The sequence below is a fragment of the Osmia lignaria genome, unplaced genomic scaffold, assembly GCF_051020975.1.
Source record: "Osmia lignaria lignaria isolate PbOS001 unplaced genomic scaffold, iyOsmLign1 scaffold0006, whole genome shotgun sequence".
NCBI classification, from domain to species: domain Eukaryota; kingdom Metazoa; phylum Arthropoda; class Insecta; order Hymenoptera; family Megachilidae; genus Osmia; species Osmia lignaria.
The window spans coordinates 4,699,063-4,843,241 of record NW_027478163.1 but is presented as its reverse complement, the minus strand read 5'-3'; positions in this window follow the sequence as shown (position 1 = coordinate 4,843,241).

Genomic DNA, 144,179 nt, shown 5'->3' with positions numbered 1-144,179 from the left:
AAAAATATCATAGAACATAAAAAGTAGGAAACTTAATTCTCTACAAAAAAGGTCTCTTAACATTTTGCCATAGCTCGCTTCGTTTCCGAGATATTTGCAGATATATCTCAAGGGAAGGGGCCTGACGGACATATTTCGAGATATTTCTTCTTCTTGTTGTTCTTCTTCTGCACAGCTGAGCTGGAAGTGGCATTTGCAGGTCGCAATAGTGCAGAGTTATCTCAAAGAAAGGGGCCACGGTGTTTCTGTATCTCTATTATGTTGGTGCGGCTTCGGAACTTTTAAATATCTCGATATATCTCGAAAACTACGCTTCTGATCAAAAAATATCATAGAACATAAATTGTAGGAAACATAATTCTCTACAAAAAAGGTCTCTTACCATTTTGCCATAGCTCGCTTCGTTTCCGAGATATTTGCAGATTTATCTCAAGGGAAGGGGCCTGACGGACATATTTCGAGATATTTCTTCTTCTTGTTGTTCTTCTTCTGCACAGCTGAGCTGGAAGTGGCATTTGCAGGTCGCAATAGTGCAGAGTTATCTCAAAGAAAGGGGCCACGGTGTTTCTGTATCTCTATTATGTTGGTGCGGCTTCGGAACTTTTAAATATCTCGATATATCTCGAAAACTACGCTTCTGATCAAAAAATATCATAGAACATAAATTGTAGGAAACATAATTCTCTACAAAAAAGATCTCTTAACATTTTGCCATAGCTCGCTTCGTTTCCGAGATATTTGCAGATTTATCTCAAGGGAAGGGGCCTGACGGACATATTTCGAGATATTTCTTCTTCTTGTTGTTCTTCTTCTGCACAGCTAAGCTGGAAGTGGCATTTACAGCTCGCAATAGTGCAGAGTTATCTCAAAGAAAGGGGCCACGGTGTTTCTGTATCTCTATTATGTTGGTGCGGCTTCGGAACTTTTAAATATCTTGATATATCTCGAGAACTACGCATCTGATCAAAAAATATCATAGAACCTGAAAAGTAGGAAACTTAATTCTCTACAAAAAAGGTCTCTTAACATTTTGCCATAGCTCGCTTCGTTTCCGAGATATTTGCAGATTTATCTTAAGGGAAGGGGCCTGACGGACATATTTCGAGATATTTCTTCTTCTTGTTGTTCTTCTGCACAGCTAAGCTGGAAGTGGCATTTGCAGCTCGCACTAGTGCAGAGTTATCTCAAAGAAAGGGGCCACGGTGTTTCTGTATCTCTATTATGTTGGTGCGGCTTCGGAACTTTTAAATATCTCGATATATCTCGAAAACTACGCTTCGGATCAAAAAATATCATAGAACATAAAAAGTAGGAAACTTAATTCTCTACAAAAAAGGTCTCTTAACATTTTGCCATAGCTCGCTTCGTTTCCGAGATATTTGCAGATTTATCTCAAGGGAAGGGGCCTGACGGACATATTTCGAGATATTTCTTCTTCTTGTTGTTCTTCTTCTGCACAGCTAAGCTGGAAGTGGCATTTACAGCTCGCAATAGTGCAGAGTTATCTCAAAGAAAGGGGCCACGGTGTTTCTGTATCTCTATTATGTTGGTATGGCTTCGGAACTTTTAAATATCTTGATATATCTCGAGAACTACGCATCTGATCAAAAAATATCATAGAACCTGAAAAGTAGGAAACATAATTCTCTACAAAAAACGTCTCTTAACATTTTGCCATAGATCGCTTCGTTTCCGAGATATTTGCAGATTCAGCTCAAAGGAACTGGCCTGACGGACATATTTCGAGATATTTCTTCTTCTTGTTGTTCTTCCTCTGCACAGCTAAGCTGGAAGTGGCATTTGCAGCTCGCAATAGTGCAGAGTTATCTCAAAGAAAGGGGCCACGGTGTTTCTGTATCTCTATTATGTTGGTGCGGCTTCGGAACTTTTAAATATCTTGATATATCTCGAGAACTACGCATCTGATCAAAAAATATCATAGAACATAAAAAGTAGGAAACTTAATTCTCTACAAAAAAGGTCTCTTAACATTTTGCCATAGCTCGCTTCGTTTCCGAGATATTTGCAGATTTATCTCAAGGGAAGGGGCCTGACGGACATATTTCGAGATATTTCTTCTTCTTGTTGTTCTTCTTCTGCACAGCTAAGCTGGAAGTGGCATTTGCGGCTCGCACTAGTGCAGAGTTATCTCAAAGAAAGGGGCCACGGTGTTTCTGTATCTCTATTATGTTGGTGCGGCTTCGGAACTTTTAAATATCTCGATATATCTCGAAAACTACGCTTCTGATCAAAAAATATCATAGAACATAAATTGTAGGAAACATAATTCTCTACAAAAAAGGTCTCTTAACATTTTGCCATAGCTCGCTTCGTTTCCGAGATATTTGCAGATATATCTCAAGGGAAGGGGCCTGACGGACATATTTCGAGATATTTCTTCTTCTTGTTGTTCTTCTTCTGCACAGCTAAGCTGGAAGTGGCATTTGCGGCTCTCACTAGTGCAGAGTTATCTCAAAGAAAGGGACCACGGTGTTTCTGTATCTCTATTATGTTGGTGCGGCTTCGGAACTTTTAAATATCTCGATATATCTCGAAAACTACGCTTCTGATCAAAAAATATCATAGAACATAAATTGTAGGAAACATAATTCTCTACAAAAAAGGTCTCTTAACATTTTGCCATAGCTCGCTTCGTTTCCGAGATATTTGCAGATATATCTCAAGGGAAGGGGCCTGACGGACATATTTCGAGATATTTCTTCTTCTTGTTGTTCTTCTTCTGCACAGCTAAGCTGGAAGTGGCATTTACAGCTCGCAATAGTGCAGAGTTATCTCAAAGAAAGGGGCCACGGTGTTTCTGTATCTCTATTATGTTGGTGCGGCTTCGGAACTTTTAAATATCTTGATATATCTCGAGAACTACGCATCTGATCAAAAAATATCATAGAACATGAAAAGTAGGAAACTTAATTCTCTACAAAAAAGGTCTCTTAACATTTTGCCATAGCTCGCTTCGTTTCCGAGATATTTGCAGATTTATCTGAAGGGAAGGGGCCTAACGGACATATTTCGAGATATTTCTTCTTCTTGTTGTTCTTCTTCTGCACAGCTAAGCTGGAAGTGGCATTTACAGCTCGCAATAGTGCAGAGTTATCTCAAAGACAGGGGCCACGGTGTTTCTGTATCTCTATTATGTTGGTGCGGCTTCGGAACTTTTAAATATCTTGATATATCTCGAGAACTACGCATCTGATCAAAAAATATCATAGAACCTGAAAAGTAGGAAACTTAATTCTCTACAAAAAAGGTCTCTTAACATTTTGCCATAGCTCGCTTCGTTTCCGGGATATTTGCAGATTTATCTGAAGGGAAGGGGCCTAACGGACATATTTCGAGATATTTCTTCTTCTTGTTGTTCTTCTTCTGCACAGCTAAACTGGAAGTGGCATTTCCAGCTCGCAATAGTGCAGAGTTATCTCAAAGAAAGGGGCCACGGTGTTTCTGTATCTCTATTATGTTGGTGCGGCTTCGGAACTTTTAAATATCTTGATATATCTCGAGAACTACGCATCTGATCAAAAAATATCATAGCACATAAAAAGTAGGAAACTTAATTCTCTACAAAAAAGGTCTCTTAACATTTTGCCATAGCTCGCTTCGTTTCCGAGATATTTGCAGATTTATCTCAAGGGAAGGGGCCTGACGGACATATTTCGAGATATTTCTTCTTCTTGTTGTTCTTCTTCTGCACAGCTGAGCTGGAAGTGGCATTTGCAGGTCGCAATAGTGCAGAGTTATCTCAAAGAAAGGGGCCACGGTGTTTCTGTATCTCTATTATGTTGGTGCGGCTTCGGAACTTTTAAATATCTCGATATATCTCGAAAACTACGCTTCTGATCAAAAAATATCATAGAACATAAATTGTAGGAAACATAATTCTCTACAAAAAAGGTCTCTTAACATTTTGCCATAGCTCGCTTCGTTTCCGAGATATTTGCAGATTTATCTCAAGGGAAGGGGCCTGACGGACATATTTCCAGATATTTCTTCTTCTTGTTGTTCTTCTTCTGCACAGCTAAGCTGGAAGTGGCATTTGCGGCTCGCACTAGTGCAGAGTTATCTCAAAGAAAGGGGCCACGGTGTTTCTGTATCTCTATTATGTTGGTGCGGCTTCGGAACTTTTAAATATCTCGATATATCTCGAAAACTACGCTTCTGATCAAAAAATATCATAGAACATAAATTGTAGGAAACATAATTCTCTACAAAAAACGTATCTTAACATTTTGCCATAGCTCGCTTCGTTTCCGAGATATTTGCAGATTCAGCTCAAAGGAACGGGCCTGACGGACATATTTCGAGATACTTCTTCTTCTTGTTGTTCTTCCTCTGCACAGCTAAGCTGGAAGTGGCATTTGCAGCTCGCAATAGTGCAGAGTTATCTCAAAGAAAGGGGCCACGGTGTTTCTGTATCTCTATTATGTTGGTGCGGCTTCGGAACTTTTAAATATCTTGATATATACTCGAGAACTACGCATCTGATCAAAAAATATCATAGAACATAAAAAGTAGGAAACTTAATTCTCTACAAAAAAGGTCTCTTAACATTTTGCCATAGCTCGCTTCGTTTCCGAGATATTTGCAGATTTATCTCAAGGGAAGGGGCCTGACGGACATATTTCGAGATATTTCTTCTTCTTGTTGTTCTTCTTCTGCACAGCTGAGCTGGAAGTGGCATTTGCAGGTCGCAATAGTGCAGAGTTATCTCAAAGAAAGGGGCCACGGTGTTTCTGTATCTCTATTATGTTGGTGCGGCTTCGGAACTTTTAAATATCTCGATATATCTCGAAAACTACGCTTCTGATCAAAAAATATCATAGAACATAAATTGTAGGAAACATAATTCTCTACAAAAAAGGTCTCTTAACATTTTGCCATAGCTCGCTTCGTTTCCGAGATATTTGCAGATTTATCTCAAGGGAAGGGGCCTGACGGACATATTTCCAGATATTTCTTCTTCTTGTTGTTCTTCTTCTGCACAGCTAAGCTGGAAGTGGCATTTGCGGCTCGCACTAGTGCAGAGTTATCTCAAAGAAAGGGGCCACGGTGTTTCTGTATCTCTATTATGTTGGTGCGGCTTCGGAACTTTTAAATATCTCGATATATCTCGAAAACTACGCTTCTGATCAAAAAATATCATAGAACATAAATTGTAGGAAACATAATTCTCTACAAAAAACGTATCTTAACATTTTGCCATAGCTCGCTTCGTTTCCGAGATATTTGCAGATTCAGCTCAAAGGAACGGGCCTGACGGACATATTTCGAGATACTTCTTCTTCTTGTTGTTCTTCCTCTGCACAGCTAAGCTGGAAGTGGCATTTGCAGCTCGCAATAGTGCAGAGTTATCTCAAAGAAAGGGGCCACGGTGTTTCTGTATCTCTATTATGTTGGTGCGGCTTCGGAACTTTTAAATATCTTGATATATACTCGAGAACTACGCATCTGATCAAAAAATATCATAGAACATAAAAAGTAGGAAACTTAATTCCCTACAAAAAAGGTCTCTTAACATTTTGCCATAGCTCGCTTCGTTTCCGAGATATTTGCAGATTTATCTCAAGGGAAGGGGCCTGACGGACATATTTCGAGATATTTCTTCTTCTTGTTGTTCTTCTTCTGCACAGCTGAGCTGGAAGTGGCATTTGCAGGTCGCAATAGTGCAGAGTTATCTCAAAGAAAGGGGCCACGGTGTTTCTGTATCTCTATTATGTTGGTGCGGCTTCGGAACTTTTAAATATCTCGATATATCTCGAAAACTACGCTTCTGATCAAAAAATATCATAGAACATAAATTGTAGGAAACATAATTCTCTACAAAAAAGGTCTCTTAACATTTAGCCATAGCTCGCTTCGTTTCCGAGATATTTGCAGATATATCTCAAGGGAAGGGGCCTGACGGACATATTTCGAGATATTTCTTCTTCTTGTTGTTCTTCTTCTGCACAGCTAAGCTGGAAGTGGCATTTACAGCTCGCAACAGTGCAGACTTATCTCAAAGAAAGGGGCCACGGTGTTTCTGTATCTCTATTATGTTGGTGCGGTTTCGGAACTTTTAAATATCTTGATATATCTCGAGAACTACGCATCTGATCAAAAAATATCATAGAACCTGAAAAGTAGGAAACTTAATTCTCTACAAAAAAGGTCTCTTAACATTTTGCCATAGCTCGCTTCGTTTCCGAGATATTTGCAGATTTATCTCAAGGGAAGGGGCCTAACGGGCATATTTCGAGATATTTCTTCTTCTTGTTGTTCTTCTTCTGCACAGCTAAACTGGAAGTGGCATTTCCAGTTCGCAATAGTGCAGAGTTATCTCAAAGAAAGGGGCCACGGTGTTTCTGTATCTCTATTATGTTGGTGCGGCTTCGGAACTTTTAAATATCTTGATATATCTGGAGAACTACGCATCTGATCAAAAAATATCATAGAACGTAAAAAGTAGGAAACTTAATTCTCTACAAAAAAGGTCTCTTAACATTTTGCCATAGCTCGCTTCGTTTCCGAGATATTTGCAGATTTATCTCAAGGGAAGGGGCCTGACGGACATATTTCGAGATATTTCTTCTTCTTGTTGTTCTTCTTCTGCACAGCTGAGCTGGAAGTGGCATTTGCAGGTCGCAATAGTGCAGAGTTATCTCAAAGAAAGGGGCCACGGTGTTTCTGTATCTCTATTATGTTGGTGCGGCTTCGGAACTTTTAAATATCTCGATATATCTCGAAAACTACGCTTCTGATCAAAAAATATCATAGAACATAAATTGTAGGAAACATAATTCTCTACAAAAAAGATCTCTTAACATTTTGCCATAGCTCGCTTCGTTTCCGAGATATTTGCAGATTTATCTCAAGGGAAGGGGCCTGACGGACATATTTCGAGATATTTCTTCTTCTTGTTGTTCTTCTTCTGCACAGCTAAGCTGGAAGTGGCATTTACAGCTCGCAATAGTGCAGAGTTATCTCAAAGAAAGGGGCCACGGTGTTTCTGTATCTCTATTATGTTGGTGCGGCTTCGGAACTTTTAAATATCTTGATATATCTCGAGAACTACGCATCTGATCAAAAAATATCATAGAACCTGAAAAGTAGGAAACTTAATTCTCTACAAAAAAGGTCTCTTAACATTTTGCCATAGCTCGCTTCGTTTCCGAGATATTTGCAGATTTATCTCAAGGGAAGGGGCCTGACGGATATATTTCGAGATATTTCTTCTTCTTGTTGTTCTTCTTCTGCACAGCTGAGCTGGAAGTGGCATTTGCAGGTCGCAATAGTGCAGAGTTATCTCAAAGAAAGGGGCCACGGTGTTTCTGTATCTCTATTATGTTGGTGCGGCTTCGGAACTTTTAAATATCTTGATATATCTCGAGAACTACGCATCTGATCAAAAAATATCATAGAACATGAAAAGTAGGAAACCTAATTCTCTACAAAAAAGGTCTCTTAACATTTTGCCATAGCTCGCTTCGTTTCCGAGATATTTGCAGATTTATCTGAAGGGAAGGGGCCTAACGGACATATTTCGAGATATTTCTTCTTCTTGTTGCTCTTCTTCTGCACAGCTAAACTGGAAGTGGCATTTCCAGCTCGCAATAGTGCAGAGTTATCTCAAAGAAAGGGGCCACGGTGTTTCTGTATCTCTATTATGTTGGTGCGGCTTCGGAACTTTTAAATATCTTGATATATCTCGAGAACTACGCATCTGATCAAAAAATATCATAGAACATAAAAAGTAGCAAACTTAATACTCTACAAAAAAGGTCTCTTAACATTTTGCCATAGCTCGCTTCGTTTCCGAGATATTTGCAGATATATCTCAAGGGAAGGGGCCTGACGGACATATTTCGAGATATTTCTTCTTCTTGTTGTTCTTCTTCTGCACAGCTGAGCTGGAAGTGGCATTTGCAGGTCGCAATAGTGCAGAGTTATCTCAAAGAAAGGGGCCACGGTGTTTCTGTATCTCTATTATGTTGGTGCGGCTTCGGAACTTTTAAATATCTCGATATATCTCGAAAACTACGCTTCTGATCAAAAAATATCATAGAACATAAATTGTAGGAAACATAATTCTCTACAAAAAAGGTCTCTTACCATTTTGCCATAGCTCGCTTCGTTTCCGAGATATTTGCAGATTTATCTCAAGGGAAGGGGCCTGACGGACATATTTCGAGATATTTCTTCTTCTTGTTGTTCTTCTTCTGCACAGCTGAGCTGGAAGTGGCATTTGCAGGTCGCAATAGTGCAGAGTTATCTCAAAGAAAGGGGCCACGGTGTTTCTGTATCTCTATTATGTTGGTGCGGCTTCGGAACTTTTAAATATCTCGATATATCTCGAAAACTACGCTTCGGATCAAAAAATATCATAGAACATAAAAAGTAGGAAACTTAATTCTCTACAAAAAAGGTCTCTTAACATTTTGCCATAGCTCGCTTCGTTTCCGAGATATTTGCAGATTCAGCTCAAAGGAACGGGCCTGACGGACATATTTCGAGATACTTCTTCTTCTTGTTGTTCTTCCTCTGCACAGCTAAGCTGGAAGTGGCATTTGCAGCTCGCAATAGTGCAGAGTTATCTCAAAGAAAGGGGCCACGGTGTTTCTGTATCTCTATTATGTTGGTGCGGCTTCGGAACTTTTAAATATCTCGATATATCTCGAAAACTACGCTTCTGATCAAAAAATATCATAGAACATAAATTGTAGGAAACATAATTCTCTACAAAAAAGGTCTCTTAACATTTAGCCATAGCTCGCTTCGTTTCCGAGATATTTGCAGATATATCTCAAGGGAAGGGGCCTGACGGACATATTTCGAGATATTTCTTCTTCTTGTTGTTCTTCTTCTGCACAGCTAAGCTGGAAGTGGCATTTACAGCTCGCAATAGTGCAGAGTTATCTCAAAGAAAGGGGCCACGGTGTTTCTGTATCTCTATTATGTTGGTGCGGTTTCGGAACTTTTAAATATCTTGATATATCTCGAGAACTACGCATCTGATCAAAAAATATCATAGAACCTGAAAAGTAGGAAACTTAATTCTCTACAAAAAACGTCTCTTAACATTTTGCCATAGCTCGCTTCGTTTCCGAGATATTTGCAGATTTATCTGAAGGGAAGGGGCCTAACGGGCATATTTCGAGATATTTCTTCTTCTTGTTGTTCTTCTTCTGCACAGCTAAACTGGAAGTGGCATTTCCAGCTCGCAATAGTGCAGAGTTATCTCAAAGAAAGGGGCCACGGTGTTTCTGTATCTCTATTATGTTGGTGCGGCTTCGGAACTTTTAAATATCTCGATATATCTCGAAAACTACGCATCTGATCAAAAAATATCATAGAACCTGAAAAGTAGGAAACTTAATTCTCTACAAAAAAGGTCTCTTAACATTTTGCCATAGCTCGCTTCGTTTCCGAGATATTTGCAGATTTATCTCAAGGGAAGGGGCCTGACGGATATATTTCGAGATATTTCTTCTTCTTGTTGTTCTTCTTCTGCACAGCTGAGCTGGAAGTGGCATTTGCAGGTCGCAATAGTGCAGAGTTATCTCAAAGAAAGGGGCCACGGTGTTTCTGTATCTCTATTATGTTGGTGCGGCTTCGGAACTTTTAAATATCTTGATATATCTCGAGAACTACGCATCTGATCAAAAAATATCATAGAACATGAAAAGTAGGAAACCTAATTCTCTACAAAAAAGGTCTCTTAACATTTTGCCATAGCTCGCTTCGTTTCCGAGATATTTGCAGATTTATCTGAAGGGAAGGGGCCTAACGGACATATTTCGAGATATTTCTTCTTCTTGTTGCTCTTCTTCTGCACAGCTAAACTGGAAGTGGCATTTCCAGCTCGCAATAGTGCAGAGTTATCTCAAAGAAAGGGGCCACGGTGTTTCTGTATCTCTATTATGTTGGTGCGGCTTCGGAACTTTTAAATATCTTGATATATCTCGAGAACTACGCATCTGATCAAAAAATATCATAGAACATAAAAAGTAGCAAACTTAATACTCTACAAAAAAGGTCTCTTAACATTTTGCCATAGCTCGCTTCGTTTCCGAGATATTTGCAGATATATCTCAAGGGAAGGGGCCTGACGGACATATTTCGAGATATTTCTTCTTCTTGTTGTTCTTCTTCTGCACAGCTGAGCTGGAAGTGGCATTTGCAGGTCGCAATAGTGCAGAGTTATCTCAAAGAAAGGGGCCACGGTGTTTCTGTATCTCTATTATGTTGGTGCGGCTTTGGAACTTTTAAATATCTCGATATATCTCGAAAACTACGCTTCTGATCAAAAAATATCATAGAACATAAATTGTAGGAAACATAATTCTCTACAAAAAAGGTCTCTTACCATTTTGCCATAGCTCGCTTCGTTTCCGAGATATTTGCAGATTTATCTCAAGGGAAGGGGCCTGACGGACATATTTCGAGATATTTCTTCTTCTTGTTGTTCTTCTTCTGCACAGCTGAGCTGGAAGTGGCATTTGCAGGTCGCAATAGTGCAGAGTTATCTCAAAGAAAGGGGCCACGGTGTTTCTGTATCTCTATTATGTTGGTGCGGCTTCGGAACTTTTAAATATCTCGATATATCTCGAAAACTACGCTTCTGATCAAAAAATATCATAGAACATAAATTGTAGGAAACATAATTCTCTACAAAAAAGGTCTCTTAACATTTAGCCATAGCTCGCTTCGTTTCCGAGATATTTGCAGATATATCTCAAGGGAAGGGGCCTGACGGACATATTTCGAGATATTTCTTCTTCTTGTTGTTCTTCTTCTGCACAGCTAAGCTGGAAGTGGCATTTACAGCTCGCAATAGTGCAGAGTTATCTCAAAGAAAGGGGCCACGGTGTTTCTGTATCTCTATTATGTTGGTGCGGTTTCGGAACTTTTAAATATCTTGATATATCTCGAGAACTACGCATCTGATCAAAAAATATCATAGAACCTGAAAAGTAGGAAACTTAATTCTCTACAAAAAAGGTCTCTTAACATTTTGCCATAGCTCGCTTCGTTTCCGAGATATTTGCAGATTTATCTGAAGGGAAGGGGCCTGACGGATATATTTCGAGATATTTCTTCTTCTTGTTGTTCTTCTTCTGCACAGCTGAGCTGGAAGTGGCATTTGCAGGTCGCAATAGTGCAGAGTTATCTCAAAGAAAGGGGCCACGGTGTTTCTGTATCTCTATTATGTTGGTGCGGCTTCGGAACTTTTAAATATCTCGATATATCTCGAAAACTACGCTTCTGATCAAAAAATATCATAGAACATAAATTGTAGGAAACATAATTCTCTACAAAAAAGGTCTCTTACCATTTTGCCATAGCTCGCTTCGTTTCCGAGATATTTGCAGATTTATCTCAAGGGAAGGGGCCTGACGGACATATTTCGAGATATTTCTTCTTCTTGTTGTTCTTCTTCTGCACAGCTGAGCTGGAAGTGGCATTTGCAGGTCGCAATAGTGCATAGTTATCTCAAAGAAAGGGGCCACGGTGTTTCTGTATCTCTATTATGTTGGTGCGGCTTCGGAACTTTTAAATATCTCGATATATCTCGAAAACTACGCTTCTGATCAAAAAATATCATAGAACATAAATTGTAGGAAACATAATTCTCTACAAAAAAGATCTCTTAACATTTTGCCATAGCTCGCTTCGTTTCCGAGATATTTGCAGATTTATCTCAAGGGAAGGGGCCTGACGGACATATTTCGAGATATTTCTTCTTCTTGTTGTTCTTCTTCTGCACAGCTAAGCTGGAAGTGGCATTTACAGCTCGCAATAGTGCAGAGTTATCTCAAAGAAAGGGGCCACGGTGTTTCTGTATCTCTATTATGTTGGTGTGGCTTCGGAACTTTTAAATATCTTGATATATCTCGAGAACTACGCATCTGATCAAAAAATATCATAGAACATAAATTGTAGGAAACATAATTCTCTACAAAAAAGGTCTCTTAACATTTTGCCATAGCTCGCTTCGTTTCCGAGATATTTGCAGATTTATCTCAAGGGAAGGGGCCTGACGGACATATTTCGAGATATTTCTTCTTCTTGTTGTTCTTCTTCTGCACACCTAAGCTGGAAGTGGCATTTACAGCTCGCAATAGTGCAGAGTTATCTCAAAGAAAGGGGCCACGGTGTTTCTGTATCTCTATTATGTTGGTGCGGCTTCGGAACTTTTAAATATCTTGATATATCTCGAGAACTACGCATCTGATCAAAAAATATCATAGAACCTGAAAAGTAGGAAACTTAATTCTCTACAAAAAAGGTCTCTTAACATTTTGCCATAGCTCGCTTCGTTTCCGAGATATTTGCAGATTTATCTTAAGGGAAGGGGCCTGACGGACATATTTCGAGATATTTCTTCTTCTTGTTGTTCTTCTGCACAGCTAAGCTGGAAGTGGCATTTGCAGCTCGCACTAGTGCAGAGTTATCTCAAAGAAAGGGGCCACGGTGTTTCTGTATCTCTATTATGTTGGTGCGGCTTCGGAACTTTTAAATATCTCGATATATCTCGAAAACTACGCTTCGGATCAAAAAATATCATAGAACATAAAAAGTAGGAAACTTAATTCTCTACAAAAAAGGTCTCTTAACATTTTGCCATAGCTCGCTTCGTTTCCGAGATATTTGCAGATTTATCTCAAGGGAAGGGGCCTGACGGACATATTTCGAGATATTTCTTCTTCTTGTTGTTCTTCTTCTGCACAGCTAAGCTGGAAGTGGCATTTACAGCTCGCAATAGTGCAGAGTTATCTCAAAGAAAGGGGCCACGGTGTTTCTGTATCTCTATTATGTTGGTGCGGCTTCGGAACTTTTAAATATCTTGATATATCTCGAGAACTACGCATCTGATCAAAAAATATCATAGAACATAAAAAGTAGGAAACTTAATTCTCTACAAAAAAGGTATCTTAACATTTTGATATAGCTCGCTTCGTTTCCGAGATATTTGCAGATTTATCTCAAGGGAAGGGGCCTGACGGACATATTTCGAGATATTTCTTCTTCTTGTTGTTCTTCTGCACAGCTAAGCTGGAAGTGGCATTTGCAGCTCGCACTAGTGCAGAGTTATCTCAAAGAAAGGGGCCACGGTGTTTCTGTATCTCTATTATGTTGGTGCGGCTTCGGAACTTTTAAATATCTCGATATATCTCGAAAACTACGCTTCGGATCAAAAAATATCATAGAACATAAAAAGTAGGAAACTTAATTCTCTACAAAAAAGGTCTCTTAACATTTTGCCATAGCTCGCTTCGTTTCCGAGATATTTGCAGATTTATCTCAAGGGAAGGGGCCTGACGGACATATTTCGAGATATTTCTTCTTCTTGTTGTTCTTCTTCTGCACAGCTAAGCTGGAAGTGGCATTTACAGCTCGCAATAGTGCAGAGTTATCTCAAAGAAAGGGGCCACGGTGTTTCTGTATCTCTATTATGTTGGTGCGGCTTCGGAACTTTTAAATATCTTGATATATCTCGAGAACTACGCATCTGATCAAAAAATATCATAGAACATAAAAAGTAGGAAACTTAATTCTCTACAAAAAAGGTATCTTAACATTTTGATATAGCTCGCTTCGTTTCCGAGATATTTGCAGATTTATCTCAAGGGAAGGGGCCTGACGGACATATTTCGAGATATTTCTTCTTCTTGTTGTTCTTCTGCACAGCTAAGCTGGAAGTGGCATTTGCAGCTCGCACTAGTGCAGAGTTATCTCAAAGAAAGGGGCCACGGTGTTTCTGTATCTCTATTATGTTGGTGCGGCTTCGGAACTTTTAAATATCTCGATATATCTCGAAAACTACGCTTCGGATCAAAAAATATCATAGAACATAAAAAGTAGGAAACTTAATTCTCTACAAAAAAGGTCTCTTAACATTTTGCCATAGCTCGCTTCGTTTCCGAGATATTTGCAGATTTATCTCAAGGGAAGGGGCCTGACGGACATATTTCGAGATATTTCTTCTTCTTGTTGTTCTTCTTCTGCACAGCTAAGCTGGAAGTGGCATTTACAGCTCGCAATAGTGCAGAGTTATCTCAAAGAAAGGGGCCACGGTGTTTCTGTATCTCTATTATGTTGGTGTGGCTTCGGAACTTTTAAATATCTCGATATATCTCGAAAACTACGCTTCTGATCAAAAAATATCATAGAACGTAAATTGTAGGAAACATTATTCTCTACAAAAAAGGTCTCCCAACATTTTGCCATAGCTCGCTTCGTTTCCGAGATATTTGCAGATTCATCTCAAGGGAAGGGGTCTGACGGACATATTTCGAGATATTTCTTCTTCTTGTTGTTCTTCTTCTGCACAGCTAAGCTCGAAGCGGCATTTGCAGCTCGCAATAGTGCAGAGTTATCTCAAAGAAAGAGGCCACGGTGTTTCTGTACCTCTATTATGTTGGTGCAGCTTCGGAACTTTTAAATATCTTGATATATCTCGAGAACTACGCATCTGATCAAAAAATATCATCGAACATAAAAAGTAGGAAACTTAATTCTCTACAAAAAAGGTCTCTTAACATTTTGCCATAGCTCGCTTCGTTTCCGAGATATTTGCAGATTTATCTCAAGGGAAGTGGCCTGACGGACATATTTCGAGATATTTCTTCTTTCTTGTTGTTCTTGTTCTGCACAGCTAAGCTGGAAGTGGCATTTGCAGCTCGCAATAGTGCAGAGTTATCCCAAAGAAAGGGGCCACGGTGTTTCTGTATCTCTATTATGTTGGTGCGGCTTCGGAACTTTTAAATATCTTGATATATCTCGAGAACTACGCATCTGATCAAAAAATATCATACTACATAAAAAGTAGGAAACTTAATTCTCTACAAGAAAGGTCTCTAAACATTTTGCCATAGCTCGCTTCGTTTCCGAGATATTTGCAGATTTATCTCAAGGGAAGGGGCCTGACGGACATATTTCGAGATATTTCTTCTTCTTGTTGTTCTTCTTCTGCACAGCTAAGCTGGAAGTGGCATTTGCAGCTCGCAATAGTGCAGAGTTATCTCAAAGAGGGGGGCCCGGTGTTTCTGTATCTCTATTATGTTGGTGCGGCTTCGGAACTTTTAAATATCTTGATATATCTCGAGAACTACGCATCTGATCAAAAAATATCATAGAAGATAAAAAGTAGGAAACTTAATTCTCTACAAAAAAGGTCTCTTAACATTTCGCCATAGCTCGCTTCGTTTCCGAGATATTTGCAGATATATCTCAAGGGAAGGGGCCTGACGGACATATTTCGAGATATTTCTTCTTCTTGTTGTTCTTCTTCTGCACAGCTAAGCTGGAAGTGGCATTTGCGGCTCGCACTAGTGCACAGTTATCTCAAAGAAAGGGGCCACGGTGTTTCTGTATCTCCATTATGTTGGTGCGTCTTCGGAACTTTTAAATATCTCGATATATCTCGAAAACTACGCTTCTGATCAAAAAATATCATAGAACATAAATTGTAGGAAACATAATTCTCTACAAAAAACGTCCCTTAACATTTTGCCATAGCTCGCTTCGTTTCCGAGATATTTGCAGATTCAGCTCAAAGGAACTGGCCTGACGGACATATTTCGAGATATTTCTTCTTCTTGTTGTTCTTCTTCTGCACAGCTAAGCTGGAAGTGGCATTTACAGCTCGCAATAGTGCAGAGTTATCTCAAAGAAAGGGGCCACGGTGTTTCTGTATCTCTATTATGTTGGTGCGGCTTCGGAACTTTTAAATATCTTGATATATCTCGAGAACTACGCATCTGATCAAAAAATATCATAGAACATAAAAAGTAGGAAACCTAATTCTCTACAAAGAAGGTCTCTTAACATTTTGCCATAGCTTCCTTCGTTTCCGAGATATTTGCAGATATATCTCAAGGGAAGGGGCCTGACGGACATATTTCGAGATATTTCTTCTTCTTGTTGTTCTTCTTCTGCACAGCTAAGCTGGAAGTGGCATTTACAGCTCGCAATAGTGCAGAGTTATCTCAAAGAAAGGGGCCACGGTGTTTCTGTATCTCTATTATGTTGGTGCGGCTTCGGAACTTTTAAATATCTTGATATATCTCGAGAACTACGCATCTGATCAAAAAATATCATAGAACATAAATTGTAGGAAACATAATTCTCTACAAAAAACGTCTCTTAACATTTTGCCATAGCTCGCTTCGTTTCCGAGATATTTGCAGATTCAGCTCAAAGGAACTGGCCTGACGGACATATTTCGAGATATTTCTTCTTCTTGTTGTTCTTCCACTGCACAGCTAAGCGGGAAGCGGCATTTGCAGCTCGCAATAGTGCAGAGTTATCTCAAAGAAAGGGGCCACGGTGTTTCTGTATCTCTATTATGTTGGTGCGGCTTCGGAACTTTTGAATATCTTGATATATCTCGAGAACTACGCATCTGATCAAAAAATATCATAGAACATAAAAAGTAGGAAACTTAATTCTCTACAAAAAAGGTCTCTTAACATTTTGCCATAGCTCGCTTCGTTTCCGAGATATTTGCAGATTTATCTCAAGGGAAGGGGCCTGACGGACATATTTCGAGATATTTCTTCTTCTTGTTGTTCTTCTTCTGCACAGCTAAGCTGGAAGTGGCATTTGCGGCTCGCACTAGTGCAGAGTTATCTCAACGAAAGGGGCCACAGTGTTTCTGTATCTCTATTATGTTGGTGCGGCTTCGGAACTTTTAAATATCTCGATATATCTCGAAAACTACGCTTCTGATGAAAAAATATCATAGAACATAAATTGTAGGAAACATAATTCTCTACAAAGAAGGTCTCTTAACATTTTGCCATAGCTTCCTTCGTTTCCGAGATATTTGCATATATATCTCAAGGGAAGGGGCCTGACGGACATATTTCGAGATATTTCTTCTTCTTGTTGTTCTTCTTCTGCACAGCTAAGCTGGAAGTGGCATTTACAGCTCGCAATAGTGCAGAGTTATCTCAAAGAAAGGGGCCACGGTGTTTCTGTATCTCTATTATGTTGGTGCGGCTTCGGAACTTTTAAATATCTTGATATATCTCGAGAACTACGCATCTGATCAAAAAATATCATAGAACATAAAAAGTAGGAAACCTAATTCTCTACAAAAAAGGTCTCTTAACATTTTGCCATAGCTCTCTTCGTTTCCGAGATATTTGCAGATTTATCTCAAGGGAAGGGGCCTGACGGACATATTTCGAGATATTTCTTCTTCTTGTTGTTCTTCTTCTGTACAGCTAAGCTGAAAGTGGCATTTGCAGCTCGCAATAGTACGGAGTTATCTCAAAGAAAGGGGCCACGGTGTTTCTGTATCTCTATTATGTTGGTGCGGCTTCGGAACTTTTAAATATCTTGATATATCTCGAGAACTACGCATCTGATCAAAAAATATCATAGAACATAAAAAGTAGGAAACTTAATTCTCTACAAAAAAGGTCGCTTAACATTTTGCCATAGCTCGCTTCGTTTCCGAGATATTTGCATATTTATCTCAAGGGAAGGGGCCTGACGGACATATTTCGAGATATTTCTTCTTCTTGTTGTTCTTCTTCTGCACAGCTAAGCTGGAAGTGGCATTTGCGGCTCGCACTAGTGCAGAGTTATCTCAAAGAACGGGGCCACGGTGTTTCTGTATCCCTATTATGTTGGTGCGGCTTCGGAACTTTTAAATATCTTGATAGATCTCAAGAACTACGCTTCTGATCAAAAAATATCATAGAACATAAATTGTAGGAAACATAATTCTCTACAAAAAACGTCTCTGAACATTTTGCCATAGCTCGCTTCGTTTCCGAGATATTTGCAGATTCAGCTCAAAGGAACTGGCCTGACGGACATATTTCGAGATATTTCTTCTTCTTGTTGCTCTTCTTCTGCACAGCTAAGCTGGAAGTGGCATTTGCGGCTCGCACTAGTGCAGAGTTATCTCAAAGAAAGGGGCCACGGTGTTTCTGTATCTCTATTATGTTGGTGCGGCTTCGGAACTTTTAAATATCTCGATATATCTCGAAAACTACGCTTCTGATCAAAAAATATCATAGAACATAAATTGTAGGAAACATAATTCTCTACAAAAAATGTCTCTTAACATTTTGCAATAGCTCGCTTCGTTTCCGAGATATTTGCAGATTTATCTCAAGGGAAGTGGCCTGACGGACATATTTCGAGATATTTCTTCTTCTTGTTGTTCTTCTTCTGCACAGCTAAGCTGGAAGTGGCATTTGCGGTTTGCACTAGTGCAGAATTATCTCAAAGAAAGGGGCCACGGTGTTTCTGTATCCCTATTATGTTGGTGCGGCTTCGGAACTTTTAAATATCTCGATATATCTCGAAAACTACGCTTCTGATCAAAAAATATCATAGAACATAAATTGTAGGAAACATAATTCTCTACAAAAAACGTCTCTTAACATTTTGCCATAGCTCGCTTCGTTTCCGAGATATTTGCAGATTCAGCTCAAAGGAACTGGCCTGACGGACATATTTCGAGATATTTCTTCTTCTTGTTGTTCTTCTTCTGCACAGCTAAGCTGGAAGTGGCATTTACAGCTCGCAATAGTGCAGAGTTATCTCAATGAAAGGGGCCACGGTGTTTCTGTATCTCTATTATGTTGGTGCGGCTTCGGAACTTTTAAATATCTTGATATATCTCGAGAACTACGCATCTGATCAAAAAATATCATAGAACATAAAAAGTAGGAAACCTAATTCTCTACAAAAAAGGTCTCTTAACATTTTGCCATAGCTCGCTTCGTTTCCGAGATATTTGCAGATTTATCTCAAGGGAACGGGCTTGACGGACATATTTCGAGATATTTCTTCTTCTTGTTGTTCTTCTTCTGCACAGCTAAGCTGGAAGTGGCATTTGCGGCTCGCACTAGTGCAGAGTTATCTCAAAGAAAGGGGCCACGGTGTTTCTGTATCCCTATTATGTTGGTGCGGCTTCGGAACTTTTAAATATCTCGATATATCTCGAAAACTACGCTTCTGATCAAAAAATATCATAGAACATAAATTGTAGGAAACATAATTCTCTACAAAAAACGTCTCATAACATTTTGCCATAGCTCGCTTCGTTTCCGAGATATTTGCAGATTCAGCTCAAAGGAACTGGCCTGACGGACATATTTCGAGATATTTCTTCTTCTTGTTGTTCTTCCTCTGCACAGCTAAGCTGGAAGTGGCATTTGCGGCTCGCACTAGTGCAGAGTTATCTCAAAGAAAGGGGCCACGGTGTTTCTGTATCCCTATTATGTTGGTGCGGCTTCGGAACTTTTAAATATCTCGATATATCTCGAAAACTACGGTTCTGATCAAAAAATATCATAGAACATAAAAAGTAGGAAACTTAATTCTCTACAAAAAAGGTCGCTTAACATTTTGCCATAGCTCGCTTCGTTTCCGAGATATTTGCATATTTATCTCAAGGGAAGGGGCCTGACGGACATATTTCGAGATATTTCTTCTTCTTGTTGTTCTTCTTCTGCACAGCTAAGCTGGAAGTGGCATTTGCGGCTCGCACTAGTGCAGAGTTATCTCAAAGAACGGGGCCACGGTGTTTCTGTATCCCTATTATGTTGGTGCGGCTTCGGAACTTTTAAATATCTTGATATATCTCGAGAACTACGCTTCTGATCAAAAAATATCATAGAACATAAATTGTAGGAAACATAATTCTCTACAAAAAACGTCTCTTAACATTTTGCCATAGCTCGCTTCGTTTCCGAGATATTTGCAGATTCAGCTCAAAGGAACTGGCCTGATGGACATATTTCGAGATATTTCTTCTTCTTGTTGTTCTTCCACTGCACAGCTAAGCTGGAAGTGGCATTTGCAGCTCGCAATAGTGCAGAGTTATCTCAAAGAAAGGGGCCACGGTGTTTCTGTATCTCTATTATGTTGGTGCGGCTTCGGAACTTTTGAATATCTTGATATATCTCGAGAACTACGCATCTGATCAAAAAATATCATAGAACATAAAAAGTAGGAAACTTAATTCTCTACAAAAAAGGTCGCTTAACATTTTGCCATAGCTCGCTTCGTTTCCGAGATATTTGCAGATTTATCTCAAGGGAAGGGACCTGACGGACATATTTCGAGATATTTCTTCTTCTTGTTGTTCTTCTTCTGCACAGCTAAGCTGGAAGTGGCATTTGCGGCTCGCACTAGTGCTGAGTTATCTCAAAGAAAGGGGCCACGGTGTTTCTGTATCTCTATTATGTTGGTGCGGCTTCGGAACTTTTAAATATCTTGATATATCTCGAGAACTACGCATCTGATCAAAAAATATCATAGAACATAAAAAGTAGGAAACCTAATTCTCTACAAAAAAGGTCTCTTAACATTTTGCCATAGCTCTCTTCGTTTCCGAGATATTTGCAGATTTATCTCAAGGGAAGGGGCCTGACGGACATATTTCGAGATATTTCTTCTTCTTGTTGTTCTTCTTCTGTACAGCTAAGCTGAAAGTGGCATTTGCAGCTCGCAATAGTGCAGAGTTATCTCAAAGAAAGGGGCCACGGTGTTTCTGTATCTCTATTATGTTGGTGCGGCTTCGGAACTTTTAAATATCTTGATATATCTCGAGAACTACGCATCTGATCAAAATATATCATAGAACATAAAAAGTAGGAAACTTAATTCTCTACAAAAAAGGTCGCTTAACATTTTGCCATAGCTCGCTTCGTTTCCGAGATATTTGCATATTTATCTCAAGGGAAGGGGCCTGACGGACATATTTCGAGATATTTCTTCTTCTTGTTGTTCTTCTTCTGCACAGCTAAGCTGGAAGTGGCATTTGCGGCTCGCACTAGTGCAGAGTTATCTCAAAGAACGGGGCCACGGTGTTTCTGTATCCCTATTATGTTGGTGCGGCTTCGGAACTTTTAAATATCTTGATATATCTCGAGAACTACGCTTCTGATCAAAAAATATCATAGAAGATAAATTGTAGGAAACATAATTCTCTACAAAAAAGGTCTCTTAACATTTTGCCATAGCTCTCTTCGTTTCCGAGATATTTGCAGATTTATCTCAAGGGAAGGGGCCTGACGGACATATTTCGAGATATTTCTTCTTCTTGTTGTTCTTCTTCTGTACAGCTAAGCTGAAAGTGGCATTTGCAGCTCGCAATAGTGCAGAGTTATCTCAAAGAAAGGGGCCACGGTGTTTCTGTATCTCTATTATGTTGGTGCGGCTTCGGAACTTTTAAATATCTTGATATATCTCGAGAACTACGCATCTGATCAAAAAATATCATAGAACATAAAAAGTAGGAAACTTAATTCTCTACAAAAAAGGTCGCTTAACATTTTGCCATAGCTCGCTTCCTTTCCGAGATATTTGCATATTTATCTCAAGGGAAGGGGCCTGACGGACATATTTCGAGATATTTCTTCTTCTTGTTGTTCTTCTTCTGCACAGCTAAGCTGAAAGTGGTATTTGCAGCTCGCAATAGTGCAGAGTTATCTCAAAGAAAGGGGCCACGGTGTTTCTGTATCTCTATTATGTTGGTGCGGCTTCGGAACTTTTAAATATCTTGATATATCTCGAGAACTACGCATCTGATCAGAAAATATCATAGAAGATAAAAAGTAGGAAACTTAATTCTCTACAAAAAAGGTCTCTTAACATTTTGCCATAGCTCGCTTCGTTTCCGAGATATTTGCAGATTCAGCTCAAAGGAACTGGCCTGACGGACATATTTCGAGATATTTCTTCTTCTTGTTGTTCTTCCTCTGTACAGCTAAGCTGGAAGTGGCATTTGCGGCTCGCACTAGTGCAGAGTTATCTCAAAGAAAGGGGCCACGGTGTTTCTGTATCCCTATGTTGGTGCGGCTTCGGAACTTTTAAATATCTCGATATATCTCGAAAACTACGCTTCTGATCAAAAAATATCATAGAACATAAAAAGTAGGAAACTTAATTCTCTACAAAAAAGGTCGCTTAACATTTTGCCATAGCTCGCTTCGTTTCCGAGATATTTGCAGATTCAGCTCAAAGGAACTGGCCTGACGGACATATTTCGAGATATTTCTTCTTCTTGTTGTTCTTCCACTGCACAGCTAAGCTGGAAGTGGCATTTGCAGCTCGCAATAGTGCAGAGTTATCTCAAAGAAAGGGGCCACGGTGTTTCTGTATCTCTATTATGTTGGTGCGGCTTCGGAACTTTTGAATATCTTGATATATCTCGAGAACTACGCATCTGATCAAAAAATATCATAGAACATAAAAAGTAGGAAACTTAATTCTCTACAAAAAAGGTCTCTTAACATTTTGCCATAGCTCGCTTCGTTTCCGAGATATTTGCAGATTTATCTCAAGGGAAAGGGCCCGACGGACATATTTCGAGATATTTCTTCTTCTTGTTGTTCTTCTTCTGCACAGCTAAGCTGGAAGTGGCATTTACAGCTCGCAATAGTGCAGAGTTATCTCAAAGAAAGGGGCCACGGTGTTTCTGTATCTCTATTATGTTGGTGCGGCTTCGGAACTTTTAAATATCTTGATATATCTCGAGAACTACGCATCTGATCAAAAAATATCATAGAACATAAAAAGTAGGAAACCTAATTCTCTACAAAAAAGGTCTCTTAACATTTTGCCATAGCTCGCTTCGTTTCCGAGATATTTGCAGATTTATCTCAAGGGAACGGGCTTGACGGACATATTTCGAGATATTTCTTCTTCTTGTTGTTCTTCTTCTGCACAGCTAAGCTGGAAGTGGCATTTGCGGCTCGCACTAGTGCAGAGTTATCTCAAAGAAAGGGGCCACGGTGTTTCTGTATCCCTATTATGTTGGTGCGGCTTCGGAACTTTTAAATATCTCGATATATCTCGAAAACTACGCTTCTGATCAAAAAATATCATAGAACATAAATTGTAGGAAACATAATTCTCTACAAAAAACGTCTCATAACATTTTGCCATAGCTCGCTTCGTTTCCGAGATATTTGCAGATTCAGCTCAAAGGAACTGGCCTGACGGACATATTTCGAGATATTTCTTCTTCTTGTTGTTCTTCCACTGCACAGCTAAGCTGGAAGTGGCATTTGCAGCTCGCAATAGTGCAGAGTTATCTCAAAGAAAGGGGCCACGGTGTTTCTGTATCTCTATTATGTTGGTGCGGCTTCGGAACTTTTGAATATCTTGATATATCTCGAGAACTACGCATCTGATCAAAAAATATCATAGAACATAAAAAGTAGGAAACTTAATTCTCTACAAAAAAGGTCTCTTAACATTTTGCCATAGCTCGCTTCGTTTCCGAGATATTTACAGATTTATCTCAAGGGAAGGGACCTGACGGACATATTTCGAGATATTTCTTCTTCTTGTTGTTCTTCTTCTGCACAGCTAAGCTGGAAGTGGCATTTGCGGCTCGCACTAGTGCAGAGTTATCTCAAAGAAAGGGGCCACGGTGTTTCTGTATCTCTATTATGTTGGTGCGGCTTCGGAACTTTTAAATATCTTGATATATCTCGAGAACTACGCATCTGATCAAAAAATATCATAGAACATAAAAGGTAGGAAACCTAATTCTCTACAAAAAAGGTCTCTTAACATTTTGCCATAGCTCTCTTCGTTTCCGAGATATTTGCAGATATATCTCAAGGGAAGGGGCCTGACGGACATATTTCGAGATATTTCTTCTTCTTGTTGTTCTTCTTCTGTACAGCGAAGCTGAAAGTGGCATTTGCAGCTCGCAATAGTGCAGAGTTATCTCAAAGAAAGGGGCCACGGTGTTTCTGTATCTCTATTATGTTGGTGCGGCTTCGGAACTTTTAAATATCTTGATATATCTCGAGAACTACGCATCTGATCAAAAAATATGATAGAACATAAAAAGTAGGAAACTTAATTCTCTACAAAAAAGGTCGCTTAACATTTTGCCATAGCTCGCTTCGTTTCCGAGATATTTGCATATTTATCTCAAGGGAAGGGGCCTGACGGACATATTTCGAGATATTTCTTCTTCTTGTTGTTCTTCTTCTGCACAGCTAAGCTGGAAGTGGCATTTGCGGCTCGCACTAGTGCAGAGTTATCTCAAAGAACGGGGCCACGGTGTTTCTGTATCCCTATTATGTTGGTGCGGCTTCGGAACTTTTAAATATCTTGATATATCTCAAGAACTACGCTTCTGATCAAAAAATATCATAGAACATAAATTGTAGGAAACATAATTTTCTACAAAAAACGTCTCTTAACATTTTGCCATAGCTCGCTTCGTTTCCGAGATATTTGCAGATTCAGCTCAAAGGAACTGGTCTGACGGACATATTTCGAGATATTTCTTCTTCTTGTTGTTCTTCCACTGCACAGCTAAGCTGGAAGTGGCATTTGCAGCTCGCAATAGTGCAGAGTTATCTCAAAGAAAGGGGCCACGGTGTTTCTGTATCTCTATTATGTTGGTGCGGCTTCGGAACTTTTGAATATCTTGATATATCTCGAGAACTACGCATCTGATCAAAAAATATCATAGAACATAAAAAGTAGGAAACTTAATTCTCTACAAAAAAGGTCTCTTAACATTTTGCCATAGCTCGCTTCGTTTCCGAGATATTTGCAGATTTATCTCAAGGGAAGGGGCCTGACGGACATATTTCGAGATATTTCTTCTTCTTGTTGTTCTTCTTCTGCACAGCTAAGCTGGAAGTGGCATTTACAGCTCGCAATAGTGCAGAGTTATCTCAAAGAAAGGGGCCACGGTGTTTCTGTATCTCTATTATGTTGGTGCGGCTTCGGAACTTTTAAATATCTTGATATATCTCGAGAACTACGCATCTGATCAAAAAATATCATAGAACATAAAAAGTAGGAAACCTAATTCTCTACAAAAAAGGTCTCTTAACATTTTGCCATAGCTCTCTTCGTTTCCGAGATATTTGCAGATTTATCTCAAGGGAAGGGGCCTGACGGACATATTTCGAGATATTTCTTCTTCTTGTTGTTCTTCTTCGGTACAGCTAAGCTGAAAGTGGCATTTGCAGCTCGCAATAGTGCAGAGTTATCTCAAAGAAAGGGGCCACGGTGTTTCTGTATCTCTATTATGTTGGTGCGGCTTCGGAACTTTTAAATATCTTGATATATCTCGAGAACTACGCATCTGATCAAAATATATCATAGAACATAAAAAGTAGGAAACTTAATTCTCTACAAAAAAGGTCGCTTAACATTTTGCCATAGCTCGCTTCGTTTCCGAGATATTTGCATATTTATCTCAAGGGAAGGGGCCTGACGGACATATTTCGAGATATTTCTTCTTCTTGTTGTTCTTCTTCTGCACAGCTAAGCTGGAAGTGGCATTTGCGGCTCGCACTAGTGCAGAGTTATCTCAAAGAACGGGGCCACGGTGTTTCTGTATCCCTATTATGTTGGTGCGGCTTCGGAACTTTTAAATATCTTGATATATCTCGAGAACTACGCTTCTGATCAAAAAATATCATAGAACATAAATTGTAGGAAACATAATTCTCTACAAAAAACGTCTCTTAACATTTTGCCATAGCTCGCTTCGTTTCCGAGATATTTGCAGATATATCTCAAGGGAAGGGGCCTGACGGACATATTTCGAGATATTTCTTCTTCTTGTTGTTCTTCTTCTGCACAGCTAAGCTGAAAGTGGTATTTGCAGCTCGCAATAGTGCAGAGTTATCTCAAAGAAAGGGGCCACAGTGTTTCTGTATCTCTATTATGTTGGTGCGGCTTCGGAACTTTTAAATATCTTGATATATCTCGAGAACTACGCATCTGATCAGAAAATATCATAGAAGATAAAAAGTAGGAAACTTAATTCTCTACAAAAAAGGTCTCTTAACATTTTGCCATAGCTCGCTTCGTTTCCGAGATATTTGCAGATTCAGCTCAAAGGAACTGGCCTGACGGACATATTTCGAGATATTTCTTCTTCTTGTTGTTCTTCCTCTGTACAGCTAAGCTGGAAGTGGCATTTGCGGCTCGCACTAGTGCAGAGTTATCTCAAAGAAAGGGGCCACGGTGTTTCTGTATCCCTATTATGTTGGTGCGGCTTCGGAACTTTTAAATATCTCGATATATCTCGAAAACTACGCTTCTGATCAAAAAATATCATAGAACATAAAAAGTAGGAAACTTAATTCTCTACAAAAAAGGTCGCTTAACATTTTGCCATAGCTCGCTTCGTTTCCGAGATATTTGCAGATTCAGCTCAAAGGAACTGGCCTGACGGACATATTTCGAGATATTTCTTCTTCTTGTTGTTCTTCCACTGCACAGCTAAGCTGGAAGTGGCATTTGCAGCTCGCAATAGTGCAGAGTTATCTCAAAGAAAGGGGCCACGATGTTTCTGTATCTCTATTATGTTGGTGCGGCTTCGGAACTTTTGAATATCTTGATATATCTCGAGAACTACGCATCTGATCAAAAAATATCATAGAACATAAAAAGTAGGAAACTTAATTCTCTACAAAAAAGGTCTCTTAACATTTTGCCATAGCTCGCTTCGTTTCCGAGATATTTGCAGATTTATCTCAAGGGAAGGGGCCTGACGGACATATTTCGAGATATTTCTTCTTCTTGTTGTTCTTCTTCTGCACAGCTAAGCTGGAAGTGGCATTTGCAGCTCGCAATAGTGCAGAGTTATCTCGAAGAATGGGGCCACGGTGTTTCTGTATCTCTATTATGTTGGTGCGGCTTCGGAACTTTTAAATATCTTGATATATCTCGAGAACTACGCATCCGATCAAAAAATATCATAGAGCATAAAAAGTAGGAAACTTAATTCTCTACAAAAAAGGTCTCTTAACATTTTGCCATAGCTCGCTTCGTTTCCGAGATATTTGCAGATTTATCTCAAGGGAAGGGTCCTGACGGACATATTTCGAGATATTTCTTCTTCTTGTTGTTCTTCTTCTGCACAGCTAAACTGGAAGTGGCATTTCCAGCTCGCAATAGTGCAGAGTTATCCCAAAGAAAGGGGCCACGGTGTTTCTGTATCTCTATTATGTTGGTGCGGCTTCGGAACTTTTAAATATCTCGATATATCTCGAAAACTACGCTTCTGATCAAAAAATATCATAGAACATAAATTGTAGGAAACATAATTCTCTACAAAAAAGGTCTCTTAACATTTTGCCATAGCTCGCTTCGTTTCCGAGATATTTGCAGATTTATCTCAAGGGAAGGGTCCTGATGGACATATTTCGAGATATTTCTTCTTCTTGTTGTTCTTCTTCTGCACAGCTAAATTGGAAGTGGCATTTCCAGCTCGCAATCGTGCAGAGTTATCTCAAAGAAAGGGGCCACGGTGTTTCTGTATCTCTATTATGTTGGTGCGGCTTCGGAACTTTTAAATATCTTGATATGTCTCGAGAACTACGCCTCTGATCGAAAAATATCATAGAACATAAAAAGTAGGGAACTTAATTCTCTACAAAAAAGGTCTCTTAACATTTTGCCATAGCTCGCTTCGTTTCCGAGATATTTGCAGATTTATCTCAAGGAAAGGGGCCTGACGGACATATTTCGAGATATTTCTTCTTCTTGTTGTTCTTCTTCTGCACAGCTAAGCTGGAAGTGGCATTTGCAGCTCGCAATAGTGCAGAGTTATCGCAAAGAAAGGGGCTACGGTGTTTCTGTATCTCTATTATGTTGGTGCGGCTTCGGAACTTTTAAATATCTTGATATATCTCGAGAACTACGCATCTGATCAAAAAATATCATAGAACATAAAAAGTAGGAAACTTAATTCTCTACAAAAATGTCTCTTAACGTTTTGCAATAGCTCGCTTCGTTTCCGAGATATTTGCAGATTTATCTCAAGGGAAGGGTCCTGACGGACATATTTCGAGATATTTCTTCTTCTTGTTGTTCTTCTTCTGCACAGCTAAGCTGGAAGTGGCATTTGCAGCTCGCAATAGTGCAGAGTTATCTCAAAGAAAGGGGCCACGGTGTTTCTGTACCTCTATTATGTTGGTGCAGCTTCGGAGCTTTTAAATATCTTGATATATCTCGAGAACTACGCATCTGATCAAAAAATATCATAGAACATAAAAAGTAGGAAACTTAATTCTCTACAAAAAAGGTCTCTTAACATTTTGCCATAGCTCGCTTCGTTTCCGAGATATTTGCAGATTTATCTCAAGGGAAGGGGCCTGACGGACATATTTCGAGATATTTCTTCTTCTTGTTGTTCTTCTTCTGCACAGCTAAGCTGGAAGTGGGATTTGCCGCTCGCAATAGTGCAGAGTTATCTCAAAGAAAGGGGCCACGGTGTTTCTGTATCTCTATTATGTTGGTGCGGCTTCGGAACTTTCAAATATCTTGATATATCTCGAGAACTACGCATCTGATCAAAAAATATCATAGAACATAAAAAGTAGGAAACTTAATTCTCTACAAAAAAGGTCTCTTAACATTTTGCCATAGCTCGCTTCGTTTCCGAGATATTTGCAGATTTATCTCAAGTGAAGGGGCCTGACGGACATATTTCGAGATATTTCTTCTTCTTGTTGTTCTTCTTCTGCACAGCTAAGCTGGAAGTGGCATTTGCAGCTCGCAATAGTGCAGAGTTATCCCAAAGAAAGGGGCCACGGTGTTTCTGTATCTCTATTATGTTGGTGCGGCTTCGGAACTTTTAAATATCTCGATATATCTCGAAAACTACGCTTCTGATCAAAAAATATCATAGAACATAAATTGTAGGAAACATAATTCTCTACAAAAAAGGTCTCTTAATATTTTGCCATAGCTCGCTTCGTTTCCGAGATATTTGCAGATTTATCTCAAGGGAAGGGTCCTGATGGACATATTTCGAGATATTTCTTCTTCTTGTTGTTCTTCTTCTGCACAGCTAAATTGGAAGTGGCATTTCCAGCTCGCAATCGTGCAGAGTTATCTCAAAGAAAGGGGCCACGGTGTTTCTGTATCTCTATTATGTTGGTGCGGCTTCGGAACTTTTAAATATCTTGATATATCTCGAGAACTACGCCTCTGATCGAAAAATATCATAGAACATAAAAAGTAGGAAACTTAATTCTCTACAAAAAAGGTCTCTTAACATTTTGCCATAGCTCGCTTCGTTTCCGAGATATTTGCAGATTTATCTCAAGGGAAGGGGCCTGACGGACATATTTCGAGATATTTCTTCTTCTTGTTGTTCTTCTTCTGCACAGCAAAGCTGGAAGTGGCATTTGCAGCTCGCAATAGTGCAGAGTTATCGCAAAGAAAGGGGCTACGGTGTTTCTGTATCTCTATTATGTTGGTGCGGCTTCGGAACTTTTAAATATCTTGATATATCTCGAGAACTACGCATCTGATCAAAAAATATCATAGAACATAAAAAGTAGGAAACTTAATTCTCTACAAAAAAGGTCGCTTAACATTTTGCCATAGCTCGCTTCCTTTCCGAGATATTTGCATATTTATCTCAAGGGAAGGGGCCTGACGGACATATTTCGAGATATTTCTTCTTCTTGTTGTTCTTCTTCTGCACAGCTAAGCTGAAAGTGGTATTTGCAGCTCGCAATAGTGCAGAGTTATCTCAAAGAAAGGGGCCACGGTGTTTCTGTATCTCTATTATGTTGGTGCGGCTTCGGAACTTTTAAATATCTTGATATATCTCGAGAACTACGCATCTGATCAGAAAATATCATAGAAGATAAAAAGTAGGAAACTTAATTCTCTACAAAAAAGGTCTCTTAACATTTTGCCATAGCTCGCTTCGTTTCCGAGATATTTGCAGATTCAGCTCAAAGGAACTGGCCTGACGGACATATTTCGAGATATTTCTTCTTCTTGTTGTTCTTCCTCTGTACAGCTAAGCTGGAAGTGGCATTTGCGGCTCGCACTAGTGCAGAGTTATCTCAAAGAAAGGGGCCACGGTGTTTCTGTATCCCTATTATGTTGGTGCGGCTTCGGAACTTTTAAATATCTCGATATATCTCGAAAACTACGCTTCTGATCAAAAAATATCATAGAACATAAAAAGTAGGAAACTTAATTCTCTACAAAAAAGGTCGCTTAACATTTTGCCATAGCTCGCTTCGTTTCCGAGATATTTGCAGATTCAGCTCAAAGGAACTGGCCTGACGGACATATTTCGAGATATTTCTTCTTCTTGTTGTTCTTCCACTGCACAGCTAAGCTGGAAGTGGCATTTGCAGCTCGCAATAGTGCAGAGTTATCTCAAAGAAAGGGGCCACGGTGTTTCTGTATCTCTATTATGTTGGTGCGGCTTCGGAACTTTTGAATATCTTGATATATCTCGAGAACTACGCATCTGATCAAAAAATATCATAGAACATAAAAAGTAGGAAACTTAATTCTCTACAAAAAAGGTCTCTTAACATTTTGCCATAGCTCGCTTCGTTTCCGAGATATTTGCAGATTTATCTCAAGGGAAAGGGCCCGACGGACATATTTCGAGATATTTCTTCTTCTTGTTGTTCTTCTTCTGCACAGCTAAGCTGGAAGTGGCATTTACAGCTCGCAATAGTGCAGAGTTATCTCAAAGAAAGGGGCCACGGTGTTTCTGTATCTCTATTATGTTGGTGCGGCTTCGGAACTTTTAAATATCTTGATATATCTCGAGAACTACGCATCTGATCAAAAAATATCATAGAACATAAAAAGTAGGAAACCTAATTCTCTACAAAAAAGGTCTCTTAACATTTTGCCATAGCTCGCTTCGTTTCCGAGATATTTGCAGATTTATCTCAAGGGAACGGGCTTGACGGACATATTTCGAGATATTTCTTCTTCTTGTTGTTCTTCTTCTGCACAGCTAAGCTGGAAGTGGCATTTGCGGCTCGCACTAGTGCAGAGTTATCTCAAAGAAAGGGGCCACGGTGTTTCTGTATCCCTATTATGTTGGTGCGGCTTCGGAACTTTTAAATATCTCGATATATCTCGAAAACTACGCTTCTGATCAAAAAATATCATAGAACATAAATTGTAGGAAACATAATTCTCTACAAAAAACGTCTCATAACATCTTGCCATAGCTCGCTTCGTTTCCGAGATATTTGCAGATTCAGCTCAAAGGAACTGGCCTGACGGACATATTTCGAGATATTTCTTCTTCTTGTTGTTCTTCCTCTGCACAGCTAAGCTGGAAGTGGCATTTGCGGCTCGCACTAGTGCAGAGTTATCTCAAAGAAAGGGGCCACGGTGTTTCTGTATCCCTATTATGTTGGTGCGGCTTCGGAACTTTTAAATATCTCGATATATCTCGAAAACTACGGTTCTGATCAAAAAATATCATAGAACATAAAAAGTAGGAAACTTAATTCTCTACAAAAAAGGTCGCTTAACATTTTGCCATAGCTCGCTTCGTTTCCGAGATATTTGCATATTTATCTCAAGGGAAGGGGCCTGACGGACATATTTCGAGATATTTCTTCTTCTTGTTGTTCTTCTTCTGCACAGCTAAGCTGGAAGTGGCATTTGCGGCTCGCACTAGTGCAGAGTTATCTCAAAGAACGGGGCCACGGTGTTTCTGTATCCCTATTATGTTGGTGCGGCTTCGGAACTTTTAAATATCTTGATATATCTCGAGAACTACGCTTCTGATCAAAAAATATCATAGAACATAAATTGTAGGAAACATAATTCTCTACAAAAAACGTCTCTTAACATTTTGCCATAGCTCGCTTCGTTTCCGAGATATTTGCAGATTCAGCTCAAAGGAACTGGCCTGACGGACATATTTCGAGATATTTCTTCTTCTTGTTGTTCTTCCACTGCACAGCTAAGCTGGAAGTGGCATTTGCAGCTCGCAATAGTGCAGAGTTATCTCAAAGAAAGGGGCCACGGTGTTTCTGTATCTCTATTATGTTGGTGCGGCTTCGGAACTTTTGAATATCTTGATATATCTCGAGAACTACGCATCTGATCAAAAAATATCATAGAACATAAAAAGTAGGAAACTTAATTCTCTACAAAAAAGGTCTCTTAACATTTTGCCATAGCTCGCTTCGTTTCCGAGATATTTACAGATTTATCTCAAGGGAAGGGACCTGACGGACATATTTCGAGATATTTCTTCTTCTTGTTGTTCTTCTTCTGCACAGCTAAGCTGGAAGTGGCATTTGCGGCTCGCACTAGTGCAGAGTTATCTCAAAGAAAGGGGCCACGGTGTTTCTGTATCTCTATTATGTTGGTGCGGCTTCGGAACTTTTAAATATCTTGATATATCTCGAGAACTACGCATCTGATCAAAAAATATCATAGAACATAAAAGGTAGGAAACCTAATTCTCTACAAAAAAGGTCTCTTAACATTTTGCCATAGCTCTCTTCGTTTCCGAGATATTTGCAGATTTATCTCAAGGGAAGGGGCCTGACGGACATATTTCGAGATATTTCTTCTTCTTGTTGTTCTTCTTCTGTACAGCGAAGCTGAAAGTGGCATTTGCAGCTCGCAATAGTGCAGAGTTATCTCAAAGAAAGGGGCCACGGTGTTTCTGTATCTCTATTATGTTGGTGCGGCTTCGGAACTTTTAAATATCTTGATATATCTCGAGAACTACGCATCTGATCAAAAAATATCATAGAACATAAAAAGTAGGAAACTTAATTCTCTACAAAAAAGGTCGCTTAACATTTTGCCATAGCTCGCTTCGTTTCCGAGATATTTGCATATTTATCTCAAGGGAAGGGGCCTGACGGACATATTTCGAGATATTTCTTCTTCTTGTTGTTCTTCTTCTGCACAGCTAAGCTGGAAGTGGCATTTGCGGCTCGCACTAGTGCAGAGTTATCTCAAAGAACGGGGCCACGGTGTTTCTGTATCCCTATTATGTTGGTGCGGCTTCGGAACTTTTAAATATCTTGATATATCTCAAGAACTACGCTTCTGATCAAAAAATATCATAGAACATAAATTGTAGGAAACATAATTTTCTACAAAAAACGTCTCTTAACATTTTGCCATAGCTCGCTTCGTTTCCGAGATATTTGCAGATTCAGCTCAAAGGAACTGGTCTGACGGACATATTTCGAGATATTTCTTCTTCTTGTTGTTCTTCCACTGCACAGCTAAGCTGGAAGTGGCATTTGCAGCTCGCAATAGTGCAGAGTTATCTCAAAGAAAGGGGCCACGGTGTTTCTGTATCTCTATTATGTTGGTGCGGCTTCGGAACTTTTGAATATCTTGATATATCTCGAGAACTACGCATCTGATCAAAAAATATCATAGAACATAAAAAGTAGGAAACTTAATTCTCTACAAAAAAGGTCTCTTAACATTTTGCCATAGCTCGCTTCGTTTCCGAGATATTTGCAGATTTATCTCAAGGGAAGGGGCCTGACGGACATATTTCGAGATATTTCTTCTTCTTGTTGTTCTTCTTCTGCACAGCTAAGCTGGAAGTGGCATTTACAGCTCGCAATAGTGCAGAGTTATCTCAAAGAAAGGGGCCACGGTGTTTCTGTATCTCTATTATGTTGGTGCGGCTTCGGAACTTTTAAATATCTTGATATATCTCGAGAACTACGCATCTGATCAAAAAATATCATAGAACATAAAAAGTAGGAAACCTAATTCTCTACAAAAAAGGTCTCTTAACATTTTGCCATAGCTCTCTTCGTTTCCGAGATATTTGCAGATTTATCTCAAGGGAAGGGGCCTGACGGACATATTTCGAGATATTTCTTCTTCTTGTTGTTCTTCTTCTGTACAGCTAAGCTGAAAGTGGCATTTGCAGCTCGCAATAGTGCAGAGTTATCTCAAAGAAAGGGGCCACGGTGTTTCTGTATCTCTATTATGTTGGTGCGGCTTCGGAACTTTTAAATATCTTGATATATCTCGAGAACTACGCATCTGATCAAAAAATATCATAGAACATAAAAAGTAGGAAACTTAATTCTCTACAAAAGAGGTCTCCTAACATTTTGCCATAGCTCGCTTCGTTTCCGAGATATTTGCAGATTTATCTCAAGGGAAGGGTCCTGATGGACATATTTCGAGATATTTCTTCTTCTTGTCGTTCTTCTTCTGCACAGCTAAACTGGACGTGGCATTTCCAGCTCGCAATCGTGCAGAGTTATCTCAAAGAATGGGGCCACGGTGTTTCTGTATCTCTATTATGTTGGTGCGGCTTCGGAACTTTTAAATATCTTGATATATCTCGAGAACTACGCATCCGATCAAAAAATATCATAGAGCATAAAAAGTAGGAAACTTAATTCTCTACAAAGAAGGTCTCTTAACATTTTGCCATAGCTCGCTTCGTTTCCGAGATATTTGCAGATTTATCTCAAGGGAAGGGTCCTGACGGACATATTTCGAGATATTTCTTCTTCTTGTTGTTCTTCTTCTGCACAGCTAAACTGGAAGTGGCATTTCCAGCTCGCAATAGTGCAGAGTTATCCCAAAGAAAGGGGCCACGGTGTTTCTGTATCTCTATTATGTTGGTGCGGCTTCGGAACTTTTAAATATCTCGATATATCTCGAAAACTACGCTTCTGATCAAAAAATATCATAGAACATAAATTGTAGGAAACATAATTCTCTACAAAAAAGGTCTCTTAACATTTTGCCATAGCTCGCTTCGTTTCCGAGATATTTGCAGATTTATCTCAAGGGAAGGGTCCTGATGGACATATTTCGAGATATTTCTTCTTCTTGTTGTTCTTCTTCTGCACAGCTAAATTGGAAGTGGCATTTCCAGCTCGCAATCGTGCAGAGTTATCTCAAAGAAAGGGGCCACGGTGTTTCTGTATCTCTATTATGTTGGTGCGGCTTCGGAACTTTTAAATATCTTGATATATCTCGAGAACTACGCCTCTGATCGAAAAATATCATAGAACATAAAAAGTAGGAAACTTAATTCTCTACAAAAAAGGTCTCTTAACATTTTGCCATAGCTCGCTTCGTTTCCGAGATATTTGCAGATTTATCTCAAGGGAAGGGGCCTGACGGACATATTTCGAGATATTTCTTCTTCTTGTTGTTCTTCTTCTGCACAGCAAAGCTGGAAGTGGCATTTGCAGCTCGCAATAGTGCAGAGTTATCGCAAAGAAAGGGGCTACGGTGTTTCTGTATCTCTATTATGTTGGTGCGGCTTCGGAACTTTTAAATATCTTGATATATCTCGAGAACTACGCATCTGATCAAAAAATATCATAGAACATAAAAAGTAGGAAACTTAATTCTCTACAAAAAAGGTCGCTTAACATTTTGCCATAGCTCGCTTCCTTTCCGAGATATTTGCATATTTATCTCAAGGGAAGGGGCCTGACGGACATATTTCGAGATATTTCTTCTTCTTGTTGTTCTTCTTCTGCACAGCTAAGCTGAAAGTGGTATTTGCAGCTCGCAATAGTGCAGAGTTATCTCAAAGAAAGGGGCCACGGTGTTTCTGTATCTCTATTATGTTGGTGCGGCTTCGGAACTTTTAAATATCTTGATATATCTCGAGAACTACGCATCTGATCAGAAAATATCATAGAAGATAAAAAGTAGGAAACTTAATTCTCTACAAAAAAGGTCTCTTAACATTTTGCCATAGCTCGCTTCGTTTCCGAGATATTTGCAGATTCAGCTCAAAGGAACTGGCCTGACGGACATATTTCGAGATATTTCTTCTTCTTGTTGTTCTTCCTCTGTACAGCTAAGCTGGAAGTGGCATTTGCGGCTCGCACTAGTGCAGAGTTATCTCAAAGAAAGGGGCCACGGTGTTTCTGTATCCCTATTATGTTGGTGCGGCTTCGGAACTTTTAAATATCTCGATATATCTCGAAAACTACGCTTCTGATCAAAAAATATCATAGAACATAAAAAGTAGGAAACTTAATTCTCTACAAAAAAGGTCGCTTAACATTTTGCCATAGCTCGCTTCGTTTCCGAGATATTTGCAGATTCAGCTCAAAGGAACTGGCCTGACGGACATATTTCGAGATATTTCTTCTTCTTGTTGTTCTTCCACTGCACAGCTAAGCTGGAAGTGGCATTTGCAGCTCGCAATAGTGCAGAGTTATCTCAAAGAAAGGGGCCACGGTGTTTCTGTATCTCTATTATGTTGGTGCGGCTTCGGAACTTTTGAATATCTTGATATATCTCGAGAACTACGCATCTGATCAAAAAATATCATAGAACATAAAAAGTAGGAAACTTAATTCTCTACAAAAAAGGTCTCTTAACATTTTGCCATAGCTCGCTTCGTTTCCGAGATATTTGCAGATTTATCTCAAGGGAAAGGGCCCGACGGACATATTTCGAGATATTTCTTCTTCTTGTTGTTCTTCTTCTGCACAGCTAAGCTGGAAGTGGCATTTACAGCTCGCAATAGTGCAGAGTTATCTCAAAGAAAGGGGCCACGGTGTTTCTGTATCTCTATTATGTTGGTGCGGCTTCGGAACTTTTAAATATCTTGATATATCTCGAGAACTACGCATCTGATCAAAAAATATCATAGAACATAAAAAGTAGGAAACCTAATTCTCTACAAAAAAGGTCTCTTAACATTTTGCCATAGCTCGCTTCGTTTCCGAGATATTTGCAGATTTATCTCAAGGGAACGGGCTTGACGGACATATTTCGAGATATTTCTTCTTCTTGTTGTTCTTCTTCTGCACAGCTAAGCTGGAAGTGGCATTTGCGGCTCGCACTAGTGCAGAGTTATCTCAAAGAAAGGGGCCACGGTGTTTCTGTATCCCTATTATGTTGGTGCGGCTTCGGAACTTTTAAATATCTCGATATATCTCGAAAACTACGCTTCTGATCAAAAAATATCATAGAACATAAATTGTAGGAAACATAATTCTCTACAAAAAACGTCTCATAACATCTTGCCATAGCTCGCTTCGTTTCCGAGATATTTGCAGATTCAGCTCAAAGGAACTGGCCTGACGGACATATTTCGAGATATTTCTTCTTCTTGTTGTTCTTCCTCTGCACAGCTAAGCTGGAAGTGGCATTTGCGGCTCGCACTAGTGCAGAGTTATCTCAAAGAAAGGGGCCACGGTGTTTCTGTATCCCTATTATGTTGGTGCGGCTTCGGAACTTTTAAATATCTCGATATATCTCGAAAACTACGGTTCTGATCAAAAAATATCATAGAACATAAAAAGTAGGAAACTTAATTCTCTACAAAAAAGGTCGCTTAACATTTTGCCATAGCTCGCTTCGTTTCCGAGATATTTGCATATTTATCTCAAGGGAAGGGGCCTGACGGACATATTTCGAGATATTTCTTCTTCTTGTTGTTCTTCTTCTGCACAGCTAAGCTGGAAGTGGCATTTGCGGCTCGCACTAGTGCAGAGTTATCTCAAAGAACGGGGCCACGGTGTTTCTGTATCCCTATTATGTTGGTGCGGCTTCGGAACTTTTAAATATCTTGATATATCTCGAGAACTACGCTTCTGATCAAAAAATATCATAGAACATAAATTGTAGGAAACATAATTCTCTACAAAAAACGTCTCTTAACATTTTGCCATAGCTCGCTTCGTTTCCGAGATATTTGCAGATTCAGCTCAAAGGAACTGGCCTGACGGACATATTTCGAGATATTTCTTCTTCTTGTTGTTCTTCCACTGCACAGCTAAGCTGGAAGTGGCATTTGCAGCTCGCAATAGTGCAGAGTTATCTCAAAGAAAGGGGCCACGGTGTTTCTGTATCTCTATTATGTTGGTGCGGCTTCGGAACTTTTGAATATCTTGATATATCTCGAGAACTACGCATCTGATCAAAAAATATCATAGAACATAAAAAGTAGGAAACTTAATTCTCTACAAAAAAGGTCTCTTAACATTTTGCCATAGCTCGCTTCGTTTCCGAGATATTTACAGATTTATCTCAAGGGAAGGGACCTGACGGACATATTTCGAGATATTTCTTCTTCTTGTTGTTCTTCTTCTGCACAGCTAAGCTGGAAGTGGCATTTGCGGCTCGCACTAGTGCAGAGTTATCTCAAAGAAAGGGGCCACGGTGTTTCTGTATCTCTATTATGTTGGTGCGGCTTCGGAACTTTTAAATATCTTGATATATCTCGAGAACTACGCATCTGATCAAAAAATATCATAGAACATAAAAGGTAGGAAACCTAATTCTCTACAAAAAAGGTCTCTTAACATTTTGCCATAGCTCTCTTCGTTTCCGAGATATTTGCAGATTTATCTCAAGGGAAGGGGCCTGACGGACATATTTCGAGATATTTCTTCTTCTTGTTGTTCTTCTTCTGTACAGCGAAGCTGAAAGTGGCATTTGCAGCTCGCAATAGTGCAGAGTTATCTCAAAGAAAGGGGCCACGGTGTTTCTGTATCTCTATTATGTTGGTGCGGCTTCGGAACTTTTAAATATCTTGATATATCTCGAGAACTACGCATCTGATCAAAAAATATCATAGAACATAAAAAGTAGGAAACTTAATTCTCTACAAAAAAGGTCGCTTAACATTTTGCCATAGCTCGCTTCGTTTCCGAGATATTTGCATATTTATCTCAAGGGAAGGGGCCTGACGGACATATTTCGAGATATTTCTTCTTCTTGTTGTTCTTCTTCTGCACAGCTAAGCTGGAAGTGGCATTTGCGGCTCGCACTAGTGCAGAGTTATCTCAAAGAACGGGGCCACGGTGTTTCTGTATCCCTATTATGTTGGTGCGGCTTCGGAACTTTTAAATATCTTGATATATCTCAAGAACTACGCTTCTGATCAAAAAATATCATAGAACATAAATTGTAGGAAACATAATTTTCTACAAAAAACGTCTCTTAACATTTTGCCATAGCTCGCTTCGTTTCCGAGATATTTGCAGATTCAGCTCAAAGGAACTGGTCTGACGGACATATTTCGAGATATTTCTTCTTCTTGTTGTTCTTCCACTGCACAGCTAAGCTGGAAGTGGCATTTGCAGCTCGCAATAGTGCAGAGTTATCTCAAAGAAAGGGGCCACGGTGTTTCTGTATCTCTATTATGTTGGTGCGGCTTCGGAACTTTTGAATATCTTGATATATCTCGAGAACTACGCATCTGATCAAAAAATATCATAGAACATAAAAAGTAGGAAACTTAATTCTCTACAAAAAAGGTCTCTTAACATTTTGCCATAGCTCGCTTCGTTTCCGAGATATTTGCAGATTTATCTCAAGGGAAGGGGCCTGACGGACATATTTCGAGATATTTCTTCTTCTTGTTGTTCTTCTTCTGCACAGCTAAGCTGGAAGTGGCATTTACAGCTCGCAATAGTGCAGAGTTATCTCAAAGAAAGGGGCCACGGTGTTTCTGTATCTCTATTATGTTGGTGCGGCTTCGGAACTTTTAAATATCTTGATATATCTCGAGAACTACGCATCTGATCAAAAAATATCATAGAACATAAAAAGTAGGAAACCTAATTCTCTACAAAAAAGGTCTCTTAACATTTTGCCATAGCTCTCTTCGTTTCCGAGATATTTGCAGATTTATCTCAAGGGAAGGGGCCTGACGGACATATTTCGAGATATTTCTTCTTCTTGTTGTTCTTCTTCTGTACAGCTAAGCTGAAAGTGGCATTTGCAGCTCGCAATAGTGCAGAGTTATCTCAAAGAAAGGGGCCACGGTGTTTCTGTATCTCTATTATGTTGGTGCGGCTTCGGAACTTTTAAATATCTTGATATATCTCGAGAACTACGCATCTGATCAAAATATATCATAGAACATAAAAAGTAGGAAACTTAATTCTCTACAAAAAAGGTCGCTTAACATTTTGCCATAGCTCGCTTCGTTTCCGAGATATTTGCATATTTATCTCAAGGGAAGGGGCCTGACGGACATATTTCGAGATATTTCTTCTTCTTGTTGTTCTTCTTCTGCACAGCTAAGCTGGAAGTGGCATTTGCGGCTCGCACTAGTGCAGAGTTATCTCAAAGAACGGGGCCACGGTGTTTCTGTATCCCTATTATGTTGGTGCGGCTTCGGAACTTTTAAATATCTTGATATATCTCGAGAACTACGCTTCTGATCAAAAAATATCATAGAACATAAATTGTAGGAAACATAATTCTCTACAAAAAACGTCTCTTAACATTTTGCCATAGCTCGCTTCGTTTCCGAGATATTTGCAGATATATCTCAAGGGAAGGGGCCTGACGGACATATTTCGAGATATTTCTTCTTCTTGTTGTTCTTCTTCTGCACAGCTAAGCTGAAAGTGGTATTTGCAGCTCGCAATAGTGCAGAGTTATCTCAAAGAAAGGGGCCACAGTGTTTCTGTATCTCTATTATGTTGGTGCGGCTTCGGAACTTTTAAATATCTTGATATATCTCGAGAACTACGCATCTGATCAGAAAATATCATAGAAGATAAAAAGTAGGAAACATAATTCTCTACAAAAAAGGTCTCTTAACATTTTGCCATAGCTCGCTTCGTTTCCGAGATATTTGCAGATTCAGCTCAAAGGAACTGGCCTGACGGACATATTTCGAGATATTTCTTCTTCTTGTTGTTCTTCCTCTGTACAGCTAAGCTGGAAGTGGCATTTGCGGCTCGCACTAGTGCAGAGTTATCTCAAAGAAAGGGGCCACGGTGTTTCTGTATCCCTATTATGTTGGTGCGGCTTCGGAACTTTTAAATATCTCGATATATCTCGAAAACTACGCTTCTGATCAAAAAATATCATAGAACATAAAAAGTAGGAAACTTAATTCTCTACAAAAAAGGTCGCTTAACATTTTGCCATAGCTCGCTTCGTTTCCGAGATATTTGCAGATTTATCTCAAGGGAAGGGGCCTGACGGACATATTTCGAGATATTTCTTCTTCTTGTTGTTCTTCTTCTGCACAGCTAAGCTGGAAGTGGCATTTGCAGCTCGCAATAGTGCAGAGTTATCTCGAAGAATGGGGCCACGGTGTTTCTGTATCTCTATTATGTTGGTGCGGCTTCGGAACTTTTAAATATCTTGATATATCTCGAGAACTACGCATCCGATCAAAAAATATCATAGAGCATAAAAAGTAGGAAACTTAATTCTCTACAAAAAAGGTCTCTTAACATTTTGCCATAGCTCGCTTCGTTTCCGAGATATTTGCAGATTTATCTCAAGGGAAGGGTCCTGACGGACATATTTCGAGATATTTCTTCTTCTTGTTGTTCTTCTTCTGCACAGCTAAACTGGAAGTGGCATTTCCAGCTCGCAATAGTGCAGAGTTATCCCAAAGAAAGGGGCCACGGTGTTTCTGTATCTCTATTATGTTGGTGCGGCTTCGGAACTTTTAAATATCTCGATATATCTCGAAAACTACGCTTCTGATCAAAAAATATCATAGAACATAAATTGTAGGAAACATAATTCTCTACAAAAAAGGTCTCTTAACATTTTGCCATAGCTCGCTTCGTTTCCGAGATATTTGCAGATTTATCTCAAGGGAAGGGTCCTGATGGACATATTTCGAGATATTTCTTCTTCTTGTTGTTCTTCTTCTGCACAGCTAAATTGGAAGTGGCATTTCCAGCTCGCAATCGTGCAGAGTTATCTCAAAGAAAGGGGCCACGGTGTTTCTGTATCTCTATTATGTTGGTGCGGCTTCGGAACTTTTAAATATCTTGATATGTCTCGAGAACTACGCCTCTGATCGAAAAATATCATAGAACAGAAAAAGTAGGAAACTTAATTCTCTACAAAAAAGGTCTCTTAACATTTTGCCATAGCTCGCTTCGTTTCCGAGATATTTGCAGATTTATCTCAAGGGAAGGGGCCTGACGGACATATTTCGAGATATTTCTTCTTCTTGTTGTTCTTCTTCTGCACAGCTAAGCTGGAAGTGGCATTTGCAGCTCGCAATAGTGCAGAGTTATCGCAAAGAAAGGGGCTACGGTGTTTCTGTATCTCTATTATGTTGGTGCGGCTTCGGAACTTTTAAATATCTTGATATATCTCGAGAACTACGCATCTGATCAAAAAATATCATAGAACATAAAAAGTAGGAAACTTAATTCTCTACAAAAATGTCTCTTAACGTTTTGCAATAGCTCGCTTCGTTTCCGAGATATTTGCAGATTTATCTCAAGGGAAGGGTCCTGACGGACATATTTCGAGATATTTCTTCTTCTTGTTGTTCTTCTTCTGCACAGCTAAGCTGGAAGTGGCATTTGCAGCTCGCAATAGTGCAGAGTTATCTCAAAGAAAGGGGCCACGGTGTTTCTGTACCTCTATTATGTTGGTGCAGCTTCGGAGCTTTTAAATATCTTGATATATCTCGAGAACTACGCATCTGATCAAAAAATATCATAGAACATAAAAAGTAGGAAACTTAATTCTCTACAAAAAAGGTCTCTTAACATTTTGCCATAGCTCGCTTCGTTTCCGAGATATTTGCAGATTTATCTCAAGGGAAGGGGCCTGACGGACATATTTCGAGATATTTCTTCTTCTTGTTGTTCTTCTTCTGCACAGCTAAGCTGGAAGTGGCATTTGCAGCGCGCAATAGTGCAGAGTTATCTCAAAGAAAGGGGCCACGGTGTTTCTGTATCTCTATTATGTTGGTGCGGCTTCGGAACTTTTAAATATCTTGATATATCTCGAGAACTACGCATCTGTTCAAAAAATATCATAGAACATAAAAAGTAGGAATCCTAATTTTCTACAAAAAAGGTCTCTTAACATTTTGCCGTAGCTCGCTTCGTTTCCGAGATATTTGCAGATTTATCTCAAGGGAAGGGGCCTGACGGACATATTTCCAGATATTTCTTCTTCTTGTTGTTCTTCTTCTGCACAGCTAAGCTGGAAGTGGGATTTGCCGCTCGCAATAGTGCAGAGTTATCTCAAAGAAAGGGGCCACGGTGTTTCTGTATCTCTATTATGTTGGTGCGGCTTCGGAACTTTCAAATATCTTGATATATCTCGAGAACTACGCATCTGATCAAAAAATATCATAGAACATAAAAAGTAGGAAACTTAATTCTCTACAAAAAAGGTCTCTTAACATTTTGCCATAGCTCGCTTCGTTTCCGAGATATTTGCAGATTTATCTCAAGTGAAGGGGCCTGACGGACATATTTCGAGATATTTCTTCTTCTTGTTGTTCTTCTTCTGCACAGCTAAGCTGGAAGTGGCATTTGCAGCTCGCAATAGTGCAGAGTTATCCCAAAGAAAGGGGCCACGGTGTTTCTGTATCTCTATTATGTTGGTGCGGCTTCGGAACTTTTAAATATCTCGATATATCTCGAAAACTACGCATCTGATCAAAAAATATCATAGAACATAAAAAGTAGGAAACTTAATTCTCTACAAAAGAGGTCTCCTAACATTTTGCCATAGCTCGCTTCGTTTCCGAGATATTTGCAGATTTATCTCAAGGGAAGGGTCCTGATGGACATATTTCGAGATATTTCTTCTTCTTGTCGTTCTTCTTCTGCACAGCTAAACTGGACGTGGCATTTCCAGCTCGCAATCGTGCAGAGTTATCTCAAAGAATGGGGCCACGGTGTTTCTGTATCTCTATTATGTTGGTGCGGCTTCGGAACTTTTAAATATCTTGATATATCTCGAGAACTACGCATCCGATCAAAAAATATCATAGAGCATAAAAAGTAGGAAACTTAATTCTCTACAAAGAAGGTCTCTTAACATTTTGCCATAGCTCGCTTCGTTTCCGAGATATTTGCAGATTTATCTCAAGGGAAGGGTCCTGACGGACATATTTCGAGATATTTCTTCTTCTTGTTGTTCTTCTTCTGCACAGCTAAACTGGAAGTGGCATTTCCAGCTCGCAATAGTGCAGAGTTATCCCAAAGAAAGGGGCCACGGTGTTTCTGTATCTCTATTATGTTGGTGCGGCTTCGGAACTTTTAAATATCTCGATATATCTCGAAAACTACGCTTCTGATCAAAAAATATCATAGAACATAAATTGTAGGAAACATAATTCTCTACAAAAAAGGTCTCTTAACATTTTGCCATAGCTCGCTTCGTTTCCGAGATATTTGCAGATTTATCTCAAGGGAAGGGTCCTGATGGACATATTTCGAGATATTTCTTCTTCTTGTTGTTCTTCTTCTGCACAGCTAAATTGGAAGTGGCATTTCCAGCTCGCAATCGTGCAGAGTTATCTCAAAGAAAGGGGCCACGGTGTTTCTGTATCTCTATTATGTTGGTGCGGCTTCGGAACTTTTAAATATCTTGATATATCTCGAGAACTACGCCTCTGATCGAAAAATATCATAGAACATAAAAAGTAGGAAACTTAATTCTCTACAAAAAAGGTCTCTTAACATTTTGCCATAGCTCGCTTCGTTTCCGAGATATTTGCAGATTTATCTCAAGGGAAGGGGCCTGACGGACATATTTCGAGATATTTCTTCTTCTTGTTGTTCTTCTTCTGCACAGCAAAGCTGGAAGTGGCATTTGCAGCTCGCAATAGTGCAGAGTTATCGCAAAGAAAGGGGCTACGGTGTTTCTGTATCTCTATTATGTTGGTGCGGCTTCGGAACTTTTAAATATCTTGATATATCTCGAGAACTACGCATCTGATCAAAAAATATCATAGAACATAAATTGTAGGAATCCTAATTTTCTACAAAAAAGGTCTCTTAACGTTTTGCAATAGCTCGCTTCGTTTCCGAGATATTTGCAGATTTATCTCAAGGGAAGGGTCCTGACGGACATATTTCGAGATATTTCTTCTTCTTGTTGTTCTTCTTCTGCACAGCTAAGCTGGAAGTGGCATTTGCAGCTCGCAATAGTGCAGAGTTATCTCAAAGAAAGGGGCCACGGTGTTTCTGTACCTCTATTATGTTGGTGCAGCTTCGGAGCTTTTAAATATCTTGATATATCTCGAGAACTACGCATCTGATCAAAAAATATCATAGAACATAAAAAGTAGGAAACTTAATTCTCTACAAAAAAGGTCTCTTAACATTTTGCCATAGCTCGCTTCGTTTCCGAGATATTTGCAGATTTATCTCAAGGGAAGGGGCCTGACGGACATATTTCGAGATATTTCTTCTTCTTGTTGTTCTTCTTCTGCACAGCTAAGCTGGAAGTGGCATTTGCAGCGCGCAATAGTGCAGAGTTATCTCAAAGAAAGGGGCCACGGTGTTTCTGTATCTCTATTATGTTGGTGCGGCTTCGGAACTTTTAAATATCTTGATATATCTCGAGAACTACGCATCTGTTCAAAAAATATCATAGAACATAAAAAGTAGGAATCCTAATTTTCTACAAAAAAGGTCTCTTAACATTTTGCCGTAGCTCGCTTCGTTTCCGAGATATTTGCAGATTTATCTCAAGGGAAGGGGCCTGACGGACATATTTCCAGATATTTCTTCTTCTTGTTGTTCTTCTTCTGCACAGCTAAGCTGGAAGTGGGATTTGCCGCTCGCAATAGTGCAGAGTTATCTCAAAGAAAGGGGCCACGGTGTTTCTGTATCTCTATTATGTTGGTGCGGCTTCGGAACTTTCAAATATCTTGATATATCTCGAGAACTACGCATCTGATCAAAAAATATCATAGAACATAAAAAGTAGGAAACTTAATTCTCTACAAAAAAGGTCTCTTAACATTTTGCCATAGCTCGCTTCGTTTCCGAGATATTTGCAGATTTATCTCAAGGGAAGGGGCCTGACGGACATATTTCGAGATATTTCTTCTTCTTGTTGTTCTTCTTCTGCACAGCTAAGCTGGAAGTGGCATTTGCAGCTCGCAATAGTGCAGAGTTACCTCAAAGAAAGGGGCCACGGTGTTTCTGTACCTCTATTATGTTGGTGCAGCTTCGGAGCTTTTAAATATCTTGATATATCTCGAGAACTACGCATCTGATCAAAAAATATCATAGAACATAAAAAGTAGGAAACTAAATTCTCTACAAAAAAGGTCTCTTAACGTTTTGCAATAGCTCGCTTCGTTTCCGAGATATTTGCAGATTTATCTCAAGGGAAGGGTCCTGACGGACATATTTCGAGATATTTCTTCTTCTTGTTGTTCTTCTTCTGCACAGCTAAACTGGAAGTGGCATTTCCAGCTCGCAGTAGTGCAGAGTTATCCCAAAGAAAGGGGCCACGGTGTTTCTGTATCTCTATTATGTTGGTGCGGCTTCGGAACTTTTAAATATCTCGATATATCTCGAAAACTACGCTTCTGATCAAAAAATATCATAGAACATAAATTCTAGGAAACATAATTTTCTACAAAAAAGGTCTCCTAACATTTTGCCATAGCTCGCTTCGTTTCCGAGATATTTGCAGATTTATCTCAAGGGAAGGGTCCTGATGGACATATTTCGAGATATTTCTTCTTCTTGTTGTTCTTCTTCTGCACAGCTAAACTGGAAGTGGCATTTCCAGCTCGCAATCGTGCAGAGTTATCTCAAAGAAAGGGGCCACGGTGTTTCTGTATCTCTATTATGTTGGTGCGGCTTCGGAACTTTTAAATATCTTGATATATCTCGAGAACTACGCCTCTGATCGAAAAATATCATAGAACATAAAAAGTAGGAAACTTAATTCTCTACAAAAAAGGTCTCTTAACATTTTCCCATAGCTGGCATCGTTTCCGAGATATTTGCAGAGTTAGCTCAAGGGAAGGGGCCTGACGGACATATTCCGAGATATTTCTTCTTCTTGTTGTTCCTCTTCTGCACAGCTAAGCTGGAAGTGGCATTTGCAGGTCGCAATAGTGCAGAGTTATCTCAAAGAAAGGGGCCACGGTGTTTCTGTATCTCTATTATGTTGGTGCGGCTTCGGAACTTTTAAATATCTCGATATATCTCGAAAACTACGCTTCTGATCAAAAAATATCAGAGAACGTAAATTGTAGGAAACATAATTCTCTACAAAAAAGGTCTCTTAACATTTTGCCATAGCTCGCTTCGTTTCCGAGATATTTGCAGATTTATCTCAAGGGAAGGGGCCTGACGGACATATTTCGAGATATTTCTTCGTCTTGTTGTTCTTCTTCTGCACAGCTAAGCTGGAAGTTGCATTTGCAGCTCGCAGTAGTGCAGAGTTATCTCAAAGAAAGGGGCCACGGTGTTTCTGTATCTCTATTATGTTGGTGCGGCTTCGGAACTTTTAAATATCTTGATATATCTCGAGAACTACGCATCTGATCATAAAATATCATAGAACATAAAAAGTAGGAAACCTAATTCTCGACAAAAAAGGTCTCTTAAGATTTTGCCGTAGCTCGCTTCGTTTCCGAGATATTTGCAGATTTATCTCAAGGGAATGGGCCTGACGGACATATTTCGAAGTATTTCTTATTCTTGTTGTTCTTCGTCTGCACAGCTAAGCTGGAAGTGGCATTTGCAGCTCGCAATAGTGCAGAGTTATCTCAAAGAAAGGGGCCACGGTGTTTCTGTACCTCTATTATGTTGGTGCAGCTTCGGAGCTTTTAAATATCTTGATATATCTCGAGAACTACGCATCTGATCAAAAAATGTCATAGAACATAAAAAGTAGGAAACTTAATTCTCTACAAAAAAGGTCTCTTAACGTTTTGCAATAGCTCGCTTCGTTTCCGAGATATTTGCAGAGGTAGCTCAAGGGAAGGGGCCTGACGGACATATTCCGAGATATTTCTTCTTCTTGTTGTTCCTCTTCTGCACAGCTAAGCTGGAAGTGGCATTTGCAGGTCGCAATAGTGCAGAGTTATCTCAAAGAAAGGGGCCACGGTGTTTCTGTATCTCTATTATGTTGGTGCGGCTTCGGAACTTTTAAATATCTCGATATATCTCGAAAACTACGCTTCTGATCAAAAAATATCAGAGAACGTAAATTGTAGGAAACATAATTCTCTACAAAAAAGGTCTCTTAACATTTTGCCATAGCTCGCTTCGTTTCCGAGATATTTGCACATTTATCTCAAGGGAAGGGGCCTGACGGACATATTTCGAGATATTTCTTCGTCTTGTTGTTCTTCTTCTGCACAGCTAAGCTGGAAGTTGCATTTGCAGCTCGCAGTAGTGCAGAGTTATCTCAAAGAAAGGGGCCACGGTGTTTCTGTATCTCTATTATGTTGGTGCGGCTTCGGAACTTTTAAATATCTTGATATATCTCGAGAACTACGCATCTGATCATAAAATATCATAGAACATAAAAAGTAGGAAACCTAATTCTCGACAAAAAAGGTCTCTTAAGATTTTGCCGTAGCTCGCTTCGTTTCCGAGATATTTGCAGATTTATCTCAAGGGAATGGGCCTGACGGACATATTTCGAAGTATTTCTTATTCTTGTTGTTCTTCGTCTGCACAGCTAAGCTGGAAGTGGCATTTGCAGCTCGCAATAGTGCAGAGTTATCTCAAAGAAAGGGGCCACGGTGTTTCTGTACCTCTATTATGTTGGTGCAGCTTCGGAGCTTTTAAATATCTTGATATATCTCGAGAACTACGCATCTGATCAAAAAATGTCATAGAACATAAAAAGTAGGAAACTTAATTCTCTACAAAAAAGGTCTCTTAACGTTTTGCAATAGCTCGCTTCGTTTCCGAGATATTTGCAGAGGTAGCTCAAGGGAAGGGGCCTGACGGACATATTCCGAGATATTTCTTCTTCTTGTTGTTCCTCTTCTGCACAGCTAAGCTGGAAGTGGCATTTGCAGGTCGCAATAGTGCAGAGTTATCTCAAAGAAAGGGGCCACGGTGTTTCTGTATCTCTATTATGTTGGTGCGGCTTCGGAACTTTTAAATATCTCGATATATCTCGAAAACTACGCTTCTGATCAAAAAATATCAGAGAACGTAAATTGTAGGAAACATAATTCTCTACAAAAAAGGTCTCTTAACATTTTGCCATAGCTCGCTTCGTTTCCGAGATATTTGCAGATTTATCTCAAGGGAAGGGGCCTGACGGACATATTTCGAGATACTTCTTCGTCTTGTTGTTCTTCTTCTGCACAGCTAAGCTGGAAGTGGCATTTGCAGCTCGCAATAGTGCAGAGTTATCTCAAAGAAAGGGGCCACGGTGTTTCTGTATCTCTATTATGTTGGTGCGGCTTCGGAACTTTTAAATATCTTGATATATCTCGAGAACTACGCATCTGATCAAAAAATATCATAGAACATAAAAAGTAGGAAACCTAATTTTCTACAAAAAAGGTCTCTTAAGATTTTGCCGTAGCTCGCTTCGTTTCCGAGATATTTGCAGATTTATCTCAAGGGACGGGGCCTGACGGACATATTTCGAAGTATTTCTTATTCTTGTTGTTCTTCGTCTGCACAGCTAAGCTGGAAGTGGCATTTGCAGCTCGCAATAGTGCAGAGTTATCTCAAAGAAAGGGGCCACGGTGTTTCTGTACCTCTATTATGTTGGTGCAGCTTCGGAGCTTTTAAATATCTTGATATATCTCGAGAACTACGCATCTGATCAAAAAATGTCATAGAACATAAAAAGTAGGAAACTTAATTCTCTACAAAAAAGGTCTCTTAACGTTTTGCAATAGCTCGCTTCGTTTCCGAGATATTTGCAGATTTATCTCAAGGGAAGGGTCCTGACGGACATATTTCGAGATATTTCTTCTTCTTGTTGTTCTTCTTCTGCACAGCTAAACTGGAAGTGGCATTTCCAGCTCGCAATCATGCAGAGTTATCTCAAAGAGAGGGGCCACGGTGTTTCTGTATCTCTATTATGTTGGTGCGGCTTCGGAACTTTTAAATATCTTGATATATCTCGAGAACTACGCCTCTGATCGAAAAATATCATAGAACATAAAAAGTAGGAAACTTAATTCTCTACAAAAAAGGTCTCTTAACATTTTGCCATAGCTCGCTTCGTTTCCGAGATATTTGCAGATTTATCTCAAGGGAAGGGGCCTGACGGACATATTTCGAGATATTTCTTCTTCTTGTTGTTCTTCTTCTGCACAGCTAAGCTGGAAGTGGCATTTGCAGCTCGCAATAGTGCAGAGTTACCTCAAGGAAAGGGGCCACGGTGTTTCTGTACCTCTATTATGTTGGTGCAGCTTCGGAGCTTTTAAATATCTTGATATATCTCGAGAACTACGCATCTGATCAAAAAATATCATAGAACATCCAAAGTAGGAAACTAAATTCTCTACAAAAAAGGTCTCTTAACGTTTTGCAATAGCTCGCTTCGTTTCCGAGATATTTGCAGATTTATCTCAAGGGAAGGGTCCTGACGGACATATTTCGAGATATTTCTTCTTCTTGTTGTTCTTCTTCTGCAGAGCTAAACTGGAAGTGGCATTTCCAGCTCGCAATAGTGCAGAGTTATCCCAAAGAAAGGGGCCACGGTGTTTCTGTATCTCTATTATGTTGGTGCGGCTTCGGAACTTTTAAATATCTCGATATATCTCGAAAACTACGCTTCTGATCAAAAAATATCATAGAACATAAATTCTAGGAAACATAATTTTCTACAAAAAAGGTCTCCTAACATTTTGCCATAGCTCGCTTCGTTTCCGAGATATTTGCAGATTTATCTCAAGGGAAGGGTCCTGATGGACATATTTCGAGATATTTCTTCTTCTTGTTGTTCTTCTTCTGCACAGCTAAACTGGAAGTGGCATTTCCAGCTCGCAATCGTGCAGAGTTATCTCAAAGAAAGGGGCCACGGTGTTTCTGTATCTCTATTATGTTGGTGCGGCTTCGGAACTTTTAAATATCTTGATATATCTCGAGAACTACGCCTCTGATCGAAAAATATCATAGAACATAAAAAGTAGGAAACTTAATTCTCTACAAAAAAGGTCTCTTAACATTTTCCCATAGCTGGCATCGTTTCCGTGATATTTGCAGAGTTAGCTCAAGGGAAGGGGCCTGACGGACATATTCCGAGATATTTCTTCTTCTTGTTGTTCCTCTTCTGCACAGCTAAGCTGGAAGTGGCATTTGCAGGTCGCAATAGTGCAGAGTTATCTCAAAGAAAGGGGCCACGGTGTTTCTGTATCTCTATTATGTTGGTGCGGCTTCGGAACTTTTAAATATCTCGATATATCTCGAAAACTACGCTTCTGATCAAAAAATATCAGAGAACGTAAATTGTAGGAAACATAATTCTCTACAAAAAAGGTCTCTTAACATTTTGCCATAGCTCGCTTCGTTTCCGAGATATTTGCAGATTTATCTCAAGGGAAGGGGCCTGACGGACATATTTCGAGATATTTCTTCGTCTTGTTGTTCTTCTTCTGCACAGCTAAGCTGGAAGTTGCATTTGCAGCTCGCAGTAGTGCAGAGTTATCTCAAAGAAAGGGGCCACGGTGTTTCTGTATCTCTATTATGTTGGTGCGGCTTCGGAACTTTTAAATATCTTGATATATCTCGAGAACTACGCATCTGATCATAAAATATCATAGAACATAAAAAGTAGGAAACCTAATTCTCGACAAAAAAGGTCTCTTAAGATTTTGCCGTAGCTCGCTTCGTTTCCGAGATATTTGCAGATTTATCTCAAGGGAAGGGGCCTGACGGACATATTTCGAAGTATTTCTTATTCTTGTTGTTCTTCGTCTGCACAGCTAAGCTGGAAGTGGCATTTGCAGCTCGCAATAGTGCAGAGTTATCTCAAAGAAAGGGGCCACGGTGTTTCTGTACCTCTATTATGTTGGTGCAGCTTCGGAGCTTTTAAATATCTTGATATATCTCGAGAACTACGCATCTGATCAAAAAATGTCATAGAACATAAAAAGTAGGAAACTTAATTCTCTACAAAAAAGGTCTCTTAACGTTTTGCAATAGCTCGCTTCGTTTCCGAGATATTTGCAGAGGTAGCTCAAGGGAAGGGGCCTGACGGACATATTCCGAGATATTTCTTCTTCTTGTTGTTCCTCTTCTGCACAGCTAAGCTGGAAGTGGCATTTGCAGGTCGCAATAGTGCAGAGTTATCTCAAAGAAAGGGGCCACGGTGTTTCTGTATCTCTATTATGTTGGTGCGGCTTCGGAACTTTTAAATATCTCGATATATCTCGAAAACTACGCTTCTGATCAAAAAATATCAGAGAACGTAAATTGTAGGAAACATAATTCTCTACAAAAAAGGTCTCTTAACATTTTGCCATAGCTCGCTTCGTTTCCGAGATATTTGCAGATTTATCTCAAGGGAAGGGGCCTGACGGACATATTTCGAGATACTTCTTCGTCTTGTTGTTCTTCTTCTGCACAGCTAAGCTGGAAGTGGCATTTGCAGCTCGCAATAGTGCAGAGTTATCTCAAAGAAAGGGGCCACGGTGTTTCTGTATCTCTATTATGTTGGTGCGGCTTCGGAACTTTTAAATATCTTGATATATCTCGAGAACTACGCATCTGATCAAAAAATATCATAGAACATAAAAAGTAGGAAACCTAATTTTCTACAAAAAAGGTCTCTTAAGATTTTGCCGTAGCTCGCTTCGTTTCCGAGATATTTGCAGATTTATCTCAAGGGAAGGGGCCTGACGGACATATTTCGAAGTATTTCTTATTCTTGTTGTTCTTCGTCTGCACAGCTAAGCTGGAAGTGGCATTTGCAGCTCGCAATAGTGCAGAGTTATCTCAAAGAAAGGGGCCACGGTGTTTCTGTACCTCTATTATGTTGGTGCAGCTTCGGAGCTTTTAAATATCTTGATATATCTCGAGAACTACGCATCTGATCAAAAAATGTCATAGAACATAAAAAGTAGGAAACTTAATTCTCTACAAAAAAGGTCTCTTAACGTTTTGCAATAGCTCGCTTCGTTTCCGAGATATTTGCAGATTTATCTCAAGGGAAGGGTCCTGACGGACATATTTCGAGATATTTCTTCTTCTTGTTGTTCTTCTTCTGCACAGCTAAGCTGGAAGTGGCATTTGCAGCTCGCAATAGTGCAGAGTTATCGCAAAGAAAGGGGCCACGGTGTTTCTGTATCTCTATTATGTTGGTGCGGCTTCGGAACTTTTAAATATCTTGATATATCTCGAGAACTACGCATCTGTTCAAAAAATATCATAGAACATAGAAAGTAGGAATCCTAATTTTCTACAAAAAAGGTCTCTTAACATTTTGCCGTAGCTCGCTTCGTTTCCGAGATATTTGCAGATTTATCTCAAGGGAAGGGGCCTGACGGACATATTTCCAGATATTTCTTCTTCTTGTTGTTCTTCTTCTGCACAGCTAAGCTGGAAGTGGCATTTGCAGCTCGCAATAGTGCAGAGTTATCTCAAAGAAAGGGGCCACGGTGTTTCTGTATCTCTATTATGTTGGTGCGGCTTCGGAACTTTTAAATATCTTGATATATCTCGAGAACTACGCATCTGATCAAAAAATATCGTAGAACATAAAAAGGAGGAAACTTAAATCTCTACAAATAAGGTCGCTCAACATTTTGCCATAGCTCGCTTCGTTTCCGAGATATTTGCAGATTTATCTCAAGGGAAGGGGCCTGACGGACATATTTCGAGATATTTCTTCTTCTTGTTGTTCCTCTTCTGCACAGCTAAGCTGGACGTGGCATTTGCAGCTCGCAATAGTGCAGAGTTACCTCAAAGAAAGGGGCCACGGTGTTTCTGTATCTCTATTATGTTGGTGCCGCTTCGGAACTTTTAAATATCAGGATATATCTCGAGAACTACGCATCTGATCAAAAAATATCATAGAACATAAAAAGTAGGAATCCTAATTTTCTACAAAAAAGGTCTCTTAACATTTTGCCGTAGCTCGCTTCGTTTCCGAGATATTTGCAGATTTATCTCAAGGGAAGGGGCCTGACGGACATATTTCCAGATATTTCTTCTTCTTGTTGTTCTTCTTCTGCACAGCTAACCTGGAAGTGGCATTTGCAGCTCGCAATAGTGCAGAGTTATCTCAAAGAAAGGGGCCACGGTGTTTCTGTATCTCTATTATGTTGGTGCGGCTTCGGAACTTTTAAATATCTTGATATATCTCGAGAACTACGCATCTGATCAAAAAATATCCTAGAACATAAAAAGTAGGAAACTTAATTCTCTACAAATAAGGTCTCTTAACATTTTGCGATAGCTCGCTTGGTTTCCGAGATATTTGCAGATTTATCTCAAGGGAAGGGGCCTGACGGACATATTTCGAGATATTTCTTCTTCTTGTTGTTCTTCTTCTGCACAGCTAAGCTGGAAGTGGCATTTGCAGCTCGCAATAGTGCAGAGTTACCTCAAAGAAAGGGGCCACGGTGTTTCTGTATCTCTATTATGTTGGTGCGGCTTCGGAACTTTTAAATATCTTGATATATCTCGAGAACTACGCATCTGATCAAAAAATATCATAGAACATAAAAAGTAGGAAACTTAATTCTCTACAAAAAAGGTCTCTTAACATTTTGCCATAGCTCGCTTCGTTTCCGAGATATTTGCAGATTTATCTCAAGGGAAGGGGCCTGACGGACATATTTCGAGATATTTCTTCTTCTTGTTGTTCTTCTTCTGCACAGCTAAGCTGGAAGTGGCATTTGCAGCGCGCAATAGTGCAGAGTTATCTCAAAGAAAGGGGCCACGGTGTTTCTGTATCTCTATTATGTTGGTGCGGCTTCGGAACTTTTAAATATCTTGATATATCTCGAGAACTACGCATCTGTTCAAAAAATATCATAGAACATAAAAAGTAGGAATCCTAATTTTCTACAAAAAAGGTCTCTTAACATTTTGCCGTAGCTCGCTTCGTTTCCGAGATATTTGCAGATTTATCTCAAGGGAAGGGGCCTGACGGACATATTTCCAGATATTTCTTCTTCTTGTTGTTCTTCTTCTGCACAGCTAAGCTGGAAGTGGCGTTTGCAGCTCGCAATAGTGCAGAGTTATCGCAAAGAAAGGGGCCACGGTGTTTCTGTATCTCTATTATGTTGGTGCGGCTTCGGATCTTTTAAATATCTTGATATATCTCGAGAACTACGCATCTGATCAAAAAATATCATAGAACATAAAAAGTAGGAAACCTAATTTTCTACAAAAAAGGTCTCTTAACATTTTGCCGTAGCTCGCTTCGTTTCCGAGATATTTGCAGATTTATCTCAAGGGAAGGGGTCTGACGGACATATTTCGAAATATTTCTTATTCTTGTTGGTCTTCTTCTGCACAGCTAAGCTGGAAGTGGCATTTGCAGCTCGCAATAGTGCAGAGTTATCTCTAAGAAAGGGGCCACGGTGTTTCTGTATCTCTATTATGTTGGTGCAGCTTCGGAGCTTTTAAATATCTTGATATATCTCGAGAACTACGCATCTGATCAAAAAATATCATAGAACATAAAAAGTAGGAAACTTAATTCTCTACAAAAAAGGTCTCTTAACATTTTGCCATAGCTCGCTTCGTTTCCGAGATATTTGCAGATTTATCTCAAGGGAAGGGGCCTGACGGACATATTTCGAGATATTTCTTCTTCTTGTTGTTCTTCTTCTGCACAGCTAAGCTGGAAGTGGCATTTGCAGCGCGCAATAGTGCAGAGTTATCTCAAAGAAAGGGGCCACGGTGTTTCTGTATCTCCATTATGTTGGTGCGGCTTCGGAACTTTTAAATATCTTGATATATCTCGAGAACTACGCCTCTGATCGAAAAATATCATAGAACATAAAAAGTAGGAAACTTAATTCTCTACAAAAAAGGTCTCTTAACATTTTCCCATAGCTGGCATCGTTTCCGAGATATTTGCAGAGTTAGCTCAAGGGAAGGGGCCTGACGGACATATTCCGAGATATTTCTTCTTCTTGTTGTTCCTCTTCTGCACAGCTAAGCTGGAAGTGGCATTTGCAGGTCGCAATAGTGCAGAGTTATCTCAAAGAAAGGGGCCACGGTGTTTCTGTATCTCTATTATGTTGGTGCGGCTTCGGAACTTTTAAATATCTCGATATATCTCGAAAACTACGCTTCTGATCAAAAAATATCAGAGAACGTAAATTGTAGGAAACATAATTCTCTACAAAAAAGGTCTCTTAACATTTTGCCATAGCTCGCTTCGTTTCCGAGATATTTGCAGATTTATCTCAAGGGAAGGGGCCTGACGGACATATTTCGAGATATTTCTTCGTCTTGTTGTTCTTCTTCTGCACAGCTAAGCTGGAAGTTGCATTTGCAGCTCGCAGTAGTGCAGAGTTATCTCAAAGAAAGGGGCCACGGTGTTTCTGTATCTCTATTATGTTGGTGCGGCTTCGGAACTTTTAAATATCTTGATATATCTCGAGAACTACGCATCTGATCATAAAATATCATAGAACATAAAAAGTAGGAAACCTAATTCTCGACAAAAAAGGTCTCTTAAGATTTTGCCGTAGCTCGCTTCGTTTCCGAGATATTTGCAGATTTATCTCAAGGGAATGGGCCTGACGGACATATTTCGAAGTATTTCTTATTCTTGTTGTTCTTCGTCTGCACAGCTAAGCTGGAAGTGGCATTTGCAGCTCGCAATAGTGCAGAGTTATCTCAAAGAAAGGGGCCACGGTGTTTCTGTACCTCTATTATGTTGGTGCAGCTTCGGAGCTTTTAAATATCTTGATATATCTCGAGAACTACGCATCTGATCAAAAAATGTCATAGAACATAAAAAGTAGGAAACTTAATTCTCTACAAAAAAGGTCTCTTAACGTTTTGCAATAGCTCGCTTCGTTTCCGAGATATTTGCAGAGGTAGCTCAAGGGAAGGGGCCTGACGGACATATTCCGAGATATTTCTTCTTCTTGTTGTTCCTCTTCTGCACAGCTAAGCTGGAAGTGGCATTTGCAGGTCGCAATAGTGCAGAGTTATCTCAAAGAAAGGGGCCACGGTGTTTCTGTATCTCTATTATGTTGGTGCGGCTTCGGAACTTTTAAATATCTCGATATATCTCGAAAACTACGCTTCTGATCAAAAAATATCAGAGAACGTAAATTGTAGGAAACATAATTCTCTACAAAAAAGGTCTCTTAACATTTTGCCATAGCTCGCTTCGTTTCCGAGATATTTGCAGATTTATCTCAAGGGAAGGGGCCTGACGGACATATTTCGAGATACTTCTTCGTCTTGTTGTTCTTCTTCTGCACAGCTAAGCTGGAAGTGGCATTTGCAGCTCGCAATAGTGCAGAGTTATCTCAAAGAAAGGGGCCACGGTGTTTCTGTATCTCTATTATGTTGGTGCGGCTTCGGAACTTTTAAATATCTTGATATATCTCGAGAACTACGCATCTGATCAAAAAATATCATAGAACATAAAAAGTAGGAAACCTAATTTTCTACAAAAAAGGTCTCTTAAGATTTTGCCGTAGCTCGCTTCGTTTCCGAGATATTTGCAGATTTATCTCAAGGGAAGGGGCCTGACGGACATATTTCGAAGTATTTCTTATTCTTGTTGTTCTTCGTCTGCACAGCTAAGCTGGAAGTGGCATTTGCAGCTCGCAATAGTGCAGAGTTATCTCAAAGAAAGGGGCCACGGTGTTTCTGTACCTCTATTATGTTGGTGCAGCTTCGGAGCTTTTAAATATCTTGATATATCTCGAGAACTACGCATCTGATCAAAAAATGTCATAGAACATAAAAAGTAGGAAACTTAATTCTCTACAAAAAAGGTCTCTTAACGTTTTGCAATAGCTCGCTTCGTTTCCGAGATATTTGCAGATTTATCTCAAGGGAAGGGTCCTGACGGACATATTTCGAGATATTTCTTCTTCTTGTTGTTCTTCTTCTGCACAGCTAAACTGGAAGTGGCATTTCCAGCTCGCAATCATGCAGAGTTATCTCAAAGAGAGGGGCCACGGTGTTTCTGTATCTCTATTATGTTGGTGCGGCTTCGGAACTTTTAAATATCTTGATATATCTCGAGAACTACGCCTCTGATCGAAAAATATCATAGAACATAAAAAGTAGGAAACTTAATTCTCTACAAAAAAGGTCTCTTAACATTTTGCCATAGCTCGCTTCGTTTCCGAGATATTTGCAGATTTATCTCAAGGGAAGGGGCCTGACGGACATATTTCGAGATATTTCTTCTTCTTGTTGTTCTTCTTCTGCACAGCTAAGCTGGAAGTGGCATTTGCAGCTCGCAATAGTGCAGAGTTACCTCAAAGAAAGGGGCCACGGTGTTTCTGTACCTCTATTATGTTGGTGCAGCTTCGGAGCTTTTAAATATCTTGATATATCTCGAGAACTACGCATCTGATCAAAAAATATCATAGAACATCCAAAGTAGGAAACTAAATTCTCTACAAAAAAGGTCTCTTAACGTTTTGCAATAGCTCGCTTCGTTTCCGAGATATTTGCAGATTTATCTCAAGGGAAGGGTCCTGACGGACATATTTCGAGATATTTCTTCTTCTTGTTGTTCTTCTTCTGCAGAGCTAAACTGGAAGTGGCATTTCCAGCTCGCAATAGTGCAGAGTTATCCCAAAGAAAGGGGCCACGGTGTTTCTGTATCTCTATTATGTTGGTGCGGCTTCGGAACTTTTAAATATCTCGATATATCTCGAAAACTACGCTTCTGATCAAAAAATATCATAGAACATAAATTCTAGGAAACATAATTTTCTACAAAAAAGGTCTCCTAACATTTTGCCATAGCTCGCTTCGTTTCCGAGATATTTGCAGATTTATCTCAAGGGAAGGGTCCTGATGGACATATTTCGAGATATTTCTTCTTCTTGTTGTTCTTCTTCTGCACAGCTAAACTGGAAGTGGCATTTCCAGCTCGCAATCGTGCAGAGTTATCTCAAAGAAAGGGGCCACGGTGTTTCTGTATCTCTATTATGTTGGTGCGGCTTCGGAACTTTTAAATATCTTGATATATCTCGAGAACTACGCCTCTGATCGAAAAATATCATAGAACATAAAAAGTAGGAAACTTAATTCTCTACAAAAAAGGTCTCTTAACATTTTCCCATAGCTGGCATCGTTTCCGTGATATTTGCAGAGTTAGCTCAAGGGAAGGGGCCTGACGGACATATTCCGAGATATTTCTTCTTCTTGTTGTTCCTCTTCTGCACAGCTAAGCTGGAAGTGGCATTTGCAGGTCGCAATAGTGCAGAGTTATCTCAAAGAAAGGGGCCACGGTGTTTCTGTATCTCTATTATGTTGGTGCGGCTTCGGAACTTTTAAATATCTCGATATATCTCGAAAACTACGCTTCTGATCAAAAAATATCAGAGAACGTAAATTGTAGGAAACATAATTCTCTACAAAAAAGGTCTCTTAACATTTTGCCATAGCTCGCTTCGTTTCCGAGATATTTGCAGATTTATCTCAAGGGAAGGGGCCTGACGGACATATTTCGAGATATTTCTTCGTCTTGTTGTTCTTCTTCTGCACAGCTAAGCTGGAAGTTGCATTTGCAGCTCGCAGTAGTGCAGAGTTATCTCAAAGAAAGGGGCCACGGTGTTTCTGTATCTCTATTATGTTGGTGCGGCTTCGGAACTTTTAAATATCTTGATATATCTCGAGAACTACGCATCTGATCATAAAATATCATAGAACATAAAAAGTAGGAAACCTAATTCTCGACAAAAAAGGTCTCTTAAGATTTTGCCGTAGCTCGCTTCGTTTCCGAGATATTTGCAGATTTATCTCAAGGGAAGGGGCCTGACGGACATATTTCGAAGTATTTCTTATTCTTGTTGTTCTTCGTCTGCACAGCTAAGCTGGAAGTGGCATTTGCAGCTCGCAATAGTGCAGAGTTATCTCAAAGAAAGGGGCCACGGTGTTTCTGTACCTCTATTATGTTGGTGCAGCTTCGGAGCTTTTAAATATCTTGATATATCTCGAGAACTACGCATCTGATCAAAAAATGTCATAGAACATAAAAAGTAGGAAACTTAATTCTCTACAAAAAAGGTCTCTTAACGTTTTGCAATAGCTCGCTTCGTTTCCGAGATATTTGCAGAGGTAGCTCAAGGGAAGGGGCCTGACGGACATATTCCGAGATATTTCTTCTTCTTGTTGTTCCTCTTCTGCACAGCTAAGCTGGAAGTGGCATTTGCAGGTCGCAATAGTGCAGAGTTATCTCAAAGAAAGGGGCCACGGTGTTTCTGTATCTCTATTATGTTGGTGCGGCTTCGGAACTTTTAAATATCTCGATATATCTCGAAAACTACGCTTCTGATCAAAAAATATCAGAGAACGTAAATTGTAGGAAACATAATTCTCTACAAAAAAGGTCTCTTAACATTTTGCCATAGCTCGCTTCGTTTCCGAGATATTTGCAGATTTATCTCAAGGGAAGGGGCCTGACGGACATATTTCGAGATACTTCTTCGTCTTGTTGTTCTTCTTCTGCACAGCTAAGCTGGAAGTGGCATTTGCAGCTCGCAATAGTGCAGAGTTATCTCAAAGAAAGGGGCCACGGTGTTTCTGTATCTCTATTATGTTGGTGCGGCTTCGGAACTTTTAAATATCTTGATATATCTCGAGAACTACGCATCTGATCAAAAAATATCATAGAACATAAAAAGTAGGAAACCTAATTTTCTACAAAAAAGGTCTCTTAAGATTTTGCCGTAGCTCGCTTCGTTTCCGAGATATTTGCAGATTTATCTCAAGGGAAGGGGCCTGACGGACATATTTCGAAGTATTTCTTATTCTTGTTGTTCTTCGTCTGCACAGCTAAGCTGGAAGTGGCATTTGCAGCTCGCAATAGTGCAGAGTTATCTCAAAGAAAGGGGCCACGGTGTTTCTGTACCTCTATTATGTTGGTGCAGCTTCGGAGCTTTTAAATATCTTGATATATCTCGAGAACTACGCATCTGATCAAAAAATGTCATAGAACATAAAAAGTAGGAAACTTAATTCTCTACAAAAAAGGTCTCTTAACGTTTTGCAATAGCTCGCTTCGTTTCCGAGATATTTGCAGATTTATCTCAAGGGAAGGGTCCTGACGGACATATTTCGAGATATTTCTTCTTCTTGTTGTTCTTCTTCTGCACAGCTAAGCTGGAAGTGGCATTTGCAGCTCGCAATAGTGCAGAGTTATCGCAAAGAAAGGGGCCACGGTGTTTCTGTATCTCTATTATGTTGGTGCGGCTTCGGAACTTTTAAATATCTTGATATATCTCGAGAACTACGCATCTGTTCAAAAAATATCATAGAACATAGAAAGTAGGAATCCTAATTTTCTACAAAAAAGGTCTCTTAACATTTTGCCGTAGCTCGCTTCGTTTCCGAGATATTTGCAGATTTATCTCAAGGGAAGGGGCCTGACGGACATATTTCCAGATATTTCTTCTTCTTGTTGTTCTTCTTCTGCACAGCTAAGCTGGAAGTGGCATTTGCAGCTCGCAATAGTGCAGAGTTATCTCAAAGAAAGGGGCCACGGTGTTTCTGTATCTCTATTATGTTGGTGCGGCTTCGGAACTTTTAAATATCTTGATATATCTCGAGAACTACGCATCTGATCAAAAAATATCGTAGAACATAAAAAGGAGGAAACTTAAATCTCTACAAATAAGGTCGCTCAACATTTTGCCATAGCTCGCTTCGTTTCCGAGATATTTGCAGATTTATCTCAAGGGAAGGGGCCTGACGGACATATTTCGAGATATTTCTTCTTCTTGTTGTTCCTCTTCTGCACAGCTAAGCTGGACGTGGCATTTGCAGCTCGCAATAGTGCAGAGTTACCTCAAAGAAAGGGGCCACGGTGTTTCTGTATCTCTATTATGTTGGTGCCGCTTCGGAACTTTTAAATATCAGGATATATCTCGAGAACTACGCATCTGATCAAAAAATATCATAGAACATAAAAAGTAGGAATCCTAATTTTCTACAAAAAAGGTCTCTTAACATTTTGCCGTAGCTCGCTTCGTTTCCGAGATATTTGCAGATTTATCTCAAGGGAAGGGGCCTGACGGACATATTTCCAGATATTTCTTCTTCTTGTTGTTCTTCTTCTGCACAGCTAACCTGGAAGTGGCATTTGCAGCTCGCAATAGTGCAGAGTTATCTCAAAGAAAGGGGCCACGGTGTTTCTGTATCTCTATTATGTTGGTGCGGCTTCGGAACTTTTAAATATCTTGATATATCTCGAGAACTACGCATCTGATCAAAAAATATCCTAGAACATAAAAAGTAGGAAACTTAATTCTCTACAAATAAGGTCTCTTAACATTTTGCGATAGCTCGCTTGGTTTCCGAGATATTTGCAGATTTATCTCAAGGGAAGGGACCTGACGGACATATTTCGAGATATTTCTTCTTCTTGTTGTTCTTCTTCTGCACAGCTAAGCTGGAAGTGGCATTTGCAGCTCGCAATAGTGCAGAGTTACCTCAAAGAAAGGGGCCACGGTGTTTCTGTATCTCTATTATGTTGGTGCGGCTTCGGAACTTTTAAATATCTTGATATATCTCGAGAACTACGCATCTGATCAAAAAATATCATAGAACATAAAAAGTAGGAAACTTAATTCTCTACAAAAAAGGTCTCTTAACATTTTGCCATAGCTCGCTTCGTTTCCGAGATATTTGCAGATTTATCTCAAGGGAAGGGGCCTGACGGACATATTTCGAGATATTTCTTCTTCTTGTTGTTCTTCTTCTGCACAGCTAAGCTGGAAGTGGCATTTGCAGCGCGCAATAGTGCAGAGTTATCTCAAAGAAAGGGGCCACGGTGTTTCTGTATCTCTATTATGTTGGTGCGGCTTCGGAACTTTTAAATATCTTGATATATCTCGAGAACTACGCATCTGTTCAAAAAATATCATAGAACATAAAAAGTAGGAATCCTAATTTTCTACAAAAAAGGTCTCTTAACATTTTGCCGTAGCTCGCTTCGTTTCCGAGATATTTGCAGATTTATCTCAAGGGAAGGGGCCTGACGGACATATTTCCAGATATTTCTTCTTCTTGTTGTTCTTCTTCTGCACAGCTAAGCTGGAAGTGGCGTTTGCAGCTCGCAATAGTGCAGAGTTATCGCAAAGAAAGGGGCCACGGTGTTTCTGTATCTCTATTATGTTGGTGCGGCTTCGGATCTTTTAAATATCTTGATATATCTCGAGAACTACGCATCTGATCAAAAAATATCATAGAACATAAAAAGTAGGAAACCTAATTTTCTACAAAAAAGGTCTCTTAACATTTTGCCGTAGCTCGCTTCGTTTCCGAGATATTTGCAGATTTATCTCAAGGGAAGGGGTCTGACGGACATATTTCGAAATATTTCTTCTTCTTGTTGGTCTTCTTCTGCACAGCTAAGCTGGAAGTGGCATTTGCAGCTCGCAATAGTGCAGAGTTATCTCAAAGAAAGGGGCCACGGTGTTTCTGTATCTCCATTATGTTGGTGCGGCTTCGGAACTTTTAAATATCTTGATATATCTCGAGAACTACGCATCTGTTCAAAAAATATCATAGAACATAAAAAGTAGGAATCCTAATTTTCTACAAAAAAGGTCTCTTAACATTTTGCCGTAGCTCGCTTCGTTTCCGAGATATTTGCAGATTTATCTCAAGGGAAGGGGCCTGACGGACATATTTCCAGATATTTCTTCTTCTTGTTGTTCTTCTTCTGCACAGCTAAGCTGGAAGTGGCATTTGTAGCTCGCAATAGTGCAGAGTTATCGCAAAGAAAGGGGCCACGGTGTTTCTGTATCTCTATTATGTTGGTGCGGCTTCGGAACTTTTAAATATCTTGATATATCTCGAGAACTACGCATCTGATCAAAAAATATCATAGAACATAAAAAGTAGGAAACTTAATTCTCTACAAAAAAGGTCTCTTAACATTTTGCCATAGCTCGCTTCGTTTCCGAGATATTTGCAGATTTATCTCAAGGGAAGGGGCCTGACGGACATATTTCGAGATATTTCTTCTTCTTGTTGTTCTTCTTCTGCACAGCTAAGCTGGAAGTGGCATTTGCTGCGCGCAATAGTGCAGAGTTATCTCAAAGAAAGGGGCCACGGTGTTTCTGTATCTCTATTATGTTGGTGCGGCTTCGGAACTTTTAAATATCTTGATATATCTCGAGAACTACGCATCTGATCAAAAAATATCATAGAACATAAAAAGTAGGAAACCTAATTTTCTACAAAAAAGGTCTCTTAACATTTTGCCGTAGCTCGCTTCGTTTCCGAGATATTTGCAGATTTATCTCAAGGGAAGGGGCCTGACGGACATATTTCAAAATATTTCTTATTCTTGTTGTTCTTCTTCTGCACAGCTAAGCTGGAAGTGGCATTTGCAGCTCGCAATAGTGCAGAGTTATCTCAAAGAAAGGGGCCACGGTGTTTCTGTACCTCTATTATGTTGGTGCAGCTTCGGAGCTTTAAATATCTTGATATATCTCGAGAACTACGCATCTGATCAAAAAATATCATAGAACATAAAAAGTAGGAAACTTAATTCTCTACAAAAAAGGTCTTTTAACGTTTTGCAATAGCTCGCTTCGTTTCCGAGATATTTGCAGATTTATCTCAAGGGAAGGGTCCTGACGGACATATTTCGAGATATTTCTTCTTCTTGTTGTTCTTCTTCTGCACAGCTAAACTGGAAGTGGCATTTCCAGCTCGCAATCATGCAGAGTTATCTCAAAGAGAGGGGCCACGGTGTTTCTGTATCTCTATTATGTTGGTGCGGCTTCGGAACTTTTAAATATCTTGATATATCTCGAGAACTACGCATCTGATCAAAAAACATCATAGAACATAAAAAAGTAGGAAACCTAATTTTCTACAAAAAAGGTCTCTTAACATTTTGCCGTAGCTCGCTTCGTTTCCGAGATATTTGCAGATTTATCTCAAGGGAAGGGGCCTGACGGACATATTTCGAGATATTTCTTCTTCTTGTTGTTCTTCTTCTGCACAGCTAAGCTGGAAGTGGCATTTGCAGCGCGCAATAGTGCAGAGTTATCTCAAAGAAACGGGCCACGGTGTTTCTGTATCTCTATTATGTTGGTGCGGCTTCGGAACTTTTAAATATCTTGATATATCTCGAGAACTACGCATCTGATCAAAAAATATCATAGAACATAAAAAGTAGGAAACTTAATTCTCTACAAAAAAGGTCTCTTTACATTTTCCCATAACTGGCATCGTTTCCGAGATATTTGCAGATTTATCTCAAGGGAAGGGGCCTGACGGACATATTTCGAGATATTTCTTCTTCTTGTTGTTCTTCTTCTGCACAGCTAAGCTGGAAGTGGCATTTGCAGCTCGCAATAGTGCAGAGTTATCGCAAAGAAAGGGGCCACGGTGTTTCTGTATCTCTATTATGTTGGTGCGGCTTCGGAACTTTTAAATATCTTGATATATCTCGAGAACTACGCATCTGATCAAAAAATATCATAGAACATAAAAAGTAGGAAACGTAATTCTCTACAAAAAAGGTCTCTTAACATTTTGCCATAGCTCGCTTCGTTTCCGAGATATTTGCAGATTTATCTCAAGGGAAGGGGCCTGACGGACATATTTCGAGATATTTCTTCTTCTTGTTGTTCTTCTTCTGCACAGCTAAGCTGGAAGTGGCATTTGCTGCGCGCAATAGTGCAGAGTTATCTCAAAGAAAGGGGCCACGGTGTTTCTGTATCTCTATTATGTTGGTGCGGCTTCGGAACTTTTAAATATCTTGATATATCTCGAGAACTACGCATCTGATCAAAAAATATCATAGAACATAAAAAGTAGGAAACCTAATTTTCTACAAAAAAGGTCTCTTAACATTTTGCCGTAGCTCGCTTCGTTTCCGAGATATTTGCAGATTTATCTCAAGGGAAGGGGCCTGACGGACATATTTCGAGATATTTCTTCTTCTTGTTGTTCTTCTTCTGCACAGCTAAACTGGAAGTGGCATTTCCAGCTCGCAATCGTGCAGAGTTATCTCAGAGAGAGGGGCCACGGTGTTTCTGTATCTCTATTATGTTGGTGCGGCTTCGGAACTTTTAAATATCTTGATATATCTCGAGAACTACGCCTCTGATCGAAAAATATCATAGAACATAAAAAGTAGGAAACTTAATTCTCTACAAAAAAGGTCTCTTAACATTTTGCCATAGCTCGCTTCGTTTCCGAGATATTTGCAGATATATCTCAAGGGAAGGGGCCTGACGGACATATTTCGAGATATTTCTTCTTCTTGTTGTTCTTCTTCTGCACAGCTAAGCTGGAAGTGGCATTTGCAGCTCGCAATAGTGCAGAGTTATCTCAAAGAAAGGGGCCACGGTGTTTCTGTACCTCTATTATGTTGGTGCAGCTTCGGAGCTTTTAAATATCTTGATATATCTCGAGAACTACGCATCTGATCAAAAAATATCATAGAACATAAAAAGTAGGAAACTTAATTCTCTACAAAAAAGGTCTTTTAACGTCTGGCAATAGCTCGCTTCGTTTCCGAGATATTTGCAGATTTATCTCAAGGGAAGGGTCCTGACGGACATATTTCGAGATATTTCTTCTTCTTGTTGTTCTTCTTCTGCACAGCTAAGCTGGAAGTGGCATTTGCAGCTCGCAATAGTGCAGAGTTATCTCAAAGAAAGGGGCCACGGTGTTTCTGTATCTCTATTATGTTGGTGCGGCTTCGGAACGTTTAAATATCTTGATATATCTCGAGAACTACGCATCTGATCAAAAAATATCATAGAACATGAAAAGTAGGAAACCTAATTTTCTACAAAAAAGGTCTCTTAACATTTTGCCGTAGCTCGCTTCGTTTCCGCGATATTTGCAGATTTATCTCAAGGGAAGGGGCCTGACGGACATATTTCGAGATATTTCTTCTTCTTGTTGTTCTTCTTCTGCACAGCTAAGCTGGAAGTGGCATTTGCTGCGCGCAATAGTGCAGAGTTATCTCAAAGAAAGGGGCCACGGTGTTTCTGTATCTCTATTATGTTGGTGCGGCTTCGGAACTTTTAAATATCTTGATATATCTCGAGAACTACGCATCTGATCAAAAAATATCATAGAACATAAAAAGTAGGAAACCTAATTTTCTACAAAAAAGGTCTCTTAACATTTTGCCGTAGCTCGCTTCGTTTCCGAGATATTTGCAGATTTATCTCAAGGGAAGGGGCCTGACGGACATATTTCAAAATATTTCTTATTCTTGTTGTTCTTCTTCTGCACAGCTAAGCTGGAAGTGGCATTTGCAGCTCGCAATAGTGCAGAGTTATCTCAAAGAAAGGGGCCACGGTGTTTCTGTACCTCTATTATGTTGGTGCAGCTTCGGAGCTTTAAATATCTTGATATATCTCGAGAACTACGCATCTGATCAAAAAATATCATAGAACATAAAAAGTAGGAAACTTAATTCTCTACAAAAAAGGTCTTTTAACGTTTTGCAATAGCTCGCTTCGTTTCCGAGATATTTGCAGATTTATCTCAAGGGAAGGGTCCTGACGGACATATTTCGAGATATTTCTTCTTCTTGTTGTTCTTCTTCTGCACAGCTAAACTGGAAGTGGCATTTCCAGCTCGCAATCATGCAGAGTTATCTCAAAGAGAGGGGCCACGGTGTTTCTGTATCTCTATTATGTTGGTGCGGCTTCGGAACTTTTAAATATCTTGATATATCTCGAGAACTACGCATCTGATCAAAAAATATCATAGAACATAAAAAGTAGGAAACTTAATTCTCTACAAAAAAGGTCTCTTAACATTTTGCCATAGCTCGCTTCGTTTCCGAGATATTTGCAGATTTATCTCAAGGGAAGGGGCCTGACGGACATATTTCGAGATATTTCTTCTTCTTGTTGTTCTTCTTCTGCACAGCTAAGCTGGAAGTGGCATTTGCTGCGCGCAATAGTGCAGAGTTATCTCAAAGAAAGGGGCCACGGTGTTTCTGTATCTCTATTATGTTGGTGCGGCTTCGGAACTTTTAAATATCTTGATATATCTCGAGAACTACGCATCTGATCAAAAAATATCATAGAACATAAAAAGTAGGAAACCTAATTTTCTACAAAAAAGGTCTCTTAACATTTTGCCGTAGCTCGCTTCGTTTCCGAGATATTTGCAGATTTATCTCAAGGGAAGGGGCCTGACGGACATATTTCGAGATATTTCTTCTTCTTGTTGTTCTTCTTCTGCACAGCTAAACTGGAAGTGGCATTTCCAGCTCGCAATCGTGCAGAGTTATCTCAGAGAGAGGGGCCACGGTGTTTCTGTATCTCTATTATGTTGGTGCGGCTTCGGAACTTTTAAATATCTTGATATATCTCGAGAACTACTCCTCTGATCGAAAAATATCATAGAACATAAAAAGTAGGAAACTTAATTCTCTACAAAAAAGGTCTCTTAACATTTTGCCATAGCTCGCTTCGTTTCCGAGATATTTGCAGATATATCTCAAGGGAAGGGGCCTGACGGACATATTTCGAGATATTTCTTCTTCTTGTTGTTCTTCTTCTGCACAGCTAAGCTGGAAGTGGCATTTGCGGCTCGCAATAGTGCAGAGTTATCGCAAAGAAAGGGGCCACGGTGTTTCTGTATCTCTATTATGTTGGTGCGGCTTCGGAACTTTTAAATATCTTGATATGTCTCGAGAACTACGCATCTGATCAAAAAATATCATAGAACATTAAAAGTAGGAAACCTAATTTTCTACAAAAAAGGTCTCTTAACATTTTGCTGTAGCTCGCTTCGTTTCCGAGATATTTGCAGATTTATCTCAAGGGAAGGGGCCTGACGGACATATTTCGAAATATTTCTTATTCTTGTTGTTCTTCTTCTGCACAGCTAAGCTGGAAGTGGCATTTGCAGCTCGCTATAGTGCAGAGTTATCTCAAAGAAAGGGGCCACGGTGTTTCTGTACCTCTATTATGTTGGTGCAGCTTCGGAGCTTTTAAATATCTTGATATATCTCGAGAACTACGCATCTGATCAAAAAATATCATAGAACATAAAAAGTAGGAAACTTAATTCTCTACAAAAAAGGTCTTTTAACGTTTTGCAATAGCTCGCTTCGTTTCCGAGATATTTGCAGATTTATCTCAAGGGAAGGGTCCTGACGGACATATTTCGAGATATTTCTTCTTCTTGTTGTTCTTCTTCTGCACAGCTAAGCTGGAAGTGGCATTTGCAGCTCGCAATAGTGCAGAGTTATCTCAAAGAAAGGGGCCACGGTGTTTCTGTATCTCTATTATGTTGGTGCGGCTTCGGAACGTTTAAATATCTTGATATATCTCGAGAACTACGCATCTGATCAAAAAATATCATAGAACATGAAAAGTAGGAAACCTAATTTTCTACAAAAAAGGTCTCTTAACATTTTGCCGTAGCTCGCTTCGTTTCCGAGATATTTGCAGATTTATCTCAAGGGAAGGGGCCTGACGGACATATTTCGAGATATTTCTTCTTCTTGTTGTTCTTCTTCTGCACAGCTAAACTGGAAGTGGCATTTCCAGCTCGCAATCGTGCAGAGTTATCTCAAAGAGAGGGGCCACGGTGTTTCTGTATCTCTATTATGTTGGTGCGGCTTCGGAACTTTTAAATATCTTGATATATCTCGAGAACTACGCCTCTGATCGAAAAATATCATAGAACATAAAAAGTAGGAAACTTAATTCTCTACAAAAAAGGTCTCTTAACATTTTGCCATAGCTCGCTTCGTTTCCGAGATATTTGCAGATATATCTCAAGGGAAGGGGCCTGACGGACATATTTCGAGATATTTCTTCTTCTTGTTGTTCTTCTTCTGCACAGCTAAGCTGGAAGTGGCATTTGCAGCTCGCTATAGTGCAGAGTTATCTCAAAGAAAGGGGCCACGGTGTTTCTGTACCTCTATTATGTTGGTGCAGCTTCGGAGCTTTTAAATATCTTGATATATCTCGAGAACTACGCATCTGATCAAAAAATATCATAGAACATAAAAAGTAGGAAACTTAATTCTCTACAAAAAAGGTCTTTTAACGTTTTGCAATAGCTCGCTTCGTTTCCGAGATATTTGCAGATTTATCTCAAGGGAAGGGTCCTGACGGACATATTTCGAGATATTTCTTCTTCTTGTTGTTCTTCTTCTGCACAGCTAAGCTGGAAGTGGCATTTGCAGCTCGCAATAGTGCAGAGTTATCTCAAAGAAAGGGGCCACGGTGTTTCTGTATCTCTATTATGTTGGTGCGGCTTCGGAACGTTTAAATATCTTGATATATCTCGAGAACTACGCATCTGATCAAAAAATATCATAGAACATGAAAAGTAGGAAACCTAATTTTCTACAAAAAAGGTCTCTTAACATTTTGCCGTAGCTCGCTTCGTTTCCGAGATATTTGCAGATTTATCTCAAGGGAAGGGGCCTGACGGACATATTTCGAGATATTTCTTCTTCTTGTTGTTCTTCTTCTGCACAGCTAAACTGGAAGTGGCATTTCCAGCTCGCAATCGTGCAGAGTTATCTCAAAGAGAGGGGCCACGGTGTTTCTGTATCTCTATTATGTTGGTGCGGCTTCGGAACTTTCAAATATCTTGATATATCTCGAGAACTACGCCTCTGATCGAAAAATATCATAGAACATAAAAAGTAGGAAACTTAATTCTCTACAAAAAAGGTCTCTTAACATTTTGCCATAGCTCGCTTCGTTTCCGAGATATTTGCAGATTTATCTCAAGGGAAGGGGCCTGACGGACATATTTCGAGATATTTCTTCTTCTTGTTGTTCTTCTTCTGCACAGCTAAGCTGGAAGTGGCATTTGCAGCTCGCAATAGTGCAGAGTTATCGCAAAGAAAGGGGCCACGGTGTTTCTGTATCTCTATTATGTTGGTGCGGCTTCGGAACTTTTAAATATCTTGATATATCTCGAGAACTACGCATCTGATCAAAAAATATCATAGAACATAAAAAGTAGGAAACTTAATTCTCTACAAAAAAGGTCTCTTAACATTTTGCCATAGCTCGCTTCGTTTCCGAGATATTTGCAGATTTATCTCAAGGGAAGGGGCCTGACGGACATATTTCGAGATATTTCTTCTTCTTGTTGTTCTTCTTCTGCACAGCTAAGCTGGAAGTGGCATTTGCTGCGCGCAATAGTGCAGAGTTATCTCAAAGAAAGGGGCCACGGTGTTTCTGTATCTCTATTATGTTGGTGCGGCTTCGGAACTTTTAAATATCTTGATATATCTCGAGAACTACGCATCTGATCAAAAAATATCATAGAACATAAAAAGTAGGAAACCTAATTTTCTACAAAAAAGGTCTCTTAACATTTTGCCGTAGCTCGCTTCGTTTCCGAGATATTTGCAGATTTATCTCAAGGGAAGGGGCCTGACGGACATATTTCGAGATATTTCTTCTTCTTGTTGTTCTTCTTCTGCACAGCTAAGCTGGAAGTGGCATTTGCAGCGCGCAATAGTGCAGAGTTATCTCAAAGAAACGGGCCACGGTGTTTCTGTATCTCTATTATATTGGTGCGGCTTCGGAACTTTTAAATATCTTGATATATCTCGAGAACTACGCATCTGATCAAAAAATATCATAGAACATAAAAAGTAGGAAACTTAATTCTCTACAAAAAAGGTCTCTTTACATTTTCCCATAACTGGCATCGTTTCCGAGATATTTGCAGATTTATCTCAAGGGAAGGGGCCTGACGGACATATTTCGAGATATTTCTTCTTCTTGTTGTTCTTCTTCTGCACAGCTAAGCTGGAAGTGGCATTTGCAGCTCGCAATAGTGCAGAGTTATCGCAAAGAAAGGGGCCACGGTGTTTCTGTATCTCTATTATGTTGGTGCGGCTTCGGAACTTTTAAATATCTTGATATATCTCGAGAACTACGCATCTGATCAAAAAATATCATAGAACATTAAAAGTAGGAAACCTAATTTTCTACAAAAAAGGTCTCTTAACATTTTGCTGTAGCTCGCTTCGTTTCCGAGATATTTGCAGATTTATCTCAAGGGAAGGGGCCTGACGGACATATTTCGAAATATTTCTTATTCTTGTTGTTCTTCTTCTGCACAGCTAAGCTGGAAGTGGCATTTGCAGCTCGCTATAGTGCAGAGTTATCTCAAAGAAAGGGGCCACGGTGTTTCTGTACCTCTATTATGTTGGTGCAGCTTCGGAGCTTTTAAATATCTTGATATATCTCGAGAACTACGCATCTGATCAAAAAATATCATAGAACATAAAAAGTAGGAAACTTAATTCTCTACAAAAAAGGTCTTTTAACGTTTTGCAATAGCTCGCTTCGTTTCCGAGATATTTGCTGATTTATCTCAAGGGAAGGGTCCTGACGGACATATTTCGAGATATTTCTTCTTCTTGTTGTTCTTCTTCTGCACAGCTAAGCTGGAAGTGGCATTTGCAGCTCGCAATAGTGCAGAGTTATCTCAAAGAAAGGGGCCACGGTGTTTCTGTATCTCTATTATGTTGGTGCGGCTTCGGAACGTTTAAATATCTTGACATATCTCGAGAAGTACGCATCTGATCAAAAAATATCATAGAACATGAAAAGTAGGAAACCTAATTTTCTACAAAAAAGGTCTCTTAACATTTTGCCGTAGCTCGCTTCGTTTCCGAGATACTTGCAGATTTATCTCAAGGGAAGGGGCCTGACGGACATATTTCGAGATATTTCTTCTTCTTGTTGTTCTTCTTCTGCACAGCTAAACTGGAAGTGGCATTTCCAGCTCGCAATCGTGCAGAGTTATCTCAAAGAGAGGGGCCACGGTGTTTCTGTATCTCTATTATGTTGGTGCGGCTTCGGAACTTTTAAATATCTTGATATATCTCGAGAACTACGCCTCTGATCGAAAAATATCATAGAACATAAAAAGTAGGAAACTTAATTCTCTACAAAAAAGGTCTCTTAACATTTTGCCATAGCTCGCTTCGTTTCCGAGATATTTGCAGATTTATCTCAAGGGAAGGGGCCTGACGGACATATTTCGAGATATTTCTTCTTCTTGTTGTTCTTCTTCTGCACAGCTAAGCTGGAAGTGGCATTTGCAGCTCGCAATAGTGCAGAGTTATCGCAAAGAAAGGGGCCACGGTGTTTCTGTATCTCTATTATGTTGGTGCGGCTTCGGAACTTTTAAATATCTTGATATATCTCGAGAACTACGCATCTGATCAAAAAATATCATAGAACATAAAAAGTAGGAAACTTAATTCTCTACAAAAAAGGTCTCTTAACATTTTGCCATAGCTCGCTTCGTTTCCGAGATATTTGCAGATTTATCTCAAGGGAAGGGGCCTGACGGACATATTTCGAGATATTTCTTCTTCTTGTTGTCCTTCTTCTGCACAGCTAAGCTGGAAGTGGCATTTGCTGTGCGCAATAGTGCAGAGTTATCTCAAAGAAAGGGGCCACGGTGTTTCTGTATCTCTATTATGTTGGTGCGGCTTCGGAACTTTTAAATATCTTGATATATCTCGAGAACCACGCATCTGATCAAAAAATATCATAGAACATAAGAAGTAGGAAACTTAATTCTCTACAAAAAAGGTCTCTTAACATTTTCCCATAACTGGCATCGTTTCCGAGATATTTGCAGATTTAGCTCAAGGGAAGGGGCCTGACGGACATATTCCGAGATATTTCTTCTTCTTGTTGTTCCTCTTCTGCACAGCTAAGCTGGAAGTGGCATTTGCAGGTCGCAATAGTGCAGAGTTATCTCAAAGAAAGGGGCCACGGTGTTTCTGTATCTCTATTATGTTGGTGCGGCTTCGGAACCTATAAATATCTCGATATATCTCGAAAACTACGCTTCTGATCAAAAAATATCAGAGAACGTAAATTGTAGGAAACATAATTCTCTACAAAAAAGGTCTCTTAACATTTTGCCGTAGTTCGCTTCGTTTCCGAGATATTTGCAGATTTATCTCAAGGGAAGGGGCCTGACGGACATATTTCCAGATATTTCTTCTTCTTGTTGTTCTTCTTCTGCACAGCTAAGCTGGAAGTGGCATTTGCAGCTCGCAATAGTGCAGAGTTATCTCAAAGAAAGGGGCCACGGTGTTTCTGTATCTCTATTATGTTGGTGCGGCTTCGGAACTTTTAAATATCTTGATATATCTCGAGAACCACGCATCTGATCAAAAAATATCATAGAACATAAGAAGTAGGAAACTTAATTCTCTACAAAAAAGGTCTCTTTACATTTTCCCATAACTGGCATCGTTTCCGAGATATTTGCAGATTTATCTCAAGGGAAGGGGCCTGACGGACATATTTCGAGATATTTCTTCTTCTTGTTGTTCTTCTTCTGCACAGCTAAGCTGGAAGTGGCATTTGCAGCTCGCAATAGTGCAGAGTTATCGCAAAGAAAGGGGCCACGGTGTTTCTGTATCTCTATTATGTTGGTGCGGCTTCGGAACTTTTAAATATCTTGATATATCTCGAGAACTACGCATCTGATCAAAAAATATCATAGAACATTAAAAGTAGGAAACCTAATTTTCTACAAAAAAGGTCTCTTAACATTTTGCTGTAGCTCGCTTCGTTTCCGAGATATTTGCAGATTTATCTCAAGGGAAGGGGCCTGACGGACATATTTCGAAATATTTCTTATTCTTGTTGTTCTTCTTCTGCACAGCTAAGCTGGAAGTGGCATTTGCAGCTCGCTATAGTGCAGAGTTATCTCAAAGAAAGGGGCCACGGTGTTTCTGTACCTCTATTATGTTGGTGCAGCTTCGGAGCTTTTAAATATCTTGATATATCTCGAGAACTACGCATCTGATCAAAAAATATCATAGAACATAAAAAGTAGGAAACTTAATTCTCTACAAAAAAGGTCTTTTAACGTTTTGCAATAGCTCGCTTCGTTTCCGAGATATTTGCTGATTTATCTCAAGGGAAGGGTCCTGACGGACATATTTCGAGATATTTCTTCTTCTTGTTGTTCTTCTTCTGCACAGCTAAGCTGGAAGTGGCATTTGCAGCTCGCAATAGTGCAGAGTTATCTCAAAGAAAGGGGCCACGGTGTTTCTGTATCTCTATTATGTTGGTGCGGCTTCGGAACGTTTAAATATCTTGATATATCTCGAGAAGTACGCATCTGATCAAAAAATATCATAGAACATGAAAAGTAGGAAACCTAATTTTCTACAAAAAAGGTCTCTTAACATTTTGCCGTAGCTCGCTTCGTTTCCGAGATACTTGCAGATTTATCTCAAGGGAAGGGGCCTGACGGACATATTTCGAGATATTTCTTCTTCTTGTTGTTCTTCTTCTGCACAGCTAAACTGGAAGTGGCATTTCCAGCTCGCAATCGTGCAGAGTTATCTCAAAGAGAGGGGCCACGGTGTTTCTGTATCTCTATTATGTTGGTGCGGCTTCGGAACTTTTAAATATCTTGATATATCTCGAGAACTACGCCTCTGATCGAAAAATATCATAGAACATAAAAAGTAGGAAACTTAATTCTCTACAAAAAAGGTCTCTTAACATTTTGCCATAGCTCGCTTCGTTTCCGAGATATTTGCAGATTTATCTCAAGGGAAGGGGCCTGACGGACATATTTCGAGATATTTCTTCTTCTTGTTGTTCTTCTTCTGCACAGCTAAGCTGGAAGTGGCATTTGCAGCTCGCAATAGTGCAGAGTTATCGCAAAGAAAGGGGCCACGGTGTTTCTGTATCTCTATTATGTTGGTGCGGCTTCGGAACTTTTAAATATCTTGATATATCTCGAGAACTACGCATCTGATCAAAAAATATCATAGAACATAAAAAGTAGGAAACTTAATTCTCTACAAAAAAGGTCTCTTAACATTTTGCCATAGCTCGCTTCGTTTCCGAGATATTTGCAGATTTATCTCAAGGGAAGGGGCCTGACGGACATATTTCGAGATATTTCTTCTTCTTGTTGTCCTTCTTCTGCACAGCTAAGCTGGAAGTGGCATTTGCTGTGCGCAATAGTGCAGAGTTATCTCAAAGAAAGGGGCCACGGTGTTTCTGTATCTCTATTATGTTGGTGCGGCTTCGGAACTTTTAAATATCTTGATATATCTCGAGAACCACGCATCTGATCAAAAAATATCATAGAACATAAGAAGTAGGAAACTTAATTCTCTACAAAAAAGGTCTCTTAACATTTTCCCATAACTGGCATCGTTTCCGAGATATTTGCAGATTTAGCTCAAGGGAAGGGGCCTGACGGACATATTCCGAGATATTTCTTCTTCTTGTTGTTCTTCTTCTGCACAGCTAAACTGGAAGTGGCATTTCCAGCTCGCAATCGTGCAGAGTTATCTCAAAGAGAGGGGCCACGGTGTTTCTGTATCTCTATTATGTTGGTGCGGCTTCGGAACTTTTAAATATCTTGATATATCTCGAGAACTACGCCTCTGATCGAAAAATATCATAGAACATAAAAAGTAGGAAACTTAATTCTCTACAAAAAAGGTCTCTTAACATTTTGCCATAGCTCGCTTCGTTTCCGAGATATTTGCAGATTTATCTCAAGGGAAGGGGCCTGACGGACATATTTCGAGATATTTCTTCTTCTTGTTGTTCTTCTTCTGCACAGCTAAGCTGGAAGTGGCATTTGCAGCTCGCAATAGTGCAGAGTTATCGCAAAGAAAGGGGCCACGGTGTTTCTGTATCTCTATTATGTTGGTGCGGCTTCGGAACTTTTAAATATCTTGATATATCTCGAGAACTACGCATCTGATCAAAAAATATCATAGAACATAAAAAGTAGGAAACTTAATTCTCTATAAAAAAGGTCTCTTAACATTTTGCCATAGCTCGCTTCGTTTCCGAGATATTTGCAGATTTATCTCAAGGGAAGGGGCCTGACGGACATATTTCGAGATATTTCTTCTTCTTGTTGTCCTTCTTCTGCACAGCTAAGCTGGAAGTGGCATTTGCTGTGCGCAATAGTGCAGAGTTATCTCAAAGAAAGGGGCCACGGTGTTTCTGTATCTCTATTATGTTGGTGCGGCTTCGGAACTTTTAAATATCTTGATATATCTCGAGAACCACGCATCTGATCAAAAAATATCATAGAACATAAGAAGTAGGAAACTTAATTCTCTACAAAAAAGGTCTCTTAACATTTTCCCATAACTGGCATCGTTTCCGAGATATTTGCAGATTTAGCTCAAGGGAAGGGGCCTGACGGACATATTCCGAGATATTTCTTCTTCTTGTTGTTCCTCTTCTGCACAGCTAAGCTGGAAGTGGCATTTGCAGGTCGCAATAGTGCAGAGTTATCTCAAAGAAAGGGGCCACGGTGTTTCTGTATCTCTATTATGTTGGTGCGGCTTCGGAACCTATAAATATCTCGATATATCTCGAAAACTACGCTTCTGATCAAAAAATATCAGAGAACGTAAATTGTAGGAAACATAATTCTCTACAAAAAAGGTCTCTTAACATTTTGCCGTAGTTCGCTTCGTTTCCGAGATATTTGCAGATTTATCTCAAGGGAAGGGGCCTGACGGACATATTTCCAGATATTTCTTCTTCTTGTTGTTCTTCTTCTGCACAGCTAAGCTGGAAGTGGCATTTGCAGCTCGCAATAGTGCAGAGTTATCTCAAAGAAAGGGGCCACGGTGTTTCTGTATCTCTATTATGTTGGTGCGGCTTCGGAACTTTTAAATATCTTGATATATCTCGAGAACTACGCATCTGATCAAAAAATATCATAGAACATAAAAAGTAGGAAACTTAATTCTCTACAAAAAAGGTCTCTTAACATTTTGCCATAGCTCGCTTCGTTTCCGAGATATTTGCAGATTTATCTCAAGGGAAGGGGCCTGACGGACATATTTCGAGATATTTGTTCTTCTTGTTGTTCTTCTTCTGCACAGCTAAGCTGGAAGTGGCATTTGCAGCGCGCAATAGTGTAGAGTTATCTCAAAGAAACGGGCCACGGTGTTTCTGTATCTCTATTATATTGGTGCGGCTTCGGAACTTTTAAATATCTTGATATATCTCGAGAACTACGCATCTGATCAAAAAATATCATAGAACATAAAAAGTAGGAAACTTAATTCTCTACAAAAAAGGTCTCTTTACATTTTCCCATAACTGGCATCGTTTCCGAGATATTTGCAGATTTATCTCAAGGGAAGGGGCCTGACGGACATATTTCGAGATATTTCTTCTTCTTGTTGTTCTTCTTCTGCACAGCTAAGCTGGAAGTGGCATTTGCAGCTCGCAATAGTGCAGAGTTATCGCAAAGAAAGGGGCCACGGTGTTTCTGTATCTCTATTATGTTGGTGCGGCTTCGGAACTTTTAAATATCTTGATATATCTCGAGAACTACGCATCTGATCAAAAAATATCATAGAACATTAAAAGTAGGAAACCTAATTTTCTACAAAAAAGGTCTCTTAACATTTTGCTGTAGCTCGCTTCGTTTCCGAGATATTTGCAGATTTATCTCAAGGGAAGGGGCCTGACGGACATATTTCGAAATATTTCTTATTCTTGTTGTTCTTCTTCTGCACAGCTAAGCTGGAAGTGGCATTTGCAGCTCGCTATAGTGCAGAGTTATCTCAAAGAAAGGGGCCACGGTGTTTCTGTACCTCTATTATGTTGGTGCAGCTTCGGAGCTTTTAAATATCTTGATATATCTCGAGAACTACGCATCTGATCAAAAAATATCATAGAACATAAAAAGTAGGAAACTTAATTCTGTACAAAAAAGGTCTTTTAACGTTTTGCAATAGCTCGCTTCGTTTCCGAGATATTTGCTGATTTATCTCAAGGGAAGGGTCCTGACGGACATATTTCGAGATATTTCTTCTTCTTGTTGTTCTTCTTCTGCACAGCTAAGCTGGAAGTGGCATTTGCAGCTCGCAATAGTGCAGAGTTATCTCAAAGAAAGGGGCCACGGTGTTTCTGTATCTCTATTATGTTGGTGCGGCTTCGGAACGTTTAAATATCTTGATATATCTCGAGAACTACGCATCTGATCAAAAAATATCATAGAACATGAAAAGTAGGAAACCTAATTTTCTACAAAAAAGGTCTCTTAACATTTTGCCGTAGCTCGCTTCGTTTCCGAGATATTTGCAGATTTATCTCAAGGGAAGGGGCCTGACGGACATATTTCGAGATATTTCTTCTTCTTGTTGTTCTTCTTCTGCACAGCTAAACTGGAAGTGGCATTTCCAGCTCGCAATCGTGCAGAGTTATCTCAAAGAGAGGGGCCACGGTGTTTCTGTATCTCTATTATGATGGTGCGGCTTCGGAACTTTTAAATATCTTGATATATCTCGAGAACTACGCCTCTGATCGAAAAATATCATAGAACATAAAAAGTAGGAAACTTAATTCTCTACAAAAAAGGTCTCTTAACATTTTGCCGTAGCTCGCTTCGTTTCCGAGATATTTGCAGATTTATCTCAAGGGAAGGGGCCTGACGGACACATTTCCAGATATTTCTTCTTCTTGTTGTTCTTCTTCTGCACAGCTAAGCTGGAAGTGGCATTTGCAGGTCGCAATAGTGCAGAGTTATCTCAAAGAAAGGGGCCACGGTGTTTCTGTATCTCTATTATGTTGGTGCGGCTTCGGAACTTTTAAATATCTTGATATATCTCGAGAACTACGCATCTGATCAAAAAATATCGTAGAACATAAAAAGTAGGAAACTTAATTCTCTACAAATAAGGTCTCTTAACATTTTGCGATAGCTCGCTTGGTTTCCGAGATATTTGCAGATTTATCTCAAGGGAAGGGGCCTGACGGACATATTTCGAGATATTTCTTCTTCTTGTTGTTCTTCTTCTGCACAGCTAAGCTGGAAGTGGCATTTGCAGCTCGCAATAGTGCAGAGTTACCTCAAAGAAAGGGGCCACGGTGTTTTTGTATCTCTATTATGTTGGTGCGGCTTCGGAACTTTTAAATATCTTGATATATCTCGAGAACTACGCATCTGATCAAAAAATATCATAGAACATAAAAAGTAGGAAACTTAATTCTCTACAAAAAAGGTCTCTTAACATTTTGCCATAGCTCGCTTCGTTTCCGAGATATTTGCAGATTTATCTCAAGGGAAGGGGCCTGACGGACATATTTCGAGATATTTCTTCTTCTTGTTGTTCTTCTTCTGCACAGCTAAGCTGGAAGTGGCATTTGCAGCGCGCAATAGTGTAGAGTTATCGCAAAGAAAGGGGCCACGGTGTTTCTGTATCTCTATTATGTTGGTGCGGCTTCGGAACTTTTAAATATCTTGATATATCTCGAGAACTACGCATCTGATCAAAAAATATCATAGAAGATAAAAAGTAGGAATCCTAATTTTCTACAAAAAAGGTCTCTTAACATTTTGCCGAAGCTCGCTTTGTTTCCGAGATATTTGCAGATTTATCTCAAGGGAAGGGGCCTGACGGACATATTTCGAGATATTTCTTCTTTTTGTTGTTCTTCTTCTGCACAGCTAAGCTGGAAGTGGCATTTGCAGATCGCAATAGTGCAGAGCTATCTCAAAGAAAGGGGCCACGGTGTTTCTGTATCTCTATTATGTTGGTGCGGCTTCGGAACTTTTAAATATCTTGATATATCTCGAGAACTACGCATCCGATCAAAAAATATCATAGAACATAAAAAGTAGGAAACTTAATTCTCTACAAAAAAGGTCTCTCAACATTTTGCCATAGCTCGCTTCGTTTCCGAGATATTTGCAGATTTATCTCAAGGGAAGGGGCCTGACGGACATATTTCCAGATATTTCTTCTTCTTGTTGTTCTTCTTCTGCACAGCTAAGCTGGAAGTGGCATTTGCAGCTCGCAATAGTGCAGAGTTATCTCAAAGAAAGGGGCCACGGTGTTTCTGTATCTCTATTATGTTGGTGCGGCTTCGGAACTTTTAAATATCTTGATATATCTCGAGAACTACGCATCTGATCGAAAAATATCATAGAACATAAAAAGTAGGAAACTTAATTCTCTACAAAAGAGGTCTTTTAACATTTTGCCATAGCTCGCTTCGTTTCCGAGATATTTGCAGATTTATCTCAAGGGAAGGGGCCTGACGGACATATTTCGAGATATTTCTTCTTTTTGTTGTTCTTCTTCTGCACAGCTAAGCTGGAAGTGGCATTTGCAGCTCGCAATAGTGCAGAGTTATCTCAAAGAAAGGGGCCACGGTGTTTCTGTACCTCTATTATGTTGGTGCGGCTTCGGAAATTTTAAATATCTTGATATATCTCGAGAACTACGCATCCGATCAAAAAATATCATAGAACATAAAAAGTAGGAAACATAATTCTCTACAAAAAAGGTCTCTTAACATTTTGCCGTAGCTCGCTTCGTTTCCGAGATATTTGCAGATTTATCTCAAGGGAAGGGGCCTGACGGACATATTTCCAGATATTTCTTCTTCTTGTTGTTCTTCTTCTGCACAGCTAAGCTGGAAGTGGCATTTGCAGCTCGCAATAGTGCAGAGTTATCTCAAAGAAAGGGGCCACGGCGTTTCTGTATCTCTATTGGTGCGGCTTCGGAACTTTTAAATATCTTGATATATCTCGAGAACTACGCATCTGATCGAAAAATATCATAGAACATAAAAAGTAGGAAACTTAATTCTCTACAAAAGAGGTCTCTTAACATTTTGCCATAGCTCGCTTCGTTTCCGAGATATTTGCAGATTTATCTCAAGGGAAGGGGCCTGACGGACATATTTCGAGATATTTCTTCTTTTTGTTGTTCTTCTTCTGCACAGCTAAGCTGGAAGTGGCATTTGCAGCTCGCAATAGTGCAGAGTTATCTCAAAGAAAGGGGCCACGGTGTTTCTGTATCTCTATTATGTTGGTGCGGCTTCGGAACTTTTAAATATCTTGATATATCTCGAGAACTACGCATCTGATCAGAAAATATCATAGAACATAAAAAGTAGGAAACTTAATTCTCTACAAAAAAGGTCTCTTAACATTTTGCCATAGCTCGCTTCGTTTCCGAGATATTTGCAGATTTATCTCAAGGGAAGGGGCCTGACGGACATATTTCGAGATATTTCTTCTTTTTGTTGTTCTTCTTCTGCACAGCTAAGCTGGAAGTGGCATTTGCAGCTCGCAATAGTGCAGAGCTATCTCAAAGAAAGGGGCCACGGTGTTTCTGTATCTCTATTATGTTGGTGCGGCTTCGGAACTTTTAAATATCTTGATATATCTCGAGAACTACGCATCCGATCAAAAAATATCATAGAACATAAAAAGTAGGAAACTTAATTCTCTACAAAAAAGGTCTCTCAACATTTTGCCATAGCTCGCTTCGTTTCCGAGATATTTGCAGATTTATCTCAAGGGAAGGGGCCTGACGGACATATTTCCAGATATTTCTTCTTCTTGTTGTTCTTCTTCTGCACAGCTAAGCTGGAAGTGGCATTTGCAGCTCGCAATAGTGCAGAGTTATCTCAAAGAAAGGGGCCACGGTGTTTCTGTACCTCTATTATGTTGGTGCGGCTTCGGAACTTTTAAATATCTTGATATATCTCGAGAACTACGCATCCGATCAAAAAATATCATAGAACATAAAAAGTAGGAAACATAATTCTCTACAAAAAAGGTCTCTTAACATTTTGCCGTAGCTCGCTTCGTTTCCGAGATATTTGCAGATTTATCTCAAGGGAAGGGGCCTGACGGACATATTTCCAGATATTTCTTCTTCTTGTTGTTCTTCTTCTGCACAGCTAAGCTGGAAGTGGCATTTGCAGCTCGCAATAGTGCAGAGTTATCTCAAAGAAAGGGGCCACGGCGTTTCTGTATCTCTATTATGTTGGTGCGGCTTCGGAACTTTTAAATATCTTGATATATCTCGAGAACTACGCATCTGATCGAAAAATATCATAGAACATAAAAAGTAGGAAACTTAATTCTCTACAAAAGAGGTCTCTTAACATTTTGCCATAGCTCGCTTCGTTTCCGAGATATTTGCAGATTTATCTCAAGGGAAGGGGCCTGACGGACATATTTCGAGATATTTCTTCTTTTTGTTGTTCTTCTTCTGCACAGCTAAGCTGGAAGTGGCATTTGCAGCTCGCAATAGTGCAGAGTTATCTCAAAGAAAGGGGCCACGGTGTTTCTGTATCTCTATTATGTTGGTGCGGCTTCGGAACTTTCAAATATCTTGATATATCTCGAGAACTACGCATCTGATCAAAAAATATCATAGAACATAAAAAGTAGGAATCCTAATTTTCTACAAAAAAGGTCTCTCAACATTTTGCCGTAGCTCGCTTCGTTTCCGAGATATTTGCAGATTTATCTCAAGGGAAGGGGCCTGACGGACATATTTCGAGATATTTCTTCTTCTTGTTGTTCTTCTTCTGCACAGCTAAGCTGGTAGTGGCATTTGCAGCTCGCAATAGTGCACAGTTACCTCAAAGAAAGGGGCCACGGTGTTTCTGTATCTCTATTATGTTGGTGCGGCTTCGGAACTTTTAAATATCTTGATATATCTCGAGAACTACGCATCTGATCGAAAAATATCATAGAACATAAAAAGTAGGAAACTTAATTCTCTACAAAAGAGGTCTTTTAACATTTTGCCATAGCTCGCTTCGTTTCCGAGATATTTGCAGATTTATCTCAAGGGAAGGGGCCTGACGGACATATTTCGAGATATTTCTTCTTTTTGTTGTTCTTCTTCTGCACAGCTAAGCTGGAAGTGGCATTTGCAGCTCGCAATAGTGCAGAGTTATCTCAAAGAAAGGGGCCACGGTGTTTCTGTACCTCTATTATGTTGGTGCGGCTTCGGAAATTTTAAATATCTTGATATATCTCGAGAACTACGCATCCGATCAAAAAATATCATAGAACATAAAAAGTAGGAAACATAATTCTCTACAAAAAAGGTCTCTTAACATTTTGCCGTAGCTCGCTTCGTTTCCGAGATATTTGCAGATTTATCTCAAGGGAAGGGGCCTGACGGACATATTTCCAGATATTTCTTCTTCTTGTTGTTCTTCTTCTGCACAGCTAAGCTGGAAGTGGCATTTGCAGCTCGCAATAGTGCAGAGTTATCTCAAAGAAAGGGGCCACGGCGTTTCTGTATCTCTATTGGTGCGGCTTCGGAACTTTTAAATATCTTGATATATCTCGAGAACTACGCATCTGATCGAAAAATATCATAGAACATAAAAAGTAGGAAACTTAATTCTCTACAAAAGAGGTCTCTTAACATTTTGCCATAGCTCGCTTCGTTTCCGAGATATTTGCAGATTTATCTCAAGGGAAGGGGCCTGACGGACATATTTCGAGATATTTCTTCTTTTTGTTGTTCTTCTTCTGCACAGCTAAGCTGGAAGTGGCATTTGCAGCTCGCAATAGTGCAGAGTTATCTCAAAGAAAGGGGCCACGGTGTTTCTGTATCTCTATTATGTTGGTGCGGCTTCGGAACTTTTAAATATCTTGATATATCTCGAGAACTACGCATCTGATCAGAAAATATCATAGAACATAAAAAGTAGGAAACTTAATTCTCTACAAAAAAGGTCTCTTAACATTTTGCCATAGCTCGCTTCGTTTCCGAGATATTTGCAGATTTATCTCAAGGGAAGGGGCCTGACGGACATATTTCGAGATATTTCTTCTTTTTGTTGTTCTTCTTCTGCACAGCTAAGCTGGAAGTGGCATTTGCAGCTCGCAATAGTGCAGAGCTATCTCAAAGAAAGGGGCCACGGTGTTTCTGTATCTCTATTATGTTGGTGCGGCTTCGGAACTTTTAAATATCTTGATATATCTCGAGAACTACGCATCCGATCAAAAAATATCATAGAACATAAAAAGTAGGAAACTTAATTCTCTACAAAAAAGGTCTCTCAACATTTTGCCATAGCTCGCTTCGTTTCCGAGATATTTGCAGATTTATCTCAAGGGAAGGGGCCTGACGGACATATTTCCAGATATTTCTTCTTCTTGTTGTTCTTCTTCTGCACAGCTAAGCTGGAAGTGGCATTTGCAGCTCGCAATAGTGCAGAGTTATCTCAAAGAAAGGGGCCACGGTGTTTCTGTATCTCTATTATGTTGGTGCGGCTTCGGAACTTTTAAATATCTTGATATATCTCGAGAACTACGCATCTGATCGAAAAATATCATAGAACATAAAAAGTAGGAAACTTAATTCTCTACAAAAGAGGTCTCTTAACATTTTGCCATAGCTCGCTTCGTTTCCGAGATATTTGCAGATTTATCTCAAGGGAAGGGGCCTGACGGACATATTTCGAGATATTTCTTCTTTTTGTTGTTCTTCTTCTGCACAGCTAAGCTGGAAGTGGCATTTGCAGCTCGCAATAGTGCAGAGTTATCTCAAAGAAAGGGGCCACGGTGTTTCTGTACCTCTATTATGTTGGTGCGGCTTCGGAACTTTTAAATATCTTGATATATCTCGAGAACTACGCATCCGATCAAAAAATATCATAGAACATAAAAAGTAGGAAACATAATTCTCTACAAAAAAGGTCTCTTAACATTTTGCCGTAGCTCGCTTCGTTTCCGAGATATTTGCAGATTTATCTCAAGGGAAGGGGCCTGACGGACATATTTCCAGATATTTCTTCTTCTTGTTGTTCTTCTTCTGCACAGCTAAGCTGGAAGTGGCATTTGCAGCTCGCAATAGTGCAGAGTTATCTCAAAGAAAGGGGCCACGGCGTTTCTGTATCTCTATTATGTTGGTGCGGCTTCGGAACTTTTAAATATCTTGATATATCTCGAGAACTACGCATCTGATCGAAAAATATCATAGAACATAAAAAGTAGGAAACTTAATTCTCTACAAAAGAGGTCTCTTAACATTTTGCCATAGCTCGCTTCGTTTCCGAGATATTTGCAGATTTATCTCAAGGGAAGGGGCCTGACGGACATATTTCGAGATATTTCTTCTTTTTGTTGTTCTTCTTCTGCACAGCTAAGCTGGAAGTGGCATTTGCAGCTCGCAATAGTGCAGAGTTATCTCAAAGAAAGGGGCCACGGTGTTTCTGTATCTCTATTATGTTGGTGCGGCTTCGGAACTTTCAAATATCTTGATATATCTCGAGAACTACGCATCTGATCAAAAAATATCATAGAACATAAAAAGTAGGAATCCTAATTTTCTACAAAAAAGGTCTCTTAACATTTTGCCGTAGCTCGCTTCGTTTCCGAGATATTTGCAGATTTATCTCAAGGGAAGGGGCCTGACGGACATATTTCGAGATATTTCTTCTTCTTGTTGTTCTTCTTCTGCACAGCTAAGCTGGTAGTGGCATTTGCAGCTCGCAATAGTGCACAGTTACCTCAAAGAAAGGGGCCACGGTGTTTCTGTATCTCTATTATGTTGGTGCCGCTTCGCAACTTTTAAATATCTTGATATATCTCGAGAACTACGCATCTGATCGAAAAATATCATAGAACATAAAAAGTAGGAAACTTAATTCTCTACAAAAGAGGTCTCTTAACATTTTGCCATAGCTCGCTTCGTTTCCGAGATATTTGCAGATTTATCTCAAGGGAAGGGGCCTGACGGACATATTTCGAGATATTTCTTCTTTTTGTTGTTCTTCTTCTGCACAGCTAAGCTGGAAGTGGCATTTGCAGCTCGCAATAGTGCAGAGTTATCTCAAAGAAAGGGGCCACGGTGTTTCTGTACCTCTATTATGTTGGTGCGGCTTCGGAACTTTTAAATATCTTGATATATCTCGAGAACTACGCATCCGATCAAAAAATATCATAGAACATAAAAAGTAGGAAACATAATTCTCTACAAAAAAGGTCTCTTAACATTTTGCCGTAGCTCGCTTCGTTTCCGAGATATTTGCAGATTTATCTCAAGGGAAGGGGCCTGACGGACATATTTCCAGATATTTCTTCTTCTTGTTGTTCTTCTTCTGCACAGCTAAGCTGGAAGTGGCATTTGCAGCTCGCAATAGTGCAGAGTTATCTCAAAGAAAGGGGCCACGGCGTTTCTGTATCTCTATTATGTTGGTGCGGCTTCGGAACTTTTAAATATCTTGATATATCTCGAGAACTACGCATCTGATCGAAAAATATCATAGAACATAAAAAGTAGGAAACTTAATTCTCTACAAAAGAGGTCTCTTAACATTTTGCCATAGCTCGCTTCGTTTCCGAGATATTTGCAGATTTATCTCAAGGGAAGGGGCCTGACGGACATATTTCGAGATATTTCTTCTTTTTGTTGTTCTTCTTCTGCACAGCTAAGCTGGAAGTGGCATTTGCAGCTCGCAATAGTGCAGAGTTATCTCAAAGAAAGGGGCCACGGTGTTTCTGTACCTCTATTATGTTGGTGCGGCTTCGGAACTTTTAAATATCTTGATATATCTCGAGAACTACGCATCCGATCAAAAAATATCATAGAACATAAAAAGTAGGAAACATAATTCTCTACAAAAAAGGTCTCTTAACATTTTTCCGTAGCTCGCTTCGTTTCCGAGATATTTGCAGATTTATCTCAAGGGAAGGGGCCTGACGGACATATTTCCAGATATTTCTTCTTCTTGTTGTTCTTCTTCTGCACAGCTAAGCTGGAAGTGGCATTTGCAGCTCGCAATAGTGCAGAGTTATCTCAAAGAAAGGGGCCACGGCGTTTCTGTATCTCTATTATGTTGGTGCGGCTTCGGAACTTTTAAATATCTTGATATATCTCGAGAACTACGCATCTGATCGAAAAATATCATAGAACATAAAAAGTAGGAAACTTAATTCTCTACAAAAGAGGTCTCTTAACATTTTGCCATAGCTCGCTTCGTTTCCGAGATATTTGCAGATCTTTCTCAAGGGAAGGGGCCTGACGGACATATTTCGAGATATTTCTTCTTTTTGTTGTTCTTCTTCTGCACAGCTAAGCTGGAAGTGGCATTTGCAGCTCGCAATAGTGCAGAGTTATCTCAAAGAAAGGGGCCACGGTGTTTCTGTATCTCTATTATGTTGGTGCGGCTTCGGAACTTTCAAATATCTTGATATATCTCGAGAACTACGCATCTGATCAAAAAATATCATAGAACATAAAAAGTAGGAATCCTAATTTTCTACAAAAAAGGTCTCTTAACATTTTGCCGTAGCTCGCTTCGTTTCCGAGATATTTGCAGATTTATCTCAAGGGAAGGGGCCTGACGGACATATTTCGAGATATTTCTTCTTCTTGTTGTTCTTCTTCTGCACAGCTAAGCTGGTAGTGGCATTTGCAGCTCGCAATAGTGCAGAGTTACCTCAAAGAAAGGGGCCACGGTGTTTCTGTATCTCTATTATGTTGGTGCCGCTTCGCAACTTTTAAATATCAGGATATATCTCGAGAACTACGCATCTGATCAAAAAATATCATAGAACATAAAAAGTAGGAATCCTAATTTTCTACAAAAAAGGTCTCTTAACATTTTGCCGTAGCTCGCTTCGTTTCCGAGATATTTGCAGATTTATCTCAAGGGAAGGGGCCTGACGGACATATTTCGAGATATTTCTTCTTTTTGTTGTTCTTCTTCTGCACAGCTAAGCTGGAAGTGGCATTTGCAGCTCGCAATAGTGCAGAGCTATCTCAAAGAAAGGGGCCACGGTGTTTCTGTATCTCTATTATGTTGGTGCGGCTTCGGAACTTTTAAATATCTTGATATATCTCGAGAACTACGCATCCGATCAAAAAATATCATAGAACATAAAAAGTAGGAAACTTAATTCTCTACAAAAAAGGTCTCTCAACATTTTGCCATAGCTCGCTTCGTTTCCGAGATATTTGCAGATTTATCTCAAGGGAAGGGGCCTGACGGACATATTTCGAGATATTTCTTCTTCTTGTTGTTCTTCTTCTGCACAGCTAAGCTGGAAGTGGCATTTGCAGCTCGCAATAGTGCAGAGTTATCTCAAAGAAAGGGGCCACGGTGTTTCTGTATCTCTATTATGTTGGTGCGGCTTCGGAACTTTTAAATATCTCGATATATCTCGAAAACTACGCTTCTGATCAAAAAATATCATAGAACATAAATTGTAGGAAACATAATTCTCTACAAAAAAGGTCTCTTAACATTTTGCCGTAGCTCGCTTCGTTTCCGAGATATTTGCAGATTTATCTCAAGGGAAGGGGCCTGACGGACATATTTCCAGATATTTCTTCTTCTTGTTGTTCTTCTTCTGCACAGCTAAGCTGGAAGTGGCATTTGCAGCTCGCAATAGTGCAGAGTTATCTCAAAGAAAGGGGCCACGGCGTTTCTGTATCTCTATTATGTTGGTGCGGCTTCGGAACTTTTAAATATCTTGATATATCTCGAGAACTACGCATCTGATCAAAAAATATCATAGAACATAAAAAGTAGGAAACATAATTCTCTACAAAAAAGGTCTCTTAACATTTTCCCATAGCTGGCATCGTTTCCGAGATATTTGCAGATTTAGCTCAAGGGAAGGGGCCTGACGGACATATTCCGAGATATTTCTTCTTCTTGTTGTTCCTTTTCTGCACAGCTAAGCTGGAAGTGGCATTTGCAGGTCGCAATAGTGCAGAGTTATCTCAAAGAAAGGGGCCACGGTGTTTCTGTATCTCTATTATGTTGGTGCGGCTTCGGAACTTTTAAATATCTCGATATATCTCGAAAACTACGCTTCTGATCAAAAAATATCGGAGAACGTAAATCGTAGGGCACATAATTCTCTACAAAAAAGGTCTCTTAACATTTTGCCATAGCTCGCTTCGTTTCCGAGATATTTGCAGATTTATCTCAAGGGAAGGGGCCTGACGGACATATTTCCAGATATTTCTTCTTCTTGTTATTCTTCTTCTGCACAGCTAAGCTGGAAGTGGCATTTGCAGCTCGCAATAGTGCAGAGTTATCTCAAAGAAAGGGGCCACGGCGTTTCTGTATCTCTATTATGTTGGTGCGGCTTCGGAACTTTTAAATATCTTGATATATCTCGAGAACTACGCATCTGATCGAAAAATATCATAGAACATAAAAAGTAGGAAACTTAATTCTCTACAAAAGAGGTCTCTTAACATTTTGCCATAGCTCGCTTCGTTTCCGAGATATTTGCAGATTTATCTCAAGGGAAGGGGCCTGACGGACATATTTCGAGATATTTCTTCTTTTTGTTGTTCTTCTTCTGCACAGCTAAGCTGGAAGTGGCATTTGCAGCTCGCAATAGTGCAGAGTTATCTCAAAGAAAGGGGCCACGGTGTTTCTGTACCTCTATTATGTTGGTGCGGCTTCGGAACTTTTAAATATCTTGATATATCTCGAGAACTACGCATCCGATCAAAAAATATCATAGAACATAAAAAGTAGGAAACATAATTCTCTACAAAAAAGGTCTCTTAACATTTTGCCGTAGCTCGCTTCGTTTCCGAGATATTTGCAGATTTATCTCAAGGGAAGGGGCCTGACGGACATATTTCCAGATATTTCTTCTTCTTGTTGTTCTTCTTCTGCACAGCTAAGCTGGAAGTGGCATTTGCAGCTCGCAATAGTGCAGAGTTATCTCAAAGAAAGGGGCCACGGCGTTTCTGTATCTCTATTATGTTGGTGCGGCTTCGGAACTTTTAAATATCTTGATATATCTCGAGAACTACGCATCTGATCGAAAAATATCATAGAACATAAAAAGTAGGAAACTTAATTCTCTACAAAAGAGGTCTCTTAACATTTTGCCATAGCTCGCTTCGTTTCCGAGATATTTGCAGATTTATCTCAAGGGAAGGGGCCTGACGGACATATTTCGAGATATTTCTTCTTTTTGTTGTTCTTCTTCTGCACAGCTAAGCTGGAAGTGGCATTTGCAGCTCGCAATAGTGCAGAGTTATCTCAAAGAAAGGGGCCACGGTGTTTCTGTATCTCTATTATGTTGGTGCGGCTTCGGAACTTTCAAATATCTTGATATATCTCGAGAACTACGCATCTGATCAAAAAATATCATAGAACATAAAAAGTAGGAATCCTAATTTTCTACAAAAAAGGTCTCTTAACATTTTGCCGTAGCTCGCTTTGTTTCCGAGATATTTGCAGATTTATCTCAAGGGAAGGGGCCTGACGGACATATTTCGAGATATTTCTTCTTTTTGTTGTTCTTCTTCTGCACAGCTAAGCTGGAAGTGGCATTTGCAGCTCGCAATAGTGCAGAGTTATCTCAAAGAAAGGGGCCACGGTGTTTCTGTACCTCTATTATGTTGGTGCGGCTTCGGAACTTTTAAATATCTTGATATATCTCGAGAACTACGCATCCGATCAAAAAATATCATAGAACATAAAAAGTAGGAAACTTAATTCTCTACAAAAAAGGTCTCTTAACATTTTGCAATAGCTCGCTTCGTTTCCGAGATATTTGCAGATATATCTCGAGGGAAGGGGCCTGACGGACATATTTCGAGATATTTCTTCTTCTTGTTGTTCTTCTTCTGCACAGCTAAGCTGGAAGTGGCATTTGCAGCGCGCAATAGTGCAGAGTTATCTCAAAGAAAGGGGCCACGGTGTTTCTGTATCTCTATTATGTTGGTGCGGCTTCGGATCTTTTAAATATCTCGATATATCTCGAAAACTACGCTTCTGATCAAAAAATATCATAGAACATAAATTGTAGGAAACATAATTCTCTACAAAAAAGGTCTCTTAACATTTTGCCGTAGCTCGCTTCGTTTCCGAGATATTTGCAGATTTATCTCAAGGGAAGGGGCCTGACGGACATATTTCCAGATATTTCTTCTTCTTGTTGTTCTTCTTCTGCACAGCTAAGCTGGAAGTGGCATTTGCAGCTCGCAATAGTGCAGAGTTATCTCAAAGAAAGGGGCCACGGCGTTTCTGTATCTCTATTATGTTGGTGCGGCTTCGGAACTTTTAAATATCTTGATATATCTCGAGAACTACGCATCTGATCGAAAAATATCATAGAACATAAAAAGTAGGAAACTTAATTCTCTACAAAAGAGGTCTCTTAACATTTTGCCATAGCTCGCTTCGTTTCCGAGATATTTGCAGATTTATCTCAAGGGAAGGGGCCTGACGGACATATTTCGAGATATTTCTTCTTTTTGTTGTTCTTCTTCTGCACAGCTAAGCTGGAAGTGGCATTTGCAGCTCGCAATAGTGCAGAGCTATCTCAAAGAAAGGGGCCACGGTGTTTCTGTATCTCTATTATGTTGGTGCGGCTTCGGAACTTTTAAATATCTTGATATATCTCGAGAACTAGGCATCTGATCAAAAAATATCATAGAACATAAAAAGTAGGAAACTTAATTCTCTACAAAAAAGGTCTCTCAACATTTTGCCATAGCTCGCTTCGTTTCCGAGATATTTGCAGATTTATCTCAAGGGAAGGGGCCTGACGGACATATTTCGAGATATTTCTTCTTTTTGTTGTTCTTCTTCTGCACAGCTAAGCTGGAAGTGGCATTTGCAGCTCGCAATAGTGCAGAGTTATCTCAAAGAAAGGGGCCACGGTGTTTCTGTACCTCTATTATGTTGGTGCGGCTTCGGAACTTTTAAATATCTTGATATATCTCGAGAACTACGCATCCGATCAAAAAATATCATAGAACATAAAAAGTAGGAAACATAATTCTCTACAAAAAAGGTCTCTTAACATTTTGCCGTAGCTCGCTTCGTTTCCGAGATATTTGCAGATTTATCTCAAGGGAAGGGGCCTGACGGACATATTTCCAGATATTTCTTCTTCTTGTTGTTCTTCTTCTGCACAGCTAAGCTGGAAGTGGCATTTGCAGCTCGCAATAGTGCAGAGTTATCTCAAAGAAAGGGGCCACGGCGTTTCTGTATCTCTATTATGTTGGTGCGGCTTCGGAACTTTTAAATATCTTGATATATCTCGAGAACTACGCATCTGATCGAAAAATATCATAGAACATAAAAAGTAGGAAACTTAATTCTCTACAAAAGAGGTCTCTTAACATTTTGCCATAGCTCGCTTCGTTTCCGAGATATTTGCAGATTTATCTCAAGGGAAGGGGCCTGACGGACATATTTCGAGATATTTCTTCTTTTTGTTGTTCTTCTTCTGCACAGCTAAGCTGGAAGTGGCATTTGCAGCTCGCAATAGTGCAGAGTTATCTCAAAGAAAGGGGCCACGGTGTTTCTGTACCTCTATTATGTTGGTGCGGCTTCGGAACTTTTAAATATCTTGATATATCTCGAGAACTACGCATCCGATCAAAAAATATCATACAACATAAAAAGTAGGAAACTTAATTCTCTACAAAAAAGGTCTCTTAACATTTTGCAATAGCTCGCTTCGTTTCCGAGATATTTGCAGATTTATCTCGAGGGAAGGGGCCTGACGGACATATTTCGAGATATTTCTTCTTCTTGTTGTTCTTCTTCTGCACAGCTAAGCTGGAAGTGGCATTTGCAGCGCGCAATAGTGCAGAGTTATCTCAAAGAAAGGGGCCACGGTGTTTCTGTATCTCTATTATGTTGGTGCGGCTTCGGATCTTTTAAATATCTCGATATATCTCGAAAACTACGCTTCTGATCAAAAAATATCATAGAACATAAATTGTAGGAAACATAATTCTCTACAAAAAAGGTCTCTTAACATTTTGCCGTAGCTCGCTTCGTTTCCGAGATATTTGCAGATTTATCTCAAGGGAAGGGGCCTGACGGACATATTTCGAGATATTTCTTCTTCTTGTTGTTCTTCTTCTGCACAGCTAAGCTGGAAGTGGCATTTGCAGCTCGCAATAGTGCAGAGTTATCTCAAAGAAAGGGGCCACGGTGTTTCTGTATCTCTATTATGTTGGTGCGGCTTCGGAACTTTTAAATATCTCGATATATCTCGAAAACTACGCTTCTGATCAAAAAATATCATAGAACATAAATTGTAGGAAACATAATTCTCTACAAAAAAGGTCTCTTAACATTTTGCCGTAGCTCGCTTCGTTTCCGAGATATTTGCAGATTTATCTCAAGGGAAGGGGCCTGACGGACATATTTCCAGATATTTCTTCTTCTTGTTGTTCTTCTTCTGCACAGCTAAGCTGGAAGTGGCATTTGCAGCTCGCAATAGTGCAGAGTTATCTCAAAGAAAGGGGCCACGGCGTTTCTGTATCTCTATTATGTTGGTGCGGCTTCGGAACTTTTAAATATCTTGATATATCTCGAGAACTACGCATCTGATCAAAAAATATCATAGAACATAAAAAGTAGGAAACATAATTCTCTACAAAAAAGGTCTCTTAACATTTTCCCATAGCTGGCATCGTTTCCGAGATATTTGCAGATTTAGCTCAAGGGAAGGGGCCTGACGGACATATTCCGAGATATTTCTTCTTCTTGTTGTTCCTTTTCTGCACAGCTAAGCTGGAAGTGGCATTTGCAGGTCGCAATAGTGCAGAGTTATCTCAAAGAAAGGGGCCACGGTGTTTCTGTATCTCTATTATGTTGGTGCGGCTTCGGAACTTTTAAATATCTCGATATATCTCGAAAACTACGCTTCTGATCAAAAAATATCGGAGAACGTAAATTGTAGGGCACATAATTCTCTACAAAAAAGGTCTCTTAACATTTTGCCATAGCTCGCTTCGTTTCCGAGATATTTGCAGATTTATCTCAAGGGAAGGGGCCTGACGGACATATTTCCAGATATTTCTTCTTCTTGTTATTCTTCTTCTGCACAGCTAAGCTGGAAGTGGCATTTGCAGCTCGCAATAGTGCAGAGTTATCTCAAAGAAAGGGGCCACGGCGTTTCTGTATCTCTATTATGTTGGTGCGGCTTCGGAACTTTTAAATATCTTGATATATCTCGAGAACTACGCATCTGATCGAAAAATATCATAGAACATAAAAAGTAGGAAACTTAATTCTCTACAAAAGAGGTCTCTTAACATTTTGCCATAGCTCGCTTCGTTTCCGAGATATTTGCAGATTTATCTCAAGGGAAGGGGCCTGACGGACATATTTCGAGATATTTCTTCTTTTTGTTGTTCTTCTTCTGCACAGCTAAGCTGGAAGTGGCATTTGCAGCTCGCAATAGTGCAGAGTTATCTCAAAGAAAGGGGCCACGGTGTTTCTGTACCTCTATTATGTTGGTGCGGCTTCGGAACTTTTAAATATCTTGATATATCTCGAGAACTACGCATCCGATCAAAAAATATCATAGAACATAAAAAGTAGGAAACATAATTCTCTACAAAAAAGGTCTCTTAACATTTTGCCGTAGCTCGCTTCGTTTCCGAGATATTTGCAGATTTATCTCAAGGGAAGGGGCCTGACGGACATATTTCCAGATATTTCTTCTTCTTGTTGTTCTTCTTCTGCACAGCTAAGCTGGAAGTGGCATTTGCAGCTCGCAATAGTGCAGAGTTATCTCAAAGAAAGGGGCCACGGCGTTTCTGTATCTCTATTATGTTGGTGCGGCTTCGGAACTTTTAAATATCTTGATATATCTCGAGAACTACGCATCTGATCGAAAAATATCATAGAACATAAAAAGTAGGAAACTTAATTCTCTACAAAAGAGGTCTCTTAACATTTTGCCATAGCTCGCTTCGTTTCCGAGATATTTGCAGATTTATCTCAAGGGAAGGGGCCTGACGGACATATTTCGAGATATTTCTTCTTTTTGTTGTTCTTCTTCTGCACAGCTAAGCTGGAAGTGGCATTTGCAGCTCGCAATAGTGCAGAGTTATCTCAAAGAAAGGGGCCACGGTGTTTCTGTATCTCTATTATGTTGGTGCGGCTTCGGAACTTTCAAATATCTTGATATATCTCGAGAACTACGCATCTGATCAAAAAATATCATAGAACATAAAAAGTAGGAATCCTAATTTTCTACAAAAAAGGTCTCTTAACATTTTGCCGTAGCTCGCTTTGTTTCCGAGATATTTGCAGATTTATCTCAAGGGAAGGGGCCTGACGGACATATTTCGAGATATTTCTTCTTTTTGTTGTTCTTCTTCTGCACAGCTAAGCTGGAAGTGGCATTTGCAGCTCGCAATAGTGCAGAGTTATCTCAAAGAAAGGGGCCACGGTGTTTCTGTACCTCTATTATGTTGGTGCGGCTTCGGAACTTTTAAATATCTTGATATATCTCGAGAACTACGCATCCGATCAAAAAATATCATAGAACATAAAAAGTAGGAAACTTAATTCTCTACAAAAAAGGTCTCTTAACATTTTGCAATAGCTCGCTTCGTTTCCGAGATATTTGCAGATATATCTCGAGGGAAGGGGCCTGACGGACATATTTCGAGATATTTCTTCTTCTTGTTGTTCTTCTTCTGCACAGCTAAGCTGGAAGTGGCATTTGCAGCGCGCAATAGTGCAGAGTTATCTCAAAGAAAGGGGCCACGGTGTTTCTGTATCTCTATTATGTTGGTGCAGCTTCGGATCTTTTAAATATCTCGATATATCTCGAAAACTACGCTTCTGATCAAAAAATATCATAGAACATAAATTGTAGGAAACATAATTCTCTACAAAAAAGGTCTCTTAACATTTTGCCGTAGCTCGCTTCGTTTCCGAGATATTTGCAGATTTATCTCAAGGGAAGGGGCCTGACGGACATATTTCCAGATATTTCTTCTTCTTGTTGTTCTTCTTCTGCACAGCTAAGCTGGAAGTGGCATTTGCAGCTCGCAATAGTGCAGAGTTATCTCAAAGAAAGGGGCCACGGCGTTTCTGTATCTCTATTATGTTGGTGCGGCTTCGGAACTTTTAAATATCTTGATATATCTCGAGAACTACGCATCTGATCGAAAAATATCATAGAACATAAAAAGTAGGAAACTTAATTCTCTACAAAAGAGGTCTCTTAACATTTTGCCATAGCTCGCTTCGTTTCCGAGATATTTGCAGATTTATCTCAAGGGAAGGGGCCTGACGGACATATTTCGAGATATTTCTTCTTTTTGTTGTTCTTCTTCTGCACAGCTAAGCTGGAAGTGGCATTTGCAGCTCGCAATAGTGCAGAGCTATCTCAAAGAAAGGGGCCACGGTGTTTCTGTATCTCTATTATGTTGGTGCGGCTTCGGAACTTTTAAATATCTTGATATATCTCGAGAACTAGGCATCTGATCAAAAAATATCATAGAACATAAAAAGTAGGAAACTTAATTCTCTACAAAAAAGGTCTCTCAACATTTTGCCATAGCTCGCTTCGTTTCCGAGATATTTGCAGATTTATCTCAAGGGAAGGGGCCTGACGGACATATTTCGAGATATTTCTTCTTTTTGTTGTTCTTCTTCTGCACAGCTAAGCTGGAAGTGGCATTTGCAGCTCGCAATAGTGCAGAGTTATCTCAAAGAAAGGGGCCACGGTGTTTCTGTACCTCTATTATGTTGGTGCGGCTTCGGAACTTTTAAATATCTTGATATATCTCGAGAACTACGCATCCGATCAAAAAATATCATAGAACATAAAAAGTAGGAAACATAATTCTCTACAAAAAAGGTCTCTTAACATTTTGCCGTAGCTCGCTTCGTTTCCGAGATATTTGCAGATTTATCTCAAGGGAAGGGGCCTGACGGACATATTTCCAGATATTTCTTCTTCTTGTTGTTCTTCTTCTGCACAGCTAAGCTGGAAGTGGCATTTGCAGCTCGCAATAGTGCAGAGTTATCTCAAAGAAAGGGGCCACGGCGTTTCTGTATCTCTATTATGTTGGTGCGGCTTCGGAACTTTTAAATATCTTGATATATCTCGAGAACTACGCATCTGATCGAAAAATATCATAGAACATAAAAAGTAGGAAACTTAATTCTCTACAAAAGAGGTCTCTTAACATTTTGCCATAGCTCGCTTCGTTTCCGAGATATTTGCAGATTTATCTCAAGGGAAGGGGCCTGACGGACATATTTCGAGATATTTCTTCTTTTTGTTGTTCTTCTTCTGCACAGCTAAGCTGGAAGTGGCATTTGCAGCTCGCAATAGTGCAGAGTTATCTCAAAGAAAGGGGCCACGGTGTTTCTGTACCTCTATTATGTTGGTGCGGCTTCGGAACTTTTAAATATCTTGATATATCTCGAGAACTACGCATCCGATCAAAAAATATCATAGAACATAAAAAGTAGGAAACTTAATTCTCTACAAAAAAGGTCTCTTAACATTTTGCAATAGCTCGCTTCGTTTCCGAGATATTTGCAGATTTATCTCGAGGGAAGGGGCCTGACGGACATATTTCGAGATATTTCTTCTTCTTGTTGTTCTTCTTCTGCACAGCTAAGCTGGAAGTGGCATTTGCAGCGCGCAATAGTGCAGAGTTATCTCAAAGAAAGGGGCCACGGTGTTTCTGTATCTCTATTATGTTGGTGCGGCTTCGGATCTTTTAAATATCTCGATATATCTCGAAAACTACGCTTCTGATCAAAAAATATCATAGAACATAAATTGTAGGAAACATAATTCTCTACAAAAAAGGTCTCTTAACATTTTGCCGTAGCTCGCTTCGTTTCCGAGATATTTGCAGATTTATCTCAAGGGAAGGGGCCTGACGGACATATTTCCAGATATTTCTTCTTCTTGTTGTTCTTCTTCTGCACAGCTAAGCTGGAAGTGGCATTTGCAGCTCGCAATAGTGCAGAGTTATCTCAAAGAAAGGGGCCACGGCGTTTCTGTATCTCTATTATGTTGGTGCGGCTTCGGAACTTTTAAATATCTTGATATATCTCGAGAACTACGCATCTGATCGAAAAATATCATAGAACATAAAAAGTAGGAAACTTAATTCTCTACAAAAGAGGTCTCTTAACATTTTGCCATAGCTCGCTTCGTTTCCGAGATATTTGCAGATTTATCTCAAGGGAAGGGGCCTGACGGACATATTTCGAGATATTTCTTCTTTTTGTTGTTCTTCTTCTGCACAGCTAAGCTGGAAGTGGCATTTGCAGCTCGCAATAGTGCAGAGTTATCTCAAAGAAAGGGGCCACGGTGTTTCTGTACCTCTATTATGTTGGTGCGGCTTCGGAACTTTTAAATATCTTGATATATCTCGAGAACTACGCATCCGATCAAAAAATATCATAGAACATAAAAAGTAGGAAACATAATTCTCTACAAAAAAGGTCTCTTAACATTTTGCCGTAGCTCGCTTCGTTTCCGAGATATTTGCAGATTTATCTCAAGGGAAGGGGCCTGACGGACATATTTCCAGATATTTCTTCTTCTTGTTGTTCTTCTTCTGCACAGCTAAGCTGGAAGTGGCATTTGCAGCTCGCAATAGTGCAGAGTTATCTCAAAGAAAGGGGCCACGGCGTTTCTGTATCTCTATTATGTTGGTGCGGCTTCGGAACTTTTAAATATCTTGATATATCTCGAGAACTACGCATCTGATCGAAAAATATCATAGAACATAAAAAGTAGGAAACTTAATTCTCTACAAAAGAGGTCTCTTAACATTTTGCCATAGCTCGCTTCGTTTCCGAGATATTTGCAGATTTATCTCAAGGGAAGGGGCCTGACGGACAAATATTTCGAGATATTTCTTCTTTTTGTTGTTCTTCTTCTGCACAGCTAAGCTGGAAGTGGCATTTGCAGCTCGCAATAGTGCAGAGTTATCTCAAAGAAAGGGGCCACGGTGTTTCTGTACCTCTATTATGTTGGTGCGGCTTCGGAACTTTTAAATATCTTGATATATCTCGAGAACTACGCATCCGATCAAAAAATATCATAGAACATAAAAAGTAGGAAACATAATTCTCTACAAAAAAGGTCTCTTAACATTTTGCCGTAGCTCGCTTCGTTTCCGAGATATTTGCAGATTTATCTCAAGGGAAGGGGCCTGACGGACATATTTCCAGATATTTCTTCTTCTTGTTGTTCTTCTTCTGCACAGCTAAGCTGGAAGTGGCATTTGCAGCTCGCAATAGTGCAGAGTTATCTCAAAGAAAGGGGCCACGGCGTTTCTGTATCTCTATTATGTTGGTGCGGCTTCGGAACTTTTAAATATCTTGATATATCTCGAGAACTACGCATCTGATCGAAAAATATCATAGAACATAAAAAGTAGGAAACTTAATTCTCTACAAAAGAGGTCTCTTAACATTTTGCCATAGCTCGCTTCGTTTCCGAGATATTTGCAGATTTATCTCAAGGGAAGGGGCCTGACGGACATATTTCGAGATATTTCTTCTTTTTGTTGTTCTTCTTCTGCACAGCTAAGCTGGAAGTGGCATTTGCAGCTCGCAATAGTGCAGAGTTATCTCAAAGAAAGGGGCCACGGTGTTTCTGTATCTCTATTATGTTGGTGCGGCTTCGGAACTTTCAAATATCTTGATATATCTCGAGAACTACGCATCTGATCAAAAAATATCATAGAACATAAAAAGTAGGAATCCTAATTTTCTACAAAAAAGGTCTCTTAACATTTTGCCGTAGCTCGCTTTGTTTCCGAGATATTTGCAGATTTATCTCAAGGGAAGGGGCCTGACGGACATATTTCGAGATATTTCTTCTTTTTGTTGTTCTTCTTCTGCACAGCTAAGCTGGAAGTGGCATTTGCAGCTCGCAATAGTGCAGAGTTATCTCAAAGAAAGGGGCCACGGTGTTTCTGTACCTCTATTATGTTGGTGCGGCTTCGGAACTTTTAAATATCTTGATATATCTCGAGAACTACGCATCCGATCAAAAAATATCATAGAACATAAAAAGTAGGAAACTTAATTCTCTACAAAAAAGGTCTCTTAACATTTTGCAATAGCTCGCTTCGTTTCCGAGATATTTGCAGATATATCTCGAGGGAAGGGGCCTGACGGACATATTTCGAGATATTTCTTCTTCTTGTTGTTCTTCTTCTGCACAGCTAAGCTGGAAGTGGCATTTGCAGCGCGCAATAGTGCAGAGTTATCTCAAAGAAAGGGGCCACGGTGTTTCTGTATCTCTATTATGTTGGTGCGGCTTCGGATCTTTTAAATATCTCGATATATCTCGAAAACTACGCTTCTGATCAAAAAATATCATAGAACATAAATTGTAGGAAACATAATTCTCTACAAAAAAGGTCTCTTAACATTTTGCCGTAGCTCGCTTCGTTTCCGAGATATTTGCAGATTTATCTCAAGGGAAGGGGCCTGACGGACATATTTCCAGATATTTCTTCTTCTTGTTGTTCTTCTTCTGCACAGCTAAGCTGGAAGTGGCATTTGCAGCTCGCAATAGTGCAGAGTTATCTCAAAGAAAGGGGCCACGGCGTTTCTGTATCTCTATTATGTTGGTGCGGCTTCGGAACTTTTAAATATCTTGATATATCTCGAGAACTACGCATCTGATCGAAAAATATCATAGAACATAAAAAGTAGGAAACTTAATTCTCTACAAAAGAGGTCTCTTAACATTTTGCCATAGCTCGCTTCGTTTCCGAGATATTTGCAGATTTATCTCAAGGGAAGGGGCCTGACGGACATATTTCGAGATATTTCTTCTTCTTGTTGTTCTTCTTCTGCACAGCTAAGCTGGAAGCGGCATTTGCGGCTCGCACTAGTGCAGAGTTATCTCAAAGAAAGGGGCCACGGTGTTTCTGTATCTCTATTATGTTGGTGCGGCTTCGGATCTTTTAAATATCTCGATATATCTCGAAAACTACGCTGCTGATCAAAAAATATCATAGAACATAAATTGTAGGAAACTTAATTCTCTACAAAAAAGGTCTCTTAACATTTTGCCATAGCTCTCTTCGTTTCCGAGATATTTGCAGATTTATCTCAAGGGAAGGGGCCTGACGGACATATTTCGAGATACTTCTTCTTCTTCTTGTTCTTCTTCTGCACAGCTAAGCTGGAAGTGGCATTTGCAGCTCGCAATAGTGCAGAGTTATCTCAAAGAAAGGGGCCACGGTGTTTCTGTATCTCTATTATGTTGGTGCGGCTTCGGAACTTTTAAGTATCTCGATATATCTCGAAAACTACGCTTCTGATCAAAAAATATCATAGAACATAAATTGTAGGAAACATAATTCTCTACAAAAAAGGTCTCTTAACATTTTGCCATAGCTCGCTTCGTTTCCGAGATATTTGCAGATATATCTCAAGGGCAGGGGCCTGACGGACATATTTCGAGATATTTCTTCTTCTTGTTGTTCTTCTTCTGCACAGCTAAGCTGGAAGTGGCATTTACAGCTCGCAATAGTGCAGAGTTATCTCAAAGAAAGGGGCCACGGTGTTTCTGTATCTCTATTATGTTGGTGCGGCTTCGGAACTTTTAAATATCTTAATATATCTCGAGAACTACGCATCTGATCAAAAAATATCATAGAACATAAAAAGTAGGAAACTTAATTCTCTACAAAAAAGGTCTCTTAACATTTTGCCATAGCTCGCTTCGTTTCCGAGATATTTGCAGATTTATCTCAAGGGAAGGGGCCTAACGGACATATTTCGAGATATTTCTTCTTCTTGTTGTTCTTCTTCTGCACAGCTAAGCTGGAAGTGGCATTTGCGGCTCGCACTAGTGCAGAGTTATCTCAAAGAAAGGGGCCACGGTGTTTCTGTATCTCTATTATGTTGGTGCGGTTTCGGAACTTTTAAATATCTTGATATATCTCGAGAACTACGCATCTGATCAAAAAATATTATAGAACATAAAAAGTAGGAAACATAATTCTGTACAAAAAAGGTCTCTTAACATTTTGCCATAGCTCGCTTCGTTTCCGAGATATTTGCAGATTTATCTCAAGGGAAGGGGCCTGACGGACATATTTCGAGATATTTCTTCTTCTTGTTGTTCTTCTTCTGCACAGCTAAGCTGGAAGTGACATTTGCGGCTCGCACTAGTGCAGAGTTATCTCAAAGAAAGGGGCCACGGTGTTTCTGTATCTCTATTATGTTGGTGCGTCTTCGGAACTTTTAAATATCTCGATATATCTCGAAAACTACGCTTCTGATCAAAAAATATCATAGAACATAAATTGCAGGAAACATAATTCTCTACAAAAAACGTCTCTTAACATTTTGCCATAGCTCGTTTCGTTTCCGAGATATTTGCAGATTCAGCTCAAAGGAACTGGCCTGACGGACATATTTCGAGATATTTCTTCTTCTTGTTGTTCTTCCTCTGCACAGCTAAGCTGGAAGTGGCATTTGCAGCTCGCAATAGTGCAGAGTTTTCTCAAAGAAAGGGGCCACGGTGTTTCTGTATCTCTATTATGTTGGTGCTGCTTCGGAACTTTTAAATATCTTGATATATCTCGAGAACTACGCATCTGATCAAAAAATATCATAGAACATGAAAAGTAGGAAACTTAATTCTCTACAAAAAAGGTCTCTTAACATTTTGCCATAGCTCTCTTCGTTTCCGAGATATTTGCAGATTTATCTCAAGGGAAGGGGCCTGACGGACATATTTCGAGATATTTCTTCTTCTTGTTGTTCTTCTTCTGCACAGCTAAGCTCGAAGTGGCATTTGCAGCTCGCAATAGTGCAGAGTTATCTCAAAGAAAGAGGCCACGGTGTTTCTGTACCTCTATTATGTTGGTGCAGCTTCGGAACTTTTAAATATCTTGATATATCTCGAGAACTACGCATCTGATCAAAAAATATCATCGAACATAAAAAGTAGGAAACTTAATTCTCTACAAAAAAGGTCTCTTAACATTTTGCCATAGCTCGCTTCGTTTCCGAGATATTTGCAGATTTATCTCAAGGGAAGTGGCCTGACGGACATATTTCGAGATATTTCTTCTTCTTGTTGTTCTTCTTCTGCACAGCTAAGCTGGTAGTGGCATTTGCAGCTCGCAATAGTGCAGAGTTACCTCAAAGAAAGGGGCCACGGTGTTTCTGTATCTCTATTATGTTGGTGCCGCTTCGCAACTTTTAAATATCAGGATATATCTCGAGAACTACGCATCCGATCAAAAAATATCATAGAAGATAAAAAGTAGGAATCCTAATTTTCTACAAAAAAGGTCTCTTAACATTTTGCCGTAGCTCGCTTCGTTTCCGAGATATTTGCAGATTTATCTCAAGGGAAGGGGCCTGACGGACATATTTCCAGATATTTCTTCTTCTTGTTGTTCTTCTTCTGCACAGCTAAGCTGGAAGTGGCATTTGCAGCGCGCAATAGTGTAGAGTTATCTCAAAGAAAGGGGCCACGGTGTTTCTGTATCTCTATTATGTTGGTGCCGCTTCGCAACTTTTAAATATCAGGATATATCTCGAGAACTACGCATCTGATCAAAAAATATCATAGAACATAAAAAGTAGGAATCCTAATTTTCCACAAAAAAGGTCTCTTAACATTTTGCCGTAGCTCGCTTCGTTTCCGAGATATTTGCAGATTTATCTCAAGGGAAGGGGCCTGACGGACATATTTCGAGATATTTCTTCTTCTTGTTGTTCTTCTTCTGCACAGCTAAGCTGGTAGTGGCATTTGCAGCTCGCAATAGTGCAGAGTTACCTCAAAGAAAGGGGCCACGGTGTTTCTGTATCTCTATTATGTTGGTGCCGCTTCGCAACTTTTAAATATCAGGATATATCTCGAGAACTACGCATCTGATCAAAAAATATCATAGAAGATAAAAAGTAGGAATCCTAATTTTCTACAAAAAAGGTCTCTTAACATTTTGCCGTAGCTCGCTTCGTTTCCGAGATATTTGCAGATTTATCTCAAGGGAAGGGGCCTGACGGACATATTTCCAGATATTTCTTCTTCTTGTTGTTCTTCTTCTGCACAGCTAAGCTGGAAGTGGCATTTGCAGCTCGCAATAGTGCAGAGTTATCTCAAAGAAAGGGGCCACGGTGTTTCTGTATCTCTATTATGTTGGTGCGGCTTCGGAACTTTTAAATATCTTGATATATCTCGAGAACTACGCATCTGATCAAAAAATATCGTAGAACATAAAAAGTAGGAAACTTAATTCTCTACAAATAAGGTCTCTTAACATTTTGCGATAGCTCGCTTGGTTTCCGAGATATTTGCAGATTTATCTCAAGGGAAGGGGCCTGACGGACATATTTCGAGATATTTCTTCTTCTTGTTGTTCTTCTTCTGCACAGCTAAGCTGGAAGTGGCATTTGCAGCGCGCAATAGTGTAGAGTTATCTCAAAGAAAGGGGCCACGGTGTTTCTGTATCTCTATTATGTTGGTGCGGCTTCGGAACTTTTAAATATCTTGATATATCTCGAGAACTACGCATCTGATCAAAAAATATCATAGAACATAAAAAGTAGGAATCCTAATTTTCTACAAAAAAGGTCTCTTAACATTTTGCCGTAGCTCGCTTTGTTTCCGAGATATTTGCAGATTTATCTCAAGGGAAGGGGCCTGACGGACATATTTCGAGATATTTCTTCTTTTTGTTGTTCTTCTTCTGCACAGCTAAGCTGGAAGTGGCATTTGCAGCTCGCAATAGTGCAGAGCTATCTCAAAGAAAGGGGCCACGGTGTTTCTGTATCTCTATTATGTTGGTGCGGCTTCGGAACTTTTAAATATCTTGATATATCTCGAGAACTACGCATCCGATCAAAAAATATCATAGAACATAAAAAGTAGGAAACTTAATTCTCTACAAAAAAGGTCTCTCAACATTTTGCCATAGCTCGCTTCGTTTCCGAGATATTTGCAGATTTATCTCAAGGGAAGGGGCCTGACGGACATATTTCCAGATATTTCTTCTTCTTGTTGTTCTTCTTCTGCACAGCTAAGCTGGAAGTGGCATTTGCAGCTCGCAATAGTGCAGAGTTATCTCAAAGAAAGGGGCCACAGTGTTTCTGTATCTCTATTATGTTGGTGCGGCTTCGGAACTTTTAAATATCTTGATATATCTCGAGAACTACGCATCTGATCGAAAAATATCATAGAACATAAAAAGTAGGAAACTTAATTCTCTACAAAAGAGGTCTCTTAACATTTTGCCATAGCTCGCTTCGTTTCCGAGATATTTGCAGATTTATCTCAAGGGAAGGGGCCTGACGGACATATTTCGAGATATTTCTTCTTTTTGTTGTTCTTCTTCTGCACAGCTAAGCTGGAAGTGGCATTTGCAGCTCGCAATATTGCAGAGTTATCTCAAAGAAAGGGGCCACGGTGTTTCTGTACCTCTATTATGTTGGTGCGGCTTCGGAACTTTTAAATATCTTGATATATCTCGAGAACTACGCATCTGATCAAAAAATATCATAGAACATAAATTGTAGGAAACATAATTCTCTACAAAAAAGGTCTCTTAACATTTTGCCATAGCTCGCTTCGTTTCCGAGATATTTGCAGATATATCTCAAGGGCAGGGGCCTGACGGACATATTTCGAGATATTTCTTCTTCTTGTTGTTCTTCTTCTGCACAGCTAAGCTGGAAGTGGCATTTACAGCTCGCAATAGTGCAGAGTTACCTCAAAAAAAGGGGCCATGGTGTTTTTGTATCTCTATTATGTTGGTGCGGCTTCGGAACTTTTAAATATCTTGATATATCTCGAGAACTACGCATCTGATCAAAAAATATCATAGAACATAAAAAGTAGGAAACTTAATTCTCTACAAAAAAGGTCTCTTAACATTTTGCCATAGCTCGCTTCGTTTCCGAGATATTTGCAGATTTATCTCAAGGGAAGGGGCCTGACGGACATATTTCGAGATATTTCTTCTTCTTGTTGTTCTTCTTCTGCACAGCTAAGCTGGAAGTGGCATTTGCAGCGCGCAATAGTGTAGAGTTATCTCAAAGAAAGGGGCCACGGTGTTTCTGTATCTCTATTATGTTGGTGCGGCTTCGGAACTTTTAAATATCTTGATATATCTCGAGAACTACGCATCTGATCAAAAAATATCATAGAACATAAAAAGTAGGAATCCTAATTTTCTACAAAAAAGGTCTCTTAACATTTTGCCGTAGCTCGCTTTGTTTCCGAGATATTTGCAGATTTATCTCAAGGGAAGGGGCCTGACGGACATATTTCGAGATATTTCTTCTTTTTGTTGTTCTTCTTCTGCACAGCTAAGCTGGAAGTGGCATTTGCAGCTCGCAATAGTGCAGAGCTATCTCAAAGAAAGGGGCCACGGTGTTTCTGTATCTCTATTATGTTGGTGCGGCTTCGGAACTTTTAAATATCTTGATATATCTCGAGAACTACGCATCCGATCAAAAAATATCATAGAACATAAAAAGTAGGAAACTTAATTCTCTACAAAAAAGGTCTCTCAACATTTTGCCATAGCTCGCTTCGTTTCCGAGATATTTGCAGATTTATCTCAAGGGAAGGGGCCTGACGGACATATTTCCAGATATTTCTTCTTCTTGTTGTTCTTCTTCTGCACAGCTAAGCTGGAAGTGGCATTTGCAGCTCGCAATAGTGCAGAGTTATCTCAAAGAAAGGGGCCACAGTGTTTCTGTATCTCTATTATGTTGGTGCGGCTTCGGAACTTTTAAATATCTTGATATATCTCGAGAACTACGCATCTGATCGAAAAATATCATAGAACATAAAAAGTAGGAAACTTAATTCTCTACAAAAGAGGTCTCTTAACATTTTGCCATAGCTCGCTTCGTTTCCGAGATATTTGCAGATTTATCTCAAGGGAAGGGGCCTGACGGACATATTTCGAGATATTTCTTCTTTTTGTTGTTCTTCTTCTGCACAGCTAAGCTGGAAGTGGAATTTGCAGCTCGCAATAGTGCAGAGTTATCTCAAAGAAAGGGGCCACGGTGTTTCTGTACCTCTATTATGTTGGTGCGGCTTCGGAACTTTTAAATATCTTGATATATCTCGAGAACTACGCATCCGATCAAAAAATATCATAGAACATAAAAAGTAGGAAACATAATTCTCTACAAAAAAGGTCTCTTAACATTTTGCCGTAGCTCGCTTCGTTTCCGAGATATTTGCAGATTTATCTCAAGGGAAGGGGCCTGACGGACATATTTCCAGATATTTCTTCTTCTTGTTGTTCTTCTTCTGCACAGCTAAGCTGGAAGTGGCATTTGCAGCTCGCAATAGTGCAGAGTTATCTCAAAGAAAGGGGCCACGGCGTTTCTGTATCTCTATTATGTTGGTGCGGCTTTGGAACTTTTAAATATCTTGATATATCTCGAGATCTACGCATCTGATCGAAAAATATCATAGAACATAAAAAGTAGGAAACTTAATTCTCTACAAAAGAGGTCTCTTAACATTTTGCCATAGCTCGCTTCGTTTCCGAGACATTTGCAGATTCAGCTCAAAGGAACTGGCCTGACGGACATATTTCGAGATATTTCTTCTTCTTGTTGTTCTTCCTCTGCACAGCTAAGCTGGAAGTGGCATTTGCAGCTCGCAATAGGGCAGAGTTTTCTCAAAGAAAGGGGCCACGGTGTTTCTGTATCTCTATTATGTTGGTGCTGCTTCGGAACTTTTAAATATCTTGATATATCTCGAGAACTACGCATCTGATCAAAAAATATCATAGAACATGAAAAGTAGGAAACTTAATTCTCTACAAAAAAGGTCTCTTAACATTTTGCCATAGCTCTCTTCGTTTCCGAGATATTTGCAGATTTATCTCAAGGGAAGTGGCCTGACGGACATATTTCGAGATATTTCTTCTTCTTGTTGTTCTTCTTCTGCACAGCTAAGCTGGAAGTGGCATTTGCGGCTCGCACTAGTGCAGAGTTATCTCAAAGAAAGGAGCCACGGTGTTTCTGTATCTCTATTATGTTGGTGCGGCTTCGGAACTTTTAAATATCTTGATATATCTCGAGAACTACGCATCCGATCAAAAAATATCATAGAACATAAATTGTAGGAAACATAATTCTCTACAAAAAAGGTCTCTTAACATTTTGCCATAGCTCGCTTCGTTTCCGAGATATTTGCAGATATATCTCAAGGGCAGGGGCCTGACGGACATATTTCGAGATATTTCTTCTTCTTGTTGTTCTTCTTCTGCCGAGCTAAGCTGGAAGTGGCATTTACAGCTCGCAATAGTGCAGAGTTACCTCAAAGAAAGGGGCCACGGTGTTTTTGTATCTCTATTATGTTGGTGCGGCTTCGGAACTTTTAAATATCTTGATATATCTCGAGAACTACGCATCTGATCAAAAAATATCATAGAACATAAAAAGTAGGAAACTTAATTCTCTACAAAAAAGGTCTCTTAACATTTTGCCATAGCTCGCTTCGTTTCCGAGATATTTGCAGATTTATCTCAAGGGAAGGGGCCTGACGGACATATTTCGAGATATTTCTTCTTCTTGTTGTTCTTCTTCTGCACAGCTAAGCTGGAAGTGGCATTTGCAGCGCGCAATAGTGTAGAGTTATCTCAAAGAAAGGGGCCACGGTGTTTCTGTATCTCTATTATGTTGGTGCGGCTTCGGAACTTTTAAATATCTTGATATATCTCGAGAACTACGCATCTGATCAAAAAATATCATAGAACATAAAAAGTAGGAATCCTAATTTTCTACAAAAAAGGTCTCTTAACATTTTGCCGTAGCTCGCTTTGTTTCCGAGATATTTGCAGATTTATCTCAAGGGAAGGGGCCTGACGGACATATTTCGAGATATTTCTTCTTTTTGTTGTTCTTCTTCTGCACAGCTAAGCTGGAAGTGGCATTTGCAGCTCGCAATAGTGCAGAGTTATCTCAAAGAAAGGGGCCACGGCGTTTCTGTATCTCTATTATGTTGGTGCGGCTTCGGAACTTTTAAATATCTTGATATATCTCGAGAACTACGCATCTGATCAAAAAATATCATAGAACATAAAAAGTAGGAATCCTAATTTTCTACAAAAAAGGTCTCTTAACATTTTGCCGTAGCTCGCTTTGTTTCCGAGATATTTGCAGATTTATCTCAAGGGAAGGGGCCTGACGGACATATTTCGAGATATTTCTTCTTTTTGTTGTTCTTCTTCTGCACAGCTAAGCTGGAAGTGGCATTTGCAGCTCGCAATAGTGCAGAGTTATCTCAAAGAAAGGGGCCACGGTGTTTCTGTATCTCTATTATGTTGGTGCGGCTTCGGAACTTTCAAATATCTTGATATATCTCGAGAACTACGCATCTGATCAAAAAATATCATAGAACATAAAAAGTAGGAATCCTAATTTTCTACAAAAAAGGTCTCTTAACATTTTGCCGTAGCTCGCTTTGTTTCCGAGATATTTGCAGATTTATCTCAAGGGAAGGGGCCTGACGGACATATTTCGAGATATTTCTTCTTTTTGTTGTTCTTCTTCTGCACAGCTAAGCTGGAAGTGGCATTTGCAGCTCGCAATAGTGCAGAGTTATCTCAAAGAAAGGGGCCACGGTGTTTCTGTACCTCTATTATGTTGGTGCGGCTTCGGAACTTTTAAATATCTTGATATATCTCGAGAACTACGCATCCGATCAAAAAATATCATAGAACATAAAAAGTAGGAAACTTAATTCTCTACAAAAAAGGTCTCTTAACATTTTGCAATAGCTCGCTTCGTTTCCGAGATATTTGCAGATTTATCTCGAGGGAAGGGGCCTGACGGACATATTTCGAGATATTTCTTCTTCTTGTTGTTCTTCTTCTGCACAGCTAAGCTGGAAGTGGCATTTGCAGCGCGCAATAGTGCAGAGTTATCTCAAAGAAAGGGGCCACGGTGTTTCTGTACCTCTATTATGTTGGTGCGGCTTCGGAACTTTTAAATATCTTGATATATCTCGAGAACTACGCATCCGATCAAAAAATATTATAGAACATAAAAAGTAGGAAACATAATTCTCTACAAAAAAGGTCTCTTAACATTTTGCCGTAGCTCGCTTCGTTTCCGAGATATTTGCAGATTTATCTCAAGGGAAGGGGCCTGACGGACATATTTCGAGATATTTCTTCTTCTTGTTGTTCTTCTTCTGCACAGCTAAGCTGGAAGCGGCATGTGCGGCTCGCACTAGTGCAGAGTTATCTCAAAGAAAGGGGCCACGGTGTTTCTGTATCTCTATTATGTTGGTGCGGCTTCGGATCTTTTAAATATCTCGATATATCTCGAAAACTACGCTGCTGATCAAAAAATATCATAGAACATAAATTGTAGGAAACTTAATTCTCTACAAAAAAGGTCTCTTAACATTTTGCCATAGCTCTCTTCGTTTCCGAGATATTTGCAGATTTATCTCAAGGGAAGGGGCCTGACGGACATATTTCGAGATACTTCTTCTTCTTCTTGTTCTTCTTCTGCACAGCTAAGCTGGAAGTGGCATTTGCAGCTCGCAATAGTGCAGAGTTATCTCAAAGAAAGGGGCCACGGTGTTTCTGTATCTCTATTATGTTGGTGCGGCTTCGGAACTTTTAAGTATCTCGATATATCTCGAAAACTACGCTTCTGATCAAAAAATATCATAGAACATAAATTGTAGGAAACATAATTCTCTACAAAAAGCGTCTCTTAACATTTTGCCATAGTTCGCTTCGTTTCCGAGATATTTGCAGATTCAGCTCAAAGGAACTGGCCTGACGGACATATTTCGAGATATTTCTTTTTCTTGTTGTTCTTCCTCTGCACAGCTAAGCTGGAAGTGGCATTCGCAGCTCGCAATAGTGCAGAGTTATCTCAAAGAAAGGGGCCACGGTGTTTCTGTATCTCTATTATGTTGGTGCGGCTTCGGAACTTTTAAATATCTCGATATATCTCGAAAACTACGCTTCTGATCAAAAAATATCATAGAACATAAATTGTAGGAAACATAATTCTCTACAAAAAAGGTCTCTTAACATTTTGCCATAGCTCGCTTCGTTTCCGAGATATTTGCAGATATATCTCAAGGGCAGGGGCCTGACGGACATATTTCGAGATATTTCTTCTTCTTGTTGTTCTTCTTCTGCACAGCTAAGCTGGAAGTGGCATTTACAGCTCGCAATAGTGCAGAGTTATCTCAAAGAAAGGGGCCACGGTGTTTCTGTATCTCTATTATGTTGGTGCGGCTTCGGAACTTTTAAATATCTTAATATATCTCGAGAACTACGCATCTGATCAAAAAATATCATAGAACATAAAAAGTAGAAAACTTAATTCTCTACAAAAAAGGTCTCTTAACATTTTGCCATAGCTCGCTTCGTTTCCGAGATATTTGCAGATTTATCTCAAGGGAAGGGGCCTAACGGACATATTTCGAGATATTTCTTCTTCTTGTTGTTCTTCTTCTGCACAGCTAAGCTGGAAGTGGCATTTGCGGCTCGCACTAGTGCAGAGTTATCTCAAAGAAAGGGGCCACGCTGTTTCTGTATCTCTATTATGTTGGTGCGGTTTCGGAACTTTTAAATATCTTGATATATCTCGAGAACTACGCATCTGATCAAAAAATATTATAGAACATAAAAAGTAGGAAACATAATTCTGTACAAAAAAGGTCTCTTAACATTTTGCCATAGCTCGCTTCGTTTCCGAGATATTTGCAGATTTATCTCAAGGGAAGGGGCCTGACGGACATATTTCCAGATATTTCTTCTTCTTGTTGTTCTTCTTCTGCACAGCTAAGCTGGAAGTGGCATTTGCAGCTCGCAATAGTGCAGAGTTATCTCAAAGAAAGGGGCCACAGTGTTTCTGTATCTCTATTATGTTGGTGCGGCTTCGGAACTTTTAAATATCTTGATATATCTCGAGAACTACGCATCTGATCGAAAAATATCATAGAACATAAAAAGTAGGAAACTTAATTCTCTACAAAAGAGGTCTCTTAACATTTTGCCATAGCTCGCTTCGTTTCCGAGATATTTGCAGATTTATCTCAAGGGAAGGGGCCTGACGGACATATTTCGAGATATTTCTTCTTTTTGTTGTTCTTCTTCTGCACAGCTAAGCTGGAAGTGGAATTTGCAGCTCGCAATAGTGCAGAGTTATCTCAAAGAAAGGGGCCACGGTGTTTCTGTACCTCTATTATGTTGGTGCGGCTTCGGAACTTTTAAATATCTTGATATATCTCGAGAACTACGCATCCGATCAAAAAATATCATAGAACATAAAAAGTAGGAAACATAATTCTCTACAAAAAAGGTCTCTTAACATTTTGCCGTAGCTCGCTTCGTTTCCGAGATATTTGCAGATTTATCTCAAGGGAAGGGGCCTGACGGACATATTTCCAGATATTTCTTCTTCTTGTTGTTCTTCTTCTGCACAGCTAAGCTGGAAGTGGCATTTGCAGCTCGCAATAGTGCAGAGTTATCTCAAAGAAAGGGGCCACGGCGTTTCTGTATCTCTATTATGTTGGTGCGGCTTTGGAACTTTTAAATATCTTGATATATCTCGAGATCTACGCATCTGATCGAAAAATATCATAGAACATAAAAAGTAGGAAACTTAATTCTCTACAAAAGAGGTCTCTTAACATTTTGCCATAGCTCGCTTCGTTTCCGAGACATTTGCAGATTCAGCTCAAAGGAACTGGCCTGACGGACATATTTCGAGATATTTCTTCTTCTTGTTGTTCTTCCTCTGCACAGCTAAGCTGGAAGTGGCATTTGCAGCTCGCAATAGGGCAGAGTTTTCTCAAAGAAAGGGGCCACGGTGTTTCTGTATCTCTATTATGTTGGTGCTGCTTCGGAACTTTTAAATATCTTGATATATCTCGAGAACTACGCATCTGATCAAAAAATATCATAGAACATGAAAAGTAGGAAACTTAATTCTCTACAAAAAAGGTCTCTTAACATTTTGCCATAGCTCTCTTCGTTTCCGAGATATTTGCAGATTTATCTCAAGGGAAGGGGCCTGACGGACATATTTCGAGATATTTCTTCTTCTTGTTGTTCTTCTTCTGCACAGCTAAGCTCGAAGTGGCATTTGCAGCTCGCAATAGTGCAGAGTTATCTCAAAGAAAGAGGCCACGGTGTTTCTGTACCTCTATTATGTTGGTGCAGCTTCGGAACTTTTAAATATCTTGATATATCTCGAGAACTACGCATCTGATCAAAAAATATCATCGAACATAAAAAGTAGGAAACTTAATTCTCTACAAAAAAGGTCTCTTAACATTTTGCCATAGCTCGCTTCGTTTCCGAGATATTTGCAGATTTATCTCAAGGGAAGTGGCCTGACGGACATATTTCGAGATATTTCTTCTTCTTGTTGTTCTTCTTCTGCACAGCTAAGCTGGAAGTGGCATTTGCGGCTCGCACTAGTGCAGAGTTATCTCAAAGAAAGGAGCCACGGTGTTTCTGTATCTCTATTATGTTGGTGCGGCTTCGGAACTTTTAAATATCTTGATATATCTCGAGAACTACGCATCCGATCAAAAAATATCATAGAACATAAATTGTAGGAAACATAATTCTCTACAAAAAAGGTCTCTTAACATTTTGCCATAGCTCGCTTCGTTTCCGAGATATTTGCAGATATATCTCAAGGGCAGGGGCCTGACGGACATATTTCGAGATATTTCTTCTTCTTGTTGTTCTTCTTCTGCCGACCTAAGCTGGAAGTGGCATTTACAGCTCGCAATAGTGCAGAGTTACCTCAAAGAAAGGGGCCACGGTGTTTTTGTATCTCTATTATGTTGGTGCGGCTTCGGAACTTTTAAATATCTTGATATATCTCGAGAACTACGCATCTGATCAAAAAATATCATAGAACATAAAAAGTAGGAAACTTAATTCTCTACAAAAAAGGTCTCTTAACATTTTGCCATAGCTCGCTTCGTTTCCGAGATATTTGCAGATTTATCTCAAGGGAAGGGGCCTGACGGACATATTTCGAGATATTTCTTCTTCTTGTTGTTCTTCTTCTGCACAGCTAAGCTGGAAGTGGCATTTGCAGCGCGCAATAGTGTAGAGTTATCTCAAAGAAAGGGGCCACGGTGTTTCTGTATCTCTATTATGTTGGTGCGGCTTCGGAACTTTTAAATATCTTGATATATCTCGAGAACTACGCATCTGATCAAAAAATATCATAGAACATAAAAAGTAGGAATCCTAATTTTCTACAAAAAAGGTCTCTTAACATTTTGCCGTAGCTCGCTTTGTTTCCGAGATATTTGCAGATTTATCTCAAGGGAAGGGGCCTGACGGACATATTTCGAGATATTTCTTCTTTTTGTTGTTCTTCTTCTGCACAGCTAAGCTGGAAGTGGCATTTGCAGCTCGCAATAGTGCAGAGCTATCTCAAAGAAAGGGGCCACGGTGTTTCTGTATCTCTATTATGTTGGTGCGGCTTCGGAACTTTTAAATATCTTGATATATCTCGAGAACTACGCATCCGATCAAAAAATATCATAGAACATAAAAAGTAGGAAACTTAATTCTCTACAAAAAAGGTCTCTCAACATTTTGCCATAGCTCGCTTCGTTTCCGAGATATTTGCAGATTTATCTCAAGGGAAGGGGCCTGACGGACATATTTCCAGATATTTCTTCTTCTTGTTGTTCTTCTTCTGCACAGCTAAGCTGGAAGTGGCATTTGCAGCTCGCAATAGTGCAGAGTTATCTCAAAGAAAGGGGCCACAGTGTTTCTGTATCTCTATTATGTTGGTGCGGCTTCGGAACTTTTAAATATCTTGATATATCTCGAGAACTACGCATCTGATCGAAAAATATCATAGAACATAAAAAGTAGGAAACTTAATTCTCTACAAAAGAGGTCTCTTAACATTTTGCCATAGCTCGCTTCGTTTCCGAGATATTTGCAGATTTATCTCAAGGGAAGGGGCCTGACGGACATATTTCGAGATATTTCTTCTTTTTGTTGTTCTTCTTCTGCACAGCTAAGCTGGAAGTGGCATTTGCAGCTCGCAATAGTGCAGAGTTATCTCAAAGAAAGGGGCCACGGTGTTTCTGTATCTCTATTATGTTGGTGCGGCTTCGGAACTTTCAAATATCTTGATATATCTCGAGAACTACGCATCTGATCAAAAAATATCATAGAACATAAAAAGTAGGAATCCTAATTTTCTACAAAAAAGGTCTCTTAACATTTTGCCGTAGCTCGCTTTGTTTCCGAGATATTTGCAGATTTATCTCAAGGGAAGGGGCCTGACGGACATATTTCGAGATATTTCTTCTTTTTGTTGTTCTTCTTCTGCACAGCTAAGCTGGAAGTGGCATTTGCAGCTCGCAATAGTGCAGAGTTATCTCAAAGAAAGGGGCCACGGTGTTTCTGTACCTCTATTATGTTGGTGCGGCTTCGGAACTTTTAAATATCTTGATATATCTCGAGAACTACGCATCCGATCAAAAAATATCATAGAACATAAAAAGTAGGAAACTTAATTCTCTACAAAAAAGGTCTCTTAACATTTTGCAATAGCTCGCTTCGTTTCCGAGATATTTGCAGATTTATCTCGAGGGAAGGGGCCTGACGGACATATTTCGAGATATTTCTTCTTCTTGTTGTTCTTCTTCTGCACAGCTAAGCTGGAAGTGGCATTTGCAGCGCGCAATAGTGCAGAGTTATCTCAAAGAAAGGGGCCACGGTGTTTCTGTATCTCTATTATGTTGGTGCGGCTTCGGATCTTTTAAATATCTCGATATATCTCGAAAACTACGCTGCTGATCAAAAAATATCATAGAACATAAATTGTAGGAAACTTAATTCTCTACAAAAAAGGTCTCTTAACATTTTGCCATAGCTCTCTTCGTTTCCGAGATATTTGCAGATTTATCTCAAGGGAAGGGGCCTGACGGACATATTTCGAGATACTTCTTCTTCTTCTTGTTCTTCTTCTGCACAGCTAAGCTGGAAGTGGCATTTGCAGCTCGCAATAGTGCAGAGTTATCTCAAAGAAAGGGGCCACGGTGTTTCTGTATCTCTATTATGTTGGTGCGGCTTCGGAACTTTTAAGTATCTCGATATATCTCGAAAACTACGCTTCTGATCAAAAAATATCATAGAACATAAATTGTAGGAAACATAATTCTCTACAAAAAGCGTCTCTTAACATTTTGCCATAGTTCGCTTCGTTTCCGAGATATTTGCAGATTCAGCTCAAAGGAACTGGCCTGACGGACATATTTCGAGATATTTCTTTTTCTTGTTGTTCTTCCTCTGCACAGCTAAGCTGGAAGTGGCATTCGCAGCTCGCAATAGTGCAGAGTTATCTCAAAGAAAGGGGCCACGGTGTTTCTGTATCTCTATTATGTTGGTGCGGCTTCGGAACTTTTAAATATCTCGATATATCTCGAAAACTACGCTTCTGATCAAAAAATATCATAGAACATAAATTGTAGGAAACATAATTCTCTACAAAAAAGGTCTCTTAACATTTTGCCATAGCTCGCTTCGTTTCCGAGATATTTGCAGATATATCTCAAGGGCAGGGGCCTGACGGACATATTTCGAGATATTTCTTCTTCTTGTTGTTCTTCTTCTGCACAGCTAAGCTGGAAGTGGCATTTACAGCTCGCAATAGTGCAGAGTTATCTCAAAGAAAGGGGCCACGGTGTTTCTGTATCTCTATTATGTTGGTGCGGCTTCGGAACTTTTAAATATCTTAATATATCTCGAGAACTACGCATCTGATCAAAAAATATCATAGAACATAAAAAGTAGAAAACTTAATTCTCTACAAAAAAGGTCTCTTAACATTTTGCCATAGCTCGCTTCGTTTCCGAGATATTTGCAGATTTATCTCAAGGGAAGGGGCCTAACGGACATATTTCGAGATATTTCTTCTTCTTGTTGTTCTTCTTCTGCACAGCTAAGCTGGAAGTGGCATTTGCGGCTCGCACTAGTGCAGAGTTATCTCAAAGAAAGGGGCCACGCTGTTTCTGTATCTCTATTATGTTGGTGCGGTTTCGGAACTTTTAAATATCTTGATATATCTCGAGAACTACGCATCTGATCAAAAAATATTATAGAACATAAAAAGTAGGAAACATAATTCTGTACAAAAAAGGTCTCTTAACATTTTGCCATAGCTCGCTTCGTTTCCGAGATATTTGCAGATTTATCTCAAGGGAAGGGGCCTGACGGACATATTTCGAGATATTTCTTCTTCTTGTTGTTCTTCTTCTGCACAGCTAAGCTGGAAGTGACATTTGCGGCTCGCACTAGTGCAGAGTTATCTCAAAGAAAGGGGCCACGGTGTTTCTGTATCTCTATTATGTTGGTGCGTCTTCGGAACTTTTAAATATCTCGATATATCTCGAAAACTACGCTTCTGATCAAAAAATATCATAGAACATAAATTGCAGGAAACATAATTCTCTACAAAAAACGTCTCTTAACATTTTGCCATAGCTCGTTTCGTTTCCGAGATATTTGCAGATTCAGCTCAAAGGAACTGGCCTGACGGACATATTTCGAGATATTTCTTCTTCTTGTTGTTCTTCCTCTGCACAGCTAAGCTGGAAGTGGCATTTGCAGCTCGCAATAGGGCAGAGTTTTCTCAAAGAAAGGGGCCACGGTGTTTCTGTATCTCTATTATGTTGGTGCTGCTTCGGAACTTTTAAATATCTTGATATATCTCGAGAACTACGCATCTGATCAAAAAATATCATAGAACATGAAAAGTAGGAAACTTAATTCTCTACAAAAAAGGTCTCTTAACATTTTGCCATAGCTCTCTTCGTTTCCGAGATATTTGCAGATTTATCTCAAGGGAAGGGGCCTGACGGACATATTTCGAGATATTTCTTCTTCTTGTTGTTCTTCTTCTGCACAGCGAAGCTCGAAGTGGCATTTGCAGCTCGCAATAGTGCAGAGTTATCTCAAAGAAAGAGGCCACGGTGTTTCTGTACCTCTATTATGTTGGTGCAGCTTCGGAACTTTTAAATATCTTGATATATCTCGAGAACTACGCATCTGATAAAAAAATATCATCGAACATAAAAAGTAGGAAACTTAATTCTCTACAAAAAAGGTCTCTTAACATTTTGCCATAGCTCGCTTCGTTTCCGAGATATTTGCAGATTTATCTCAAGGGAAGTGGCCTGACGGACATATTTCGAGATATTTCTTCTTCTTGTTGTTCTTCTTCTGCACAGCTAAGCTGGAAGTGGCATTTGCGGCTCGCACTAGTGCAGAGTTATCTCAAAGAAAGGAGCCACGGTGTTTCTGTATCTCTATTATGTTGGTGCGGCTTCGGAACTTTTAAATATCTCGATATATCTCGAAAACTACGCTTCTGATCAAAAAATATCATAGAACATAAATTGTAGGAAGCATAATTCTCTACAAAAAAGGTCTCTTAACATTTTGCCATAGCTCGCTTCGTTTCCGAGATATTTGCAGATATATCTCAAGGGAAGGGGCCTGACGGACATATTTCGAGATATTTCTTCTTCTTGTTGTTCTTCTTCTGCACAGCTGAGCTGGAAGTGGCATTTGCAGGTCGCAATAGTGCAGAGTTATCTCAAAGAAAGGGGCCACGGTGTTTCTGTATCTCTATTATGTTGGTGCGGCTTCGGAACTTTTAAATATCTCGATATATCTCGAAAACTACGCTTCTGATCAAAAAATATCATAGAACGTAAATTGTAGGAAACATTATTCTCTACAAAAAAGGTCTCTTGACATTTTGCCATAGCTCGCTTCGTTTCCGAGATATTTGCAGATTCATCTCAAGGGAAGGGGTCTGACGGACATATTTCGTGATATTCCTTCTTCTTGTTGTTCTTCTTCTGCACAGCTAAACTGGAAGTGGCATTTCCAGCTCGCAATCGTGCAGAGTTATCTCAAAGAAAGGGGCCACGGTGTTTCTGTATCTCTATTATGTTGGTGCGGCTTCGGAACTTTTAAATATCTTGATATATCTCGAGAACTACGCCTCTGATCGAAAAATATCATAGAACATAAAAAGTAGGAAACTTAATTCTCTACAAAAAAGGTCTCTTAACATTTTGCCATAGCTCGCTTCGTTTCCGAGATATTTGCAGATTTATCTCAAGGGAAGGGGCCTGACGGACATATTTCGAGATATTTCTTCTTCTTGTTGTTCTTCTTCTGCACAGCTAAGCTGGAAGTGGCATTTGCGGCTCGCAATAGTGCAGAGTTATCTCAAAGAAAGGAGCCACGGTGTTTCTGTATCTCTATTATGTTGGTGCGGCTTCGGAACTTTTAAGTATCTCGATATATCTCGAAAACTACGCTTCTGATCAAAAAATATCATAGAACATAAATTGTAGGAAACATAATTCTCTACAAAAAGCGTCTCTTAACATTTTGCCATAGTTCGCTTCGTTTCCGAGATATTTGCAGATTCAGCTCAAAGGAACTGGCCTGACGGACATATTTCGAGATATTTCTTTTTCTTGTTGTTCTTCCTCTGCACAGCTAAGCTGGAAGTGGCATTCGCAGCTCGCAATAGTGCAGAGTTATCTCAAAGAAAGGGGCCACGGTGTTTCTGTATCTCTATTATGTTGGTGCGGCTTCGGAACTTTTAAATATCTCGATATATCTCGAAAACTACGCTTCTGATCAAAAAATATCATAGAACATAAATTGTAGGAAACATAATTCTCTACAAAAAAGGTCTCTTAACATTTTGCCATAGCTCGCTTCGTTTCCGAGATATTTGCAGATATATCTCAAGGGCAGGGGCCTGACGGACATATTTCGAGATATTTCTTCTTCTTGTTGTTCTTCTTCTGCACAGCTAAGCTGGAAGTGGCATTTACAGCTCGCAATAGTGCAGAGTTATCTCAAAGAAAGGGGCCACGGTGTTTCTGTATCTCTATTATGTTGGTGCGGCTTCGGAACTTTTAAATATCTTAATATATCTCGAGAACTACGCATCTGATCAAAAAATATCATAGAACATAAAAAGTAGAAAACTTAATTCTCTACAAAAAAGGTCGCTTAACATTTTGCCATAGCTCGCTTCGTTTCCGAGATATTTGCAGATTTATCTCAAGGGAAGGGGCCTAACGGACATATTTCGAGATATTTCTTCTTCTTGTTGTTCTTCTTCTGCACAGCTAAGCTGGAAGTGGCATTTGCGGCTCGCACTAGTGCAGAGTTATCTCAAAGAAAGGGGCCACGCTGTTTCTGTATCTCTATTATGTTGGTGCGGTTTCGGAACTTTTAAATATCTTGATATATCTCGAGAACTACGCATCTGATCAAAAAATATTATAGAACATAAAAAGTAGGAAACATAATTCTGTACAAAAAAGGTCTCTTAACATTTTGCCATAGCTCGCTTCGTTTCCGAGATATTTGCAGATTTATCTCAAGGGAAGGGGCCTGACGGACATATTTCGAGATATTTCTTCTTCTTGTTGTTCTTCTTCTGCACAGCTAAGCTGGAAGTGACATTTGCGGCTCGCACTAGTGCAGAGTTATCTCAAAGAAAGGGGCCACGGTGTTTCTGTATCTCTATTATGTTGGTGCGTCTTCGGAACTTTTAAATATCTCGATATATCTCGAAAACTACGCTTCTGATCAAAAAATATCATAGAACATAAATTGCAGGAAACATAATTCTCTACAAAAAACGTCTCTTAACATTTTGCCATAGCTCGTTTCGTTTCCGAGATATTTGCAGATTCAGCTCAAAGGAACTGGCCTGACGGACATATTTCGAGATATTTCTTCTTCTTGTTGTTCTTCCTCTGCACAGCTAAGCTGGAAGTGGCATTTGCAGCTCGCAATAGGGCAGAGTTTTCTCAAAGAAAGGGGCCACGGTGTGTCTGTATCTCTATTATGTTGGTGCTGCTTCGGAACTTTTAAATATCTTGATATATCTCGAGAACTACGCATCTGATCAAAAAATATCATAGAACATGAAAAGTAGGAAACTTAATTCTCTACAAAAAAGGTCTCTTAACATTTTGCCATAGCTCTCTTCGTTTCCGAGATATTTGCAGATTTATCTCAAGGGAAGGGGCCTGACGGACATATTTCGAGATATTTCTTCTTCTTGTTGTTCTTCTTCTGCACAGCGAAGCTCGAAGTGGCATTTGCAGCTCGCAATAGTGCAGAGTTATCTCAAAGAAAGAGGCCACGGTGTTTCTGTACCTCTATTATGTTGGTGCAGCTTCGGAACTTTTAAATATCTTGATATATCTCGAGAACTACGCATCTGATCAAAAAATATCATCGAACATAAAAAGTAGGAAACTTAATTCTCTACAAAAAAGGTCTCTTAACATTTTGCCATAGCTCGCTTCGTTTCCGAGATATTTGCAGATTTATCTCAAGGGAAGTGGCCTGACGGACATATTTCGAGATATTTCTTCTTCTTGTTGTTCTTCTTCTGCACAGCTAAGCTGGAAGTGGCATTTGCGGCTCGCACTAGTGCAGAGTTATCTCAAAGAAAGGAGCCACGGTGTTTCTGTATCTCTATTATGTTGGTGCGGCTTCGGAACTTTTAAATATCTCGATATATCTCGAAAACTACGCTTCTGATCAAAAAATATCATAGAACATAAATTGTAGGAAGCATAATTCTCTACAAAAAAGGTCTCTTAACATTTTGCCATAGCTCGCTTCGTTTCCGAGATATTTGCAGATATATCTCAAGGGAAGGGGCCTGACGGACATATTTCGAGATATTTCTTCTTCTTGTTGTTCTTCTTCTGCACAGCTGAGCTGGAAGTGGCATTTGCAGGTCGCAATAGTGCAGAGTTATCTCAAAGAAAGGGGCCACGGTGTTTCTGTATCTCTATTATGTTGGTGCGGCTTCGGAACTTTTAAATATCTCGATATATCTCGAAAACTACGCTTCTGATCAAAAAATATCATAGAACGTAAATTGTAGGAAACATTATTCTCTACAAAAAAGGTCTCTTGACATTTTGCCATAGCTCGCTTCGTTTCCGAGATATTTGCAGATTCATCTCAAGGGAAGGGGTCTGACGGACATATTTCGTGATATTCCTTCTTCTTGTTGTTCTTCTTCTGCACAGCTAAACTGGAAGTGGCATTTCCAGCTCGCAATAGTGCAGAGTTATCTCAAAGAAAGGGGCCACGGTGTTTCTGTATCTCTATTATGTTGGTGCGGCTTCGGAACTTTTAAATATCTTGATATATCTCGAGAACTACGCATCTGATCAAAAAATATCATAGAACATGAAAAGTAGGAAACTTAATTCTCTACAAAAAAGGTCTCTTAACATTTTGCCATAGCTCGCTTCGTTTCCGAGATATTTGCAGATTTATCTCAAGGGAAGGGGCCTAACGGACATATTTCGAGATATTTCTTCTTCTTGTTGTTCTTCTTCTGCACAGCTAAGCTGGAAGTGGCATTTGCGGCTCGCACTAGTGCAGAGTTATCTCAAAGAAAGGGGCCACGGTGTTTCTGTATCTCTATTATGTTGGTGCGGTTTCGGAACTTTTAAATATCTTGATATATCTCGAGAACTACGCATCTGATCAAAAAATATCATAGAACATAAAAAGTAGGAAACATAATTCTGTACAAAAAAGGTCTCTTAACATTTTGCCATAGCTCGCTTCGTTTCCGAGATATTTGCAGATTTATCTCAAGGGAAGGGGCCTGACGGACATATTTCGAGATATTTCTTCTTCTTGTTGTTCTTCTTCTGCACAGCTAAGCTGGAAGTGACATTTGCGGCTCGCACTAGTGCACAGTTATCTCAAAGAAAGGGGCCACGGTGTTTCTGTATCTCTATTATGTTGGTGCGGCTTCGGAACTTTTAAGTATCTCGATATATCTCGAAAACTACGCTTCTGATCAAAAAATATCATAGAACATAAATTGTAGGAAACTTAATTCTCTAGAAAAATGGTCGCTTAACATTTTGCCATAGCTCGCTTCGTTTCCGAGATATTTGCATATTTATCTCAAGGGAAGGGGCCTGACGGACATATTTCGAGATATTTCTTCTTCTTGTTGTTCTTCTTCTGCACAGCTAAGCTGGAAGTGGCATTTGCGGCTCGCACTAGTGCAGAGTTATCTCAAAGAAAGGGGCCACGGTGTTTCTGTATCTCTATTATGTTGGTGCGGCTTCGGAACTTTTAAATATCTTGATATATCTCGAGAACTACGCATCCGATCAAAAAATATCATAGAACATGAAAAGTAGGAAACTTAATTCTCTACAAAAAAGGTCTCTTAACATTTTGCCATAGCTCTCTTCGTTTCCGAGATATTTGCAGATATATCTCAAGGGAAGGGGCCTGACGGACATATTTCGAGATATTTCTTCTTCTTGTTGTTCTTCTTCTGCACAGCTAAGCTGGAAGTGGCATTTGCGGCTCGCACTAGTGCAGAGTTATCTCAAAGAAAGGGGCCACGGTGTTTCTGTATCTCTATTATGTTGGTGCGTCTTCGGAACTTTTAAATATCTCGATATATCTCGAAAACTACGCTTCTGATCAAAAAATATCATAGAACATAAATTGCAGGAAACATAATTCTCTACAAAAAACGTCTCTTAACATTTTGCCATAGCTCGTTTCGTTTCCGAGATATTTGCAGATTCAGCTCAAAGGAACTGGCCTGACGGACATATTTCGAGATATTTCTTCTTCTTGTTGTTCTTCCTCTGCACAGCTAAGCTGGAAGTGGCATTTGCAGCTCGCAATAGTGCAGAGTTTTCTCAAAGAAAGGGGCCACGGTGTTTCTGTATCTCTATTATGTTGGTGCTGCTTCGGAACTTTTAAATATCTTGATATATCTCGAGAACTACGCATCTGATCAAAAAATATCATAGAACATGAAAAGTAGCAAACTTAATTCTCTACAAAAAAGGTCTCTTAACATTTTGCCATAGCTCTCTTCGTTTCCGAGATATTTGCAGATTTATCTCAAGGGAAGGGGCCTGACGGACATATTTCGAGATATTTCTTCTTCTTGTTGTTCTTCTTCTGCACAGCTAAGCTCGAAGTGGCATTTGCAGCTCGCAATAGTGCAGAGTTATCTCAAAGAAAGAGGCCACGGTATTTCTGTACCTCTATTATGTTGGTGCAGCTTCGGAACTTTTAAATATCTTGATATATCTCGAGAACTACGCATCTGATCAAAAAATATCATCGAACATAAAAAGTAGGAAACTTAATTCTCTACAAAAAAGGTCTCTTAACATTTTGCCATAGCTCGCTTCGTTTCCGAGATATTTGCAGATTTATCTCAAGGGAAGTGGCCTGACGGACATATTTCGAGATATTTCTTCTTCTTGTTGTTCTTCTTCTGCACAGCTAAACTGGAAGTGGCATTTGCGGCTCGCACTAGTGCAGAGTTATCTCAAAGAAAGGGGCCACGGTGTTTGTGTATCTCTATTATGTTGGTGCGTCTTCGGAACTTTTAAATATCTCGATATATCTCGAAAACTACGCTTCTGATCAAAAAATATCATAGAACATAAATTGTAGGAAAAATAATTCTCTACAAAAAAGGTCTCTTAACATTTTGCCATAGCTCGCTTCGTTTCCGAGATATTTGCAGATTTATCTCAAGGGAAGGGTCCTGATGGACATATTTCGAGATATTTCTTCTTCTTGTTGTTCTTTTTCTGCACAGCTAAACTGGAAGTGGCATTTCCAGCTCGCAATCGTGCAGAGTTATCTCAAAGAAAGGGGCCACGGTGTTTCTGTATCTCTATTATGTTGGTGCAGCTTCGGAACTTTTAAATATCTTGATATATCTCGATAACTACGCCTCTGATCGAAAAATATCATAGAACATAAAAAGTAGGAAACTTAATTCTCTACAAAAAAAGTCTCTTAACATTTTGCCATAGCACGCTTCGTTTCCGAGATATTTGCAGATTTATCTCAAGGGAAGGGGCCTGACGGACATAATTCGAGATATTTCTTCTTCTTGTTGTTCTTCTTCTGCACAGCTAAGCTGGAAGTGGCATTTGCGGCTCGCACTAGTGCAGAGTTATCTCAAAGAAAGGAGCCACGGTGTTTCTGTATCTCTATAATGTTGGTGCGGCTTCGGAACTTTTAAATATCTCGATATATCTCGAAAACTACGCTTCTGATCAAAAAATATCATAGAACATAAATTGTAGGAAGCATAATTCTCTACAAAAAAGGTCTCTTAACATTTTGCCATAGCTCGCTTCGTTTCCGAGATATTTGCAGATATATCTCAAGGGAAGGGGCCTGACGGACATATTTCGAGATATTTCTTCTTCTTGTTGTTCTTCTTCTGCACAGCTAAGCTGGAAGTGGCATTTGCGGCTCGCACTAGTGCAGAGTTATCTCAAAGAAAGGGGCCACGGTGTTTCTGTATCTCTATTATGTTGGTGCGTCTTCGGAACTTTTAAATATCTCGATATATCTCGAAAACTACGCTTCTGATCAAAAAATATCATAGAACATAAATTGCAGGAAACATAATTCTCTACAAAAAACGTCTCTTAACATTTTGCCATAGCTCGTTTCGTTTCCGAGATATTTGCAGATTCAGCTCAAAGGAACTGGCCTGACGGACATATTTCGAGATATTTCTTCTTCTTGTTGTTCTTCCTCTGCACAGCTAAGCTGGAAGTGGCATTTGCAGCTCGCAATAGTGCAGAGTTTTCTCAAAGAAAGGGGCCACGGTGTTTCTGTATCTCTATTATGTTGGTGCTGCTTCGGAACTTTTAAATATCTTGATATATCTCGAGAACTACGCATCTGATCAAAAAATATGATAGAACATGAAAAGTAGGAAACTTAGTTCTCTACAAAAAAGGTCTCTTAACATTTTGCCATAGCTCTCTTCGTTTCCGAGATATTTGCAGATTTATCTCAAGGGAAGGGGCCTGACGGACATATTTCGAGATATTTCTTCTTCTTGTTGTTCTTCTTCTGCACAGCTAAGCTCGCAGTGGCATTTGCAGCTCGCAATAGTGCAGAGTTATCTCAAAGAAAGAGGCCACGGTGTTTCTGTACCTCTATTATGTTGGTGCAGCATCGGAACTTTTAAATATCTTGATATATCTCGAGAACTACGCATCTGATCAAAAAATATAATCGAACATAAAAAGTAGGTAACTTAATTCTCTACAAAAAAGGTCTCTTAACATTTTGCCATAGCTCGCTTCGTTTCCGAGATATTTGCAGATTTATCTCAAGGGAAGTGGCCTGACGGACATATTTCGAGATATTTCTTCTTCTTGTTGTTCTTCTTCTGCACAGCTAAGCTGGAAGTGGCATTTGCAGCTCGCAAGAGTGCAGAGTTATCCCAAAGAAAGGGGCCACGGTGTTTCTGTATCTCTATTATGTTGGTGCGGCTTCGGAACTTTTACATATCTCGATATATCTCGAAAACTACGCTTCTGATCAAAAAATATCATAGAACATAAATTGTAGGAAAAATAATTCTCTACAAAAAAGGTCTCTTAACATTTTGCCATAGCTCGCTTCGTTTCCGAGATATTTGCAGATTTATCTCAAGGGAAGGGTCCTGATGGACATATTTCGAGATATTTCTTCTTCTTGTTGTTCTTTTTCTGCACAGCTAAACTGGAAGTGGCATTTCCAGCTCGCAATCGTGCAGAGTTATCTCAAAGAAAGGGGCCACGGTGTTTCTGTATCTCTATTATGTTGGTGCGGCTTCGGAACTTTTAAATATCTTGATATATCTCGATAACTACGCCTCTGATCGAAAAATATCATAGAACATAAAAAGTAGGAAACTTAATTCTCTACAAAAAAAGTCTCTTAACATTTTGCCATAGCACGCTTCGTTTCCGAGATATTTGCAGATTTATCTCAAGGGAAGGGGCCTGACGGACATAATTCGAGATATTTCTTCTTCTTGTTGTTCTTCTTCTGCACAGCTAAGCTGGAAGTGGCATTTGCGGCTCGCACTAGTGCAGAGTTATCTCAAAGAAAGGAGCCACGGTGTTTCTGTATCTCTATAATGTTGGTGCGGCTTCGGAACTTTTAAATATCTCGATATATCTCGAAAACTACGCTTCTGATCAAAAAATATCATAGAACATAAATTGTAGGAAGCATAATTCTCTACAAAAAAGGTCTCTTAACATTTTGCCATAGCTCGCTTCGTTTCCGAGATATTTGCAGATATATCTCAAGGGAAGGGGCCTGACGGACATATTTCGAGATATTTCTTCTTCTTGTTGTTCTTCTTCTGCACAGCTAAGCTGGAAGTGGCATTTGCGGCTCGCACTAGTGCAGAGTTATCACAAAGAAAGGGGCCACGGTGTTTCTGTATCTCTATTATGTTGGTGCGTCTTCGGAACTTTTAAATATCTCGATATATCTCGAAAACTACGCTTCTGATCAAAAAATATCATAGAACATAAATTGCAGGAAACATAATTCTCTACAAAAAACGTCTCTTAACATTTTGCCATAGCTCGTTTCGTTTCCGAGATATTTGCAGATTCAGCTCAAAGGAACTGGCCTGACGGACATATTTCGAGATATTTCTTCTTCTTGTTGTTCTTCCTCTGCACAGCTAAGCTGGAAGTGGCATTTGCAGCTCGCAATAGTGCAGAGTTTTCTCAAAGAAAGGGGCCACGGTGTTTCTGTATCTCTATTATGTTGGTGCTGCTTCGGAACTTTTAAATATCTTGATATATCTCGAGAACTACGCATCTGATCAAAAAATATCATAGAACATGAAAAGTAGCAAACTTAATTCTCTACAAAAAAGGTCTCTTAACATTTTGCCATAGCTCTCTTCGTTTCCGAGATATTTGCAGATTTATCTCAAGGGAAGGGGCCTGACGGACATATTTCGAGATATTTCTTCTTCTTGTTGTTCTTCTTCTGCACAGCTAAGCTCGAAGTGGCATTTGCAGCTCGCAATAGTGCAGAGTTATCTCAAAGAAAGAGGCCACGGTATTTCTGTACCTCTATTATGTTGGTGCAGCTTCGGAACTTTTAAATATCTTGATATATCTCGAGAACTACGCATCTGATCAAAAAATATGATAGAACATGAAAAGTAGGAAACTTAGTTCTCTACAAAAAAGGTCTCTTAACATTTTGCCATAGCTCTCTTCGTTTCCGAGATATTTGCAGATTTATCTCAAGGGAAGGGGCCTGACGGACATATTTCGAGATATTTCTTCTTCTTGTTGTTCTTCTTCTGCACAGCTAAGCTCGAAGTGGCATTTGCAGCTCGCAATAGTGCAGAGTTATCTCAAAGAAAGAGGCCACGGTGTTTCTGTACCTCTATTATGTTGGTGCAGCATCGGAACTTTTAAATATCTTGATATATCTCGAGAACTACGCATCTGATCAAAAAATATCATCGAACATAAAAAGTAGGTAACTTAATTCTCTACAAAAAAGGTCTCTTAACATTTTGCCATAGCTCGCTTCGTTTCCGAGATATTTGCAGATTTATCTCAAGGGAAGTGGCCTGGCGGACATATTTCGAGATATTTCTTCTTCTTGTTGTTCTTCTTCTGCACAGCTAAGCTGGAAGTGGCATTTGCAGCTCGCAAGAGTGCAGAGTTATCCCAAAGAAAGGGGCCACGGTGTTTCTGTATCTCTATTATGTTGGTGCGGCTTCGGAACTTTTACATATCTCGATATATCTCGAAAACTACGCTTCTGATCAAAAAATATCATAGAACATAAATTGTAGGAAACATAATTCTCTACAAAAAAGGTCTCTTAACATTTTGCCATAGCTCGCTTCGTTTCCGAGATATTTGCAGATTTATCTCAAGGGAAGGGTCCTGATGGACATATTTCGAGATATTTCTTCTTCTTGTTGTTCTTTTTCTGCACAGCTAAACTGGAAGTGGCATTTCCAGCTCGCAATCGTGCAGAGTTATCTCAAAGAAAGGGGCCACGGTGTTTCTGTATCTCTATTATGTTGGTGCGGCTTCGGAACTTTTAAATATCTTGATATATCTCGATAACTACGCCTCTGATCGAAAAATATCATAGAACATAAAAAGTAGGAAACTTAATTCTCTACAAAAAAAGTCTCTTAACATTTTGCCATAGCACGCTTCGTTTCCGAGATATTTGCAGATTTATCTCAAGGGAAGGGGCCTGACGGACATATTTCGAGATATTTCTTCTTCTTGTTGTTCTTCTTCTGCACAGCTAAGCTGGAAGTGGCATTTGCGGCTCGCACTAGTGCAGAGTTATCTCAAAGAAAGGAGCCACGGTGTTTCTGTATCTCTATTATGTTGGTGCGGCTTCGGAACTTTTAAATATCTCGATATATCTCGAAAACTTCGCTTCTGATCAAAAAATATCATAGAACGTAAACTGTAGGAAACATTATTCTCTACAAAAAAGGTCTCTTAACATTTTGCCATAGCTCTCTTCGTTTCCGAGATATTTGCAGATATATCTCAAGGGAAGGGGCCTGACGGACATATTTCGAGATATTTCTTCTTCTTGTTGTTCTTCTTCTGCACAGCTAAGCTGGAAGTGGCATTTGCGGCTCGCACTAGTGCAGAGTTATCTCAAAGAAAGGGGCCACGGTGTTTCTGTATCTCTATTATGTTGGTGCGTCTTCGGAACTTTTAAATATCTCGATATATCTCGAAAACTACGCTTCTGATCAAAAAATATCATAGAACATAAATTGCAGGAAACATAATTCTCTACAAAAAACGTCTCTTAACATTTTGCCATAGCTCGTTTCGTTTCCGAGATATTTGCAGATTCAGCTCAAAGGAACTGGCCTGACGGACATATTTCGAGATATTTCTTCTTCTTGTTGTTCTTCCTCTGCACAGCTAAGCTGGAAGTGGCATTTGCAGCTCGCAATAGTGCAGAGTTTTCTCAAAGAAAGGGGCCACGGTGTTTCTGTATCTCTATTATGTTGGTGCTGCTTCGGAACTTTTAAATATCTTGATATATCTCGAGAACTACGCATCTGATCAAAAAATATCATAGAACATGAAAAGTAGCAAACTTAATTCTCTACAAAAAAGGTCTCTTAACATTTTGCCATAGCTCTCTTCGTTTCCGAGATATTTGCGGATTTATCTCAAGGGAAGGGGCCTGACGGACATATTTCGAGATATTTCTTCTTCTTGTTGTTCTTCTTCTGCACAGCTAAGCTCGAAGTGGCATTTGCAGCTCGCAATAGTGCAGAGTTATCTCAAAGAAAGAGGCCACGGTATTTCTGTACCTCTATTATGTTGGTGCAGCTTCGGAACTTTTAAATATCTTGATATATCTCGAGAACTACGCATCTGATCAAAAAATATCATCGAACATAAAAAGTAGGAAACTTAATTCTCTACAAAAAAGGTCTCTTAACATTTTGCCATAGCTCGCTTCGTTTCCGAGATATTTGCAGATTTATCTCAAGGGAAGTGGCCTGACGGACATATTTCGAGATATTTCTTCTTCTTGTTGTTCTTCTTCTGCACAGCTAAACTGGAAGTGGCATTTGCGGCTCGCATTAGTGCAGAGTTATCTCAAAGAAAGGGGCCACGGTGTTTGTGTATCTCTATTATGTTGGTGCGTCTTCGGAACTTTTAAATATCTCGATATATCTCGAAAACTACGCTTCTGATCAAAAAATATCATAGAACAGAAATTGTAGGAAACATAATTCTCTACAAAAAAGGTCTCTTAACATTTTGCCATAGCTCGTTTCGTTTCCGAGATATTTGCAGATTCAGCTCAAAGGAACTGGCCTGACGGACATATTTCGAGATATTTCTTCTTCTTGTTGTTCTTCTTCTGCACAGCTAAGCTGGAAGTGGCATTTACAGCTCGCAATAGTGCAGAGTTATCTCAAAGAAAGGGGCCACGGTGTTTCTGTATCTCTATTATGTTGGTGCTGCTTCGGAACTTTTAAATATCTTGATATATCTCGAGAACTACGCATCTGATCAAAAAATATGATAGAACATGAAAAGTAGGAAACTTAGTTCTCTACAAAAAAGGTCTCTTAACATTTTGCCATAGCTCTCTTCGTTTCCGAGATATTTGTAGATTTATCTCAAGGGAAGGGGCCTGACGGACATATTTCGAGATATTTCTTCTTCTTGTTGTTCTTCTTCTGCACAGCTAAGCTCGAAGTGGCATTTGCAGCTCGCAATAGTGCAGAGTTATCTCAAAGAAAGAGGCCACGGTGTTTCTGTACCTCTATTATGTTGGTGCAGCTTTGGAACTTTTAAATATCTTGATATATCTCGAGAACTACGCATCTGATCAAAAAATATCATCGAACATAAAAAGTAGGTAACTTAATTCTCTACAAAAAAGGTCTCTTAACATTTTGCCATAGCTCGCTTCGTTTCCGAGATATTTGCAGATTTATCTCAAGGGAAGTGGCCTGACGGACATATTTCGAGATATTTCTTCTTCTTGTTGTTCTTCTTCTGCACAGCTAAGCTGGAAGTGGCATTTGCAGCTCGCAAGAGTGCAGAGTTATCCCAAAGAAAGGGGCCACGGTGTTTCTGTATCTCTATTATGTTGGTGCGGCTTCGGAACTTTTACATATCTCGATATATCTCGAAAACTACGCTTCTGATCAAAAAATATCATAGAACATAAATTGTAGGAAACATAATTCTCTACAAAAAAGGTCTCTTAACATTTTGCCATAGCTCGCTTCGTTTCCGAGATATTTGCAGATTTATCTCAAGGGAAGGGTCCTGATGGACATATTTCGAGATATTTCTTCTTCTTGTTGTTCTTTTTCTGCACAGCTAAACTGGAAGTGGCATTTCCAGCTCGCAATCGTGCAGAGTTATCTCAAAGAAAGGGGCCACGGTGTTTCTGTATCTCTATTATGTTGGTGCGGCTTCGGAACTTTTAAATATCTTGATATATCTCGATAACTACGCCTCTGATCGAAAAATATCATAGAACATAAAAAGTAGGAAACTTAATTCTCTACAAAAAAAGTCTCTTAACATTTTGCCATAGCACGCTTCGTTTCCGAGATATTTGCAGATTTATCTCAAGGGAAGGGGCCTGACGGACATATTTCGAGATATTTCTTCTTCTTGTTGTTCTTCTTCTGCACAGCTAAGCTGGAAGTGGCATTTGCGGCTCGCACTAGTGCAGAGTTATCTCAAAGAAAGGAGCCACGGTGTTTCTGTATCTCTATTATGTTGGTGCGGCTTCGGAACTTTTAAATATCTCGATATATCTCGAAAACTACGCTTCTGATCAAAAAATATCATAGAACATAAATTGTAGGAAGCATAATTCTCTACAAAAAAGGTCTCTTAACATTTTGCCATAGCTCGCTTCGTTTCCGAGATATTTGCAGATATATCTCAAGGGAAGGGGCCCGACGGACATATTTCGAGATATTTCTTCTTCTTGTTGTTCTTCTTCTGCACAGCTGAGCTGGAAGTGGCATTTGCAGGTCGCAATAGTGCAGAGTTATCTCAAAGAAAGGGGCCACGGTGTTTCTGTATCTCTATTATGTTGGTGCGGCTTCGGAACTTTTAAATATCTCGATATATCTCGAAAACTTCGCTTCTGATCAAAAAATATCATAGAACGTAAACTGTAGGAAACATTATTCTCTACAAAAAAGGTCTCTTAACATTTTGCCATAGCTCGCTTCGTTTCCGAGATATTTGCAGATTCATCTCAAGGGAAGGGGTCTGACGGACATATTTCGAGATATTTCTTCTTCTTGTTGTTCTTCTTCTGCACAGCTAAGCTCGAAGTGGCATTTGCAGCTCGCAATAGTGCAGAGTTATCTCAAAGAAAGAGGCCACGGTGTTTCTGTACCTCTATTATGTTGGTGCAGCTTCGGAACTTTTAAATATCTTGATATATCTCGAGAACTACGCATCTGATCAAAAAATATCATCGAACATAAAAAGTAGGAAACATAATTCTCTACAAAAAAGGTCTCTTAACATTTTGCCATAGCTCGCTTCGTTTCCGAGATATTTGCAGATTTATCTCAAGGGAAGTGGCCTGACGGACATATTTCGAGATATTCCTTCTTCTTGTTGTTCTTCTTCTGCACAGCTAAACTGGAAGTGGCATTTCCAGCTCGCAATCGTGCAGAGTTATCTCAAAGAAAGGGGCCACGGTGTTTCTGTATCTCTATTATGTTGGTGCGGCTTCGGAACTTTTAAATATCTCGATATATCTCGAGAACTACGCCTCTGATCGAAAAATATCATAGAACATAAAAAGTAGGAAACTTAATTCTCTACAAAAAAGGTTTCTTAACATTTTGCCATAGCTCGCTTCGTTTCCGAGATATTTGCAGATTTATCTCAAGGGAAGGGGCCTGACGGACATATTTCGAGATATTTCTTCTTCTTGTTGTTCTTCTTCTGCACAGCTAAGCTGGAAGTGGCATTTGCGGCTCGCACTAGTGCAGAGTTATCTCAAAGAAAGGAGCCACGGTGTTTCTGTATCTCTATTATGTTGGTGCGGCTTCGGAACTTTTAAATATCTCGATATATCTCGAAAACTACGCTTCTGATCAAAAAATATCATAGAACATAAATTGTAGGAAACATAATTCTCTACAAAAAACGTCTCTTAACATTTTGCCATAGCTCGCTTCGTTTCCGAGATATTTGCAGATTTATCTCAAGGGAAGGGGCCTGACGGACATATTTCGAGATATTTCTTCTTCTTGTTGTTCTTCTTCTGCACAGCTAAGCTCGAAGTGGCATTTGCAGCTCGCAATAGTGCAGAGTTATCTCAAAGAAAGGGGCCACGGTGTTTCTGTATCTCTATTATGTTGGTGCGTCTTCGGAACTTTTAAATATCTCGATATATCTCGAAAACTACGCTTCTGATCAAAAAATATCATAGAACATAAATTGCAGGAAACATAATTCTCTACAAAAAACGTCTCTTAACATTTTGCCATAGCTCGTTTCGTTTCCGAGATATTTGCAGATTCAGCTCAAAGGAACTGGCCTGACGGACATATTTCGAGATATTTCTTCTTCTTGTTGTTCTTCCTCTGCACAGCTAAGCTGGAAGTGGCATTTGCAGCTCGCAATAGTGCAGAGTTTTCTCAAAGAAAGGGGCCACGGTGTTTCTGTATCTCTATTATGTTGGTGCTGCTTCGGAACTTTTAAATATCTTGATATATCTCGAGAACTACGCATCTGATCAAAAAATATCATAGAACATGAAAAGTAGCAAACTTAATTCTCTACAAAAAAGGTCTCTTAACATTTTGCCATAGCTCTCTTCGTTTCCGAGATATTTGCAGATTTATCTCAAGGGAAGGGGCCTGACGGACATATTTCGAGATATTTCTTCTTCTTGTTGTTCTTCTTCTGCACAGCTAAGCTCGAAGTGGCATTTGCAGCTCGCAATAGTGCAGAGTTATCTCAAAGAAAGAGGCCACGGTATTTCTGTACCTCTATTATGTTGGTGCAGCTTCGGAACTTTTAAATATCTTGATATATCTCGAGAACTACGCATCTGATCAAAAAATATGATAGAACATGAAAAGTAGGAAACTTAGTTCTCTACAAAAAAGGTCTCTTAACATTTTGCCATAGCTCTCTTCGTTTCCGAGATATTTGCAGATTTATCTCAAGGGAAGGGGCCTGACGGACATATTTCGAGATATTTCTTCTTCTTGTTGTTCTTCTTCTGCACAGCTAAGCTCGAAGTGGCATTTGCAGCTCGCAATAGTGCAGAGTTATCTCAAAGAAAGAGGCCACGGTGTTTCTGTACCTCTATTATGTTGGTGCAGCATCGGAACTTTTAAATATCTTGATATATCTCGAGAACTACGCATCTGATCAAAAAATATCATCGAACATAAAAAGTAGGTAACTTAATTCTCTACAAAAAAGGTCTCTTAACATTTTGCCATAGCTCGCTTCGTTTCCGAGATATTTGCAGATTTATCTCAAGGGAAGTGGCCTGGCGGACATATTTCGAGATATTTCTTCTTCTTGTTGTTCTTCTTCTGCACAGCTAAGCTGGAAGTGGCATTTGCAGCTCGCAAGAGTGCAGAGTTATCCCAAAGAAAGGGGCCACGGTGTTTCTGTATCTCTATTATGTTGGTGCGGCTTCGGAACTTTTACATATCTCGATATATCTCGAAAACTACGCTTCTGATCAAAAAATATCATAGAACATAAATTGTAGGAAACATAATTCTCTACAAAAAAGGTCTCTTAACATTTTGCCATAGCTCGCTTCGTTTCCGAGATATTTGCAGATTTATCTCAAGGGAAGGGTCCTGATGGACATATTTCGAGATATTTCTTCTTCTTGTTGTTCTTTTTCTGCACAGCTAAACTGGAAGTGGCATTTCCAGCTCGCAATCGTGCAGAGTTATCTCAAAGAAAGGGGCCACGGTGTTTCTGTATCTCTATTATGTTGGTGCGGCTTCGGAACTTTTAAATATCTTGATATATCTCGATAACTACGCCTCTGATCGAAAAATATCATAGAACATAAAAAGTAGGAAACTTAATTCTCTACAAAAAAAGTCTCTTAACATTTTGCCATAGCACGCTTCGTTTCCGAGATATTTGCAGATTTATCTCAAGGGAAGGGGCCTGACGGACATATTTCGAGATATTTCTTCTTCTTGTTGTTCTTCTTCTGCACAGCTAAGCTGGAAGTGGCATTTGCGGCTCGCACTAGTGCAGAGTTATCTCAAAGAAAGGAGCCACGGTGTTTCTGTATCTCTATTATGTTGGTGCGGCTTCGGAACTTTTAAATATCTCGATATATCTCGAAAACTACGCTTCTGATCAAAAAATATCATAGAACATAAATTGTAGGAAGCATAATTCTCTACAAAAAAGGTCTCTTAACATTTTGCCATAGCTCGCTTCGTTTCCGAGATATTTGCAGATATATCTCAAGGGAAGGGGCCTGACGGACATATTTCGAGATATTTCTTCTTCTTGTTGTTCTTCTTCTGCACAGCTGAGCTGGAAGTGGCATTTGCAGGTCGCAATAGTGCAGAGTTATCTCAAAGAAAGGGGCCACGGTGTTTCTGTATCTCTATTATGTTGGTGCGGCTTCGGAACTTTTAAATATCTCGATATATCTCGAAAACTTCGCTTCTGATCAAAAAATATCATAGAACGTAAACTGTAGGAAACATTATTCTCTACAAAAAAGGTCTCTTAACATTTTGCCATAGCTCTCTTCGTTTCCGAGATATTTGCAGATATATCTCAAGGGAAGGGGCCTGACGGACATATTTCGAGATATTTCTTCTTCTTGTTGTTCTTCTTCTGCACAGCTAAGCTGGAAGTGGCATTTGCGGCTCGCACTAGTGCAGAGTTATCTCAAAGAAAGGGGCCACGGTGTTTCTGTATCTCTATTATGTTGGTGCGTCTTCGGAACTTTTAAATATCTCGATATATCTCGAAAACTACGCTTCTGATCAAAAAATATCATAGAACATAAATTGCAGGAAACATAATTCTCTACAAAAAACGTCTCTTAACATTTTGCCATAGCTCGTTTCGTTTCCGAGATATTTGCAGATTCAGCTCAAAGGAACTGGCCTGACGGACATATTTCGAGATATTTCTTCTTCTTGTTGTTCTTCCTCTGCACAGCTAAGCTGGAAGTGGCATTTGCAGCTCGCAATAGTGCAGAGTTTTCTCAAAGAAAGGGGCCACGGTGTTTCTGTATCTCTATTATGTTGGTGCTGCTTCGGAACTTTTAAATATCTTGATATATCTCGAGAACTACGCATCTGATCAAAAAATATCATAGAACATGAAAAGTAGCAAACTTAATTCTCTACAAAAAAGGTCTCTTAACATTTTGCCATAGCTCTCTTCGTTTCCGAGATATTTGCGGATTTATCTCAAGGGAAGGGGCCTGACGGACATATTTCGAGATATTTCTTCTTCTTGTTGTTCTTCTTCTGCACAGCTAAGCTCGAAGTGGCATTTGCAGCTCGCAATAGTGCAGAGTTATCTCAAAGAAAGAGGCCACGGTATTTCTGTACCTCTATTATGTTGGTGCAGCTTCGGAACTTTTAAATATCTTGATATATCTCGAGAACTACGCATCTGATCAAAAAATATCATCGAACATAAAAAGTAGGAAACTTAATTCTCTACAAAAAAGGTCTCTTAACATTTTGCCATAGCTCGCTTCGTTTCCGAGATATTTGCAGATTTATCTCAAGGGAAGTGGCCTGACGGACATATTTCGAGATATTTCTTCTTCTTGTTGTTCTTCTTCTGCACAGCTAAACTGGAAGTGGCATTTGCGGCTCGCATTAGTGCAGAGTTATCTCAAAGAAAGGGGCCACGGTGTTTGTGTATCTCTATTATGTTGGTGCGTCTTCGGAACTTTTAAATATCTCGATATATCTCGAAAACTACGCTTCTGATCAAAAAATATCATAGAACAGAAATTGTAGGAAACATAATTCTCTACAAAAAAGGTCTCTTAACATTTTGCCATAGCTCGTTTCGTTTCCGAGATATTTGCAGATTCAGCTCAAAGGAACTGGCCTGACGGACATATTTCGAGATATTTCTTCTTCTTGTTGTTCTTCTTCTGCACAGCTAAGCTGGAAGTGGCATTTACAGCTCGCAATAGTGCAGAGTTATCTCAAAGAAAGGGGCCACGGTGTTTCTGTATCTCTATTATGTTGGTGCTGCTTCGGAACTTTTAAATATCTTGATATATCTCGAGAACTACGCATCTGATCAAAAAATATGATAGAACATGAAAAGTAGGAAACTTAGTTCTCTACAAAAAAGGTCTCTTAACATTTTGCCATAGCTCTCTTCGTTTCCGAGATATTTGTAGATTTATCTCAAGGGAAGGGGCCTGACGGACATATTTCGAGATATTTCTTCTTCTTGTTGTTCTTCTTCTGCACAGCTAAGCTCGAAGTGGCATTTGCAGCTCGCAATAGTGCAGAGTTATCTCAAAGAAAGAGGCCACGGTGTTTCTGTACCTCTATTATGTTGGTGCAGCTTTGGAACTTTTAAATATCTTGATATATCTCGAGAACTACGCATCTGATCAAAAAATATCATCGAACATAAAAAGTAGGTAACTTAATTCTCTACAAAAAAGGTCTCTTAACATTTTGCCATAGCTCGCTTCGTTTCCGAGATATTTGCAGATTTATCTCAAGGGAAGTGGCCTGACGGACATATTTCGAGATATTTCTTCTTCTTGTTGTTCTTCTTCTGCACAGCTAAGCTGGAAGTGGCATTTGCAGCTCGCAAGAGTGCAGAGTTATCCCAAAGAAAGGGGCCACGGTGTTTCTGTATCTCTATTATGTTGGTGCGGCTTCGGAACTTTTACATATCTCGATATATCTCGAAAACTACGCTTCTGATCAAAAAATATCATAGAACATAAATTGTAGGAAACATAATTCTCTACAAAAAAGGTCTCTTAACATTTTGCCATAGCTCGCTTCGTTTCCGAGATATTTGCAGATTTATCTCAAGGGAAGGGTCCTGATGGACATATTTCGAGATATTTCTTCTTCTTGTTGTTCTTTTTCTGCACAGCTAAACTGGAAGTGGCATTTCCAGCTCGCAATCGTGCAGAGTTATCTCAAAGAAAGGGGCCACGGTGTTTCTGTATCTCTATTATGTTGGTGCGGCTTCGGAACTTTTAAATATCTTGATATATCTCGATAACTACGCCTCTGATCGAAAAATATCATAGAACATAAAAAGTAGGAAACTTAATTCTCTACAAAAAAAGTCTCTTAACATTTTGCCATAGCACGCTTCGTTTCCGAGATATTTGCAGATTTATCTCAAGGGAAGGGGCCTGACGGACATATTTCGAGATATTTCTTCTTCTTGTTGTTCTTCTTCTGCACAGCTAAGCTGGAAGTGGCATTTGCGGCTCGCACTAGTGCAGAGTTATCTCAAAGAAAGGAGCCACGGTGTTTCTGTATCTCTATTATGTTGGTGCGGCTTCGGAACTTTTAAATATCTCGATATATCTCGAAAACTACGCTTCTGATCAAAAAATATCATAGAACATAAATTGTAGGAAGCATAATTCTCTACAAAAAAGGTCTCTTAACATTTTGCCATAGCTCGCTTCGTTTCCGAGATATTTGCAGATATATCTCAAGGGAAGGGGCCCGACGGACATATTTCGAGATATTTCTTCTTCTTGTTGTTCTTCTTCTGCACAGCTGAGCTGGAAGTGGCATTTGCAGGTCGCAATAGTGCAGAGTTATCTCAAAGAAAGGGGCCACGGTGTTTCTGTATCTCTATTATGTTGGTGCGGCTTCGGAACTTTTAAATATCTCGATATATCTCGAAAACTTCGCTTCTGATCAAAAAATATCATAGAACGTAAACTGTAGGAAACATTATTCTCTACAAAAAAGGTCTCTTAACATTTTGCCATAGCTCGCTTCGTTTCCGAGATATTTGCAGATTCATCTCAAGGGAAGGGGTCTGACGGACATATTTCGAGATATTTCTTCTTCTTGTTGTTCTTCTTCTGCACAGCTAAGCTCGAAGTGGCATTTGCAGCTCGCAATAGTGCAGAGTTATCTCAAAGAAAGAGGCCACGGTGTTTCTGTACCTCTATTATGTTGGTGCAGCTTCGGAACTTTTAAATATCTTGATATATCTCGAGAACTACGCATCTGATCAAAAAATATCATCGAACATAAAAAGTAGGAAACATAATTCTCTACAAAAAAGGTCTCTTAACATTTTGCCATAGCTCGCTTCGTTTCCGAGATATTTGCAGATTTATCTCAAGGGAAGTGGCCTGACGGACATATTTCGAGATATTCCTTCTTCTTGTTGTTCTTCTTCTGCACAGCTAAACTGGAAGTGGCATTTCCAGCTCGCAATCGTGCAGAGTTATCTCAAAGAAAGGGGCCACGGTGTTTCTGTATCTCTATTATGTTGGTGCGGCTTCGGAACTTTTAAATATCTCGATATATCTCGAGAACTACGCCTCTGATCGAAAAATATCATAGAACATAAAAAGTAGGAAACTTAATTCTCTACAAAAAAGGTTTCTTAACATTTTGCCATAGCTCGCTTCGTTTCCGAGATATTTGCAGATTTATCTCAAGGGAAGGGGCCTGACGGACATATTTCGAGATATTTCTTCTTCTTGTTGTTCTTCTTCTGCACAGCTAAGCTGGAAGTGGCATTTGCGGCTCGCACTAGTGCAGAGTTATCTCAAAGAAAGGAGCCACGGTGTTTCTGTATCTCTATTATGTTGGTGCGGCTTCGGAACTTTTAAATATCTCGATATATCTCGAAAACTACGCTTCTGATCAAAAAATATCATAGAACATAAATTGTAGGAAACATAATTCTCTACAAAAAACGTCTCTTAACATTTTGCCATAGCTCGCTTCGTTTCCGAGATATTTGCAGATTTATCTCAAGGGAAGGGGCCTGACGGATATATTTCGAGATATTTCTTCTTCTTGTTGTTCTTCTTCTGCACAGCTAAGCTGGAAGTGGCATTTGCGGCTCGCACTAGTGCAGAGTTGTCTCAACGAAAGGGGCCACGGTGTTTCTGTATCTCTATTATGTTGGTGCGGCTTCGGAACTTTTAAATATCTCGATATATCTCGAAAACTACGCTTCTGATCAAAAAATATCATAGAACATAAATTGTAGGAAGCATAATTCTCTACAAAAAAGGTCTCTTAACATTTTGCCATAGCTCGCTTCGTTTCCGAGATATTTGCAGATATATCTCAAGGGAAGGGGCCTGACGGACATATTTCGAGATATTTCTTCTTCTTGTTGTTCTTCTTCTGCACAGCTAAGCTGGAAGTGGCATTTACAGCTCGCAATAGTGCAGAGTTATCTCAAAGAAAGGGGCCACGGTGTTTCTGTATCTCTATTATGTTGGTGCGGCTTCGGAACTTTTAAATATCTTGATATATCTCGAGAACTACGCATCTGATCAAAAAATATCATAGAACATGAAAAGTAGGAAACTTAATTCTCTACAAAAAAGGTCTCTTAACATTTTGCCATAGCTCTCTTCGTTTCCGAGATATTTGCAGATTTATCTCAAGGGAAGGGGCCTGACGGACATATTTCGAGATATTTCTTCTTCTTGTTGTTCTTCTTCTGCACAGCTAAACTGGAAGTGGCATTTCCAGCTCGCAATCGTGCAGAGTTATCTCAAAGAAAGGGGCCACGGTGTTTCTGTATCTCTATTATGTTGGTGCGGCTTCGGAACTTTTAAATATCTTGATATATCTCGATAACTACGCCTCTGATCGAAAAATATCATAGAACATAAAAAGTAGGAAACTTAATTCTCTACAAAAAAAGTCTCTTAACATTTTGCCATAGCACGCTTCGTTTCCGAGATATTTGCAGATTTATCTCAAGGGAAGGGGCCTGACGGACATATTTCGAGATATTTCTTCTTCTTGTTGTTCTTCTTCTGCACAGCTAAGCTGGAAGTGGCATTTGCGGCTCGCACTAGTGCAGAGTTATCTCAAAGAAAGGAGCCACGGTGTTTCTGTATCTCTATTATGTTGGTGCGGCTTCGGAACTTTTAAATATCTCGATATATCTCGAAAACTACGCTTCTGATCAAAAAATATCATAGAACATAAATTGTAGGAAGCATAATTCTCTACAAAAAAGGTCTCTTAACATTTTGCCATAGCTCGCTTCGTTTCCGAGATATTTGCAGATATATCTCAAGGGAAGGGGCCTGACGGACATATTTCGAGATATTTCTTCTTCTTGTTGTTCTTCTTCTGCACAGCTAAGCTCGAAGTGGCATTTGCAGCTCGCAATAGTGCAGAGTTATCTCAAAGAAAGAGGCCACGGTGTTTCTGTACCTCTATTATGTTGGTGCAGCTTCGGAACTTTTAAATATCTCGATATATCTCGAAAACTTCGCTTCTGATCAAAAAATATCATAGAACGTAAACTGTAGGAAACATTATTCTCTACAAAAAAGGTCTCTTAACATTTTGCCATAGCTCGCTTCGTTTCCGAGATATTTGCAGATTCATCTCAAGGGAAGGGGTCTGACGGACATATTTCGAGATATTTCTTCTTCTTGTTGTTCTTCTTCTGCACAGCTAAGCTCGAAGTGGCATTTGCAGCTCGCAATAGTGCAGAGTTATCTCAAAGAAAGAGGCCACGGTGTTTCTGTACCTCTATTATGTTGGTGCAGCTTCGGAACTTTTAAATATCTTGATATATCTCGAGAACTACGCATCTGATCAAAAAATATCATCGAACATAAAAAGTAGGAAACATAATTCTCTACAAAAAAGGTCTCTTAACATTTTGCCATAGCTCGCTTCGTTTCCGAGATATTTGCAGATTTATCTCAAGGGAAGTGGCCTGACGGACATATTTCGAGATATTCCTTCTTCTTGTTGTTCTTCTTCTGCACAGCTAAACTGGAAGTGGCATTTCCAGCTCGCAATCGTGCAGAGTTATCTCAAAGAAAGGGGCCACGGTGTTTCTGTATCTCTATTATGTTGGTGCGGCTTCGGAACTTTTAAATATCTCGATATATCTCGAGAACTACGCCTCTGATCGAAAAATATCATAGAACATAAAAAGTAGGAAACTTAATTCTCTACATAAAAGGTTTCTTAACATTTTGCCATAGCTCGCTTCGTTTCCGAGATATTTGCAGATTTATCTCAAGGGAAGGGGCCTGACGGACATATTTCGAGATATTTCTTCTTCTTGTTGTTCTTCTTCTGCACAGCTAAGCTGGAAGTGGCATTTGCGGCTCGCACTAGTGCAGAGTTATCTCAAAGAAAGGAGCCACGGTGTTTCTGTATCTCTATTATGTTGGTGCGGCTTCGGAACTTTTAAATATCTCGATATATCTCGAAAACTACGCTTCTGATCAAAAAATATCATAGAACATAAATTGTAGGAAACATAATTCTCTACAAAAAACGTCTCTTAACATTTTGCCATAGCTCGCTTCGTTTCCGAGATATTTGCAGATTTATCTCAAGGGAAGGGGCCTGACGGATATATTTCGAGATATTTCTTCTTCTTGTTGTTCTTCTTCTGCACAGCTAAGCTGGAAGTGGCATTTGCGGCTCGCACTAGTGCAGAGTTGTCTCAACGAAAGGGGCCACGGTGTTTCTGTATCTCTATTATGTTGGTGCGGCTTCGGAACTTTTAAATATCTCGATATATCTCGAAAACTACGCTTCTGATCAAAAAATATCATAGAACATAAATTGTAGGAAGCATAATTCTCTACAAAAAAGGTCTCTTAACATTTTGCCATAGCTCGCTTCGTTTCCGAGATATTTGCAGATATATCTCAAGGGAAGGGGCCTGACGGACATATTTCGAGATATTTCTTCTTCTTGTTGTTCTTCTTCTGCACAGCTAAGCTGGAAGTGGCATTTACAGCTCGCAATAGTGCAGAGTTATCTCAAAGAAAGGGGCCACGGTGTTTCTGTATCTCTATTATGTTGGTGCGGCTTCGGAACTTTTAAATATCTTGATATATCTCGAGAACTACGCATCTGATCAAAAAATATCATAGAACATGAAAAGTAGGAAACTTAATTCTCTACAAAAAAGGTCTCTTAACATTTTGCCATAGCTCTCTTCGTTTCCGAGATATTTGCAGATTTATCTCAAGGGAAGGGGCCTGACGGACATATTTCGAGATATTTCTTCTTCTTGTTGTTCTTCTTCTGCACAGCTAAACTGGAAGTGGCATTTCCAGCTCGCAATCGTGCAGAGTTATCTCAAAGAAAGGGGCCACGGTGTTTCTGTATCTCTATTATGTTGGTGCGGCTTCGGAACTTTTAAATATCTTGATATATCTCGATAACTACGCCTCTGATCGAAAAATATCATAGAACATAAAAAGTAGGAAACTTAATTCTCTACAAAAAAAGTCTCTTAACATTTTGCCATAGCACGCTTCGTTTCCGAGATATTTGCAGATTTATCTCAAGGGAAGGGGCCTGACGGACATATTTCGAGATATTTCTTCTTCTTGTTGTTCTTCTTCTGCACAGCTAAGCTGGAAGTGGCATTTGCGGCTCGCACTAGTGCAGAGTTATCTCAAAGAAAGGAGCCACGGTGTTTCTGTATCTCTATTATGTTGGTGCG